Source organism: Trachurus trachurus (genome assembly GCF_905171665.1).
Source record: "Trachurus trachurus genome assembly, chromosome: 11".
In the NCBI taxonomy this organism is placed as follows: domain Eukaryota; kingdom Metazoa; phylum Chordata; class Actinopteri; order Carangiformes; family Carangidae; genus Trachurus; species Trachurus trachurus.
Window position 1 is genome coordinate 10933454 of NC_139904.1, and position 142276 is coordinate 11075729.

Here is a 142276-nt window from a genome sequence, read left to right on the forward strand (position 1 = left end):
TTCCAGTACAATGTCGTATTTTAAACAGGATGTATATAGATAATGATACATCTCACATACGTATGTATAGGGCTATTGATATAGAGACATACATTATATTATATTTCTATATGAGTAAAGAAAATGTCAACACACAATATAATGTTAGCAGATTATACAGACGCGACAGGACCTGAGGGCAAGGTCGGACACTGTGGTTCATGGTCATCACCTTCACCTGTCCCCAGTCCACCACAGGTGAAAATTGTCTGATGGTGACTCTCTCTTACCTGGCACGTATACCTAACGGTTTCGGCACATATTTTAGATTATTTACACATTACTACATGTACTGGCTGCATATCTGTGTTACTGAGCTCTCTGTGTTTCCAGTGAACTACTTAACTGCACTGAACTGCAGTCAGGAGGAAGCCGTGCTGGAAAACCTCACATGACGACTCGGGCCTCGGGTGGATCCTGCAGGAAGGAACTGCTCATTATTTCTTTTTCCCCCAGCAGAGAGACATTAAGTGAGCATGAAAGTAAAATGCAAAGATGTGCAAATACATAAAAACACATATAAATGCTCTTTATTTTGCGTAGTTGTGTAGTGTTTCTTTAGCGTGGCTGTTCATCAAACTCCAGATGTTACAGTTGATGATTAAAAGCTGAGATTACATTTTCTAAATGTGCAACACTCAGGCACTTTTACTTCCTGATTTTGCAGCTGCTTCCTTGGTAGTGTGGTCAGGGTGTCATGTGACAGGCCGTTGTTGCTGGTCGGTCGCTGGGTGAGAACTTTTTGTTCCCTTCTGTGAACTCTCACCCACTTGAAATGAGGAGGAGACTTTTCCACCATGAGACCTGACGGCTCGCATCGGCAGCCGTGGTTCACCCACAAAACAAACAATCTCCAGTTGTCGACGCCTCTGCACTGCCCTCAGTTTGGAGACGGGGGGGGGGGGGGGAGTCCTGCTCATGAATGTGTAGGAGGGTGAGGAGGACAAACCACAGGAATGCTGCGATCGGTGTGTTGTCTGAGCTGGATGCTGCTCTCCCTGTCTTAATGAAGCACGTGTGGTCTGAGTTACTGTCACAAACTGCTGAGGTCAGTCAAGGTGGGAGGAAGGAAGGAAGCAGCTGCTGATGGTTGGTGTTGGTGTTTTACTGGAGGAACAGATAAGTTGTGACCACAGGCTCAGGTCAAGTTCATCACCTCCTCAGGTTAAAAGTGCAACGCATCCAGAAATCCTGGAGCTGAGCACAAATCTAAACTCCAGAGGATCTGATGCCGGGATCACGAGGTCTTGTGTTTCAAGACGTACTGTCGCCATTTTACACAGACTGAAAAAGAGAACAGATTAGTCATTGAGAAAAAGACCCTCCATTCCAGGATGATGAGAGTTGGACTCAGGCCACATGGGCCGGTCGCTTTCTACCAGAGGGAGGACACCGCCACCATGTGGAGGACATGTGCTGCTACAACATGTACCAACGGCATGTTTTACATCATTTATGTCTCCTACCAAAAACAAACTGTCAGATCTAAGTAAATACATTGTTTTATGTGACAGTCCAAGGTATTGTTTATTTATTGTAAAGCTGTCCTCACATCATGTTTTCTCTGACATGGTGTGAGACTTTTATTTACTGAAACATTTTCTGAAAATATGAAGGCATTTTCCTTTAGAAAGCCTAATATAGGTATTATATAGATCTTTAACCTGTGGTTGACAGGTGAGGGTCTTGTAACGTCTGTCAAAGCCTTGGGGAAAAAAAGAAACTCACTAAAATGTTTTTCTCTCACCCATACAAAGATAAAACATTCTGTATGTATGGGGTGATTTTGTCTGTAAGATATATCAATACCTGTGCACCTGGCAACACCCCGTTTATAACAAAACATATTTTAAAGTCTGTATGATAAATTTATGTAGACCATATTGTGTTGTAAACTGTGTTCACTTCTCTTTATGTTCTGTTTGCCTTTGTCCATCATAAATCTAATAGTTCAACATGGAAAGACACAAACTACCTTTCAATGTGTGCTGGTTATATTCAGGACAAAATCAAGTACACACCCATAAGGTCTGCACCTTAGTAGTTCAAGTAGGTGAGTCAGCCACCAGGAATACAGGACTTTATCAGATTTTATTTGGTTAGAAATACCCTAAAATACAGACTGCATGAGTCAATCTTGTGAAACCACGGTCAGAGTGCTGCTCTGTTTGTTTGAAAGATGATTAGGATCTAACAGGAAGCTGCTGGTCTGTCCATGACTCCCCCAGGCAGCTGATCCACCCATGGACCATTTAAACACAATTTGATTCCCTTTGCTCAGACAGAAACTGAAAGTCAAGAGATGAGGTCATGTTTTATATTTTATTTTGAAGACACAGTAGATATCATGTGCAGTAAACAGCTGCTTCTTCTCCCAAAGTGACTGACGGCTCAGTGTCGACAGCTCCACACGCCATCCAGCTGCATCTGAAAATAAAGACAGAAGGTTGCACTCAACATTAGTTATGGCCCATGTGACACATCCCATCTTAATCATGACTCATCAAGCACCAAATGTTTTCAGAGAGTTAACACAGACTGACAGTTAACGGAGAGGTGCTGCTGTTCCCAGCAGGTCCCCGCAGCAGCTGCTGCAGGAGCCCACTGGGATGGGTTTTCATTTATGGTCAATTCCACAGCAAGTCAGGAACAGAGACTCCCGAAAGCCTTGGTATATGACCACACACAAATAAACAAATACAATTCTTCTCTTCCATTTTCTACTTCATTTGAATTTTACTTATATTTTCTTCCCTAGCTCAGAACACTACTTAATGATGTATGCTTATATGCATTGTCAATATGTAAATTCATAAAAAAAATCAGAATTAAACACTACTTTTAATGTAGAAACAATAAAGCTACAGATCAACTGACAAAAATACACAAACTTACAGTGAAAAGCCGCCGAGTCGTGTCTCCAGGAAAGTTCAGGGACCTGAAACAAATGGTGACTTTCATCATTCTCATAAATTTTAAAAAACGTCATTTGAGCATCATTTCTATCACAAGATGATCATCATCTTAAAATTCACTGGCCACATTGTAACCTCTGACTTGTAAACACAGCAATGCAGACAAATACACAACTGTTACTGCTCCATAATTTCCAGAATACAGCATCATGTCCTGAGGGGGAACAACCATTTCATCATCATGTGTCCTGCAGTAATATCCCACAATGCCCATGGTGGGGAACACGTGGGTAAAGCGAAACTACAGATTTTTTCTCTGAGGCATTTCCAACGACTCGGCCCTACGGTTAAAGGTCAGTCGGGATAGGCCTCAGTTCACCTCCCCGGTCACCGGTCCCCTCACTCACCTCTGTGGGGAGTCCGGCCGTCGTCTCTGGACCTGGAGGTGTCGACCCCTCACTGCAGCTCAGACCTGGAGGAGCAATCAGGATGTTGAGTTAGCCTCAGCAGTTTTTCGCAGGTGTTCTGCTAACGTTAATAGATGAGGGGCCGGAGCCCACGCTCTGTTATTTACCATCACTGACAAACATCTGAATACGCAGTTTAATCTGCTGACTAAAGATGCGACCATAATGAGACAGAGCAAACGGCAGCGGCTGGAGGAGCTCACGATCCGACATCACTGTCTGAAACAACCTTTCCATGTCTGAGATGTCACCAAGGACAGAGCTCTGATACAGGAAGAGGATTTTTTTTAAAAGAGGAATTTTTAGCTCAACAATGCCGCATTTTAATTAAACAGCTTTGGAGTAACTGCGGTGGTTTAATAAAATGACTTGTAAAAAAAAAAAAAAATTTTTAAAGGGAGAATGGCAGCTCTGACTTCCACCTAGCATATCTTGGCTGAAAACCAACTATGATTCAAGATCAGAGCCTCCGCCCCGGTGTCTCGGCTCTCGCTTCTACAGCACCACGACAAAAACGTGCCCTGTAATCTCTTGTTTATGACAAGACTACACAAATATACAGGTCGTAACATCGTACGATATAAAATGTTATGTGCCGCTCTATTGATTTCTCGCCGGTTTTGTTGAAAATACATGCACATGGCCTGGAGGAGGGTTAGCAAAAGAGTGGCAAAAAGCTCCTCTTTAAATACTAACAGTGTTTCAACAAACATACCAGGACTCCACACACATGCAGCGTGGAGACCAACGATGCCAGATGTTGAGTTAGTATCGCACTGGCATTTGAGCATACCAGCCGATCAGGCAGCTGGTTGCAGATACCCACAGTGCTGCTGCTGCTGGACATCCAGTCTGAACACACTCACCTCCATCACCACCGGTCCATGGGTCACGTGTCTGTTGTTCGCCACCACCACCACCGTCAGGACCTGAACGAAGGACAAGCTCAGTTAGAGAACAAATGGCTGCTTCTACAGTCACATCGCTGCTCATGTGTCCTGCAGTAATATCCCACAATGCCCATGGTGGGGAACACGTGGGTAAAGCGAAACTACAGTTTTGATCTCTGAAGCATTTCCAACGACTCGGCCCTACAGTTAAAGGTCTGTCGGGACAGGCCTCAGTTCACCTCCACCTCCCCAGTCACCTCACTCACCTCTGTGGGGAGTCCAGCCGTTGTCTCCAGACCTGCAGGCTTCGACCGTCACTGCAGCTCAGACCTGGATGAAGTCAAGGACAACAGTTAGAAAGACGTTTACACAGGACGAGGAACTGTTGCAGAAACCTCAGCAATGTCCAAATGCATCCTATCTGACATGGTTATCCACTTCAGACTGCAACAACCACACATGTTGAACTATCCCTTTAATAATACGCCACATAAAATTGCCAGATCTGGCCCTTGGGTCTTGATTTTGACACATGTGGTCTAACGCTTCAGTGTACTACTTCATGGATAAGTCCCATAACTGCAGGGGATGTCACACCGATTCCTATGACAACTGTTTCAACAAACATACCAGGACTCCACACACACGCAGCGTGGAGACCAACGATGCCAGATGTTGAGTTAGTCTCGCACTGGCATTTGAGCATACCAGCCGATCAGGCAGCTGGTTGCAGATACCCACAGTGCTGCAGTGATGTGAATACGTGACATCAACCACGTCTACTGTACTTACATCATTGTTGATGCAACAGCGCCGAGGGCCGGGCCAGGGAGGACACCTGCAGGAGGAAGAGGAAGGATGAAGGTGACTACGTGTTTCCATGAGCATCGACATAAACAGCAGGGCAGCGTGTTGTTCAGACAGGCAAATGTCACTCACACATTATCAGAGCAGTTGAACATATTTAGCCAATCATCATGACACCCACAGTCGATAGCAGATGCATTACGTCACAACTTACCCTGCAGGAGGGGAGGTGAGGGGCGGGGGTCAGGTGTACTCCTGAGCCTGCAGACAAACATAACACAGTTTACATCGATTGTTCACATTTGTTTGCCATTAAAACCAAATCTTTAAATTACAGAGTTAACGCCTGTCGGTTCTCATAAGTAACACTGCTGCAGAGTGCACAACAGTGGGTTGCAAGAGAATGAGTTGCTCTTTGCACTGTGTGTCCTCTACAGCCCACGGACAGGACCAGAGGACACACTGTGCCCGTTGAACTTCATGCGTCTCCCAGTTCTGTGCACATTTAACCTTTCTACCATTTTGTTTAATCAAAAAGAGGACTTTAAAGCACCAGTACTGACCTCATGTCCCATAGGCTTTGTCAGTTGGAGAACTAGTCCCATCATATTCGGCAATAAGGTCACATCCTGCAAAACAAAACATGAAGTTAAAGTCTTGATTTGCCTCTGGTTAGTAAAAGATACACATTTACAGTCCAGAAGCTGAATGTGTCAGGCCTCATTGTCACCGTTCTGCAACCAACAGTACAGAGATGAAAGCAAAACCTGACTTTCTATAGCCACTGCAGTGCTGAATCAGTCCGCTGCACAGGACGATCCCACTGACAAATCTGCAGAGTGGCCTCATTGTGCTGATCCAATGTCTAGACCACAACATTTACAACCGAGGTAAAAAAAAAAGACACTCAACAAAACCGACCCTTATAAAAACCATTTAAATTATTCAATCAGTGCAGTGCTCCAGTCATCAAGCTTAAATGCTGAGTCCAGGGCTCAGGCATCAAGAAGTTGGGACTAAAACTATTATAAACTTCTCTGGGCAATTGAATCAAGTCGACTGGACTTAGTTTTTGTCTTGAAGACATTTCGCCCCCTATCCAAGGGTCTTCATCAGTTTGTGTAGACTAGAGATGCATTTGACCTGGACAAAATGAGAATTTGCACAGACATTATACACACACACTTTTAGATTACTTCTTTATGGTTGTTTTTTTGTTTTTTAACACTTATTGTTAGTTTATATTATTTCATGTTATTTTGGTGGATCAAGGGGATTGTTTGATCTTAGTTGAGGTTTGAAGACGTGTACAGGATAAGAAATTGTGGTCATAGCGCCACCTTGTGTTCCTAAAGATCAATGCTTTCCAATGAGAAATCTAAAAAAAATTCACCTCAAAAGTAATCAGAATGCATTACATACATTAATAATGCTTTATTCTGAAGACTGAGAATTTAATTACTAAAAAAAAAAGTAGCTCCCACAATCAGACCTCTTAAAAAAATTGATCGGGGGAAACAACGGCAACGCGGCGGTTACGTTAACGCACCACTCATGTAGCGTTCACTGACCCGTAAACCATCTTCCTGTGAGGATACAGGACTGTTATATTTTCTATATTAACAGCAGTTTGCAGACCTGCTCCCTCCCACCACAGTGACACTGATCTCGGCCTGGACGAAGTCAGTCGGACGCGCAAGTGGTGGCGCAAAGGAAAAAAAGGCCGTTAGCCATGTTGGCCTCAAGCTAGGTCCCCGTGCTAACTGAGGATAACGTGGTGCTCCAGTCCCAGGAAAACAAACTAACTAACAAAAAGAAACCATCATGTGTCAAACAATAGCTACTTCGTCTGCAGCCAAACTCCTAGTTTTTGAGCCGAGGTTTGGACAGTGTGGCAAATAAATCCGATATTCACACGCTTACCTGTCGCACACGAGCTCCTTCTCCGCCTCGACTAACTGGAAAGAGAGAACGTGACGTCGTGACGCAAAAGCATTTATAGGGCGTGTTTACGTCAGTTGAAACCGCTTTATGGCAACGGTGCTGCGTTCACGGCAACTCCGGGAACTGAAACACAGACCTTTCTCCAGAGGTAAAATCAGCCCGTATCTTGTCTCCTTCGAGCTCAAATATGTTAACAACCACACAGTCTATGTTTAGCACACTAGTTGTTCAGTATCAGCTCAAATAACAGAGACTTCTTCGACACACAGTTACTTCACGTCAGACCAAAAAGCAGCACTCACACTGCAAGAATCCCAGTAGGTCGGTAGAAGAAACTTAGCCAGGCTAGCGCCGCCTACTGGTTCCGGCAAATTTCATTTGCCCAGAGAATTTCTAATATTGAGGAGAACCAGAGCCAGTCTATTGACGAGCCTTGCCACTAGGGTTGCCAACCGTCCCTTGAAATACGGAATCGTCCCGTATTTGGAGACTAAAAGACATGTCCCTTATTGAACTGATACGGGACGCACTTTGTCCCGTATTTTTGAAAATCCATGTCGGGCGATTTTTATTAATGACCCAGTGCAGTTGTGACTGCCGCTGCTGACTCTGCCTGTCTCAATGAGCCTCTCATTGACCAATGGGACACCGTTATGTTGCTGGGTCGCTTAAGTGTTGCTCGGATACGCCTGCGAAGCCGCTTTCATTGATGTGACTGATGCAAGTGCGGTGGCGAAAAAAAAAACGACCGCAGACGTGTAGAAAAGAACGGGAAAAGAAACACAAATGGCAGGAAAACGTGAGAGATCATTTATACAGAGCCAACCGCACATCTCCCAATTAAATGTCTGCATTAGTCACGGAGGAATCTCTGAGGATAAACAGCCTGGGTCAGGACTCAGACAACCACAGTGGAAGGAGATCTTCAGAGGAGTTAGGGAGTTTGTTCTTCACCAGGTAGGCTATTTCAGGAGGCTGATATAGCATGTATTAATAATTATATCTATTTATTTTGACTCAAATCTGGTTGATAGATAGGTTAGCAGTGACAGAGAAGACGGCAATCTGAAAGTATAGCTCAGTGTTTTTCAACTTTGGGGTCGGGACCCCATGTGGGGTCGCCTGGAATTCAAATGGGGTCGCCTGAAATGTCTAGTAATTGCTAAAAATATTTTTAAAACTAATTATTATTCTTTTTAAAATTATGATTAAAACACCACACACAATCCTAAACAACTGTATTCTATAGTTTCACTTTCTCAAATTTAAATCGAGTTGCAGCATTAGAAATATCTGAGCTGGTGCATCTTGATTGACAGGGTCGCCAGAAATTTGTGATGTCAAAAAGGGGTCACGAGCCAGAAAAGGTTGGGAACCACTGATGAACCACAGCAAAGCTGTCAGGAAGGCCTGTTGCAAGATGTTTAATCACATGTAATTCACTGCTCCTCAAAGTAACCTTAACTGTTAGACTGCTTGACTAAAATATTAATAATGATAATAATAATAAAAATCATGTTGTATTTATTTATGCCCGACCTTCCGCACCTGCACCTGCGCCCGCCCCCGCCTCCCCGTGCGTGCCCGATGTCCCCTGTCCCTTATTTTCACTTCAGAGAGTTGGCAACCCTACTTGCCACTCTCCATAAGCCCCATTGTATCGAACTTGGTTGCAGTTCCGCCAGAATTCCACTAGGAGTGCTCGCGGGCGAGTGCAGAATGAATGGGGCCCTATGGAGCTAGAAGGCTAAATTTGTCCCTTTCACCTGGTAATAGTCAAAAAATCGCAAATATTGTTGTTGTTTCTGCAAGATCAATATGGATTATAGGTTAAAAGTGAAATTGTTGAGAAGTTTTGTCCTTTCGATTTCCTACAGGTTAGGCTGTTGTTGCCCATAAAACGCTAGCATTCTGCTAATGCATGCTGATTGGTCAGTGACGGACTTGCGACTATTTACGACCAGAGATCCCACCTGATGACACAGTAGCTGTAAAACGGGCGAAAAGCTGTTTTATTTCTTTCTGTACCGCTGTTATTATGCACTTTTGTTAACTTTTAATATTTTTTCAAGCGAGAAAGTAACTATTTAGTCTCCCAATATGCGGTCAGTTTATCCAAATGACGGCTGTTTAGAAGTCTGCTCCGATGTTTTCGGAGAAGTGAAGCTGCACCTGTGGAGCAATGACCGGGACATCACAGCGGCAGCAGCCGGTCTGCTGACGTGCTCGGTCGGCGTACCTCTGTCGTCGATCCCGGCGGAGAAAACGGTAGCTAATTAACTTACCCGTAGGTTTTTAGAGGTTTACCAACGCACCGGCTGGTTGATGAAATCTAACAATCGTAGCAGTAGCATTAGTTTATTGTTTGAATGAAAAGTGAAGCTTCATTTGTGTATTGGACAGAGAGCAGTGCTGCCTGGGGGCTCTGTAGCCTCCTACGTTCACCACATTTACATAAATAAATAAATGTTTTACAATGAACCGATCGCCTGCATTAAATGTTTTTTTTTTTTTTTTTTTTAAGTATTATTATGTTATGTTATAGGTTATAACAGCCTTTCTCAGACACTGGGTTATAAACATGGTTACGGTCCGCGGTTCTGTAGACGGGCTGGACGGGCTGTCATCGTGCTCTGAGGTGACTCAGAAATTACCGTAAAGCAGCACCTCTTGTCTGTGACGTCATCATGTTTTTTGAACAGCTTTTTAGAACAGAAAAGTGAACTTAAAAAATCCAATATTCAGCCAAGTGCATTTTATTGCTTCCCCCTTTTGATAATAATATTCAAATTACTTGACAAAAAATTATTTCCAGAGAAAAGTGGATTTTTAGGGGTGTATCCCCATTGACTCCCATTCATTCTGCACTCGCCTGCGAGCGCCCCCACATGGACAGAGACGTGTACCGAAAACCCGGAAGTAGGACGAGAGTGGCAGTTCTCCTCAATATTAGAAATTCTCTGGGAGAACTGCCACTCTCGTCCTACTTCCGGGTTTTCGGTACACGTCTCTGTCCATGTGGGGGCGCTCGCAGGCGAGTGCAGAATGAATGGGAGTCAATGGGGATACACCCCTAAAAATCCACTTTTCTCTGGAAATAATTTTTTGTCAAGTAATTTGAATATTATTATCAAAAGGGGGAAGCAATAAAATGCACTTGGCTGAATATTGGATTTTTTAAGTTCACTTTTCTGTTCTAAAAAGCTGTTCAAAAAACATGATGACGTCACAGACAAGAGGTGCTGCTTTACGGTAATTTCTGAGTCACCTCAGAGCACGATGACAGCCCGTCCAGCCCGTCTACAGAACCGCGGACCGTAACCATGTTTATAACCCAGTGTCTGAGAAAGGCTGTTATAACCTATAACATAACATAATAATACTTAAAAAAAAAAAAAAAACATTTAATGCAGGCGATCGGTTCATTGTAAAACATTTATTTATTTATGTAAATGTGGTGAACGTAGGAGGCTACAGAGCCCCCAGGCAGCACTGCTCTCTGTCCAATACACAAATGAAGCTTCACTTTTCATTCAAACAATAAACTAATGCTACTGCTACGATTGTTAGATTTCATCAACCAGCCGGTGCGTTGGTAAACCTCTAAAAACCTACGGGTAAGTTAATTAACGACCGTTTTCTCCGCCGGGATCGACGACAGAGGTACGCCGACCGAGCACGTCAGCAGACCGGCTGCTGCCGCTGTGATGTCCCGGTCATTGCTCCACAGGTGCAGCTTCACTTCTCCGAAAACATCGGAGCAGACTTCTAAACAGCCGTCATTTGGATAAACTGACCGCATATTGGGAGACTAAATAGTTACTTTCTCGCTTGAAAAAATATTAAAAGTTAACAAAAGTACATAATAACAGCGGTACAGAAAGAAATAAAACAGCTTTTCGCCCGTTTTACAGCTACTGTGTCATCAGGTGGGATCTCTGGTCGTAAATAGTCGCAAGTCCGTCACTGACCAATCAGCATGCATTAGCAGAATGCTAGCGTTTTATGGGCAACAACAGCCTAACCTGTAGGAAATCGAAAGGACAAAACTTCTCAACAATTTCACTTTTAACCTATAATCCATATTGATCTTGCAGAAACAACAACAATATTTGCGATTTTTTGACTATTACCAGGTGAAAGGGACAAATTTAGCCTTCTAGCTCCATAGGGCCCCATTCATTCTGTACTCGCCCGCGAGCACTCCTAGTGGAATTCTGGCGGAACTGCAACCAAGTTCGATACAATGGGGCTAATGGAGAGTGGCAAGGCTCGTCAATAGACTGGCTCTGATTTGCCTCAACAATGTAGTCAGGACACTAGCAATGCGTTTCGGTTTGCTCCGTCCGCCAGAGCGGACGGACCAATCAGCGAACAGACGGGTAAGTGAAGGCGATGACGTTGAACTCAAGCGCTCAAGATTAACCTATGAGCTTAACCGGTGTATAGCACACGTGACCACCAAGCAGCAGCGATTAGTTGAAGCAAATGTAAGCAACCGCCTCCCGGAAGCAAACGAATCCCTATGGCTCGTGTTCAGACGCTATATGAAATGTAATGAAATAAGCGGCTGATGCATCAGGCTAGAAGAAACTACCTTTGCACAGTATTTTTTTATGTATTATGTTATGTATTTTATATATTGTACAATTCAATATAGTCTGTGATATATATTTATTTAGTACTCATGTCCTGTTTCTCTTTTTATGCTGCTGTGACTGATTAATTTCCCCTTGGGGATGAATTAAGTTTAACTTTAACCTTTGATATGGTTCAGAGTACTTTGGTAGGTGTCTTTGGACAGATGTTATAACATGCAAAGCAGAGTCTCAAATGTGTGTAGTTTAAAAGTTCAAATATATGACTCAGAATATTAAATGCTTGCTTCATAATGTAGTAAAAAAGGGCTGGGATTGTAGGAGTCTGGACTCACTCGTGATCAGGGCCGTTGTATAGGGGAGAAAGGTGATGTTATTCTAGGGGCCCAGCGCCCAGTAGGGCCCACAAAAACCCCAGTAGTCTATTCTTTGTATGACTGAATTATTCTGCATAAGACCCTGACTGATAGGCTACTCATAGTAATCCTGCATTAGCATCAAAACAAAGTAGGCTAAATAAGAAATGATAATACATTCGTAGTTTATGAAAAAAAGTGGAAAAGTCAGGGGGCAGGGGCCCACTTTAGTATTCTTTCAGGGGGCCCAGAATTCCTAGCAACGGCCCTGCTCGTGATTGTGTTGCAGGACAATGCCACACTAAAGGAAGTGGTTCATGAATAGACTGGATTATTAATGAGTCTTATTTATTGACTTACTAATAATGAACTGCTGGACATGTGAATTCCCACTGTATGCATGTGCATGTATATATATATATATATATATATATATATATATATATATATATATATATATATATATATATATATATATATATATATATATATATGTGTGTGTGTATGTATGTATGTGTATGTGTGTGTGTATATATATATACACACATACACACACACACCTCTAACGATCAGTACTGATATATAATGTAGTTAAAGCTCAATACTCATGTAATAATGCAGTAATGATTACCAAATACTTAGATTATCATCACAGAGTACTCATGATCAACATGACACCAGTCCAGATCCCCATCAGGAGATCCACTTTCTGACCATTACCATGTTATTTAATTACTCACTCAAGAGGATAAACAACAGCTCCACTCACTACATTTGATCTTAAGTCAACATTTTACTCATTTGATATTCATACAGTTGACACAATTGGGGAAAAAAAATAATCATTTCCATTTTAATTAAAACCTATTTTTACTTGCTTTGGGTGATGTCGTACAAACGCTCTCAAGTACAAATTCAGTGCCAACACTGGGGGAGGGTCGACAGGTGGAAGATACGCAGGAACAAAAGGTTTTTTTTTACTTCTACATCTTTCAAAATAGAAAAACAGAGACAAGTGGATACTTGGCTTAAAGACATTTTGCTTACATTCTTCTTTAACAAATAATTTAGAAAAGGTTTGCATTGTAGATTTTTTTGAAGATAAGCCAGTAACGAATCCCTACAGTAAAAGGTTTGAGCACACAACACTAAAAGTAAAATTGAAAATAAAAAGTAAAAAGCAATTCAAAATGGGCTTCAACAGAAGGTTAACACAACATCAGCTGGATCAATGATCAGTTTTTTAGCTGTTACACATTGTTTTAAAACCTTTAAAAAAGTGTTTCAGGACATTTACATGTATTAAAAAAAAAAACACTAAAGCAAAAACCACAGATGTGTATAGTCAGCAGGGCTCGTTAATGTATAAAAAAGGTCCCTCTGCACAGTTATTTCAGAATGAAAGTTTTGCAGGAGCAGGTTGATGCAGATTTGACCGGCGGTCGAAGCACATTCAGATGACAACTTGGTTTTCTGGATGAGTCCGGGATCGCAACCACTCATCTACCTTATTAACGTGATCGTTTTCTCAGCACATCAACACCACGTTGTGTGTGAGTGAGTGTGTGAGAGAGCAGCTGTACAGTCCTGCAGTGACTCTGCATGCGCTTCAGGTTCAGTCCGTCAGGGTCACTCCATGCTGTCTGGGTCTGCCTGGGCCATGTAGGCGTCCAGTTCGGCATCCAGGTGACCTTTGGTCTTCGACATGTAAGCGTCCAGCTGGTTGTCCAGTTGCTCACGGGTCACCACCGGTCTGCCGACGGCTCGACCCCGCCCGCGGCCGCGACCGGCACCGGCACCGCCTCGACCAGCGAAGCCACCGCGTCCCCTCAGTCCACCGCGACCTGTCCATCAACACACAGAGAGTGAGTGGCTTTGAGATGATCCATTTTCTGTACTCATCAACATGTCAAGTTAAAGGGCTAGTTCAACTTTTTTTCCTTGTTGTTTTTTTGAGATCCACGGCGCAGAGATGGGAGCTGCTCAGCAAACACAATCCTGTTCCTGTTCACCCTGTCCCTCATCAAACTCATCAAATACACAATCCAACAACTCCAAAACACTCTCGTGGACAAGTTGTGATCTGCACATTCTCCACGCTATGAAATAATCATGTATAATTCTGAAACATTACGACTCATGAAGCAAATACTCTGAACTACTTGCACCTTTGAAATCACTTCGCTCAGCAGCCGTGTCTGGAAAGTAGTTCCAGCTACGCATTTGCTCTGAAAACAACTCTGTCTTGTAATGTTACAGTATTATTTCATAGCATGGTGGATGTGCAGGTCACAACTTGTCCACCAGAGCGTTTTGGAGTTGTTGGATTGTGTATTTGATGAGTTTGATGAGGGACAGAGGACCTATACTGTTCACCTCCATTGTGTTCACTGAGCAGCTCACGTCTCTGCCCCGCTGATCTCAAAATAACATGCACCGATAATTAAAGGTAATGAACCTACTGCTATGACTATAGGGATTATGGCAATAGGAGAAATTTGCAAAAAATGTTTAACTATCCCTTTAACAGAGGACTCATTTTGGACATGAATAGAGACGACACTGGCAGCCTCTGACCTCTGACCACGCCTCCTCGTGCTGCTCCTCGGGACAGGGGCCCTCCTCTGCCTGGGACTCCCCCACGGTTGCGACCTCCTCTACGCATCGCCATGCGGCCAGCGGCGCCACGGCCTCGCATCGGGACGCCTGTCGCCACTCGCTTCCCTACGAAGTCACATCACACAGTCAGATCATCATCACCTGCAGGAAAATAATCTAGAGCCAGAGAGTGGAGCCCACAGCTGGAACTACAGTAGAGACGCTTTCACAGGTTGAGTGAGTGTGGATATGAACCTCTCAGGGACAGAGCTCCTCTCATGACTCCTCCTCTGGCTCGTCCTCGCAGGCCTCCCCTGGTCATCCCCCGCATTCCTCCTCTGCCTCCCATGGGTCCTCCTCGCATCAGAGCCCCGACGGGCCGGCCCAGCCTGGCCTGAATGTTGCTCTTCCCCAGGCGCTGCTTCAGGCTCTTATACAAGTTATTCAGACGCAGTTAGGAACAAAGTGAAGTCAGACCAACGAGGAAGGCATTAATGAAGAAGTACACAACACCGGGTCTGGACGCAACGACTCCTGTGTTGACCAATCACTTTCCTACACGAGCTTGTTCCTGTACATGACTGTGTGATGTGAATAATGAGATGAATATGAAGTCCAATATTAAAGGGAAGTCGATGGCAGACGACGTTCAGTCCTCAGCTCGTGTCGACAAATGTGACAGACATCGCTGAATTATGTTAATAATTTACACTTCCTGTGATCTGACTCTGCTGTGTCCATGTTCGTGGTATATTTAAAAAAAAAATCATCTTTAAAGGATTATGTCACCCAAAATCAATAATTCACCAATTTTCTACTCACCCTCATGCCAAGGGTTTGGAGAACTTTCAGAGTCATCAAAACGATTTTGGAGTTCCGGCTGGCTTTTCATATAATGGCGGCAGATTGTGCTCACTTCTGAATCGTCCAAAACACACACACACACAGTAAAACATCCAGATACCTCCATACTGCTCGTCTGTACTGACCCAAGTGTCCTGAAGCTGCAACATGAAAAAGTTGTTCGGAAAAACTTAATTTGATCTCCGTTTTTAGCCTTGCTGTAGTAGTAGCTCCCAGTGGCTGTGCGAGATTTGCGACATGTTCTTCCATGTTTCCATCATACATCCAGTGGTTTACAACGACAAACGAACATCTCGCAGCAAATCTCGCGCAGCCACTGGGAGCTACTACTACAGCAAGGCTATAAACGGAGATCAAATTAAGTTTTTCCGAACAACTTTTTCATGTTGCAGCTTCAGGACACTTGGTCAGTACGGACGAGCAGTATGGAGGTATCTGGATGTTTCATAGTGTGTGTTTTGGACGATTCAAAAATGAGCACAATCTGCCGCCATTATATGAAAATCTGTTGCCAGTCGGACCCCCCCTGGAACTACAAAAGCGTTTTGATGACTCAGAAAGTTCTCCAAACCCTTCCTTGGCATGACGATGAGTAGAAAATTGATAAATTATCAATTTTGGGTGAAGTATCCCTTTAAGTCTGGATTGTTTTTCACTGACCAAAATAAAAAAAACTGGTCTTTTGCTGCAAAATATCAAAGTTAACTCACCTCCCTGTGGAGCTGTGTGGTGCTTTTAAGAAGCTGTTTTACTGCCAGATGGAAACTGTTGTGAATATTATTGGATGTCAATGAGCTAAAAGGAGGCCGAGTGCTGTGGTTTGCAGCTGGACGACGATCGAACAGCTCGTCTTACTTCAGAGGGAGTTCACACATCACAACAGGTCCAACTGACTCTCAGCGGTCTGATCTCTGGCCTCACCTGCTTGTGATTGAGAGCGGCTTGCACCGAGGGCCGGTTCTCCATCTGCTGGGCCAGCCGGCGATTGCGGGCACTGGCCAAATGCTGCTGTTGCATGGTGGCTCGAATGCTTACTGCAGTGGGCTGCTTGTTCTTCAGCATGTTAGTGAAGCTTTAGAGGTGGGAGGGAAAAAGAGGGAGGAAGTAAAAAGAAGGGGACAGGGGATATACAGAGGAGGAGGAGGAAGCAGGGTTCCACATCAAGTCATTTCTCATGTTACGGATGCCGCCACACAGACTCAGACTGGTGGCTCTTTTCTCTTTGGCATGTAAGACTCATGTTCCTCTTGTTGGCACTCACTTTCTCTCTCAATCAAATGACAGAATTATGCACACTTCATTCAGCATGTGTTTTTTTTTTAAACAAGCACAAGAAGGCAGGCAAACTGAGATGAAGAAAATAACTCCAGAGAGAAAACAAAGAGAGAGAGAGAGAGAGAGAGAGGAGCAGAGAGGAGGTGCCAGAAGAGGAGCACAGTTTTTTTTGCCACTTACAGGCCTCCAGCTGAGCTGACCGTTGGGGGACGTCATCGCCGTCGTCGTCGTGTTGCAGCAGCAGCAGCAGCAGAGGCCCCGGGCGCGAGGAGTGCTTGGCCACCCAGCCACTTACAGCATGGACCGTGACTTATGGTTAAAAACCCATTGAGAGTCAGAGCAAAAGGGGGAGGAGAGATGGGAGCGTCGGGGGGGGGGGGGAGTGGGGAAGGGGAGCTCTGTGTCACGTCCAAGCTCGGACTGAGTACCCGGTGTCTTATAGAGGAGAGAGAGAGACAGTGATAGAACAGGAGGATGAAAGGAGCATGTGCTTCACTTGAGAGAGTGTGAGAGAGGCAGAAAGGATAAAGAGCTGCCTCGTCTCCCTGGTAGCCGAGGACTTCCTCTCCCCCTTCTTTAAAAAAAAAAAAGGACGTATACTTTGCGTATACTCTGCTGTGTGATTAACAGGGAGCAGCTGTGCCGAGGCCTTTACAGGACAGTGGTCTGGTCTAGTGTAGGCTTAACAAGGTTTTCTGTTTTTTACCATGTACGACCACTACCCCCTCCCCTTGTCTACATGTGTGCGCTGCTTACACAAGACGTCGGGCTCGGAGAGAGAGCTCCGTCCGCGCCGCGTCACAACAATCTCATCGACTGACTCGTCGCCAGTAGAAAAAACGTCAATAAAGACAAAGTTGAGTGAGCAGCGCACACACGGAGGACGCCGGGCAGAATTAGCATCCGTGTCGGGTCCGGTCCCCGACAGTAGCCGTCGGTAGAGATCACTAGAACCTTCACAAGCCATGGCTGGCAACTTGCATCTGGTGTCTAACTGCTGACAGGGTGCGTGGCGCCTCACCGCTCATTCAGGGACACTTTGGTGGTGCTTTTCAGGACAACCTTTTGGGAGGAGGCTGCACTCATTTTGACAGGCTTCGGCTGATTTAGGCTCCTGGGAGAGGGGAAGAACAAGAAGACGGGACAGAAAATAAAACAAAAATGGTGTCAGTAATGATTTTCCAAAGGGACGGTCGGCTCAGACAGTTTGTACCAGGCAGCATCCACACGACTACTTTTTTGTTATGCTTGTGGCTGTTGTATGCATGTGTGCTCCTGAATTGCCCCTCTGGGATGAATAAAGTTATTTGAATTGAACTCAATTTAAAAAAATACATCTCTTTTGTTGTGCTTTTGCCATTTCAGGCACTGAAATTGAAATTGTAGACATTGCTGGCCCCCGTTTTATTTAGAAACTCTAGTGTAAGTGGGTGGGTGGTTGAAATGAGATTGAATCATAAACATTACGGGCATTATTGTGACTGGTGTATAGTAGATAATGTGTATTTCACACTACATCTCTCTTTGACGTTACTCTTTTGCATATTATTTGCATCGTCCACCAAAGTAGTAATGTGCTTCCTGCCTGGTCAACACGATTAGTCAAGTGGAGAACATTTTCTCCCCCCCCCCCCCCATTTGAAAACACCATCATAAAATGAAATAGCAGCAGAATATGAGATTAGAAACTTAAATAACTAACAAAACAAGGCGTTGTGTATTATTAGGATTAACCGTCTCATTGTAAAGGTGCACACACACACTAAGTGGGTTTCTTGTTATTTCAAGGAGTCAGGTACAAATTTAATTTAAAAGTCTTTTTCTGCTCATCTCCTTCTCAGACAAGAAAAGCTGATTAGACGTCGGTGGCTGAACACTAACTCTAATTTGTTTTGATACGATATTACAAAGGATTAAAATGCTACAGAAGAGCCCCCACTGCTGGATTAAACAGTCAAGAGATATGATGTTTTACTAGTTCATAAAGCTTTCAGCTGACCCTTAACACCCTCCTCTGTTTGTTGGTGCATTTATTCATCAGTAAAAAGCACAAAGACCACCTCCCCCGGAGGAGCAGAGATGATATCAAGGACCTAATCTTGAGAGGGTGGCGTCAGTGCAGTGCAGTAATCAACAATATGGCCTTGGGGGACGGTGTGGAGGCTCCCAGCAGCTGTCCAGCCACATATCACACACACACACACACACATACACAGCAGGGTCTGGATGGACAGCACAGGTGTTTCCCTGTCCCGAGCCCTGGAGCAGCAGGGACAGGTAGCTCTGCTTTCACACCAGCAAGTTACTGCAGATCAGGTCGTGATAGTGAAAGAGCCGCAAAAAACGACACGCTTGGAGGGAATTAACCCTTTAAATATGAGCCATCATTTTTTACGGAGATAGTTTTGCCAGTGGCCTCTTTCTTGGTCCTGGCAAACCAGCTGGGCCACCACCACCACCACCACCACCGGCGTAGACGTTACACAAAAACACCACAACACAGAGTCCATTTGGAGATATGATTTTGACATATTTTGAGAGATTAAACATGAATGTAATGTTTTATTTGTTTTTTACTTACAGTGAAAGTCGCGTCCGTGGAGAGAAAAGCCTCACAGCAGCCGGCTAGCGTTAAGTTAGCTTTAGCAGCTTTAGCAGCTTTAGTAGTGACGCGCTGGGTTTTTAGATACTTTTCTTTCTGCGAAGTGAAACTAACAAAAAAGAAAAAGGAGGAAATCGTTTTGTTTGATTGTTTTTAAACTGAGAAGCCACAGTAACCAAAAAAAAAAAAAAAAAAAAGCTAAAAGACAAGAGACGAGGGGGGGAGGATAAGACCGACGCGTCTCCCTAAAATGGTGCTGCTGCCGTCCGCCCTCAAGAAGCTCCTCGGGAAGAAAATGGAGCGAGAGGTCTTATGACGCCGCCGTCACCGTGACGTCACTTCCCGTCAGGTGACTGCTGCTGCGCGAGCCTGCGACAGTTGTGTTAAAATGGCAGCGGCGGCGGCGGCGGCGGCTGTGGTGGAGGCTTCTCCTGCTTCTGCTTCAGGTAACGATGCTATCGCCGAGGGGCTACTCGACCTCCTGAAGCCAGCCATCCAGCAGCTGGATCTGCACGTGCATTCAGTCAGGTAAATGCCCTCGCGGACCGTCCTGCTGCTGCGTCTACACCTGACCTGGCACGAGCTCGGCAGTCTCGTGATGCAGCTGGAACTAGTTGTTGTTGTTGTTGTTGTTATCATTGTAATTCACAATGAAAAAGGCCACTCCAGAGAGTAACTGTTAAATATACATAAATGTAGAATTCATGGAGACATGTAAAATGCTGTTTCAGATATCTACACTTATTGTATTAATTGTATTAACACCAATTGTACTTATATTGTCATGACCATGAACAATAGCAACTGTGCAGATACACAAATGTATTGACATCTGTCAAAACATTGATGGACACAAAGGTTGACATAGTCATTCATCACTGATTCATTCATCACGATTGAAGCTTCAGTATTCACAGGCACTTTTTGTTAAGAATATACCACCACATTGTTGTGTTGTGGCACATTTACAGAACCTACAATGGCCCTAAAAACAATCTGTCTGACTGCAGGAACTGTAGAGTAACAGGAACATGGTACAAAAAACAGTAGAAATAAGACCGTAAAGAAAAAACACAATTGATTCATTAGATCGATCATCATTGTTGTGTTCTCGCACAAGTCCATCAGACTCTCTTGAATCTTCAGCGATCCCTGAGAAGTCAACACAATGCAACTTAAGAATAACACACACACACAAATCGACAAAACATGATGCAGCATGTTTGCGTATTTGAGAGTATTTTGTAGCATAGGCTATATGTTGTCACTTTGACAAGTTCAGACAAAGAGTTTCACCTTAGTTTTAAGCTGATTGCTGAGGCTATATTTGTCGTTTTGATGAATATTAGATGTTCTTAAATTCAGTGAGACTGTAGTACCTGTTTGTGCACTAGGAACTGATATATTCTGAACATTGTATCATCTGTTATACATGTTTAACTAATGTGACTGTTTAATTCTTTGCAGAGAAAGCCAGGTGGAGCTAAGAGAGCACATAGACAGCCTGGCCACAGGTAATTCACTGTGTAATGTTAAATCCCTGATACAGGTGTTTTTGTTTACCTTTTTTTTAAATCTAAAAGATAACATTCGTTTTTTTGAAAGCACATTTACAGAGTACATGGAATAACATCTGATTGCTAACCAGTGGATTGCTCTTGTGTGTCTTTGCAGAGTTGTGCAGGATAAATGAACATCAGAAAGTGGCTCTGGACCTGGATCCTTATGTGAAGAAGCTGCTGAATGCAAGACGCAGAGTAGTGCTAGTAAACAACATACTGCAAAATGCTCAGGTCGGTGACCAGGTTTTCCCTGTTGCACTTCTTCCCACAGTTCATAAAGCTGCACTATCAATATTTTAACAGTGATTATGTGTGATATGAAAGGTGTTGCCCCCCTCCCGGCTCTAACCCATTTTTTTAATAACTCCAACTTGGTTTGATTTTCCAAACGTAACCCTGAGCAGCAAACAGCAGAGAGACACAGTCAGGAAGCAGCTGATGGGCCAGATATTTCCCTCAAGAGCTGGTGGAGACTAGCCTGGGTATACCCATGCTGCCTTGCACGTGATTTTATTCGCTCTGCAAGTCAGCCTGGAAACCATGGACCCAATTTTTCCCTCTACGAGTGAGCCAATCACAGAACGGGGGAGGGGGCAGCAAGACGATGACAACACAGCGAAGCGACTTTGTTGATAGCTTGTCGATCCAAGCTGATGCTTTACCTTTCGATGCAGGGTTAGAAAGTGTTTTAAGTAGTTTAGACCGCAGGATTATTTTGAAAACAGAGCAACGTTTAGTGAGCAGATTTCTGTCGCTCTAAATACGTAATCGGGTATGATTGATATGAATGGCTATAAGCTACAGAGTAGACACATTTGATAGACATTCGTAGCGCCCAATAAACAACCCTGGGCTTTCGTAAACCTCGCCTTAAATACGGAAAAAATGAACAGGTGGTTCCCAGACCGAATCTCAATCTACATTGAGGTGAGGCCTGACGTTAGCCAGGCGAGGTGGAGACCAAACACAGAGCTAAAAGAGAGGGAACACTGAGGCTTGTGCTACGAAGCAAATTGACAGACTATTTTTACTTGTCCAACATTTATTATTCTGATAACCTGTATTGTGAAGCTGGTTAGTAGCTAACCCTGGATTGTCCTATATGCTAGAAGTGTGTGGTGTCACTACTGCTACCCTTAGTAACCCTTGTGTTATGTTCACATTTTGGACCCTTTGGAACTGTTCGGGTCAAATTGAGCGGAACATTATTGTTGGTTTTAACTGAAAGTCTAACTTAATAAACCAACAGCAACATAACGTGGAGTTTTCTGTTCCCAGGAACGTCTGAGGCGACTCAACCACAATGTGGCCAAAGAGACAGCACGAAGGAAGACCATGCTGGAGGCTTCAGGAGCGTTTACGACCCGTTCCCCCAGCAAACCATGACCCTCCTCTTCCTCCTGCTCTGCACAGCAAACACTGTGAACTGTCTTGACCAGGAGGGACACATCAATACAAGACACTGTAACAAGAGGAGGGCTCGTCTTCCTTTGACATTTTCTTGTCTAATCACATACTGATGTCCTGCTCTGCTTTGTCTGATGTCATCATAATAAAATCCTGTTTTCTGTCTGCTTAGCATTAAGCGAACAGGTTATTGTTTAATCTTCAAAGAAAATACAGGAAAGTCAGCTTTACAGTATCACTACTTCATGCATTACACACATGTAGCGTCTTGACCTTCCACATTTTCATTAGTTTCTGTCTTCTGGTCCAGTGAATGAATGTCGATGAACTCTCCCTTTGTGTTTCTGAGATTTCTTTGTGGGTGTGAAGCTCTGCTCACAATCAACACAAAGCATTATGTTATCAGACTGATGTCGTTAGTAAATGATGAGAAAGACAATTATGCGTGATTATACGTTGTAATGCTTGTGAGTATTGTATGTCATTGATTGCTTTATTAAGAGTGTTTATAACTATATATCTTTTTTTTTTTTTTTTAGCTTGTGCATAAACATTTTTTACGTTGCACATGTGGCAACATATTGATGAAAATAAAGCAAAACCTGTGATGTTTATTGCTCGGACAATATGAAGGTGTTTGACCATATAAAAGATACAGTGACGATGATTCACCTTTTTTTTGTGTCTTGCAAGCAAAATGGGTGGAGGTCAGGTCAGAGGGTGGTGCTAGAGGAAAGGCTGACTGTTGAAATTGTGGCATGAATGTGCTCTGTAAATTTCACGACTGGTATCAGTATGGGGTATGAGTTTTATAGTTGCAGTGTTGCCTATTTTATAATCACCTTTTTGGTCATTTAAGGTTTATTCTGGGGAAAAGAGAGACAAAGTTAGTCAAAATAAGTAGCCTACTTTATCTAAGTTAATTTTAATTAAATATACCTCACTTGTTTTTGAGCAGTATAGTACATTTGGAAATATGTATTTGTCTGAATAGTATAGTAGTAGTAAGAGCTAAACCCCCCACTTGTTTTATGACTAGATTTGAGCTTGTTTTTTTATTTATTATAAAACAGCAACATTTCAATCACTAACAGGGAGGCATTGCCAAACACTTTGCAACTGTCTTCATGTGTTTTATTAACCCGCTTTTGTTTTATTATGTCAGATGAGTTCAACATGTTTCCTGCAGATCATGTAAGAGTATGGAGAGTGTGTGAATCTTGGTCGTGTGTGGTCATGCTTGGGCTGTTAAGAGTTTTGCCCAAACAACTGTTACTCTGCCTGCTGTGCTGTGTGTGTGGATTTGCTTCACTATACTTAACGGGTCCAAAGCGCTGGAAAACCACGAGTGTAAATGGCCATTTGCTGGGCAACGCCTGGTGTTGGATTTAAAGGTTAAATCAGGTTTAGTAAGTAAAGGTCATCAGTCGCTCTGTTGTGGTGGAAAAAGGTTAAGAGTGTCGGGCAGGAGGAAGTATTGTCAACAACGGGTCCCCACGAATGTAGTAAGACGTGTGTGTGTGTGTGTGTGTGTGTGTGTGTGTGTGTGTGTGTTGGGGGGGCGCGCTAATCTCAGCGGCGCCACCTTAAAAAAACAGTCTCGCGGAGCTGTCAATCTAGACGAACCAGACAGACCCTGGCTCGCGGCCCCTGCTGTGAGAACCGCGTCCTGATTGGTCGAGAGCGGCGGTCCCCGTGAGAGCTCGCCGCCCATTGGCTGCAGCTCCCGTCGAGACGCTGCTGACGCGCACGACGTCTCCCCCTCTATTGTTATTGTGGCGTGCGCGTGAGGAGCAGGCAAGGCAAGGCAAAGGCAAGGCAACGGCAGGCAGGATGCACGAGGAGGAGACAGTGGGGCCGTTAGAAGGATAAATCAACAGAGAAAAAGACACCGCAGCGGCACCACATCGGAGATTTACAAACATTTTTTTGGTGTTCTGGTTGTGGTCGAGGGAAACCCAGACACACGGCGCTCGTACAAAAAAAAAAAGAAGGGGAGGGGGGGGCTGGCTACACATAAACAGCAACGTCTTTTCTGTCCCCAAGTTCCTCGCGCCGCTCCGGCTCATGTGTAAGTAGTAGCCGACCAACCGCTACCGACCGACCAACCGCTCCTCATCTTCGATTCCACCGTTACCATGTTAACGTTACCCGCTGTCTTCGGTGTCACGACCAGACCAGACCAGACCAGGGGGTGGGGGAGGCGGGAGGTGGAGCGGGGGGGAGAGACCGAGGAGGAGGAAGACAGAGGAGGAGGAGGGGGTCTGTTCGGTTCACATTAGCTTGTTGAATTGTTGTTTCTGCGCTTTTCTTTTCCTTTTCCTTCTGCTTCTGCTATCTCACTCCGTTTCCCCCCCTGTCACTGGGGCCGGTACTCTGTGTCCTCCCGCTCCCGTCTCCTGTTCCCCCCCCTCCCCCGTTCAACTTGAGCCAGTCGGTCGGTTCATGTGTGTGTGTGTGTGTGTGTGTGGCTGACTGACGACTGACTGACTGACTGACTGACTGGCTGTTGGTTATGGTTACATACAGTAGTGTGTCGGTCACAGCCAGCCAGCCGGTGGTCGGTCGTGTCGGTCGGTCGGTCGGTCAGGCAGGACACAGCGAGCTTCGTGACGCATGTTCACCGATATGTGTTGTTGTTGTCAGCGGTGGAGGAGGAGGTGAGTGGCCTGGAAGACGGCGGCCGTGGCGGCGGTGGTGGTGGTGGTGGTGGCTCAGGTTGTATGTCAGACAGCCACGTTGTCTGTTACCTGTCTGCCTGTCTGTGTTTGTCCTCCTGCCACACTGATGATGATGATGATGATGATGATGATGATTGGTGTGTTACAGACGTGGACGGCAGGTGTGTTGTTAATGTGTGTGTGTGTAGTGTCAGGGAGCGGACGTTACCTGTGGCTGGCAGCGTACAGGATGCTCACATCATGCTGTATATGGATCTATAACACATAGATGCCCTTCAACAACACATCCTACCCTGTGTTTTAGTCGTGACACCTTCACTGTAATTTCACAGATGTTACACATGTATGTTAAGCTTTTTGCATAGCAGCTACTTCACAGGCTTAAAGTAGAAAATCTAAATCAAAGTTTTACTTAGACTGCTAAACATCACAGATCACAAACTTACCTCAAGGGACTTGGCTATTCCCATTTTATAACATTATGTCACATATACCTTATAATTAAATGCCAGATACACCGGCTTATGACATAAGGTATTTACTTTTTTTCCGGCTGGGTGTCAATTGAGTATTCTGATTCTGATATACCTGATAACATTATGTCATGCACCTCATAGCGTTATGTCAGATGCACTATATTGCCTTATATCAGCCTATTAAGGTCAGATATTAACACATTTTCCTTTGGGGGATCAATAAAGTATTCAGATTCTGATATACTTCAGAGCACCATGTTAAATAGATACAGCTTATAACGTAAGACATGTACCTGTTTTCCCCTAGTCAATAAGTCAGATATAACTCATAACATTACAGCAGATACATCTCATAGCATTTTGTCTGATGGCATTATGTCAGACATAACTTATAACATGTCAGATACACCATATGGCATTATGTCAATATACTTAAAAGCATTACACCCATAGATTGTTAATAAAGCTGGACTCAGCCTCTGTGACATCTACCACAGGTTTCTGAATAGTGGTTTTGAAGCTCGAAATGAGCGGCTTTAGTGGAGCCATCTTGCTAGTACTGTACCTGACACCACCAAACTAACAGTTAATACAAAAATGGGCCAAGCGGGGGATGGTTGAGTTGAGACTTGGATGCTTGCCCTCAGATTGTGCAAAACTTTAAGTTGGTTATTTCACATAGGAGACTCAAGTTTGGAGTCAGCGTTATGATACCATTTAGAGAAGTTTTTTGTGTTTCCATGTTGGCTTCATTGTTGGAGGTTGCTGCTGGATTACAGCATAATGTCAGACACACCTTATACATTATGTTACCATGACACATTGTAAAACATCACTACAAACATATAACAAAGAATCCAGTGGAAAATACCAGTTCGATTAAAGTGCCGTTAAAATATTGGCGATACCCATCCCTATTCACGTATACAGAACTCAATCTCTATTGCATTATGGGTTATGAAAGAGAAGTGACCAAGAAAGGGAGTGTACTGTTTTCCTTCCCTCTCTCTTTCGCTCTTTCTTTCTCTCTCTTGGATAACTTTAGTGACGACAGTGAGATGACGAATACACTTTGTCAGATATACAATCTGTGTGAGTCGACTCGCACAAAACAACAACCAACAGCTTTTCAACTAAACATGGTTCTTATATGAATCATGGCGAACATTTGTCTCGGAGTCCAACCTACAGTAACCATGGAGACAGTGACCGTGAGATGGTCTATACACCTGGATGAAGTATATAGCTCCATCAAAGGGCACTTTTTGCACTGGCGCTGTTTGTTATAATGCTTGAAGTAGATTTTCCTGGTAAAACTAATGTACGTTTACAATATTTCTCTGTATTTGGACTGGAGACCTTTACAAAGTCGGAGTGATGTCATGAGTTATAAAGCGACCACGCTGAACCCTTCGTTGCCCTCCGTCGTTGTCAGGGTGTGATATATGAATGTGTGAGTGAACAGCAGGTGAAGGGGTGAACGTAATGGTCTAAATCACTTTGAGTTGTTGCTACGACTAGAAAAATGCTCGATGAACATGCGCTGTAGTCAGTAGTCACGGACCACCTGAATATTTCTTCTTTGTTGGATCAGCACTGAGCTGGTTTCCTCTAACTCCTGCTTCTCCTGCTCCACCAACAGGGACTGATTCAGAGTTGGGCCATCACGATGCCAATGAACTCTCTGGTCACTCATTGGCTGACCAACTCAGTACCAGGTGAGCAACATAGCAATACCACATCTTTTACCTTTTAAAGGACAGTTCCATGCAAATGCAACCTGGGGCTTTAGTTTCCTAATATTTTAGGTCTAAAAGAATGAATCTGAAGATTCTATTTTTAATGTCTCCTGTTCTGCAGTAGTTCTGTCTGTCCCTGCATCGCCACAGCAGTGTATAAGGGAGCGGACCGATCTTAGGCTGTTTAGGGTATTTACATCCCACAAAATTGCTTTTTTCCCCCACAGACAACGTCAAATGGATATTCAAACACACACCGAGGGGTTCAAGAAAGCCGACATGTTTGTAAACAGAGCTGTAATACAAAGTTGTTGTGCGACCCGGCATTATGTATTTGTCATCGGAATAAACAATAGCCAGACTTACTCTTACTGTTACAAAAACGTTTGTGCCTCGGAGTTCATATTCCTTTGTTGATAAAACAAACGGGAGCGCTTTAGACTACCTGTAAACATACTGAGCCGTCAACTTGACAGTTGCACGAGACTTTGTATTACAGTTACGTTTACAAACATGTCTGCTTTTTTGGAGTAAACAAACACCTCGGTGTGTGTTTGAAAAGCCATCTGACGCTGCGGTTTTGTGGGATGTAAATATCCTAAACAGCGTAAGATCAGTCTGGTCCCATTATGCTGCTGTGGCGATGCGGGGACCGGGACAGACAGAACTACTGCAGAACAGGTGACTTTACAAAGAAAATCTTCAGATTCATTCTTTCAGACCTAAAATATTAGGAAACTAGAGCCCCAGGTTGAATTTGACTGAAATTGTCCTTTAAATGACCAAAACTAATAGCAGGGTGGCTAATAATATGCTAATGTGAGTTTTTACACCAGAACGGTGAGCTTTAGTCTGAATGGGTTCAGCAGCTGTCATGACTCCACAGCCCCCCCAGCCAGGTGCGAACACGGCTGATGACAGTTTGGCTGTGAACACGGGCTTCTCTAACAAGTTATTATATAATATATAACAGTTGTTAGTGTGTGGACGTGGAGGGCCATCGGCTCACATCAAAGCAAAGTAGTAATGTTACATGAAGGAGTTCGAAGCTGGCAGATGGATACGGGCACGTCCAGTTGTCATGGTGTCATAGATCACATACATTGAATTATCTGTGGTCGTATTTAACTCCCATATATTTATTTTCTATTTATCGTTTATGGTCACTGCTTCTCTCAGGTGAAGTGGAGATAACTGGAGCTGAATGCAGCGGTTACTGAACTTAGTCAAAGCACCTGTTTCATAAGCAGCAACTGAAAAGGGATGTTTTCATCTATTTTCTCCTCTGGTGTCCTTCACACAGCAACAGTCTGCTGCTTCAGCTAACAGTGAATCTAATTATCTTAATTCACCACAATTTAAAAAAAAATATGTTGGAAAAAAAAAGAAAAAAAACAGCCCAATCAGCTCCGACCCTTTTTCTGAATTTATATCCTTTAAAACGAGCCAGTGATAGGCCGAGCTGGATCAATAAATGTATGGATAACCATGGGATGGCGCTCTGCCTCTGGTCCAGTCACCTGTGCTGTGTGTGTCCTACAGACACACCAGGCTGGAGGCTCAGGTTGTGTGTCCTTGGTGTGTCTCTCTATTTGTTCCATTAAGGACACATTCCCGTGGATTTCAAATGAACCACAAACTTATTGATTAATATCTGATTATTGTGGCAAACACAGAGTTTTATTGCCGCTGTAACTCCGTTATTATTTGATCCCATATAACTATAATGGATATCTTAATCAGCACAATAACCTTAGACAAAAAAAAGGTTTAGTGTCATTGTGTAGGACGTAGACAGACAGATACTTCACCCAAAATTGATAATTCACCAATTGTCTACTCACCGTCAAAGGAAGGGTTTGGAGAACTTTCAGAGTCATCCAAAGAGAGGAGTTGCAGGGGGGGTCTGGCTGGCAACAGACCTTCATATAATGGCGGTGGATTGAGCTCACTTTTGAATCGTCCAAAACACACACTATGAAACATCCAGATACCTCCATACTGCTCGTCCGTACTGACCCAAGTGTCCTGAAGCCGCCACATGAAAAAGTTGTTCGGAAAAAATCAATTTGATCTGTTTTTAGCCTTGTTGTAGCAGTAGCTCCCAGTGGCTCTGTTGATGTTTGTGTGCATATGCGAGATTTGCTGCGAGATGTTCGTTCATCGACGTAAACCATTGGATGTATGATGTAAACACAGAAGAACATCTCGCACAGCCGCTGGGAGCTACTGCTACAACAAGGCTAAAAACAGAGATCAAATAATTTTTTTCCGAACAACTTCAGGCTTCAGGACACTTGGGTCAGTACAGACAAGCAGTATGGAGGTATCTGGATGTTTCATAGTGTGTGTTTTGGACGATTCAAAAGTGAACTCTATCCGCCGCCATTATATGAAAATCTGTTGCCAGCCGGACCCCCCCTGGGACTCCAAAAGCGTTTTGATGACTCTGAAAGTTCTCCAAACCCTTCCTTGGCGTGACGGTGAGTAGAAAATTGGTGAATTATCGATTTTGGGTGAAGTATCCCTTTAAGGGCCAGTCATGTATATCGTCATGTTTTCCACCGTGGATATTGAACCCAGTTGTTCTCGTGTCCCGTGCCGTTGCAGCAGCATCATGTCGGTGAACCCTCCGAGCAGCAGCGACGCCTGCCTCAGCATCGTCCACAGCCTCATGTGCCACCGGCAGGGCGGCGAGAACGAGGGCTTCGCCAAGCGGGCCATCGAGAGCCTGGTGAAGAAGCTGAAGGAGAAGAAGGACGAGCTGGACTCGCTCATCACCGCCATCACCACCAATGGCGTCCATCCTAGCAAGTGTGTGACCATCCAGAGGACGTTGGACGGACGGCTGCAGGTCAGTCTACCTAAGTGTATTATCTTGAGTTTCAAATTCATCAAATACACAATCCAACAACTCCAAAACACTCTGGTGGACAAGTTGTGACCTGCACATTCACCACACGTATGAGATAATAACACAACGATACCAGACAGAGTTGTTTTCGAGGCAAATTCGTGCAAAATCGCTGATGCGCGTTCCTGTTGAGGGCAGTTTGCCTCGAAAACAACTCCATCTCGTAGCTTTCCGTTATTATCTCAGAGCGAGGTGAATGTGCAGGTCACAACTTGTCCACCAGAGCGTTTTGGAGTTGTTGGATTGTGTATTTGATGAGTTTGATGAGGGAAACCAAGAAATCCCATGAGCCTCCGTAGCGTAGCTCTGAGCAGCTCGCGGCTCTGCTCCGCCGTTCTAAAAATAGCTTGCACCGACAATTAAAGGTAACGAACCTACTATGACTATAGGGATTATGGCAATGGGCCAATTTGCCAAAATGTTGAACTATCCCTTTAAAGGTTATACGTTAATTTACATTTGATCAAGTGAAATAAGGGCAAATAAGCAGGTGATCAAATACTTATTTTCCTCACTGAGGTTGGCTTTAGCAACAAATTCCCTCATTTTGCTTCATCATTTTAAAAGCAGTTGCGTGAACAACCTACGTAAGATAGTCGTAACAATACACAACGTCCAGACACAGTGTTGAGGAGCCGTGGTGACGATGCCGTGCTCTCCTCAGGTGGCGGGCAGGAAAGGCTTCCCTCATGTTATTTACGCCCGGCTGTGGCGCTGGCCCGACCTCCACAAGAACGAACTCAAGCACGTCAAGTTCTGCCAGTACGCCTTTGACCTGAAGTACGACAACGTGTGCGTCAACCCCTACCACTACGAGAGGGTGGTGTCTCCAGGTATCGGTAGGTTCGCCCTTAACAACAACAACAAGCGTCGCTGTAGTTCAACTGTAGAGTGCAAAGTCTCCGTGTTCTCAGTTTTCTCTCTTCTGTCTCCTCTCTTCCAGTCGGTCTCAGCCTTCAAAACACAGGTGAGTCCCGTTCTGCAGCACCACACTGTGACCTCGCTCAAGGTCAGGCTCACTGCCATGCCATGTCCTCACACAATGTACTGTATAACACGCACACAGACGGGGAAACCGCATGTTGATCCTCGTAGACCTCAGACGTACAAACAGCCTCACATCTGGACAAAGTGTTTTCTCTTCTGTTGGAATTTCAGTACGAACATCTTGAAAGTCAGACTGGGTGATCCGAGCTGGATATTTTCAGTCTATACATGGTGTATAGCTTGATTTATTTTTTTCTTTCCCATCTTTTTATGTGTTTTTTCTTCTTTTTTTTTCTTTTTACATGTTCATTTGTATACAATTTTTACAATGGAAGCACAAGATGAACTCGAACCCCTTCCACCCTGTCAAGCCCTTATTCCCCATATACTGAGACCTTATATACATATACATACATTGTCACATTTATACATTCTTGTATACATAAATACACAAAGGTAAAGAAAAAAAAACATATATACTGTATATTTTTAGACTATATTTATAGACCCTAGTGTGAAGAAAGACTTTGAAAGTGTTGTCTTGATATTTTAATATTATTTACAACCCCTCTATACTCTGAACAATGAAACTAAAGGGTTAGATAAGACGACTAAGACTTCCCTCACTCCTGTGTCAGTTTGTTCTTCTTTGGTTTTCTTGGCAGCTTTGTTGTTTATTAAATGAGATTAGATGTCTGACTTAAAGTTGACTTTGTAATAAAAGCTTGTAGTGCAATTTGAACGAGAATGAATACCGTACATATGGTATGTGCAGAAAAGAATCAGAGTGAACTTAAACTTCTCAGGTCTAGACATAATGGAAAAATAATCAATACTAGCTTTTTTATTATGGAGATGATGTTGACGTTGATGATATTCAGAGGCTGAGTTGAGTTTTTTAGTGAGTCTCCAGACTAAACAAAGACTGATAGTGAGTCTGTACATTTGGCCTTCTTTTTTTTCTTTTTTCTTTTTAGCTTTTTTCATTGGCAAAGAAACTCCCGCACACTTTCGTCTTACTTGCAACATATTTTATTGTTAAAAGGCCAACGTTCCGGTTGTATAACTTTCTTCAGGGTGTCAAACAGAAGGTCTGAGAGCCAGTCTCTTTTGTCGGCTGGTAGGCCTGCGTGATCCAATAGGAATACACCACATGACATAGAGGGGGCAGCAGCTCATCCCACACATCTGGGTGATAACAAACCAAGTTGGTGGGCCGTATACAAAGCACATACGGAATAACATGCAACAAATACAACAGATTATAATACATTTAATACAGTGAACAATTTTTGTAGGATAACTAGAATAAAGTCACATCTCAAGCCAAGGTTTAATCATTAGGAATAAAGACGATGATCATGCAGGCACAAAATTATTCAGGTATAGCCGCTACACAAAAAGGGGGAACTTTAATGTCGTACAGTCATTAAATAAGATGGATGATTAGATTAACAAGAAACACACATTAAATGCTCACACAACATCATGTATAAAACATCACATGAAAAAAATATGATGTTTTAACAATAAAAAATATTGCAAGTAAAGTAAAAAGTGTGCAGGAGTTTCTTCGCCAAGTCCACGTTGTTCTCCTCCAATGCACCATTCTGTCAACAGGTGTGCAAAAGTGTTTTTTCATTGAAAGGGCATTTCCAGTTGTAATCAATGTTAACCTCAGATATCAGGTCACCTATGATCAGTTCATTTCATACCATCCATACTCCCAAATGCAACGTGTGGACGTTTATATTCATTTTTTCAATGTTCATTAATGGGCTCAACTGCAACTGGAAATGCCCTTTAACAGTCTGTGTCACTCTTCACATGTCCGACTCTGACCCGATCTCCTTCGTCCTGCCAGCAGCACCAGGCGGCCTCATCAAGGAGGAATACATCCATGACTGTATACAGATGGACCTCCCTCCGGGCATGCCTCTGTCTGACCACCAAGCGGCCATGAAGCTGCCTCCTCCAGACCACTACGGCCAGCCCCTCCCTCCCCGACAGCTGTCCTCCGAGCCCCACGGCCCCCCGCCCGTCAGCAGATACACTAACCTGCCTGTCTCACCCAAAGGTCGGTTCCCCTCAACGTCCCACCACGACTCGGTGGCGGCGTCGCGTAAGCAGATGTGTTTAGTTTAGCGTGTTATTCTGGACGGGGCGGCGGCGCTCATCGTTGTTGCTCCACTGTCGTCCCTCCAGTGTCTGCCTCCGGCTCCATGCTGCCGCTGCAGGGCGGCCACGGCGACGGCCACCTCCAAGCCGCGTCGCCGCAGGCTCAAGTCATGACCCCGGCTCCTCGACCTCCGACTCCGACTCAGCCCCCGCCTCAGCAACAGGCCGCCCAGCAACCCTCGCAGACGCCCCACTCGCAGCAGCCGCCTCTACCTCCTGCTCACGCACACGGACAGAACGGATACAGCAGCAATAAACACTCTCAGAGTCAGGCTGTCTTCCACAGTGAGTTCACGCACAGTGAGTACATGCGCAGTGAGTACACACATACAAACACACACACACACACAATCACTTCACACACAGTAGAAATACACACAGTAGATGTGTCAGTGCAGGTTTTTGAGACTCTTAGTTTTAACAGTACTGTGAAACTGAGCTGAAACACCATGGTAACGGTTAAAAGTGGCTCTGTCGCTGCAATGGATCTTTGGATATGAAGAGCCACAAAGGATTCACCTGTTGGATCGTTTGTCGTCCAAAGAAAACAAGGCTGCGTTTGTGCCATCGGCCTTCAAGCGCAACCTGAATCTGGACACAGCTGCTTCTTCACCCTGTGAATTTATAATCATCATTTTTATATTTACTGTAAATTCTCAAATAAAAACCGAGTCTCAAATACATGCCGGTCTCCTGTACTGGCCGGTTTCTGGCTACAGGTTTGAGCAAATAGAAGCCGGGTCTGTTTCTGTTTTCTTCAAGTTCTTTTGAATACAAAACCACTCTAAGCCATCGATCGCCTGTTTGAGCAGTTTCTAAGCTGCTTTGTTCGTGCTAGAGTTCTCAACGGGTCTGAAAATTAAGACTCGACCCGCTCCAACCTACAGGTGTCGGACCTGACATGGTCGGACTCATGAGCATTAATTCTCGGCCTGAACACGGCCCAGAAAAAAGAAAAGGAAGCCCGTGGTCCGACCTGAGTTATTTTAATATGTTTTTGACTTGAACCTTGTATTGGCCGGCCCATTGAGAACTCCAACAGTCTTCGGCCGGAGCACACAATTATTTAGATAGAAGAAGTTTAATTGGTGCCATTTAAACTTCTGAATGAATGTGTGCTCTGGATCTGGCTCTTTATGTCTATTCTTACTCTTTTACACAGTAAGAATAGAACGATTTGATAGTATTTTCCCATCGTTGCTGAGCATAAGATTTGTTCAAAATTAAATAAAATCCTGTCGCATATACAGTAGACGCCTGTCTCTAATATAAGCCAGGTCAGTTCGTGCTTCTATTGGGGAATTTACGGTACATCATTTATATTTTTAATTTTGTATGATTCATATAAGAACAATAAAGTAAAACACAGGAATGAGACAGGCAGACAGATGATTGATTGACACTGATTGTTCTTTACGTTCCTGTCCCCAGCTGTTTGGACAGGCAGCAGCACAGCCTCCTACACTCCCGTAGGACCTCAGCAAAACGGGCGTGGTCACCAACAACCTCCGCTCCATCATCCAAACCACCACTGTAAGACACATTTTTCAAATCTGCCGCATCCTCTCCCGCTGTAGATTACATGCTGATGTCTGTCATTTCAGAAAGTCTGTAATGTTGCATCATCATCATCATCAGGGCTAATACATGGATGGAAGACGTATGAATAAATCATGAAGCCTGTGATTTGCTCAGGAAACGTGGACTAATCTACTCTGTGCTTTTCAGGGTCTCAGCATCACAGCTCGGCCTCTTTCCCTCCCTCTGTGTCCAATCACCCAGGTGAGTGTGGACTCACCGGACCCACCGACTGGTTCTGCTGCTGCTAAGCTTATGCAGCGCTCTTGGACTTTTATTGTGAATATTGATCTGAGTTCAGTAGGGCTGCCCCCGACCAAAGATTTACTTTGTCGACCAATAATCATCATTTAGCGCGATTAGTCGACTAATCGTCGCAGATAATGAAACAGACTATTCAGACCAGGGACCTGCCATGTAAAAAAAATGGCAGTGACAGACTTCCTGTATCTAGCGCTTCAAATTAAAAGCCCTCTAGCCTTTCATACACAGTTCAGTTATATAGATTTTGACAAGACACAGCTCTTAATGTTTTTTTTTTTTTTTTTTTACTTCTAATGACTTCTTCGTCAACTATTTGATCGTTCAGAGATGTGGCGCTGATCAGTGAGCATGAGCATCCTGCAGCCACGACTTCCTGCTGTTCTTCCGTGTTTTGTTTTATACCGTAAATTGTATGAGGGCTACACATCAGTAATAAAAGAGCCGAGAGTGCAGTTACAGCCTGTAGTGTGTTTACAGTTTATTGATGATTCATTTATTGATTGTAATCAGATGTTTATTTGCTCTGGCTTTGTTTTTCAGCTGCTCTTTGTTCAGAGGGGCAGATTCATTACACAGCAGAACTTAAAACTACACCGTCACCCTCTGTGGCTGTAGTTTATGTCCATGTGGTTGAACTGTGTTGTGTGTTTGTCCCCTGCAGGACCAGAGTTCTGGTGCTCCATCTCCTACTTTGAAATGGACGTTCAGGTGGGTGAGATGTTCAAGGTGCCCTCCAGCTGCCCCGTGGTGACCGTGGACGGTTACGTGGACCCGTCAGGAGGCGATCGCTTCTGCCTCGGACAACTGAGTAACGTCCACCGCACAGACGCCAGTGAGAGAGCCAGGTGAGCGGACGGAGACGGACACTCCTCTGCTGTGTCTTTTTAATGGATGGTCTTTTTTAGATGCAAGTTGCTACAGTAAGAGAAACACAGTATTAAAGAGGAACTATGCAAGTCCGGTCACTTTTCCGCTGTTTTGCTAACCCTCCTCCTAGTCATGTGCATTTGTTTACAACAAAGCCGGTGAGAAAGCAATCAACAGAGCGGCGGATAACATTATATATCATATACGAACATACGTGTATATTTGTGTAGTTTAATTCATCATAAATGAGAGATTACGGGTACGGGGCGCGTTTGTGTCACGGTGCTCAGAGACAAGAGCTGGGACACTGCTGCACAGCCAAGAGACGCAATAAGTGACACACACGTGGAAGGCAGAGAGCCTCCATTCTCCCTGTAACAAGTTAAGACATTTATTAAACCATCACAATTACGCCGAAACTGTTTAATTAAGGTTAAAAATGTAGCACAGTTAAGAAACAAATCCTGCATAGTTCCTCTTTAAATCCACACAATTATCCACATTACATTATTTCTTTTAAACCCCGAGAGTGCAGCACTGACCTGTTGCTCCACCTCTGCTTGTCTTGCGTTCAGGTTACACATAGGTAAAGGTGTGCAGCTGGAGTGTCGTGGCGAAGGCGACGTGTGGATGCGCTGCATGAGCGACCACGCCGTGTTTGTGCAGAGCTACTACCTGGACCGAGAGGCCGGCCGAGCGCCAGGCGACGCCGTGCACAAGATCTACCCCGGAGCCTACATCAAGGTCTGAGCCAACACACACACACACACACATAGAAAAACCTCAGGGGGAAAGATTAAACTGTTGTGTTGTTGTGTATATATATCGCACTGTTCTGACTCCAGCTGTTTGTGTGTTGCCCAGGTGTTCGACTTGCGACAGTGCCACAGACAGATGCAGCAGCAGGCGGCGACGGCTCAGGCTGCAGCTGCAGCTCAGGCCGCTGCTGTGGCCGGAAACATTCCTGGTCCGGGCAGCGTCGGAGGCATCGCTCCTGCAGTTAGTAAGTGTTGCTCTGACTTTATTAAAATAAGTGAAGAGGAGGTGAAGTGTAACAGTTGTTTTCCATCTTCAGTCATACAGAGTCCTTCACACAAAATCCTATTAAAGGCCGCTCACCAATCTTGTGCAAAGTACTTATTTGAGTAGGAGTATCTTACCAGAAAATGACTTTGGTGAAGTCACCTTTTAGACTTTTACTTCAGAAAGTCGTAAACCAGGCATGTGGCTACAGGTTTTCTTTCCTACCAAGCAGCAGCACACCAGACTTGACTCATTTATTTAACTGATCTCCGTCTTCAGACAGTCGATTGGCCAAACTGTGTGTGCTCTTGATTAGTTGGAACGAAAACCTGCAGCCACACGGCAACTTGTGGAATAGTTTGGTCATGCCTGTTGTAAGGTAACAGATATTTACTGTGCTAAAGTATCAAAAGTATGTTTCTGCTCATTCACAGCTATAGTCAGGGTGGTTGTCATCTGTTACAGGAGTTGTAATGTTAACACTGATTACCAGCTTTTATTTTGCAGTAATGAGTTATGAAGATGCTTAGAGGAAATGTATGTAGAGTAGAATGTAATAACTGATTATTAACTTAGTGATATAAATGTATATAACTAATGTTTCTTATCACTTGTATACTCGTATACAAACTGAGTCCGACCATAACTGTCCCCTGTGCTCCCAGGTCTGTCTGCGGCGGCTGGGATCGGCGTGGACGACCTCAGGCGACTGTGCATCCTGCGACTCAGCTTCGTGAAGGGCTGGGGGCCCGACTACCCGCGGCAGAGCATCAAACACACCCCCTGCTGGGTGGAGGTCCACCTGCACCGAGCCCTGCAGCTCCTGGACGAAGTGTTGCACACTATGCCTCTGGCAGACCCAGGACCTGCCAACTGAAGACCCCCCCAAGACCAAGTCCAAAAAAAAAGAAAAAAGAAAAACGTGATCTGGATTCTGTGAACGTGCACGGACACACGTTTTTGTTTCTGCTTCAGGCCAAATATGTAAATATGAAAAAGTAAATCAATCAGAAACACACAGAAACTACAACATGTGATTGCTCGTAACAATCAGTGCACACACACACACACACACTAACACACACACACATACATACACACATACTGAAACCAAAAGGTCTGTAGCCACACAGACAGGAAGTGCTGATGTCTGGGATGCATCTAAGGCTTTTTACTCTGCAGTCTGGATTCTGGACAAATCCAGGGACGTGTGTCAGAGATCCACTTCCCTACAGTTATTTTAGGAGTGTTCTGCACATTCACTCAAGGACTACACACACACACACACACACACACATACACACTTACACAAACACATGTACAAAACCGTGTTCCCCAGGAGCCGACAACTCTCTGTCGAACAGCCGGACTGATGTGTGGATTCAGGAACCAGTGTTAACGTGAGTCATCTGTGCTTGTGCTGCTCTTCTCCGTATCAAACGTCAGCTCCGACGGCGCTCAGCTCAAACTGTTATTTTTCTACCAAAAGTCTAAAAAGCCAAAAACATTTAGCTTTAAAGTAGTGTTGTTGTTCTCTGTAACAGTGCTACCCCGTCTGTAACCAAAGCCAGAATACCTCATAACTACACAGTCACAGTTTAGTTTCCCACCTGAGCCCCCAACCCCCCCTCTCCCTCCCTCCCCCCCTCCCTCCCTCCAGACACACACACAGTGTCGTACAGCAGGATGGACGTGTGAAAAGGCTTCGTGTCCACAGACCAAACATCAGACTCAGCCTGAGCATGTGACATCTGTGCCTTTTCCTCTGGTCCCTCCTGAGAGGACGACGTCTCCTCAAGACTTGAAACCAGCCGTTTATCTGAGTTTGTTGTGTCTAGGGCCAGAGGTCCGGTCCAAGAGGAGAGACAGAAAACGCAGCGTCGGCGGCGTCTTGTCTTTCCCTCTTTACACAGACACAGCTCTGTGACTACCTCCACTGCTCGACCCCACCCCCTCCCACCCACTGCCGTCACAAGGCTGTGTAGAGGAAGCAGCTGCTGCCGTAGGACTCGTCCTACATGGTGCTAAAGGTCCAATCAGTTCCTTCTTAATCAGATTAAATGTACTGATTCATTCATGGTAATGAGTATCATAGAATTAAAGTAGATTAAATTAACAGTTTCATTATGAAATGCCATTATTTAAAGGGATAGTTCAACATTTTTTTTGCAAATTCTCCTATTGCCAGAATCCCTGTAGTCATAGCAGTAGGTTCATCAAGCAATATATCACGACAGGCCGTGGTATATGCTCATTATACCACGGCTAAGGGGCGTTCTTCGGCCTGACGCGAAGCGAAGTGATATATTGCTTTTATAAAATGGTTACCAATATTGGCAACATGAAAGAGGAATACGCAATCAATTTCGTGTAGTTTTTATTCAACCAGAAATACATATTATCTAATAAAATAGCCCCACTGTGGAAAAAATAGTCCCACCTCTCTGGACGTTAGTTCTGCATGTCGGTTTTTATTCAGGTGAAAGTCACTACTCAATCCACTCTACCATTGTTAACCCTCCCTGGAGGAGAAAGTTAATCTTAAACATGTGAATTCAACTACTTTAGTCTGTTTGTTAACATTGTAAAAACACAGCGACTGTCTTTTGCTACCGACTGCAACAGTACTTTGTCATGGATACATGACAACAAACTTCCATTCATACCAGTCAGAGTGATTGACGTGGAGTGATATAGCCTATGCTGTGATAAGGCTTTAGAATAGTAGCCGTGGTATATGCTCATTATACCACGGTTAACAACCAATCAGATCGTCGGATTTCACCTTTCCTTTTTATAATATACAGGTAATACTCCGAAAATTAGAATATCGTGAAAACGTTCATTCATTTAAGTAATTCAACTTAAAAGGTGAAATGAATATATTATTTAGACTCATAACAGGCATTGCAAGATATTTCAAGCTTTTATTTTTTTAGAATTTTGATTATTATGGCTTACAGCTTATGAAAACCCCAAAATCAGAATCTCAAAAAATTTGAATATCGTGAAAAAGTTCAATGTTGTAGCTCAAATTGTCAGCCAATTAATCCAAAACACCTGCAAAGGGTTCCTGAGCCTTTAAAAGCTCTCTGTCTGGTTCAGTACAGTTCGCAATCATGGGGAAGTGAATGAACTTTTTCACGATATTCTAATTTTCTGAGTATTACCTGTACAACATGCACCGATAATTAAAGGTAATGAACCTACTGCTGTGACTATAGCAAAAGGCGAATTTGTGAAAAATGTTGCACTATCCCTTTAATGAGAGTATATCATGAGAAACAAAGGTCACATAACCTGCAGCAGCTGACTGGGTGTGACTCCTCTGGACTCAGTCTGGTCTCGCACAAACTCAGATACACAGCTGGGCGAACCGCGGAGACAGATGTGCTCCCGTGGCAACAGACTACGCTTAGTAAAAGGTCCATTTAACGTCAGACGGTTGAACCCCGGACTCCGCGTGGTTCGAGACGTGTAGTTTGACTCTGTCAGGAAACATTCATCCACTGACTCAGCTGCTTTACAAAGACCATTAACATTATGCATATTTGTGATTCGTGCCTTTTGTTGTTGTCAACAGTAGACGCACCAACACTGGACTGGAGACGGACACACTCGTTTTTGTCTTGTCTGTCCGTCTCGCTACACATGAAGTTGATGTTGCACATTGTGGTTTGGTTTTTCAGCTGGTTCCCTCAGGAATCTGGACTCATCGGACTCATCCTACCTGAGTAGTGTTGTTTATTGCCTTAGTCTTTGTGAGTGTTAAAATATGAATGAGTACGCTTGGCACTATCTTAACCTTAGCATGGACAACACAAGTAGATGTCATATTTATCTGTTCCCCTCTGCCTGTATTCAGGGAAGTGTTCGAGTAGGCTTTTCTCAGATAATGAGCAAATTTCACCCTCATTCTCATCAGCATCTTCATCTTCATCACATAACCCCGATCTCTCTTCTACAATCAAATCACTCTTCTTCAATCACGCCACCTCCATGTGTCCAGAGATGCTTCGCACGCCGCCCGCTTCAGCTTCATCCAATCAGGCTACGGTTTTTAGTTTCACCTGTGAGCTGCCCCCCTGGTCTCACGTCCCGGGGGCCTCCTCGCTCGGTCGCATGCTTTTCCCTGGTTTCCAAGGAAACAAACTGTTATTTTGTACTGATTAAAGAGAAAACATGAAAGGCTTCATGTGCAGCCAGATGTACAACGTACAGTAGGTCCTTCATTCACCGATGACTGGTTCTGCATGTTGAGCTCAGCTGCTGCTCACTGACGACGACTGAGGACGTGGAAAAAAAAAACTACTGTAACTCACAAACACACACACACACACGCTCACTCTTTCATGCACTCAGATGTTCAGGGATTAGACGACAGTAGCAATAAGGGGAATAAATGAACGTTGTTTGTGTTTTCACCACAATGAGAACCGTTTGACTCGTTCAAGAACGTTTAATAAACCTGTGGAAGACGGTTACTCCTCACACGGGGGGTTGGATATGATTGGTTGTTAGTTACATCTGTGGGTTGATGGTTGGTGGACATGATCATAATGGACAGTCCAAATCTGCAGTACCACCTTAACAAACATCAGGACCTTATTTAAAGAGAGGCCTTCAGGGGACATTAGTAAATACTAGCATCGATTTGTAGTCTGGATGTGATGCGTTGAAGGACACAAGTAAGAGGCGTGGGCAAGTCTTTCTCTTGCACAGGTTTAAATAATAAATAATAGACATGGATTTACAAATTTCAAAACATGAATAAAACAATGATTTTTTTTTACATCTTAAAAGAATCAGGACTAAGGGTGAAACATTTCTGGATCAGATTTCATCTCATACTAAAAAACCACTAATGATGCATTGATCATCCCAGTCTGTTGCTAACGTGAGAGCAACAGAAACACACACACGCACACACACATCATCATCACCACCACCACCACACTCGTCAACATTCAACAGCTTTATCCTGACACTTCAACTATAATGAAACTATGTAGTAAAGAACTGAATTTGGCTACTTTAGAATATTTTTATTTTGTAGTTATTTTATTGTAAAGATGTGCTGCTCTTGTAATGTTGACTGGATATTAAAGTAAAAATCAACTAATTCATTGTCATATTTATACGGACGTCGTGTGATTTAATGTCTTTTCACCGGCTGCACAAGTACAAATGGAAGAGTATCTATCTATCTATCTATCTATCTATCTATCTATCTATCTACACTACCAGTTAAAAGTTTGGACACACCTTCTCATTTAATGGTTTTCCTTTTTTTTTTTTATTACTTTCTACATTGTAGATTCAAACAAAAAACATCAAAACTATGAAGGAACACATAATTATATTTTATAGTAAATTAGTAATTATATAGTAAACACAAAAGTTTAATCTCTCACCTATCTCTCACCTGACCTGAACCCGAATGAGATGGTTTGGGTTTGGGATGAGTTGGACTACAGAGTGAAACAACCAACAAGTGCTGTAAGTCTAAAAAAACTGTTCCAGGTGACGACTAATGAAGCTGATGAGAGAATCTAAAATGTGCAAAAATCTGTCATCAAAGCAGAAGGTGGCTACTTTGAAAAAATAAAACATATTCTGCTTTGTTTTTACACTTTTGTTTACTATATAATTTCATGTGTTCCTCCATAGTTTTGATGTTTTTAGTTTGAATCGACAATGTAGAAAGTAATAAAAAATAAAACGATCTATCTATCTATCTATCTATCTATCTATCCATCCATCCATCCATCCATCCATCCATCCATCCATCCATCCATCTATCTATCTATCTATCTATCTATCTATCTATCTATCTATCTATCTATCTATCTATCTATCTATCTATAATCTGACTGTTCCCACTCCGACCGGCAGAGGGCGCCGTGATGACGTCACAGTCTTCCCTTACTCACCGTCCGCAGCAGAAGAAGCAGCAGCAGCAGAAGGGGGAGGAGGCGGATATCCTGTCCGTCCATGGTGAACCTGTTCTGGGATTAAAAAGTGTCCTCTCTGCCGTTGACAGTTAAAGTTTTATCTCCGTTTTTACTGTATTACCGTCAGCGACCGACCCCCACGAGCCCCGAGCCGCGGCCACAGACAGACACCAGGAGCCGGTATGGACTCGTGGGTCCGCTTTACCGCCCAGAGCCAGGCCAAGGAGCGAGTCATTAGGTAACGTCACGTCAGTTTGGGGGTCCGGTCTGGGTCCGAACCGGGTCCGAACCGAACCGCACCACACGTCAGTTTACAACTTACATGAACCCGTCGTGTTGTTACCACGGGAACGACCCTCACGCCCGCCCCCTCCTCCTCCTCCAGAACTAACTAACTTGACATCAGTTTACGTCATTTAGAATACTGTGGTTCTGTAGAGCCGTCGTCATGGCAACAAGTCCTCACGTTCGAACCCTGTAAAGGTGCAGTTCACTTCACTGAACCCAGACAAGCAGACTGTCAGACAGAGTGTGTATAACATGATGTGATGTGGTGCACGGTCCAGTCAGATGTGGACCTGCAGGACCCAGATGATTAAGATTAAGATCTTTATCAGGGCTCCAGAGTCAGACTGGCCCTAAATGGAGGCCCTTTGCCCCTAAAGTTTGAGACAGTGCAAGTAAAATTTTCATCTACCGTTCTTGCACATGTGCAACCAGAAGATTTTCTGTTTTGTTTTTTTTTCCCCAACACTGCTGAAATGTGGAAGAGGCGACTCAAAGAATCAGGTGTCTGTGATTACAGGCCAATGTGTGAGCAAATCATGAATGAATTTGCTTTGCAAGTCCATTTACGGTGTGCACCCCGTAGATTTTCTGCTTGTGCTCCTAAAATGTTATGTTATGCTCCTCTAAAAAAGTTAGTCTGGAGCCCTGTTTATTGTCGAAATACTATTTGGAGCAAAACCTCCACCTTAAAAAGAAAGAAGAGAGAGAAAAGAAAAGGAAAAAATATTAAGCCCACTAAATTTACAGAAATAATTTAAAGTGCTTAGGCTGACTTGGGCCACTGTAGCCTACAATACAAGACATATACACATAATATTAAAAGATAAAGTTAAAATAAAATGCAGATGGAATCTCAAGTAATATAAATAATATTTGTAGTGATACAGTAAAAGTGACAGGTGCTGAGGTTACCAAAATATGCAGACACACACACACACACACACACACACACACACACACGTGTTGTACATATTTAGAAACATAAAGTGATGAAGGTGTTGCCACAGTGCATGCTGGGAAACGTCCACACAGCATGCACCTGCAGCGACCTGTTGACAGCCACTAACCTGTGTGTGTGTGTGTGTGTGTGTCCTCCTGTCTGTGACCATGTGTTGTGTTGTGTTGTGTTGTGTTGTGCGCTCCCAGGGCGGCCCAGTATGCCTGCACCCTGCTGGGCTACACCCTGCAGAGGAGCGGGGCGGCGGCCGACCTCCTGCCCACCCTCCGACAGCTGGAGGCTCACCTCAGCCTGAGCAGGAAGTGTGAGTGAAGCAGACACGTTCACCTGTTCTCTAGACACCAGAGCTGAGGTGTGTGTGTGTGTGTGTGTGACAGATGTGTCTCTGTGTGTGTGTCCTGCAGTGCTGCGTCTGGGGAACTCGGTGGAGGCGGTGGAGGCGGCCAAGAGAGCCATCCACCTGTCTGACAGCGTGCTGAGACTGTGTCTGACCATCAGCCACCTGAACAGAGCCATGTACTTTGCCTGCGACAACGTCCTGTGGGCGGGAAAAACAGGACTCATCTCCAAACTGGACCAGCAGAAGTGGAGCCAGAGGTCGTTCAGGTGAGAGAGAGGGCACCATCATGAGAACTGGTACCGAGGAGGAGCGCTGTAACGAGTCGAAATCAGTCGATATCAATCCAGAGATCAATGATCAATATGAGACAATATCATCTGCTGGTTAAACACAACAACACTTCCGTTCATATCAAATCACAAAGAGCAACTAAAATAAAATTTGACAATTTTATTTTTACAAACTCAACCAGACATTTTAATGTAAAATTGTTTTTCATCTCGTCTTCATCATAAAGTGCCACATTCTGATTTATTGAGTTTTACACTTTTCAAAATAAAACTGTAAAAACATAACATTTTTATTTGTTTACAAGAAAGCAGGATTTGGATGTGAAACTTTTTCTCAAATTAAATATTTTTAGAACTTGGTAGTAAGCTACACATACATCTCTGCAAATTAAATTTGAATTTGCAGCAGACATGAGAGTTATTAGGAATTTCAAAATAAAGCCACATCTAACAAATGATTTGTTAGATGTGGCTTTATTTTGAAATTCCTAATAACTCTCATGTCTGCTGCAAATTCAAATTTAATTTGCAGAGATGTATGCAGTTATATAAATAGCTATTTTCATTTCATAAAGAAGCATTTTATGGAGCTAATTTATTCCCTCATTCTGGGGAAGATGTTCTGGTGTGGGCGGAGTTGTGTTTTGTTTTGTCATATATATATATATATTTTTTTTTCATTTTGGATTGATGCTATTGACTCATTGATCAATGAATTGATATATTGATGTAGTAGATCAGTGTGTAGCTGGAACTCTAGAGTCCAGTGACCTTTAGTGACTAAACATGTTCACCTGAGTCTCCCCTGACATGTGTCTGAACTCTGCAGGTACTACCTCTTCGCTCTGATCCTCAACCTGACCCGAGACGTGTACGAGCTCCGCCTCCTCATGGAGTGTGAGGCTCGCTACCGGGCCGCCAAGTCCCCGCCCTCCCCGTACCCCAGCGCCGCCCTGCGTGACGACCAGCTGGCCCCGCCCCCGCCGGCTGCCGCCGCCGCCGTTGCCCCGGCCACCGCCGCCGCCGTTGCCCCGGCCACCGCCGCCGCCTCCGTCACCGCGGCGTGGCTCCGCAGACAGCTCCACCTGCTGGGCACGGTGCTGTACAGCAACCCGCCGCTGCTCCTGGACCTGCTGAAGAACGGCTGCGACATCTTCATCCCTCTGGACCGGCTGCAGATCTACCCCACGGGGCAGGGCTTCGTGGGGGCGTGCGGCCTGGCGTCCTCCGTCCTGTCCATCCTCACCATGCTCCACCCGTGGCTCAAGCTGAAGCCGTGAAGATGGACGCACAGGAGGACGAGGACAAGGAGGAGGAGGACTAAGATAACGGGCCTAACAGCGTTAACACACACTGACCGCTCTGGGACGGCGGCGACAGCAGCAGCAGCGGCGGTGGTGGGGGGGGGATCAGGTACTGAAAATAAAATAAAAAAAACGAATCCATGAGGACAAAGACCCCCGAGGACCCTCTGTAGCTCTGCACTGCTGAACCCGCTCCGCACTGACCTGATCAACAGCAGCTTCGCTTCCGACGAGTCCACTGTGACCTAGGGCTGTTCGATTAATCGATTTTAAATCGTAATCATAAAAATCGATTTTTTCCTCTAACTAGGGTAATTACGGTAAGCCCCCGTTCATGAATCTGCGCTGCGCTGAATTACCGTAATGACTGCCGCCTCCTTCCTCCCATCACACTCTCCCCCTGCTCTCCCCACACACTGTAAACAAGCATGTCGGCATTTTGCTAAGACCGGCAAGGATTTCGTTGCCAAAAAGACCAACGGCCCTTTTCCACTACACAGTTACAGCTCAACTGGAAGGATGGATGGATGGATGGATGGATGGATGGATGGATAGATAGATACATTTTTTTTTTAATTAGACTCTAGGTCCATTTAAAAAGACACAAACAGCACACAAAAATAGTTTGTCATTTAACAAATCGGAAATCGATTTTTCAGAGAAGAAAATCGAGATTTTATTTTTGGGCGAAATCGAACAGCCCTACTGTGACCTCATCGCCTCCCCCTCTCATTACATAACCCCCCCGAGAACCAGGACGCCCCCCTGTTGCCTGACTGGACTGGACTGGGTCTGGGTTTAATGAAGAGACTCCTCTTGTGACACCACCAGTCAGCCCCCCCCCCCCCCCCTCCTCCTCCTCCTCGTCAGTCTGTGGGGTCGAGGGTGTGACCTTATGATGCAGTCAGACCCCCGACTGTTGACAGGAAGCAGCTGACGTCGTGGACACATGAGTAATTGACTAAAGTCCAAATAAATGTTTGGGATAAAAATAAACGAGGCCCCTTGGGGGGTCCTGGTCCTGTCGCAGCGATCGTTTTATACCCAGTTGAAATAGTAGCTCGCATCATCAGTTGCCATGCCAACCTAGTGTTTGCATGTTGTAGCGGTCCCTTCAGCAGCGGTCTGAATAAAGTCACTGTATTTCAGATCTGGTTTTGAACTTTCCCCTCTCCTCAGGTCAAGCAGCCCCCTTAAAGGGATAGTTCAAAATTTTGGTCAAATGCTATCGCCATAATCCCTGTAGTCGTAGCAGTAGGTTCATTACCTTTAATTATCGGTGCATGTTGTTTTGAGATCAGCGGGGCAGAGACGTGAGCTGCTCAGTGAACACAATGGAGGTGAATGGTACAGCTCCCCTGTCCCTCATCAAACTCATCAAATACACAATCCAACAACTCAAAAACACTCTGGTGGACAAGTTGTGACCTGCACATTCACCACATTATGAAATAATCATGTATAATTATGTAACATTTCGACACATGAAGCAAATACTCTGAACTACTTGCTCTTTTGAAATCACTCTGCCCAGCAGCCGTGTCTGGGATGTAGTTTCGGCTGCATTTGCCTCCAAAACAACTCTGTCTTGTAATGTTACATGATTATTTCATAGCGTGGTGAATGTGCAGGTCACAACTTTTCCACCAGAGCGTTTTGGAGTTGTTGGATTGTGTATTTGATGAGTTTGATGAGGGACAGGGGACCTGTACCGTTCACCTCCATTGTGTTCACTGAGCGGCTCACGTCTCTGCCCCGCTGATCTCAAAACAACATGCACCGATAATTAAAGGTAATGAACCTACTGCTACGACAGATTATTACGATTATGGCGATGGGAGAATTTGTAAAAATGTTGAACTATCCCTTTAACCATCATGTCCCAACCTTTCCCCCCATTAACTCATTGAGTGCCGCGCTCCTTTCCAAAGTTTTAGTCAAGTGTACCGGCAATTTAGACCATTTTTGACTTTTTATGTAGAGCCACAGTGTATTCTATATTATTGCCACCAACACATACTGTGGCTCAATTGAAAGGTTTACCTTAATGCTTCAAGTGGCCACAAACCGTTTGTTTCTACGTGCCTCTGTTCCTGAGAAAAGTCAAGCTAAACATGGCTGGGTTTCACCAAAATCCCTCCTTTTTTTCTAGAAAAGGAGATAGAGCGTCTTTTATGAAAGGTGCGCTGTTTGTGTCTGTCGCTCTTCTGACACTCGCATTTCTGGATCAAAGGGCTCGTATAAGATAAATATATACAACAGTTGTTGTTCTATTCACAAAACCACCATCGGGGGCGGGGGGGGCGCCACTAAACAACAATAACACAGACGCACCGTGCCGTGTCACAGCTTCTCACCGCGGAACGTGAGGGTCAGTCGGCCACCGCGGCTCGGGAAGACCGGTCCCGCCGGTGGTCGCGGTCCTTCTGTGGTACGGGTCGGTGATGCCGGTCTGCTTTGGTCCAGAGACCATCAGATTTTACCGCGGGAGGACTTTGGGGAGGACACGGTGTTGCTCCAGCTGAAGACCGGGCGGACTGTCGGCTGAGAGCTTCCTGGTTCAGCTCCGAGCAGTTCGAGCAGCTGGAGCAGCAGCGCGGGTGAGAGCAGAGCAGCTGCGCTGCATCTGCATGCAGAACTCGTTTGCAGAAGCCGAGTTATGATAAAAACTTCCAGATCATGAGCTGTCATGTGACTTTGATCGTCATCTATTTCAGTTCTCCTCGTCGTAGAGTCCCCAAATTTACATATAATGTGTATTAAAGTGTCTATTTTCATAATTTAAAAAAAAAGCAAAAAACGTAAAATTACGTTTTCGGCACTCAACGCATGGGAACGAAAAACGAGAAATTACGTGGTTGGCACTCAATGAGTTAACACCTGTTGTTTTTGCACCCGTGTGGTTTGAAGAGTGTGTGTGTGTCCGGTCATAAACGACAACAGCAGCTCAATTTAAAAAAAACTTTACTGTAACTGTTACAAAGACAAAATACAAACAACACATGAAAGTAAAAATGTGACAATAAAATAAAAACGAGTCCAGCTGTTTCTCTGACTCATCAGGGACCAGGTCTCTGCGTTTTCAAAAAAATTACCAGCATCCGCTGTGGAGAGAGAGAGAGCAGGGCGACGGCTGTTAGGACTCTAGATCAAACACACACACACACAAAGAGTTGTGTGAGGAGAGTGTAGAGACGCTCCAACCGCAGCTCCTCCTCATCATCATCACTCCTGGGTCTCCATGCTCTCGTCCTCTCCGTCTCCGCCCTCCTCCAGAGCTTCGTCTTCCTCCTCCTTCCTCTCCGGAGGTTTCTCGTACGCCTTCTCTGAGGGCGTCACGATGACGCCGTCCCACGTGGACATCTCTGTAGCCAGGTCTGCAACGACAGATAGTTACTGGAGGATGTGTAGTGGGACACTGTGTGTGTGTTTCTACCTGTTTGTTAGTGGTGTCAGCTGATTGTGTTTCTGCACATTTCACCTGTAAGAAACACGTTAACTGTCTAAGCTGCTCTAAATCCAAATTAGGGTTCAGCGGTTCCAAATTTTACTAACATTAGACCTCCTCCACATTTTCCCAGGGTATACGGTATTACCGTGACCAATAGGCTATATGCCGCTGGCTGAAATCCAGGAAGTAGTGGTACTTCCTGGTTGGTACTACCTGAATTTCAGCCAGCTCCTTTATTTCCTGTTGTACATGATTGGCCAAACTGATTAATCCCGGTGTGTCTGACCTCAAAAACAATAATCAGACACACCTGGCTGGCTGAAATTCAGAAAGTACCAACCAGGAAGTACCACTATTTCCTGGATTTCAGCCAGCGGCATATAGCCTATTGTTCAGAAACGGAGTCACCAAACACCACATTAGAATACCGAAACAAAAACCAAACAACTTTTACACAACAGATTGCTTATAACAAAAATAAGTGCAAGTGGATGGCACCGCTTAAAATAAGACACACATGGTTACTATGGCACCATAGTGCTTCAAATCTAGTCAAGGTTTTTGCAGAAGTTGTGTTTTTCTTTTCTTAGGTAAATTCATACAAATCCTGTCGGGAACCACGACAGCGTTTTGGAGTTGTTTGGATTGAGTTTGATGAGGGAAACCAAGAAATCCCATGAGCCTCCGTAGCGACTCTGCTCCGCCGTTCTAAAAGTAGCTTGCACCAACAATTAAAGGTAACGAACCTACTGCTATGACTATAGGGATTATGGCAATGGGCCAATTTGCAAAAATGTTGAACTATCCCTTTAATATTATATCAGGGCCCCTTTATGAGCGCGTTGCAATTTTTTAAAATGACGGTAATGAAACGGATACCGTTGCTATTTTTAAGATGCTGCAGAATACCTTATTACCGTATTACCACCGGACCCTGGTCTAAACGTTCATATATGAAAAGAGGAAACATGTTCTTACAGCTGGCGTCTCCCTCCAGGCCGAGGATCTTCCTGTAGCCTCCGTGAGACAGCACCCTGACCAGCGTCTGAGCTGTGAAACACACCATGTCCTGCACACACACACAAAAGCATCAGCACACACTCAGACATGAGCTTGTAACATGTTCTACGCCTCCTGGACTTGGACCTACCTGCTGCTCCAGGGTCATGACGGTGTGCACTCTGAAGTTTCCGCTCTCGCAGGGGTCGGTGATGCCCACGGAGCCGGGCAGGAAGAGCCCAGCAGCCAACATCTGGAGGCAGCGCCTTCAAAACACAACAACACCAACACTATTACCAAGAGGTATGGAAGGAAGAGCCAAAAAATATCTCTTATAGATACTACTAGCAACAGCAATTAAATGCATTACAGTAAGGTGGTTGAAGCCTGACCCTCCAACACACAATATGTGGACTGAAAAAATAAAGGAAATATATCAAATGGAACAAATAACATATTCCCTGAGGCTCCAAAAACATATATTCACTAAAAGGTGGAGCCCTGCTATGGGTATACTGATATAATTGTATTTATTTTATTCCATCTTGTTTTATTCTATTTTATTTTATTTTATTTTATATTTTTCTTTGTCACTGTAGTCCCCGTCTCCTTTGTTGTACCATAACTGTTACCTTGTATGAAACAGCACATATGATGATTATGATTCTGTACATGATTTTGAATGAAACTTAAAGGGATAGTTCACCCAAAATAGAAATTTCACTCTTACTCACCCCCATGTCGACTAAGGGCTGGGAGAAGTTTCAGAGTCCTCCGTGGCTTCTCTGAGTTACACGGGGTCTCGGCATAGCAGTGCATGTCCATATAATGGTTGCAAATGAATACCAACTGTCTTCGTAACAAAAAGACACACCAAAAAACATCCAAATACCTCCATGCTGCTCGTATGTAATGTCCGTCTTGTATTGAAGCCCCGAAATGCGAAATAGTCCCAATTTTTTTTTAAGTCTATATTTCAAGCTTGTTTTGTAGCAGAAGCTTCTCAAAGCTCCTCTTCCCGGTTCGTCATATTTGGACGAACTGGGAAGAGGAGCTTCCGCTACAAACAAGCTTGAAAAATAGTTTTATTTAATTTTTTTCGGGATAATTCCGCATTTCGGGGCTTCAATACAAGACGGACATACGAGCAGCATGGAGGTATTTGGATGTTTTTTGGTGTGTCTTTTTGTTACGAAGACAGTTGGTATCCATTTGCAACCGTTATATGGACATGCACTGCTACGCCGAGAGCCCCTGTAACTCAGAGAAGCCACGGAGGACTCTGAAACTTCTCCCAGCCCTTAGTCGACACGAGGGTGAGTAGATAATGAGTGAAATTTCTATTTTGGGTGAACTATCTCTTTAAATAAAAATTAAGTTAAAAAAAACAAAAAAACACGACAACACAACACACAGCTCAGACACATACACACACACACACACACAGGAGAGTGGCGAGCATGAGACCCGAGAAGAGCGAGGACTCACCTGTAGGCTACGTTCAGGGACAGCGGCTGCCTGGACGGGTTGTTCATCACCGCAGAGTGGCCCTGGAAAACACACAAACACACACAGTTCACCGACCCAGACCACCAACCAATCACAGGCCTCACATGGTCCTCACTCTGGTCGCGGCTCGGGACTCACCAGCAGGTCCAGGATCCAGGGGGTGAGGGGTTCAAATCCAGGGAAGCGCAGCCTCAGGTCCTTGAGGAGGCGGATCAGCACTTTGACCCTGAAGGTGACGTCACACAAACAAACAAACGAACACACACACAGACAGATGAGCGTCGGTGCTGATGTCGGTGAAGAACTCAGCTGTGGAGTTGGAAAACGGTAAAACATCCTCACGTGGACTGAGAGGCGTTCTCCTCAAACCAGCGGGCGTGGCGGATGGCGGCGAGGGCGCTCTGCAGCACCTTGATGTCCACTGAGGAAAACAGGAGGAAAACTTAAACTTCAGTGTCTCAGACTACGACCGGGACGCCTCAACCACAACACAACACACCACAACACAACCAGACCCTCAGGCAGGTGAACGGAGTATAGATATCTGAGAAACGTTTCTCAAACATCGTGAAACTAAAGGGATGATCCAGATGTTTCCCACAAAACACTGAAACGCCCCATGTGTGAAATCTGCTGCAAATACCTTTTTTCCTCAACTAAGAATTCCTTTAAACAGATTCTGTGCGATCCTTAAACAAAGGTGAATTTAAACCTAAAGTATCAAATAAAGGGGACCTATTCTGCTAATTTCAGGGGCTTTTAATGTGATATTGGACCCCAGCAGAGAACTATTGAAAGTTTCGATCGATAAAAAACTCCATACTCAACAGGAATGCGCATCAGCGGTTTTGCATGAATTTACCTCTAAAACAACTCTGTCTGGTAACGTTCTGTTATTATCTCATAGCGTGGTGAATGTGCAGGTTACAACTTGTCCACGAGAGCGTTTTGGAGTTGTTGGATTGTGTATTTGATGAGTTTGATGAGAGAAACCAAGAAATCCCATTAGCCTCCGTAGCGTAGCTCTGAGCAGCTTACGGCTCTACTCCGCCGTTCTAAAAATAGCTTGCACCGACAATTAAAGGTCACAAACCTACTGCTATGACTATAGGGATTATGGAAATTGGCCAATTTGCCAAAATGTTAAACTATAACTTTAAACATATTTATAAGTCCGAAAAGCTCAATAGGTCGCCTTTAAGATACTTTATCTAAGCAGCTCCAGTGATGCATGATGGACTACTGTCTGTGTGTGTGTGTGTGTGTGTGTGTGTGTGTGTGTGTGTGTGTGTGTGTGTGTGTGTGTGTGTGTGTGTGTGTGTGTGTGTGTGTGTGTGTGTGTGTGTGTGTGTGTGTGTGTGTGTGTGTGTGTGTGTGCTCATACGGTGCAGCTCGGGGTCCAGCTTGCGCAGGTTGGGGGGCACGGTGGTGATGAGGATCTTCACAGTGGCGTCGGCCGAACTGATCTCGAATCCCGTCTCATTGGTCAGCATGGACAGCACTGAAACACACACAGTCAGCTGTTAGTCCCATCACATCACATCAGCGTGTTACAAGATGTTTCATAATGATGTTGGCGGGTTGGGGGTTTAAACTGGACTCTGTGACATCACTACATGTTACCTTCGGTGGGGTCCTGTGTACGAAGGGTCTCCACCACTTTGTTGCCCAGGGCAGCGACCGCCTCCACTGTAACAGGGGAAAAAACATCTATATGAATGAAGTTGGATATTACAGCCAATTCCCTTATGGCACTGACCCGGAAAAAAGTGTTAAGGTAGTTTTGAAAATAAAATCCGGGCTGCCAGTTCATCAGACACCAACATATCAAAGGCTTTAAAAGGGATACTCCACCCAAAATTGATAATTCACCAATTTTCTACTCAAAAATTGGTGAATTATTGATTTTGGGTGGAGTATCCCTTTAAATACTCAAGTGTATAAACAGCTGCGATGACTCACGTGTTGGGAGGATCTTGAGGATCACAACCAGGTCGGCGACGTTGTGTCCTGTTGTCATGGTGCCCTTCTTGTAAGAGCCCACCTGACGGACCTCTTCAATTTGCTACGAGGAGACACAGCGGTGACAGATGTGACCAGATGTTTGCCGTGGTCAAAAAAACTTTATGTCAACACATGTATCAAACAACAGATGTAACATGCTGTACAAGAGAAAAATGACTCACCACTTCAAAGTTGCCGGGAGCAACGATCAGGTTGTCAATGACGTTATTGATCTTTGTGACCAGGGACAAGATGGACGACTAGAAGCAGGAGGAAGAGAGCAGTAAGATCTCTGTTAATTAAACAACAACAACAACGGGGGCTTTGATGAGAGACTGGTCTGGGCTCTGTGCTGGTCTTGGACCGACCTGTTCTGCAGGAGTGGGGCTCAGGTCCTGGTTTCTCTTCAGCAGACACTCGCTGAAAGCCGTCTCATCCGGTGCGGGTCTCACTCTGGGGAACGCCATCTCACACTAGTGACAAATAAACAACAGTCTGCTTCAGCGCTTCAGTAATACACTAAAGCTAGTGTCAGTTTCATTTAAGGCGACATAACTGTGGTGATATTCAGGCGAAGTCAATGTTCACAAAACATCCTCCTCAACACCTGAGCTCACTGATAATAATAATGGATCGACTATCAAGGCTTAATCGGCATGCACATTCTCTTGAAAAGGGAGGAGCTGGGACAAATCCACTGCTAAATCACAACTTACATCAACGCTCTGTTTATTGGGTTAATGTTTCTATTGACTTTCATCAGGAACCCACATTTTTCAATTGTTGTGTGGCTTCCTTTTTTAATACTTCAGTACACCAGTGCAATTGGTTGATCACAGGTGTTTACAATAATTAGAGGAAGTGACATCATCACAACACTGAAAAGTAGAGAGAAGAACTAGATGCTCAACATCAATATTGATCCAACAACAGTATATTCAAGGCGACAATAAAAAAACTTGTGGCAACATAGAAAAAGAGAGAGAGAGTGGAATACTTTTTTTTTTTTTAACTCACCACATAGAAATCAAATGGGATGTGTGGTACAAATGGCCGGTACCTGAGCAGGAGGGAAGAGCAGAGGAGCAGATTATAGGTTTATAAAAAGCAGAGTAGAGCAGTAGACAGAGGATGTATCTGTAGAGATTCATTCATCTGAACACAGCTGATGGTGGATTTGAGATGTGCAGCAACCAGGACTCTACAGTTTTGTAGGACTATGATGAGTCTCATACACACACACGCACACAAAAAAAAAGCTTTTCAGTCGTGATAATTAGAAGCAAACAGCAGCTCGGAGGCTGGACTCACCCCTGTACCAATCCTCCACGGGACCCGAAGCGGCCTCCCCGACCCCTGCCGCGGTCCCCTCTGCATAACAAACACAACAACATGACAAGGGGGTCAGCTATGATGAAGCCTCTGATTATTTGATCTCACCACAAAGCGAAGATTAATACAAAAAAACTCATCTAACAAAGCGGAAGATGAGCTACTCGGCTCCCGTACATAACGCTACAACAGTGGGGGTCCATTCATTCTCCCGACAAGGCGGTGCTAGCTAACATTAGCCAACCGGACGGTGGTTGAATGATTTGCATGATAGTAAAAGACCTTAAATACTTAAGATTAACGGTATGAACCCTTAAAACATTTTATGACGCACGTATTATGAATGTTTTATCCGGCTAATGTGTTAGCTGGGGGGGGCAGCGCTCAAACAATACACGCAGTAGCTTCCTAGCACACACACCAACATCAGCTAACGTCTACGCACAAAACTTAAAATAAAAATAAAAAAGCATAACGAATTTGATATTCAGTATGTTTAGGGATGATTACCTCATTGCGTACGACGTTTTGACAATTTACAGTGGAAATAATAAGGAGAACTGTTGACCGTCCCTCGGTGGACCTGCTGCGGCTGCTGCTCTGGCTGCTTCCTCTTCTGCGGTGCTGCCGGCGGCCGACTTCCGGTGCGTCAGACGCTCCACCGCCACCTAGTGTCCCGCAGCGGGGACTGCAGCAGCCGGACCCGTGTGTTGCTATTTTCCTCTAAAGCAGTGGTTTTCAACCCTATGTTCTCAACCATGGATCTTTTATAAGATAATAATACATCTGGATGTATTGGATCTATTATAAGATAATAATAATAATAATAATAATAATACATCCATGTTCTCAACCCTGAGCCCCCTTCACCACCACCTCCGATCTGGGGGGTGCAATGTGATATAGAAACTGCATTTTAAATTGAATTATGGCATTTATTCACTCTTTGAGGCAAATATGAGCTTTCAGTTGTAACTTTCACAAAAAAAAATCATACTTATGCAGTAGCTTCTTGGAATAATAATAATAATAGATTTTATTTGTATGGCGCCTTTCATGGCACTCAAGGTCGCCTCACAGAAAATAATTACATACAGAACATCAGAACATCTCATAATAATAGTGCAGAAAACACAGCATAAAAAACAGCACATATAAAATATTAAAAACACAGCATAAAAGCACCAAGGGAAAAAAATCAATGAAATTATAAAACAAGTGCAGTGACTTAGATGTGACGAGCAAGTCGGAACAGGTGAGTTTTGAGTTGGGATGTAACACAACAGCATAGTTATGCAGTTTCCAGAAATATTTGACAAAACAGGACATTTATTCATGTTACCCTCTGTAGTTTAGGTAGATCAAGGTCTCAGTCACATTTGAATAAAATAATGCCATTTCTATAAATGCCATATCTTTTTTAAGAGATATTTATATTTATTTTCACGGACCCCTTGAAATTACACCACGGACCACTAGGTGGGCGCGGACCGCTGGTTGAGAACCACTACTCTAAAGGAATTCATGGCGGTTGTTGGTGTGTGTGTTTTATGTGGTATTACTGCTTCGTTCTGGTTTTAACTAAGACATAATACCTTGTAAGTTGTCTGTTTGCCAACAGCCGGTGAAGTGAAGCCTCTAAAAAGCCACCCACTGTGCCTAAGGGACTCCTACGTGGAGCTCTGGTTCTCTAATGCCACGCCCTGAAGACCATGCTGGTCAAAACCTTCGTTTTACTATTGTTTTATGATTATGCCTAACCATCCTCCTTATAGCAAGTGAGTGCCTGAAGCAAGCTTAGTGCTTTTTTTGTCCACCTATATTTTCACCATCTTCCCTGTGCAGCAAGTCTTAGTTTATTAACTGCCTGTCGTGGGGCTGGTTTTGAGATATCTCCAACAGGTCTGTAGTGTTGGTCCAGTCAGATCAGTGTAATTATTGTCAGTCAGACTATTCTTCTAAAATATTTAACACTTCACAATCAGACTTACTCAGATATAAGACCAATGTTAACATGATAACACAGTAATCCACAACCCTCTGTTAACTAGCAGCACCCAACAACAAGAGATTCTAGAAAACACTCCAAATTTGGAGCTTGCTTACACGATGAGACGTGGCATTGGTGAGTTAGGACATCTGCCAACAGGATGAACATGACTTTTAGTTTGAGAGTTTACTCTGACAAGGCGTATTCAACAAGCCCTTCCCACACATTGTTGTCAAAGTACACGATAAAATAATAAGATTGAATAATAATTGTAATATAAAGTTTGCGCAACACGGATGTCTTAAAAACCAAATTAAGCTATTTATTAGCCAAAGTAAACAGCAAGGTTGGATGTGAAGCTCATTTTCCTTTATTTCTGAAATATGACTCAGTTGAGGACAAGCCTCTGATCTCTGCCCATTGTTATCCTGACTGCATAAAACCCTGGACATGACAGACTTCAACACCAAATCAGGAGGTCCTTGATAGCACCAGACCAACTCGATCTCACCATGGTACGACTGGGCCAAATGTGGACCGGCACTCTGTGCTTCCTGACCATTTCAGGTAAGAAATTTGAATGAATCAATGAAAGATGTAGCAGCGCCATTCAAACTTCTATCTAATCGACATTTGCATCATTTTGAGTCAGATGTCCTGTTCACAGGGGGACTGGTCCATATTTTGTTATTCCCAGAGTGTCAGATCTTTATTCCCTATCTTCACACTGTCCTGGTCAGCCAATAGAAACACAGGGAGAAGCTTCAACATTAATGTCCACTCCAGTTCCTCTGCGTGTTGGTTTAAAACTGAGATTGAAATGTGACTATTAAATTTGAATGTTGTGTTTATTAGCGTTGACCTCTCCAGGGTGTACCTCACCCTTGCAAAATTTCAGTTGGGATTGGCTCCAGCCCCCACTGTGACTCTACAATGAAAAAGCAATATAGCTAATGGATGCACGAATGGATGGATGGATATTAAGGTCATTTATAGGATGTATGTTACAGACCATCATCTCAATGCAGCTCTCTTTATGCTTTTGGCAGCAGAATGCAACAACACAACACTCAATAACAGAATCTGTCCCATTGAATCCCGCAGGTCTGCTGACTGTTGGGGCTGTTCCTGATGTGCCTGAAGGTTTCAACGTGGAGCTCCTCAGCCCAACACAGAGGGCCTTCTTGATCCCCGTAGAGATCACTAACCGCGAGTTCACTCCAGCTTTGGTCCACCAGGACACTGAGGAATTCAAGGACACGTACAAGGTTGTTCGTGCCCTGGTAAGATTGGTTTCCTTCAAAACCATTGATTGGCAGATGTGTTTATTTTGCTGATAAGAGTTGGGCTCCTGGCTGCTGTCTCAATGATTAAGCACAGAGAAACAAAGAACTGCTCAGTTTGCCATGTAACTGTGCTGTGGCGCTACTCTTGCATAGGGACTAGGTAGTACATGTGCTGTCACCACTACATTGTGATATTACCTGTGTCTTTAGAAGCTGATCCCCACGTTCCATCATGCTACCTCTGCTATGTGTGTCAGGTTGTGTGTGATTGACTGTGTATGGTGGATTGTAGAAACTGAATTGCCCTTCGAGGATCAATAAAGTCTCCTGTACCGGTACCTGTACCTGATCTGTATTTGTTATTTTCTGTCTTTATTTTACAGTTCAACGGGGTCTTCAAATGCAGTGACTGTTCCACCAAGGACTTCTATGGAGGCGTTGCAGCAATAGCTTTTGGGTATCAGTACTACAAATTACTGACTCATGGAGAAATTGGATATAGATATAGAGACGAATGATAGTACAGCACACTCAAATTCCCTGTGAAACCATAAGTGAAACCTTGCAAGTAGATGTAGTTATTTACACTGAGTTGAACCAATTATTGGATCTCTACTGAAATTTGCTCTTTAATGAGTTCATTTGTTCCTTCACAGCCCTGGATCAGTGATTGCAAATGCAGTTGTGGTCTTTAACACCACCAACATCAACCAAGTGGTTGCCTGGGCACTATTTCAGAGACATGCCGAAAAGGCTGCCGGAAATCTCCAACTTAACATGGCCTACACAAACAGTGAGACATACTTTTGTTCATATATTCCCAGTTGTTATCATGTTCATGTTGGAACCACTACATTTGTCACTGATCCCTCTTCTTTGCTGTTTTTTTCTATAGGGAACAATGTAATGGAATTGGCAAGAAACAAGAAACATCCTCACGTGAACTGAGAGGCGTTCTCTTCAAACCAGCAGAAGATGGCGGCAAAGGCGCTCTGCAGCATCTTATGTCCACTGAAGAAAACATAACATAAAAACATAAAACAAAATAACATAAAAAAAAAAATCAATGTCTCAGACTCTGACCTTGGACACCTGAACCACAACATTTCCAGCTTGTGTACATGTATGACTGTAGATAACTGAGAAATGTTTCTGATGTTCGCAAAGTTTGATCTGATCTGGAGGCTGACGTGATTAATAAAGCAACATTTTACAGATGTTTCCCACAAAAACTGAAAGTCTCCATGTATAAAATCTGATGTGATAACTTTTTGAAGTGTCTGGGGCCAGTTGTACAAAACACCTTAAGTGACGATTTTCCTGTAAACCTGTCTTAACATTTCCTCGAAATAAAAACAGTTGCACAACAGAACCTTAAGTCTTCCTCTTAAAATTTCAAGTTTTCTCCTTATTAAAGAACCATAAGTGGAACCTTAAGAATCACTTAAGGTCACTTAATCGCTTAAAATAAATCAGAGACCAAAGAAAAAACTTAAGCTATCTCTGCCTTTATTAACTGCAGCAGTTTATGTTGACAAAGGGAGAAGATGAACACAAAAGACACCCTCAACAAAGGGGGTGATTGATTTTCCATCCAAGGTTTGAGCAGAAAATGTGTCCAGCAGTCAAGAGTTGGATCAGTCACTGGGTTCACTACAATTTCAAATCGCATGATCTTTCCACGCAGGTATAGTCAAGGTGTTTCATGCCCATGTGGTGGGTCACTCACGTGTTTAACATTTCTTAACTATTTGCTAAAGACGGAGGTCAAGTTCACATCGAAACACCAGGAGGCTGGCACACTTGACAAACACTATCACACGTTCTAATATAAACAAACAGACAGTCACCATGCAAACGGTATAGTTTCACCACTGTGAAAGCTTGGTCAAATGCTTTAATCTTCTGATGAGGAAAACCTTGTTCTGACAAGGTATATAACAGGCCCTTCCCACATGTTGTTGTCAAAGTAAACTAAAGATTAAATTATACTTTGAGTAAAAGGTTTGCATAACACACGGATGTCTTAAGAACAAAGCTCTATTTCTTAGCCAAAGTAAACTGCGATTGTGAATTTGAGGCCAATTTCCTTGATTTCTGAACAATGTAGAGGAGATATGATTCAGTTGTAGACCAGCCTCTGATCCCTGCCCATTCTTATCCTGACTGAATAAAACCCTGACCAGACAACAACACCAAATCAAGAAGGTCCTTGATATCACCAGAGCAGTACAGGATTCAAGTTGACCAACTCCAACTCACCATGGTACGACTGGGCCGACTGTGGACCAGCACTCTGTGCTTACTGACCATTTCAGGTAAGATGTTTTATTGAATTAATGAAAGATGTAGCAGGGCTGTTCAAACTACATTCTATAATCTACATGTCCTGTTCACAGGGTGACTGATTCATATTTTGTTATTCCAAGAGCGTCAGGTCTTTATTCTGCTGGTTTACAAGAGACTGAAATGTCACTATTGAATCTAATGTTGTGTTTATCAAGGTCGACCACTCCAGGGTGTACCTCACCCTTGCACAATAACAGTAAAAAGTTTGTGCAACACACGGATGTCTTAAAAACTAAATTAATCCCCATTTCCTAACCAAAGTAAACAGTGAGGGTGTATGTGAAGCTCATTTCCTTTTTTCTGAATAGGAGATATGATTCAGTTGTGGACAAGCCTCTGATCCCTGCCCATTCTTATCCTGACTGAATAAAAGCCTGGACATGACAGACTTCAACACCACTAATAGGAAGATCCTGGATATCACCAGAGCAGGGCTAAAGTTCACCAACTGGATCTCACCATGGTACGACTGGGGAGCAGCACTCTGTGCTTACTGGCCATTTCAGGTAATAAATTTTACTTTAATGAAAGATGTAGCAGGGATGACTGGTCCTTGTTTTACTATTTCTAGAGTGTCAGGTCTTTATTCCCTAACTTCACACTGTCCTGGTCAGCCAATAGAAACATACAAGAAGTAGCTTCAACATAAATCCAACTCCAGTTCCTTTGCATGTTGGTTTAAAACTGACTGAAATGTCACTACTGAATTTAATGTTATGTTAATTAAGGTTAACCTCTCCAGGGTGTACCTCAACCTTGCACCATTTCAGTTGGGATAGGCTCCAGCCCCCACTGTGACTCTAAAATGATAAGCAGTATAGCTAATGGATGGATGTCTGTTAAGGTCATTTGTGGGGTGTATGTTACAGACCATCACATCAGGACTTATTCTTCAGGTGGGGTCATAGGTTTCTCAAGTTGATCTGTTGATATTTTGCAATATCCCAAGTAGCATTTTAATTTCTCTTCATGCTTTTGGCAGCAGAGTATGCAAAAACACAACATTCAATAACAGAGTCTGTCGCATTGAATCCTGCAGGTCTGCTGACTGTTGGGGCTGTTTCTCTGCCTGAAGGTCTCAATGTGAAGCCACTCAGCCCTTTACAGAGGGGCTATGTGATTCGCATTGAGATCACCAACCGCAAGTTCACTCCAGCTTTGAGCGACCCTGGATCTAAGGGATTCAAGGACATGTACATGGACGTTAATGCCCTGGTAAGATTGGTTTCCACCACAAGATCTAAAACCAAATTGCAGGTGTTTTTCTTTTGCTGATAGAGTTGGGCTCCTAGCTGCTGTCTCAATAATTAAGCACAGAGAAACAAGGAACTGTTCGAAGTGCTATATGTCACTGTGCTGTGGCACTACTCTTGCAGTAGGGACTAGGTAGTATTGTCACCACCACACTGTGATATTACAACTGCCTTTCAGTCTTACAGTATAAGAAGCTGATCTGTATTTGTTATTTTCTGTTTTTATTTTACAGTTCAACGGGGTTTATAAATGCGGTGACTCCCGTTGTCCCACCAGTAACTCCTATGCTGGTGTCCAAGGAATGGTTTTCAGGTATCATCAATACTACTAACACTCACTTGTGGAGGATCTGGATTTAGATGTAGAGACTAATCCTTCTAGTGCAGCACAGACTCCATTTCCCTGTGAAACCATAAGTGGAGCCTTGGAAGTAGATGTAGTTATTTACACTGAATTGAACTGATTATTGGATCTCTACTGTAACTTGTTCTTTAATGTGTTCATTTGTTCCTTCACAGCTCTGGATCTACTGGATCAGTTGTTGCATTTGCAGTTGTGGCCTTTAACACCCCCTCCATCAATCGAGTGGTTGTCAGGTCATTGTTTCAGAGAAACGCCCAAATGGCTGCTGGAAATCTCGAACTTAACATGGCCTACACAACCAGTAAGACATACTGTTGTTCATATATTCCCAGTCGTTATTATGTTCATGTTGGAACTCCTACATTTGGAACTGATCCCTCTTCTTTGCTTCTTTTTTCTATAGCGGACTCCTTGTAGGTCAGTGATCAAAATGTATGACAGGAAACAGGAAACATTCTCACGTGGACTGAGAGGCGTTCTCTTCAAACCAGCGAGCGTGGCGGGTGGCGGCGAGGGCGCTCTGCAGCACCTTGATGTCCACTGAAGAAGACAGGATGACAAAATAAACCTTAGTGTGTCAGATTCCAACCTGGACCACAATATTTCCAACTTTACTGTATGACTGAAGATAACTGAGAAAAGTTTCTGATGTTTTCACAAAGTTTGATCTGATCTGGAGGCTGAAGTGATTAATAAAGCAACATTTTCCAGATGTTTCTCACAAAATACTGAAAGTCTCCATGTGTGAATTCTGATGAGATAACTTTTTGAAGTTTCAGTTGTGAAGAAAATTCCCTAAGTGACAATTTTCCTGTAAACCTGTTTTAACATTTCCTTGAAATAAAAACAGTTGCACAAAAGAACATTGAGTCTTTCCCTTAAAATTTCAGGTTTTCTCCTTATTTAAGAGTCACTGAAAGTCTCTTAACCGCACAAAAGACAGTAGAGACCAAGGTAACACTCAGGGTGGGTGCATAGCACATTCAAAAGACCTTTCATAAGGTGTTTGTAATGCACTCACAACGGCTTCATGAGTCATGACTCAGCATGGGTTACATTGCTGTGGAATAACGACCTGGGCCTTTTTTTTTTTTCAAAATAAAAGTCCCCTAATTGCACCTGGAAATACAAGAACAAAATACCCATATTCAGCATTCTATTGTAATGATTCATAGCTTATGAATATGTCACTTCACAATATAGTGTCAGTGAAGGCTTCATAAGGGCTAGGAGTTATTTGTAAATCTTTCATGGATGGTTTGTGAATGTTACTTTGTATGTCACTCTTCTATACAGTTGGCAAAGGATTCATAACTGAATGGCAAATGATGCTACCACTGGAATGATATGGTGGCAACTTTGAACAAAGCAAACAATGCCTCAATTCTGCATACGTGACTTTTAGTTTCATAATCCCAGGCCCACTTCCAGGTGTAAAAAAGACTTTGATATGCATTTGTGACTGTTTTATGAGGCCTTCATGAACTATTGCAATAGAATACTGAATATTGGTATTTTGTTCATTTATTTCCATGCGCAATTAGGAGACTTTTATTTTGAAAAAAAAATCCCAGTTTGTTATTCCAAAGCAATGTAACCCAATGTATGAATGCCTCATGAAGCCGCTGTGAATGCATTATGAACACCTTATGAAAAGTCTTATGAATGTGCTATGCACCCATCCGTCAAGTAAAGTGTTACAGAGACGAAAGAAACAAACGTATCTCTGTCCTTATTAACTGCAGCAGTTAATGTTGACAAAGGAAGAAGATGAACACGAAAGACACCCTCAACAAAGGGGGCGATTGATTTTCCATCGAGCAGAAAATTTGTCAGTCACTGGGTTCACTACAATTTTATATCACATGATCTTTCCACTCAGGTATAGTCAAGGTGTTTCATCTGCTAAAGACTGTGGTCAAGTTCACCTGGCACACACTATCACAAGTGCTTGTGTCAACAAAAAGACAGCCACCAAGGAAGCAATATAATTTCACCATTGTGAAATCTTGCTCAAATGCTTTAATCTTTTCACAAAGAAAATCATAATCATAATCCATGTCCCTCTGTTGATTAGCAGCTTCCAACAACAAAAGATTCAAGAAAACATGCATAATTTGGAGCTTGCTTACATTATTGGACATGACATAGGAAAAATAATCCCTCAGCATGAAATAGAACATTTAAGACACTTAATGGACCCAACCCCTGGACTCGATTCATGCAGCCATAGAGTTTGTTCCAGGTAGAGTTACCTGCAGATGATAAAAGTAAATCAACCTGAGAGTAGGAAAGTGCATCCTTGTTCTGATATACAACAGGCCGTTCCCACATGTTGTTGTTAAAGTAAACTAAAGATTAAATTATACTTGAAGTAAAAGGTTTGCACAACACACGGATATCTTAAAAACAAAGCTCTATTTCTTAGCCAAAGTAAACAGCAAGGGTATATTTGAGGCCAATTTCCTTGCTAGAGGAGATATGATTGAGTTGTGGACCAGCCTCTGATCCCTGCCTATTCTTATCCTGACTGAATAAAACCCTGACCAGACAACAACACCACATCAAGAAGGTCCTTCATATCACCAGAGCAGTACAGGATTCAAGTTGACCAACTCCAACTCACCATGGTACGACTGGGCCGACAGTGGACCAGCACTCTGTGCTTACTGACCATTTCAGGTGAGATGTTTTATTTAATTAATGAAAGATGTAGCAGGGCTGTTCAAACTTCTGTCTAATCTTCATTTGTTTCATATTGAGTTAGATGTCCTGGTCACAGGGTAACCGGTCCATATTTTGTTATTTCCAGAGCATCAGGTCTTGGTTACTGAAATGTCACTACTGTATTGAATAAAATGTTGTGTTTATTAAGGTTAAGCTCTCCAGGGTGTACCCCACCCTTACACTATTTCATTTGGGATTGGCTCCAGCCCCCACTGTGACTCTAAAATGACAAGCAGTATAGCTAATGGATGGCTGTCCTTTAAGATCATTTGTAGGATGTGTGTTACAGACCATCACTTCAATGCAGCTCTCTTCATACTTTTGGCAGCAGAATATGTAACAATACAACAATCTGTCCCATTGCATCCTGCAGGTCTGCTGACTGTTGGGGCTCTTCCCCTGCCTGAAGGTCTCAGTGTGGAGCAGCTCATCCCGTCACAGATAGCTTTCTTGATTCCCATAGATATCACCAACCGCAAGTTCACTCCAGCTTTGGTCGACCAGGAATCTAAGGAATACAAGGACATGTACAAGGACGTTAGTACGCTGGTAAGATTGGTTTTCTTCAGGATGGCAGGTGCCGTGCTGCGTAAAGATCTAAAACCAAATTGAATGGCAGACGTTTTTGTTTTGCTGATGGAGTTGGGCTCCTAACTGCTGTCCCAAAGATTAAGCACAGAGAAAAAAGGAACTGTTACATGTTCATATGTAACCGGGCTGTGTCACTACTATTGTAGTAGTACTGCAGCAGTATGTGCTGTCACCTCTACATTGTGATATTACAGCTGTATTTCAGTCTTAAAGCTGATCTGATTTGTCATTTTCTGTTTTTATTTCACAGTTGAACGGGGTCTATGATTGCGACGATGACTCCCTCTGTCCCACCAAAACCTTCTATGGAGGTGTTGCAGCAATGACTTTCAGGTATCATTAATACTACTAATCACTCACACATGGAGGAACTGGATTTAAATGTAGAGACTAATCCTTCCATTGATAGATTAGCACCGACTCCATTTCCCTGTGAAACCATAAGTGGAACCTTTGAAGTAGATGTAGTTAATTACACTGAGTTGAATTGATTATCTGATCTCTACTGTAACTTGTTCTTTGTGTGTTTATTTGTTCTTCACAGCCCTGGATCGGTTATTGCAAATGCAATTGTGGTCTTTAACTCCCACTCCATCAATCATGTGGTTGCCTGGGCATTATTTCAGAGTAATGCCGAAAATGCCACTGGAAATCTCCAACTTAACATGGCCTACACAACCAGTGAGACATTGTTCATCAATTTCCAGTTGTTATCATGTTCATGGTGAAACTGATACATTTGTAACTGACCCCCCTTTTTTCGCTTGTCTTTTTTATAGGAGACCACGTAATACAAGTTGCGTGGCCCGAGTCTACAACCAGCACGACAACCACAGCTACTTCAACCACCACAACACCTACGACAGCCACAGCTACTTCAACTACAGCATCTACTACGCCCCACTCCAGTGCCTCTGCATGTTGGTTTAAAACTAACACTGAAATGTCACTGTTGAAGTTGGATGTTCTGTTGGCAGTTTTTCTCAGTTACTTTTGTTCAGTTCTCTGATCAGATTTTAAATTCTCATAACTATTAATTCAACATTTAGTCTTTTGTTAGCATCGAAGTAGCAATTTCTCATTCCTTTGAACACATTGCAAATGCTTTTGGACATGTATCAATTACTTTCATACAATTCTCTGCTGTTTTTATAACTTTATCATTTGCTTATGTCATGCCAATCAAGATGAACTTTACTCATGAATGCTTACTAATAGTCATTCCATATAAAACAAATATTCCTCATTTCATGTCTTCAGTCATTTCATACAAAAATGTTGAACTAGTTGTCAAAATCTGTCAAGCAAATTTTATACATTTCTCTCTCATTTTTTCCTGGAAATGTCTCTTAAATTGAACAATTGCTCTCATGTCAACCAGCTTTCATGATGATGAGGTGTGTGAAGCATTAGTTGTAACCAATGATAAGCCACTTCTCCACACTCAGAGCTGAATCCCGCACTTGGAAAGCATGAACCTAGCAGGACATCGTGTGTACCATTTCTACAATACTGTGACACAGAAATGGAAAGTCAGCATCGTGGGAGAGGGGTGAGGATGAGGAAGAGGCCAAGTACATAGACATATTCCTGATGAAATTAGGGCTATAATTGTGGACCATGTCGTCAGTCACGGCCTCACAATGGCTGAGGTTGGTCGAAGGGTGGCGCCAAATGTTGGGAGAACCACTCTAAATTCAATTATTCAAACATTTGGTAGGGAGAACAGGTATGTAGTATAGTATTGGACAGTAATTCAGCAACAAACACGCCATGGAAGCGGTATAATTTCACCACTGTAAAGTCTTGCTCAAATGCCTTAATCCTTAAACAAAGAAAACCTTTGAAAAATAAACCTTCAGTATCAGATACCAAATTTAAGGAACTTAATGCAACCCGCCCCTGGACTTGATTCATGCAGACACACAGCCATAGAGTTCATTACAAATAAAGTTATAAAAGTAAATCAACCTGAATGGGAAAGTGCATTGATTCCTGCTCTGACAAAGCAGATACAACAAGCCCTTCCCACACATTGTTGTCAAAGTAATCTCAAGATTAAAAAGGCAATTGAAGTAAAATGTTTGTGCAACACACGGATGTCTTAACAAACTAAATTAAGCTCTATCCCTTAACCAAAGTAAACAGTGAGGGTGTATGTGAAGCCAATTTTCCTTTATGTTTGTATAATGTAGAGCCAGAGGAGATATGATTCAGTTGTGGACCAGCCTCTGATCCCTGCCCATTCTTATCCTGACTGAATAAAAGCCTGGACATGAAAGACTTCAACACCACTTATAGTGCTGGACTAAAGTGTATCAACTGGAACTCACCATGGTACGACTGGGCCGACTGTGGACCAGCACTCTGTGCTTACTGACCATTTCAGGTAAGAAATTTTACGTAGCAGCACTGTTCAAACTTCTGTCTAATCTACATTTGTATCATTTTAAATTAGATGTCCTTTCCACAGGGATGACTGGTCCTTATCTTACTATTTCCAGAGCATCAGGTCTTTATTCCAGTTCCTCTGCATGTTGGTTTAAAACTGAGACTGAAATGTCACTATTGAATTTGAATGGTGTGTTTATCAAGGTTAACCTCTCCAGGGAGTACCTCACCTCAACCTTGCACAATTTTAGTTGGGATGGCTCCAGACCCCACTGTGACCCTAAAATTATTATAAGCGATATAACTAAATGATGGATGTCTGCTATGGTAATTTGAAGGATGTATGCTACAGGCCATCAGCTCTGGAGTCTGAGTCTTCATACATTTCTCAAGATGATCGTTTGCTATTTTGCAATATTCTGGATTAGCATTTTAATTTCAGCAGCAGAATATGTAACAATACAACACCCAATCTGTCCCATTGAATCCTGCAGGTCTGCTGACTGTTGGGGCTCTTCCTCTGCCTGAAGGTTTCAGTGTGGAGCAGCTCAGCTCCTCACAGACGGCTTTCTTCATTCCTGTAGAGATCACCAACTACAAGTTCACTGCAGCTATGCTCAACCCTGAAACTAAGGAGTACAAGGACATGTACAAAGACGTCTGTACCCTGGTAAGATTGGTTGCCTTCAGGAGGGCAGGTGCTGTGCTATGATGTTTTTCCTTTTCTGATAGAGTTGGGCTTCTAGCTGCTGTTTCAATGATTAAGCACAGAGCAACAAGGAACTGTTCGGTGTGCTATGTCACTGTGCTGTGGAGCTACTGTTGCAGTACACTCACCACTACACTGTGATATTACCTCTGTATTTCAGTCTTGCAATATAAAAACTTTGTCTTTATTTGTTGTTTCCTTTTTTATTTATTTTACAGTTCAGCGGGGTCTATAATTGCGATGACTGTCCCACCAAAACCTTCTATGGAGGCGTTGCAACAATGACTTTCAGGTTTCATCTATACTACTTATCACTCACTGATGGAGGAACTGGATTTAGATGAAGAGATGAATCCTTCCATTGATAGTGCAGCACAGACTTCATTCCCCTGTGAAACCATAAGTGTAACATTAGATGTAGTTATTTACACTGAGTTGAACTGATTATTGGATCTCTATTGTAACTTGTTCTTTACAGTAATATGGCCATTTGTTCCTTCACAGCCCTGGATCGGTTATTGCAAATGCAATTGTGGTCTTTAACACCGCCATCATCAAACCTATGATTGCCTGGGTATACTTTAAGAAATATGCCGAAAAAGCTGCGCCACCAAATCTCAAACTTAACATGGACTACACATCCAGTGAGACATTGTTCATCAATTAGTTGTTATCATGTTGATGATGGAACTATTACATTTGTAACTGACCCCTCTTCTTCGCTACTTTTTTCTATAGGGGACAAAATAGAGGAAGTTGTAATGCCCGAGACTACACCTACTACAATACCTACAACAACCACCACAACACCTATGCACCCCAGTTCCTCTGCATGTTGGTTTAAAATTAAGACTAAAATGTCACTATAGTTGAATGTTGTATTTATTAAGGTTGACCTCTCTATTGTGTACCTCACCCTTGCACACCTTCAGTTGGGATTGGCTCCAGCTCCCACTGTGACTCTACAATGACAAGCAGTATAGCTAATGGATGGATGTAATTTAGGACATTTGAATGTATGTTACAGACCATCACCTCAATGCAGCTCCCTTCATGCTGTTGAAAGCAGAATATGTAACAACACAACACTCAATAACAGAACCTGTCCCATTGAAATCTACAGTTCTGCTAATTGTTCCCCTATCCCCCTCCCCTGCATGAAGGTCTCAGTGTGGAGCTGCTCAGCTCCACCTCACAGAGGGTCTTCTTGATTCCCATAGAGATCACCAACCACCAGTTCACTGCAGCGATGCTCTACCCAGAAACTAAGGAATATAAGGACATGTACAATTACGTCTGTACCCTGGTAAGATTGGTTGCCTTTAGATAGATAGATAGATAGATAGATAGATAGATAGATAGATAGATAGATAGATAGATAGATAGATAGATAGATAGATAGATAGATAGATAGATAGATAGATAGATAGATAGATAGATAGATAGATAGATAGATAGATAGATAGATAGATAGATAGATAGATACTGCAATAGTGCTGTCACCACTATACTGTGATAATACCTCTGTATTTCAGTCTAAAAGTATAAGGTGCTGATTGTATTTGTTGTTTTATTTTTTGTTTTACAGTTCAACAGGGTCTATAACTGCAGTGACTGTCCCACCAAAACCTTCTATGGAGGTGTTGCAACAATGATTTTCAGGTTTCATCTATACTACTACTACTACTACACATGAATGATCTGGATTTAGATGTAGAGACTAATCCTTCTAGTGCAGCACAGACTCCATTCCCCTGTGAAACCATAAGTGTAACCCTTGGAAGTAGATGTAGATATTTACACTTGAACTGATTATTGGATCTCTACTGTAACTTGTTCTTGTGTTTATCTGTTCCTTCACAGCCCTGGATCGGTTATTGCAAATGCAATCGTGGTCTTTAACGCCCCCTCCATGAATAATATCATTGCCTGGGCACTATTTCAGATAAATGCCCAAAAGTTTGCTGGAAATCTTCAACTGAACATGGCCTACACAACCTGTGAGACATTGTTCATCTATTCCTAGTTGTTATAATGTTGGAACTTCTACATTTGTAATTGATCGATTGTCTTTGTTTCTTTTTTCTTTAGTGGACAATGTAGAACAAGTCGATTACATGGACTGAGACCAGCGGGCATGTCAGATGGCAATGAGGGAACTCTGCAGCACCTTGATGTCCACTGAAGAAAACAGGATGATAAAATAAACTTCAGTATCTCCTGAACCTGGACACCTGAACCACAACATTTATAGCTTGTGAACATGTATGAGTGTAGATATCTGAGAAATGTTCCTGATGTTTTCACAAAGTTTGATCTGATCTGGAAGCTGAAGTGATGATTAAAGGAACGTTTTCCAGATGTTTCCCACAAAACACTAAAAATCCCCATGTGTAAAATCTGATCAAGGTTTATAGGATGTGATAACTTTTTGAAGTGTCTTGGGCCAGTTGTACAAAACACCCCAAGTGACAATTTCCTGTAAACCTGTTTTAATAGTTCCTTAGAAACATTTGCACTGAATAACCTTAAAGGGATATTCTGGCGTAAATGTAACCTATGGACTAACCTAACACACTGTGAGACCAAGTAGAACACCCCCTCAAAGGATGAAGTTGTTCACTGCTAACTAACTAATCAAAAGAGCCACTCATAGTCACAAATAATGCTAATGTAGCCGATGTGAATCTGGCCCTCTGCGTTGTGTTTTCGGTACGGACTGCCCCAGGTGGGGTTCGGACACTGGTCTCCTGCATGGCGGGCGACGATGCAAACCGTTTGCCAAGGGATCAATGACCGCTTGGCAGTCAGGTTTGCACGTCCTTTATGGGTGAGTGAGTGCACCCGGACCCTCCGCTACACTCATTACAGCACCATACTTCTTTAACATAAATATAAATAGGGTTCCAGCACATAATACGAGACATCAACATTTATGTCAGGATATCCGTTCGAGGTTTTCTCCTTATTTCAGAATCACTAAAGGTCACGTAACTGCAAAAAAAACCCCATTAGAAACCAGAGTAAAAACCTAAGTATCTGTCTTTATTAACTGCAGTGGTCAGTAGTGTGCACAGATGGACACTAGGTGGTGCTAGAGCACCTGCCCTTTGCCCACTGGACCAAGCAAGTGCCCTTTTGAAAGTTATGTTGTTGTTTTTTGTTTTTTACAGTGACCATATGGCCATGTTGACATGGTCTGCCTTGTTGTAATGTCTCTTATTCATACTGTTGGTCTCTTTACATTTTAAGGCAGGAGAATGATAATGCTCACTCAAGTCTTTGAGCTATGGTCCAATTGAAATCTCAAGTCTGAACTAGAGTCCCTTTTTTCAATGTTGTGTTAAAATTAGTTGATTTGTAATGGTTATTTGTTTTGCGAAATGCACAATACTGCACTGCAATCTTTATTTTGTTGTTTCCAATGCTAGTCTCTTTAAATTGATACAGTAATTTTATTAACATAATGAAATAAATAAATATGCAATTATGTACAACATGTGCCTGTAATGTCTTTTTAATCTAAAATCTCACGCTGCTTAATAAATTAGCTGGCCGTTCCACATGCTGCACAAAGTGCCCTAATTTTTCACTGAGCACCTGCCCCCCAAAGTCTGTGCACGCCACTGGGCGGATTGATTTTCCATCCCAGGTTTGAACAAAAAAAAAGGTTGCATATGATTTAATATCATATGTTCTTTCTTAAGACTGCTTGAGACTGTGTTTGAGTTCACATCGAAACACCAGGAGGCTGGGATGAAGAGCAAACTTCACAAACGCAATCACAAATGCTAATGTCAACAGACAGCCACCATGGAAGCGGTATAATTTCACCACTAGGGGAGACCGGGGATGGTTGAAACAAAGGGATAGTTGTAACATTCTCAGTTTGACCACTTAGAAACGAGCTGTGGTGATGTCATCAATACAGTCCATGCCCACTTGGAGCTCACAGGTGAAGCCTCATGTCTCTGAGTTGAAAATTGTCTGTTCTGGAGCCAAAAAACGATTTTTCAGGTAAGAAAGTAAATATTTCCATCACAACTATTTTTTGCATAGTGTCCATTGTGTTGTAGATACAGGTGTTTCGCTTACATAAGCTCAAGTAGTAGTTTCTCTAGTTTAATTTGATATGCCGCATTAGTGCTAGCTTAAAGCTAAATGCTAAAAATGGTTAGCTTTTTAATGGCTGCCTGGCATTAATTTACACAATCTGTGATGGTGTAGTAGAAGTCCAAGTGTATGTCATTTACAGCAGACAAATATGGGTACCACATGTCAAAATGTGAGATCTCTAGCACCAACAACCACTGAGTTACACTTGCTCAAACAAAAAGTGTTTCTATCATCCCCGGTCTCCCCTATAAAACCTTGCTTAACGGTCTTAAAAGAAAACCTTTGAAAAATAAGCCTTAAGTATCAAATAGAAAATTTAAGAAACTTAATGCAACCAGCTCCTGGACTTCATAAAGGTGGGAAAGCTGCTTGATTGTGGTCTGCTCCACTGCTCTGTTTGTGTGTGTACTTCTTCTTAATGAACCATGTCAAGCTGTTACTCTCATCAGTTCAAACTCTTGACTCTACAATCACTGAAAAAACAAAACTCCAAGAATCAAACTATCCGCTCAACAAAAAACAAAAACCCATTAAGGTGCACAAGCTCCTGACATTTTCCATCACTTCAGAGCTCACAAACGTCAATGCTTCTTCAAACTGTCCAACAGTTGCTCTTTGGTGCCCTGCAAATACATTAAAACTCTAAAGTGATACACAGTTGAAGTAATGGCATAAATGTGGCTTTATTTTTTGGCTTTATTTCTAATTAATTTATTGATAATTATGAGTGTTGTCTTTATCTCACCTGTGTTAAATAGCAGACACACACTCCTGGAGTTACCTGCAGATTAAAACAGTAAATCAACCTGGGAAAGTGCATTCTTGTACTGACATGGTATACAACAAGCCCTTCCCACATGGTGTTGTCAAAGTAAACTCAAGATTAAATAATAATCTGAGTAAAACGTTTGCGCAACACACGGATGTCTTAACAAACTAAATTAAGCTTTATTTCCTAACCAAAGTAAACAGTGAGGGTGTATGTGAAGCCCATTCTCCTTTACAGTACGTCTGAATAATGTAGAGGAGATATGATTCAGATGTGGACCAGCCTCTGATCCCTGCCCATTCTTATCCTGACTGAATAAAACCCTGGACATGAAAGACTTCAACACCACTTATATAATCAAGAAGGTCCTTGATATCACCAGAGCTGGACTAAAGTTTACCAACACAAACTCACCATGGTACGAACAGGCCGACTCTGGACCAGCACTCTGTGCTTACTGACCATTTCAGGTAAGATTTTAAAATTTTATTGAATGAATTGAAGATGTAGCAGGGCTGTTCAAACATCTGTCTAATCTACATTTTCATCATTTTGAGTTAGATGTCTTTGTCACAGAGTGACTGGTCCATATTTTGTTATTTCCAGAGCACCAGGTCTTTATTCCCTTGTTTTAAAACTGAGACTGAAATGTTACTATTGTATTTGATGTTGTTTATTAAGGTTGACCTCTCTAGGGTGTACCTCACCCTTGCACAATTTCAGTTGGAATTGGCTCCAGCGCCCACTGTGACTCTAAAATGACAAGCAGTATAGCTAATGGATGGCAGTGCCCTTTAAGATCATTTGTATGATGTATGTTACAGACCATCACTTCAATGCAGCTCTCTTCATGGTTTTGTCAGAAAATTATGTAACAATCCAACATTCAACTACATGTAACAACATCTATTGCGCGTCTGTCCGTGTGAGGGATCCCTCTTCTGTTGCTCACCCTGAGGTTTCTCCAATTTTCCCCTGTTAAAAGGGTTTTCCATGGAGTTTTTCCTCAGTCGAAATTAGGGTCTAAAGGCAGAGGATGTTGTTATGATGCTATGTGAAGCCCTTTGAGACAAACTGTAAAAACGGGCTATACAAATAAAATTGCCCTTGCCTTGCCTCAATAACAGAGTCTGTCCCATTGAATCCTACAGGTTTGCTGACTGTTGGGGCTGTTCCCCTGCCTAAAGGTTTCAGTTTGGAGCAGCTCAGCTCCTCACAGTCGGCTTTCTACATTCCTGTAGAGATAATCAACTACAAGTTCACTGCAGCTATGCTCAACCCTGAAACTAAAGAATTCAAGGACATGTACAAGGACGTCTGTACCCTGGTAAGATTTGTTGCCTTCAGGAGGGCAGGTGCTGTGCTGTGTAAAGATCTAAAACCAGATTTAATGGCAGACATTTTTGTTTTGCTGCTCCAACTGTTACAGTAGGGACTATAGGTAGTACAGTATGTGCTGTCACCACTATACTGTGATATTACCTCTGTCTTTCAGTCATGTCTTAGTCAGTATAAAAACCTGATCTTTATTTGTTGTTTTCTTTTTCTATTTTACAGTTTAATGGGGTCTATAATTGCGACGACTGTTTCACCAAAAGCTTCTATGGAGGTGTTGCAGCAATGACTTTCAGGTATCATTAATACTACTAATCACTCACACATGGAGGAACTGGATTTAGATGTAGAGACTACTTTCCTTCCATTGACTCCACAGCACAGACTCCATTCCCCTGTGAAACCACAAATGGAACCTTTGAAGTAGATGTAGTTAATCACACTGTGTTGAATAGATTTTTGAGTGAATTTGACATGTGTTCATTTTGTTCCTTCACAGCCCTGGATCGATTATTGCAAATCCAATTGTGGTCTTTAACACCCCCAACATCAATCCTATGATTGTCTCGGTATACTTTCGGAAATATGCCGAAAAAGCTGCGCCACCAAATCTCAAACTCAACATGGCCTACACATCCAGTGAGACATTGTTCATCAATTCCCAGTTGTTATCATGTTCATGTTGAAACTTCCACATTTGTAACTGATCCCTTTCTTCACTACTTTTTTCTATAGGGGACAAAATAGAGCTAGTTAATGTGACTACGACCACCCCAACAACAACCACCCCAACACCTACAACAACACCTACAACAACCACCACAACACCTACAACAACACCTACAACAACCACACCTTCTACGATGACACCTACAACAACTACACCTACCACAACACCTACAACAACTACACCTACCACAACACCTACAACAACCACCCCAACACCTACGACAACACCTACGACAACTACACCTTCAACGACAACACCTACGACAACTACACCTTCAACGACAACACCTACAACAACCACCCCAACACCTACGACAACACCTACAACAACCACCCCAACACCTACGACAACAACCCCAACACCTACGACAACACCTACGACAACTACACCTTCAACGACAACACCTACGACAACCACCCCAACACCTACAACAACACCTACAACAACCACCCCAACACCTACGACAACAACCCCAACACCTACGACAACACCTACGACAACTACACCTTCAACGACAACACCTACGACAACCACCCCAACACCTACGACAACCACCCCAACACCTCCGACAACACCTACGACAACCACACCTACAACGACAACACCTACGACGACAACACCTACGACAACTACACCTTCAACGACAACACCTACAACAACCACCCCAACACTTACAACAACCACACCTTCAACGACAACACCTACTACCAGGCCGACTACACCTGCTCCAACCACGACACCGAAAAACGCAATAGAGGATACAATCACCACAACCCCTACAACAACACCTACTCCACCAAACACACCTTCAACAACAACACCTCATACCGCGCCGACTGCAACAACAACACCTGCTATATTCACCACAACACCAGCAATCGCTACAGGTGATTCGATCGCCACAACGCCTACTACAACACCAACGACTAGCATTACGGAAACAACCACAGAGGCTATCACGTCTACTCTGACCAGCTCCACTGAAGACGGCCTTGTGTCATCCACTACGGATCCTGAAAGCCGTACCACATCACATGGAGTACATCCCACACAAGACCCAGCAGGGAGCCAAACTACAACAGTGAATCCAAATGGCCAGACAGACCCTCAGTCCACTGACCCTCAGACATCAGGTGGTGGCAGCGACAATGGGCGCAACGACTTGGTTCCCGGATGGGCTATTGCCCTCTTAGTATTAGCTTCTGCCATCTTACTGCTGCTCATAATCATCTTTATCATGATGGTGAGTTGTCAGACAGGTTTACAGTGTAACAAAGTGTCACTGAGATGGTTGTGGTCTCTGATCGGTTGATTCTCTGTTGTTTCAGTTGGTTCGATGGTGCTGTAAAAAAACAGAAAGTGGCCACATGGACGCCCCTGATGATCCTTATTACCCTGAAAAGAAACAGCTGCCCCAGGAGGCCCTGCCAGTGTACTCACCTCAGGCCCCTATAAACCCCTCGGTGACCCAGAAACCAAACGCTAGCCCTGTCATGATTGTAAGAACAGCATAACTTCATTGGTTGTACAAAATATCTATTATAATTACAGAATTATTGATTTTTTCTGATTTGATGTATTTGTCTGTCAATAGGAAGACACGCCCAAGAAGAAGTCTGGCTTTTATGCAGTGAATCCCTGAGACTCTGTGGTGAAGAGAAGTCATCAAGCAACAGGTAGAATACTTTAATTAATTATAAATTCACTGTTCATCATTAGGCTTTCTTTCAGTCAAGTTGAAGACACACCTTTGCACATACAATAGGCCTATTATAGGCCCATTATTTGTATGCTGATTATCATTTATCCAGGTGTGGATATTTTAATGTTTGCATGGAACAGACCTGTGTTAGAGACTCAATGGTCTCTAACACACCTTTATGGTCTGCAAAACACCCTCTAACATGGGAACCACACCCAATGGTCTGAAACACATCTGGTGGTATCTAACACACCTGATGGTGTCTGACTCACTTGAGGGTGCCTGACTCACCCGATGGTCTCGAACACACCTATGGTCTCTAAAACACCTGATGGCATCTAACACACTTGATAAGGTGGAAACATGAGCTGCTTTGAAGAATCTTCTCCAAACCCATTTTGCTCTGTTTAAATTGGACTCTTCAGGTCCATGTGTGTCAGCACTGGACTTAATTTGATCTAAGTCTGTGTGTTTACACTCTGGACTCATTCAGATGAAGTTACTGTAATTGCAAAGGATAAAGAAGGAAACCTATGTGTGTTTTCTTGTGTCCAAACTTGTGATGAATGATAAGCTGGGAACACTAGGCTGCTCCTATGTACACGTGGGACACAGCTGTATTGTGGTGTGGTGTTTGCATTGGGCTAACCTCTTAACAATTAAATAGCGTTTAAGTAGAGATTAGTGTGACCACATGATTCTGGTGAACAGGGGAGAATGAGTCACATCACATCCTGTACTCAAAGGAGCTAAGTGTCACTGACCTCTCCCTCTCTTTGATCAGTGGATGCCAATGTTTATTGACAACAACATCTCTTTGGAGTGACTGAGCTAATAATGGTTTATCAACTGCCACTTGAAAACTTAGACTTCCCTGCACCTGCATCTTTAGCAACCAGGAATAATCACAGTGAAACAAATGGAACAACTTAAATCAAAACATGAACACTGCAATGTTAATAAAATGTGGTTTGATGAACAGAAGAAATGATGGGTGTCAATGATGTTACTGATCGTGAAGGTCCTGAAATGTTCCTGTTAATCTTTGACTCATGTTTGTGTTTGTCCTTACAGCCAGAGACAACCTGACAACAGCATGTCAGTGAGCAGCCTGAACACGGAACAGCCTGGACAAGCACACATCATATTATTTATTGCAAGATTGTGTTATCTTTTTTTCTTTTTTTGATGGTGAGATTGTGTTGAGATTAATATAAGTAGCCTAAATATTGTACATAGAGATCATGGTATCAATGACTACTGACAATGTGTCTCTCTTTTGTTCATGTCGCTCTGCAGTATTTCAATCATATATTAAGCTAATATCAAACTAAATGTTTTTGTATAATGTTTCAATTGTTTGTTAATTATTAAAATCTAATAAAACTGTCTTAAAGGAAAAGTCTTGTATTTGACGTGTTTGTCTCTACTGTCGATCTTGATTATTTTAATTCAAACAAACAACGCAGCTGTTCACATACTTCAGCTCATTTCACTTAGTTTTTGAACCTTACGAAGAACAAAGATGACAGACTTATAAAATGCTATGGTTGGATGATTTTCTACCACTGTCCACTGTTTAGTGCTTGTTTTGTCTAGTGAACACCTGGTAGACGTGTGGTCACTATAGCACCATATCTTCAATGTCTTTTAATGTAATATTTAATGAAAGGCAGCATTGTGCTGCTTTGTTTAACTTGTCATTAGCCTTTGATTTAGTTGACCGCTCCCAGCTCTTATAAAAACATTAACTATCGTTTGTGATCCGAGTGCCTCCAACACTCCCTGCCAGGTGAACAGCGATGTATGAAACAGCAAAACCTTCAATTATATCTAAAGGCGTCCCTCAGGGTACGATTTTAGGAACACCTCACACTTTTTAGCAATGACATTGCCCAGTAGTTAAATAACTGTAGGCTAAATGTTCAACTTTATGCAGACGACACCATTCTTATATTGTTGGGTTGATTCTATGCAACTCACTGTCAATCTACAGCTTTGCTTTTCAAGTGGAACTCATTGAACTTAACTTGATAGCTAAATTTATGCTATCTTTCAAAGCTAGGAAAACTGTAGTAGCAACCACTTGAAAGAGTAATGTACTATAAACATCTAAACATGGGAATCAGTGATGAATTTACCTTGGAAGCCCATCTTGACAATGGCATTTGCCAGTTGTGGTTTTTTCAGGACAGGGACACGTGTATCTGTTTTTTGTCCAGGTAGGCCAGTGATGAATTGGCCTTTCATCACATATATTCACACATAAATTCTGTATTTTCATCAAAGTTATGAATTTGCCCTTGGACACTGGTGAAATTAAATCTGTTTGTATTACTCGATCCTGTGGCTGGTGGTTGGGCTCCATAGGTGACCTATTTCCAGCCAGTGGTCAGAGGCTGGCACTCTGAACCCTCTGACATTACACTATAAATATTGCACTGCAAACAAATGGAGGAGTGGTCAAACCTTTGACCACCTGATTGCGTTTGTTCTTCTCACTAATCACCACAAGTGGATGCCCTGAACTAACCCCACTTATTTATCAACCTTCGCCTTCCTAAACTGTTGACAAAAATCTATAGGTGAAGTGAAAAGGTGCATCCTGTTTTGAAGAATGTAAATATTTGACCCTCACGGGGTTATGTTTGGGATCTGTGACGCCAGCACATATCTGCAGGGCACTTAATACTGATTGTGTAAATGGCGTTGTGGTAGCACAATATCAGTCCGGTACCACAAGTGACAACTTCGCTCTCAATAGCACATAGTGTCTTATCAGTGTATAAATCACGTTGCTACATGCTGAGTGTTGTGTATACACTCTTCTTTCTTCCACATAGGAGAAGCAACTGTGACTCACAGTTGTTAATGGGAAGATTAATGTTCTCCTGTATTGTCATCTGCACATTAGACAGATTGGAATGAACAGAAAGTCTGCTATGAAAGGGTGACAACACAATACAGGGTGTAACCAAATACATAAAACATAATATAGCAACACACACACAAACACAAGGTTGGTGTGGTGCTGGAGCAGGTTGGGCTCCCAGATGTGAGCACCTCTGTAACTTTGAGCATGAATGAGGAGTCTCTTTAATGTGATTATATGTGTCTAACTGGATCAAAATGTCCCTTATGTCCCTTACGCTTTGACGGTCCTCGATGTCCTGAATGGTTTCAAGATGATGCTCAGTGATTTTGTCGACCCCCCACCCTGATACATTGCCCATATCAAGCCAAACTGTTCACCTGTGTATTCAGTTATATTGAAGAAGAAGCCAGTGCACTGTGGACACTATATCATTTTTTACTTTTACCTTTTGTTTTATCAAGATGTTACAGAAATTTAAAGTCCAAAGGAATGAGAAGGATGGACAACCTGAGGACAATTTGCCTCCAGCTCCAACTGTTGCTGGTGCTGAGCCATAACTAACAGTTAGTCTGTTACGTCTTGTCCCATCATTGATTTGTTTCATAAAATGCCAACATAACCCTCTGTTTTTATGGAGGAGTATAGCCTATAACTGATCGATTTCGCATTAAGAAGCCCATTAATTACAACTTATACCTCCCTTAAAAGCCTTTAAAGTTATAATCTATAACCGGACTTTATGTTTTGAGTCGTGTTCTGAAACTACGTATCACAATTATTTTCTTCAATTCTCAAACCAAACAAATCTGTGATTTAACCACGGTAATATTTCATTTATCACCTCTCAATGATGTCAAATCCTGACAAATGATCATGTGTCAATGTGTTTGTTTGACAGGAGCTCAACGTTTACTTTTTATATAGTTTTAGGCCACATACATTTTACACAGTGCTGTTTTCCAACTCTAATGGAAAATATCTGAAGTTATAAAAGAAACTGTTTGTGAAGACAACAACTCGCACATTATTTTATGATGTTAAAAAAAGTTTTTCTAGTTGTTTTGATTTAGAGACCATTAAGAGGGTCAGAAGTTACTCTGTGTTTAAAGCAGAAGTAAGCGATCCAGTCGTTTTGGCTAATGCTGCGTTCCAGGCAGGCTTTTGAAACCGTAAATTACAGCTTCAAGTCACGACTTACGACTTTGTAGCGTTTCAGGCAACCCACTCGTGTTTTTCCGACCTGTTTTACCTGTGAAAGTCACTATAACGGCCACTCGTAACTTCCAACCCGTGAACTCGTACCAGATCGAACTGGTACGACTTCACAGGTCGGAAAAACACGAGTTACGGGTTGCCTTGAACGCACCATAACGTCTTGTCAGCCGATGGCGTTAGCAGCCCCCGCCCTCGTCATGGATCTATTGGTCCTCGTCCCTACGTCACCACATTCACGCGCATCCCTTGGCTGCACCGGGCTGCACACACACAGCCCTACATGCCGTTCTCTCTCCTCATTGGATAAAACTTGTAGGATACGAGAAAAGTTTTCTCCTCGGCTCAGAGCAGAACAGAGTGACTGACAGACCAGTGTTTCGGTCCAAACACTCTATGTAAGTGATTGCTGTCGGAAGATATAACTATTTAAGACTTATATTAACACAAAAATATTGCTTACTTCTGCTTTAAATTGTGCTGTATCAGAAAGTGGTGCTAAAATACCCTAATTTCTTTGTGAGGGGATTCTACTGTCAGTTTTTATTTGAGAGTCCGAACAGCACTTCTGTGTGTAGCCATAGGTTCTTCTAAATATTTTCACAGCCTGGTTACAACAAGTAGATAATCATAATTCAAACAGAAATAACTTCATTGCGTCAGTATTACGAATCAGTTTTACTGTGATTGACTTGGGCAGGGCGAGTGGATGATTTGCCCTTCTCAATTAAGATAACAAGCATCATAAAGGAAAAGTCATGCAAACGCTTCATCAGCGTTTATCAGCAGCGTTATGAAACAGTCATTATCATTGATTCAGTCAGATGTTCGGGGAGTGCCTGCAGCGACAACACACACACAGCCATGTGCTCACATCCACACTCCTACGCACACACACACACACACATGTTCTGCTAATACTTTTGTTTGTCGATCTGTCATGTTAAGGAGCTCTAAATGACACAGCTGACTCAAAGATGAAGGAGGAGGCTATCGGCTATGTGCATCATTAGACGTTTGAATATATCAGTCATCATCAAAAGTGGTTTGTCACTGTTGTTTTAATATGAAAGCCTATGATATGAATCAGAGTGTTCCCGCTCCATCAGTTGGTTTTACTTTCTAATACTGTCAAGTGGTGAACATGTTTGATTTGTGATGTTATAAGTAAAGTAAAGATACATTAAATAACCTAGTGATTGTTACAATGAACAACACAACACTCACCTGCAGCTTCGTGTTTCCACCCTGTCAGACCACAGACACCACCTGCTGTGAGGAGCTGAAGGCTGGAGATCAACATTTAACATGATCTTCTCCTACTAGAGAATCAGGGCCAGAGAGAAAATTGCAAAACCGGATTGTGATTTGATATATAGGGGACTAGAAGACCAATACACATAAGAGTAGTGTTGGTCGTATTATATAGTTTCTATTGTAACAATCTGACAATGTTGAAGTGATGACTTTCCACACATGGGTCAGTGGCAAACAAGAGTTGGCAAGATAAGAAATTCAGAAATATCTTAAAAATGATATATTATATTATACATTATTATATTATATAAAATATAGAATGTCTTTTAAAAAATTCATGTTGGTTTTATGTCGTTTGACATAACCCCCCACCCACCCCTTTTTTGTGCCCTGAAAATGTCAAATGGTGTAACCACAAAAGAATGATAAATATTAAATATTTTAGCTACCTACCTTCTATATTTTAATTTTAATGCATTTTGGCAACACTGAGCAGGACATAACCTAAAAACACCACTTTTCCTCTAATTAATAATGAATACTTATGTAAGAATTTATCTAGAAACATGCTGCATTGCAAAAGTGAACTACATTTATTCCACATTTGAGTCCAGATTCATTTTTCCTGTATATAGTCAGATATTCATAGAAAAAATACCGGTTACACCACTTGACATTGGGTTGCATCACTTCTCTGACCCACAGGTGAACGCGGTTTTGATGGTTTCTGAGGCTTTTGCACCAGATAAAAGATGAACTGTTCTGAGTTCAGCATTAAGAGTTGAGTCTAGGATACTTCTGATGAGTGAACTTCATCAAAATGATTGAGTACCAGTGTATGGCTGTGATGTCAGAGCGCTTGTGCGTTGGGCTCAGGTTCATTGTAAAAACACTTATACTATGTTTTTATTTATTTATTTATTAGCGCAGTAGTAATTTTTATTTACACTGATTCAAATGTTCATACATTCATTTTCATCATGCCAATCTGTGCTTTCCACAAACACTAACAAGCCAGTGCAGGAAAACAGAGAGACAAAGTAAGTGCATCCTGAAATACTACAGTGTTACAGTGTTTTTTTCTTAACAGCTAAACTACAAGCACTACAGTCACCTCCTTAACTGCTCAGGTGTGTTTTCAACATCCAGAACATCTCTCAGAAATAACCAAGCAGGTGTTAAATGATTATAGCTGGAAGAGTGAGGGGGCAATAAACGATATAATAGTGTATTTTATCATAATTAAAGGGATAGTAGCATTTTTTTTAAAGTAAAGGTTGTATGATCTACAAATAGCCCCTAAGTACTTTAATTGCAGTAGAAGACTCTCTGCACTCCTCCCGTTAGCAACGCCAGGTGGGCACTAACCCTGGGCGGAGGAATACATGAGTTGGTTAGGTCCAAATAAAAACAGTGTTTTTCCTGCACTTTGAGGGGCTGGAAAAAATTACATTATAGCGAACAATGGAACTGTGTAGTTTTTTTTCAGGTAAAACCTCTTTTAGGCCGCGAAAATAGGCCGTTTCTTTGGGTCTGTTCACAACACTGTATGTTGTAAATCTCTGGGCAGGGCTATGGGCTGGCGTTGCTAACGGGAGGAGTGCAGAGAGTCTTCTACTGCAATTAAAGTACTTAGGGGCTATTTGTAGATCATACAACCCCACTTTAAAAAAAATGCTACTATCCCTTTAAGTCTTAGTGTAAGGATAACGAGTGATTATGTGCCTGTTAGTCGAAGATCAGCTATTTATTTTCCATTGCGAACGGTAATAATAGTATAAATATTGTAATAATACAATAATGACCTCTGTCTCCAGAGCAGACAAGTCCACGAATCTGCTAAATTGATGTTGAACATCAGGTTTCACAGATCATGAACATTAGAAGTGTCACAGACCACTGTGAAGTGACATCAACACAAACTCAACAAGAAGTAAGTTTTTATGACTCAGCAACAACAACAACATCTTATGTCAAGTCAAATACGGTAGGTTTTAGGAGGAGAGGCAGACCTGCAGCAGGTTACGTATCAGTAAGTCTACCCTCAGTCTAACGAACACAAAGTATGCACACACTGTCAGTGAAGTGAGTACCTGCTACACGCTCTTTGTCTGCCCTGGATATCTCAGTATCTGTAGAATAAATCAACATGACTAAAAACTCTGATCCAAGTCAGGACCGCCGCCACGCAGATGGTGGCTCCAACGCCGATGCTGTGATGATGTCATGACAGAGGTGAAAGGACAGGAAGAAGACGACGACGTTGAGCCGTTTATTCTGATGTCACGTTGAGTCACCTGAGTCACGTGGAGGTGACCAGGGAGACGGCTCCGTCCACGTCCGCCACGCTGCGTCTGACATGACATGACACCACAGGGGGGGGCGGAGAGCGCTGCGCTGCGCTCAGGGCTCGGAGGTCACGGAGGTCACGGCCTCGATGGGCTCCACCTGGGGCTCGGTGGGCGGAGTGGAGATGTCCTCCATCTGCTCCGAGTCCGGCTCAGTCACCACCACTGCCACCTGCTGGAGGGACGGAGGAGGAGGAGGAGGAGGAGGAGGAGGAGGAGGAGGGAGGGCACAGAGGAGTCAGAGCCCAGAAACACACCTCCAATCCCCCACACGGAGAGAGGGGAGGGCCCCTCCTGGTCCACAGGACAAGCAGCATCTACCAGCTGTGTGTCTATTGTATATCTGCTGTACTGTTATTGTACACCGACTATACTGCTGTGTCTCTTGGTGGCATTGTGCCCAAGCCAAATTTCAATAAAGTATCTATCTATCTATCTATCTATCTATCTATCTATCTATCTATCTATCTATCTATCTATCTATCTATCTATCTATCTATCTATCTATCTATCTATCCATCCATCCATCCATCCATCCATCCATCCATCCATCCATCCATCCATCCATCCATCCATCCATCCATCCATCCATCCATCCATCCATCCATCCATCCATCCATCTATCCATCTATCTATATATCTACTGTGTCTCTTCTGTGTATCTACTGTTTATCTGCTGTGTTACTACTGTATACCTATTGTGTATCTACTGCGTCACTTCTGTGTATTTACTGTGTGTCTACTGTACCTACTGTTCATCTATTGTAAATCTACTGTGTATTTACTGTGCATCTATTGTAAATCTACTTTATATCTACTCTGTATTCATCATATACCTACTGTGTATCTACTGTGTCTCTTCTGTGTATTTACTGTGTCTCTACTGTGTATTTAGAAACATAAATTTTACACAAATGTAAAGAATCTTTACAGCCATGGATTATGAGTAATAAAAAATGCAGACTGGATCAATTACCTCTATTACAACCAGCAGAGGATCGATAACTACTCTAGTAAAGTGTAGATGTTTTAGTGAGTGATTAGACGCAACAAACAACCAGAATGGAAGGAGCTCCCTGATGCTCTTGAATATATTTATTCAAGAGCTGCATATGAAAAGAGCCAGTCGCTCGAAACGTTGTCTCTTTTAATCTGTAGCCTTTGAAGAAATATATTTTCTATTTCGGGAGAAGACAGTCTTGCAAGTTCTCTTTTTTGCCTTGTTTAACTCTCTCGGACTCAGCACCTACCACATTTTGGATGTGCGTGAGCTTTTTTCTTTTTTCTAATCATGAAGAGAACAGAGTATTTACAGTAGCTACCTGAGATTGTTCAGCTACAACCGGAGCAGCTGGAGCGGGTGGGGGCCGAGTCTGTGGATAGACAGGTCTCTGACTGGGAGTCTGCAGGACACACACACAACAACAGGACCAACTTTTAATGGAAAAAAATATAAATCTGTTTGCTAGCACCAACCGGTCTGTGAGCCAATCAGAGAAGAGGAAGCTCTGAGCTTGTCCTGTGATTGGCAACATCTGATGATACAATATATAGGAACACAAAGGGATGTAGTGCAGGCTTCGTCAGTGAACTCTTTCAAAAATAGACATCATCATTTCTGGTCAAATAAAGCGAGGTTATGAATTTGTAGACTTGGATTTCTATTTGATTTTTTTTGTCGTTGTTGTTTTTCTTTGAGGTAATGTAGGAGATTATTTTTGGATTATTCTGTTATATGTATTTAAGTGATATTATGTATGGGTTTTTGAAGTTTTTAATGGTATAATTGTGTTTTTTTGTGTGCAATTTTTTGTATGTTGCCATTATTTTGAGTCTGATGGATTTATATCCTGTATCAGATGTATTTTCATTAAATTTCATTAAATATAGGACATTTAGATTAATGTAAAAACAACATAATGCTTGTTCCAGACTGTAGAAAATGTTTTTTTTGTATTTCAATGACATTTGCCTTTATTAAATAGAGATTCATTGGACCCAACCAACTACTCCCCCCCCTCTGAGTCTGATCTAGTTCACCATGAGTGAACAATTAATCAATTTACAGTAACTATACTGCATTCACCACCACCATGCCCTGGTGTTTTCTGCCCCCTACAGGTGAGATGTCTCTGCATGCATGCGGGTCAGAGCTCACCTGGCTTCCACCAGCAGCGAGGACGCTGAGTCCAAACAGCATGGCGGTGATGCAGATCAACAGCTCCAGCACCAGGAAGATCACCAGCGTCCCCAGGATCCCGTCAATCAGCAGCTGAGCAGAGAGATCCAGGAACACACAGAGGCCGATCAGACAACGGGAAGCGTGTTTCAGACTATGACACACACACACACAGACTAATTCCAGAAATGTTAAAGGGGTAGTTCACCCAAAATTGAAATTTCACTCATTATCTACTCACCCTAATGTCGACTAATATAAGGGCGGGGAGAAGTTTCAGAGTCCGTGGCTTCTCTGAGTCACAGGGGGTCTCGGCGTAGCAGTGCATGTCCATATAACGGTTGCAAATGGATACCAACTGTCTTTGTAACAAAAAAACACACCAAAAAACATCCAAATACCTCCATGCTGCTCATATGTCCGTCTTGTATTGAAGCCCTGAAATGCGAAATTGTTCCAAAAAAAATTTAATAAGTCTATATGTCAAGCTTGTTTTGTAGCGGAAGCTTCTCGAAGCTCCTCTTCCCGGTTCGTCAAATTTGGACGAACCGGGAAGAGGAGCTTCCGCCACAAACAAGCTACAAACTAGCTTGAAATATAGACATATATAATTTTATTTCATTTTCGGGACAATTTCGCATTTCGGGGCTTCAATACAAGACGGACATTACATACGAGCAGCATGGAGGTATTTGGATGTTTTTTGGTGTGTCTTTTTGTTACGAAGACAATTGGTATCCATTTGCAACCGTTATATGGACATGCACTGCTACGCCGAGACCCCCCTGTAACTCAGAGAAGCCACGGAGGACTCTGAAACTTCTCCCAGCCCTTAGTCGACATGAGGGTGAGTAGATAAAAAAATTTCAATTTTGGGTGAACTATCCCTTGTCCATGCAGCGGACAACAGGACATAACAACAATGAAAACAGGACCTATCTGACTAAAGTATGAGTTGGAACAGTAGTCAGTCACTTACTTTACACTTTTGCTCGATCAGCCCGGTGCATTTCCTGAAACAATGTTGCTGCAGTGGACAGTAGAGACAAAGAAACATGGAGTCTGCTTTTTCACAACATAAAGTGCCCACTATGAATTCATGTGACTCTAAATGCACAGTCAGACATCGGTGATGGCTCTGTGTGTGTGTGTACGCTCTAAAACCTGCCGCCTCCGCTGCACCAACAACACCTCCATGTGTGGAAATTGATCCAATCAAAGATTAAAGGTCATTAAATCGGTACAAATTTCTCATTATCCATTGAGGATTACTACTGTATGAAGAAGTCCAACTATAAAGCATCTTTTCTGTTTATAACTTTATCTTCAACATGTTGAAACCCGAGGCCACAGTCATTAAAATATCACATCCTCCTGACACTCAAACTTCTACGAAAGCATAATGAACTAGTGTGTTATTTGTGGTCTGTTCTATATAGTCAGTTCAGAGCTGGTTACATGTTGAAGGACCAAACTACTCTACTAAGGTCCTCCGAATTGACAGATACAGTTTCATTTTGAAACAAAAATATTTGGTAACCCTTTAATTTACAGGCCGTTACTGTTACGTAATAAGAAATAACCAAGAAATAACAATTAATCGCTTAGTAATGTCAAGTAATTGCTTAGAAATAACGGTCAATTTCATAGTAATGTCATGTTTTTCATAAAGGCAAAAGATTACACATGCTATTCATGCTTTGAAAATTTTGGGAAGTGACCAAGTCCTTGCAATTAACTATTTTCTATTTATTTTTGTGTTAGAGAGTGAACAGTGAACTGGGAGAGGATCTGAAGAATCAGTGGACACAAACAAAACAAGGGCCTGCAAATTTAAAACACTAATATATACTTGCTTCAGAGGACATGAAAGGGTTAAAAATGCCTTGTCACGTTGACCATCAAATTCTCAGGTTTGAACATGTGAATAAAAATGTTCAGATGTGTCTCTAATTGAATTAAAACAGTCACAGATTTCCTCCGTTCAGATTTTCTGTCCTGCAAACATTGTTTCAGTCTTGCACCATCACTATGAGCCCAGACTGAACTTGTTCTGTGATGTCGTTTTTTCTGACCTGAACTTCAGTCACAGTAAAACTGCTGATCTGTTTCATGAGCTGCCACAGAGCCAGAGAAACACACAGACGTGTTGTGCTACAGAACCAGCTGCTGACCAGGTTGTGTCTAAAATAAAACAAGCCTTTTTTTAATCTTTATAGGACTGAGTTCAGTGCTCTGGACTCTGTGTGTGTGTGTGTGTGTTTGGGGTTCGGACGCCGTACCACAGCGTGCAGCTCCAGTCTGCGGCAGTGTTCGCAGTGGTACGAGTCCTGGCGGTACGGGAGGTGTTTGGACATCAGACCCAGGGCAGCGGTGGCAAACGCTGCGCTGATGAGGTGAAGCACGAGGACGACTTTCACCTGCAACGGACAGCAGCATGACGTACAAACATGTCAATATACAGTACAGGCCTACGTCAGAGGTCTTCAACAGGGGGCACATGCAGGGGGGTCGTGGAATCAGTTAACAAGGTGTGTTTATAAATGGCAGTAGCAGGGCCCCCTCCTCACTGTATCTTTACACGTTTAGAAAAAACATGAATAACCTGTGTATTATTTGAATAGCTTAGTATTGAATGCACAATAACAAGGTATGTTTATACATGGCACTAGGCCCAGTTGAACATAAAACATAATTTTATACAGTATGGGTTCAAGCTCCATCTCTCTATCAGTTTTGGGGTCCTTGGCCTGAAAAGCATTGAAGACCCCTGGCTACATAGAAAAACAGTAGCTACACTCTTCTGAGGTGTCCTGCACACAGGGCCGTTGCATAGGGGGAGAAGGGTGATGACAATTAGGGGCCCACAGTCCAGCAGGGCCCCCAACAACCCACAGTATCCTAATCTTTTTTTGACTCAATTATTCTGCCTATAACCCTGACTAATACTCATACAAATGCTGCATCAGCATCAAAACAAGGCCACAAAATATGTAATATTCATGAAATATGGTTAATTTTCCAAGCAATAACCCCCTACTTTCTTATGAAAATGGTTTAGTCCATGCTAGAGCAACAGTAGCTCCCTGCAAACTAATAGTAATAATTGGGTATATTGCATCAGGCACTGTCGAGAACAAAGACTAACAGAAGAATGCATGATAATAAATGATAAATATATAATATATATATATATAAGAAAAAAGTGGTGATGAAAAGTCAGGGGGCAGGGGCCCACTTCAGCCGAATTCCTAGCAACAGCCCTGCCTGCACATATATCTGCCATCCGACAGCTTGTCCCACTGGCTAAACTACAGCAGGGCCAATGAGGAAGATCAGAATAAGTTAGGAAATGACCTAATCAGTGTCATTTCTAAGCTCTGGTTGGATCTGTAGCAGCCAGACTCACCCAGAACAGAGTAGGTTTCCTCCCGCTGTGGACCAGCACCGAACCAGACAGGGTCACCTGGTGGTGTCACAACAAGACAGTCCAGTTAAACACAGTATTGTATCGGGACCCCAGTATGAGGCCGGTCTGAATCTGGACCCATGCATCACATTTAACTGACCTGCACGACAACAATCAAGAAGAGAGCGACGTCCCCTGTGAAGTGGACCTCGTGGATCTGGAGTACAGAGGCGCTCAGGCAAAGGATCAAAGCCCCGATAACGATCTGGATTGCCTGTGGGATGGAGGAGAGTTGATCAGTTACATGTACATGTATGTATCCCTCTGAATCAGAAACCTTCTGTGCATGCATGTACAGTAGAAGTGCGTGGTGTGTGTATAGTCTGGTTTACCCCCAGAGTCTTGGGCTCCATCTTGAGAAGGGACTGCAGTTGACCCGGCGAGAGGGTCCCCCTCTCCACAGGCACGGGGTCTTTATCATCATTAGCCATTTTGCTGCAGATGGAGAAACAACAGCTTTAACAGGATTGAGTCAAAACATGATGAAGTCTATGTGAAATCACCCATACGTAGGTTCCTAAATGAAGAAATCAGCTGCAAAGACCAAAACAGTTGATAGCTGCTGCCTGCTGCCATGATAGGTTGGTGTTACAGTGCAGATGTTTCAGGAGAAATATTCTAATACAAGTATTTAACTTTAGAAAATCATCTTTGGATAATACTATTTTGATAATATTAGCCTAAATTTCAAGATACCAGTCATTTCCAAGATCATCAACATTTCTTGCCAGAATTTTTTTTTTTTCAGTTTACCATCACATCCAGGGCCGGTGCTAGTAATTCTGGGCCCCCTGAGAAAATAATGAAGTGGGCCCCATCCCCCTGACTTTTCATTGCCACTTTTTTCATAGACTTTGTATAATTTTATTTATTTGAACCAGGGCGACGATGACGGTGAGTGACAGCAACAGACAACTTGCCTGTCATTCTGATTGAATACTTCTCCACTATGTCACATTTTTTAGGCTACTGTTTCAATTGCCATACCACTCATGTGATACACACTTAAATATTGAGTAGGGTGTGAGGGACAGAACATTTTATTTTTCAATACAGGATGATCCAGTATTACTATTACTTTATTCATCATGTTAAATCATGTTTTTGGTAATTCATGTCTGTGTAATTACAAATGTGCATGGCCAAGCCCAAGGCCACACAGCCTCACTGCTCTCTGATGGATGCTAGGTGGCTGCAATAGAGAAAAACTCTCTTCTTCTTGCTCTCACTCCCGCTTTTGCTCCAACTCGTTATGGGATTTGAACCCGAGCCTCCCAGCCCAAAGTCAATGGCAATCTGCCTCAGATGTGAAATAAAGTTTCATTTACTGGAATTGGAAGACATTTTGTAAAATGGAGGCTATTTTGAAACCTCAGGGGGCTAAATACCTCAAATAAATGGACCCAGAGATGTAAACTTATCATTTGGTAGCCTACTTATTAACTAATTTATTGTGCTCTTAAACAGATGATGGAGTAAGCAGTACAGTTTGTTATCATAATGTATCACATCCTTTCTGTGGGCAGTTTGTCATCCATTCCCCTAACTGCTGAGAGCCTCTGCACATTGTCTAAGTATTTAATTGTCATTATGTGGTGTTGTTGTTGTTGTTGGGTAGTGGCTCGTCTGTCCAGGCCAGAGCCGCAGGATCCAGTTCTCACTGTAACAACCTTGAGTCAGCAGGGCCAAGGACTTCAGCTGCAGCTACAGCATCAGGCTACAACAACACAGAGCTGTCTGTCCCGCATCAGTTTGTTTCATCATGGGCTGCGTTGTGCATCCACATTTTGAGGTTTACATCCTTAGATGACAACGGCTCCCAGACTCTGCAGCACTGACATAACAAATTAAACCATCCTGCATGTGTAGACGCGGCCCGGGACGGCCCGGTGGTCTTCTGCAGCAGAGACCGACGCAGCGGGACCTGGCTGGCACCGAGTACACCCCCCTCCTCCTCCTCCTCCTCCTCCTCCTCCTCCTCCCACTCCCCCCCAAAGATGCACTGGCGCTGTTTTAAAATGTCCTGTGCCGGGCCACCTGCCTCGGTCTGTGCTGCGGGACAGACGACATGCAGCAGGAGCAGGTGATCTTACCTCGGCGGCGGTGCAGCTCTGTCTCCGTGTCTCCTCTGTCTCCTCTCTGTCTCTGTCCGGCTGAACGACGTGCCTTCAGTGTGGGAGTCCGCTCTGCAGGCTGCAGCAGGGTGTGTTCAGGAGCCGCTGCTCTCACTGCAGCAAAGTAATGCTGCGACTTTCTGAGGCAGAGTTTAGCACAGCCGCCGACTGAGAGCTCACATGCATGAGTGCAGCCTGCAGCAGACTGCGCTCCCCTTATATAAGACTGTACCTACAGAAACACGATGAGGATGCTTCATACACAAGTTCACACTGCCATCTCATCCTAAATATGTCCAAACTGTTCATGTATGACAATGATGCCACACAGACAAGGGGCTCTGTCTTGTTATATGCATCAATTATATTCATACTTCCGACCTTCCTTCACAAATACATTGATAAACATGAACACTGCTGGTGACACAGCCGCTGTCCCAGAGTCACACTGCAAATAGTCAAAATCTTTCCAAAAGTATTTGTCTTATTTCTTGTCAAAATGTCTCATTTCTAGTCAAAACTAATCTCTTTAAAAATTAACTTGTTTTTAGATAATTTCCACTTGTTTCAAACAAATTTTCACTTGAAATAAGTAGAAAAATCTGCCAGTGTGCTTGTCTAATAACAAAGAAAAACTTGCTCCACTTTCAGATTTTTCCACTTATTTCAAGTGAAAATATATGCTTGAAAGAAGTAAAAAAAAAAGTGTCTAAAAACAAGCTACTTTTTTAATGTGATGAGTCTTATTTTAAGTATAATGAGATTTGTTTTGACTAAAAATGACATTTTGACTAGAAATAAGACAAATATTCTTGGTAAGATATTTGAGTTTTTGCAGTGCAGACTCAGCTGCACTGTCGCTGCTGTTTATAAGTTTATCTGTTTTGCCTCTTGTTCTTTTTCGTACTGTTTTTGTGTCTCTAATGTAGAAATTTAATTTATCAATAAGAAAGAGTCTCGGCTGGTCTGAAGTCAGGCGGCTGACTGTCCTCAAGCAATGTTCAGGAAATCTTATACCTCTCTGAGGAACCTCCTACATCAGGGGTGTCATACTCATTTTAGTTCAGGGGCCACATACAGCCAGACTAGTAAAATAATAGCATGATAACCTTATAAATAAAAAGAATGTAGAATTTCCCCCCTTGTTTTAGTGCATTATTAAGATGTTACAGTTAATGGATTATCCTTTTACAAAACATATTATGAACAACCTAAAATTTCTTAATAAAAGAAAAGTGAAATTTATTTTATTTTAAATATATATATATATATTTTACATTTTTTAAATCTGAGTAAATACAGTCACACATGATATTGAAAATAGAGTTAAAGATGTGATGTCTCTGTAAAATACAGCTTCATATATCAACAGTGAACTTGCCGAGTTACACTGAGCCCTGACCCAAAACAAACTGTGACCTCACTCTAATTCTAACTCAGGCATGGGCAACTTATTCCCTATTGGCTGCAGATTTTTTGTTTTGTTCCAACCAATTAAGAGCACACACTTTGACCAATCAACTGTCTGAAAACTGAGATCAGTTGATAAAATGAGTCAAATCTGGTGTTGCTGCTGCTGCTTGGTTGTAAATAAAAACCTGCAGCCACACCGGCCCTTAGAGGAATAGGTCGCCCATGTCTGATCTTGTTATCACATGCAGAAGCAGTAGAGCCAGAAAATGAACTGTTTTGCTGCTGTGTATGACCACGGGGTGGCGCCATAGGACACCTGCCTGTCTGCCTCCTCTCTGGATGTGTCGGTGTTAACAGCCTCAGCTCTGTCAGCTGTTTCCTGCAGCAGCTCCATGACTCAGAGCTACAAGAGCATCTTCTTAGCTACTGTGTAGTGTGTCAGGTGAATGATGCTGCTGATGACCAGTGTGAAGCAGGACGTGCACCTGCAGTCTGAACACGGTGTGGTCTCCGCTGTCCACAAGGGACGGGCCTCAGGTTTCAGGTCCAGTGAACTAACTATAGTGTCTGAAATGCACCAGTCCCCCTCTTTCCAGTTCACTCCTATGATATTACACTTCTCCCCCTGACCTCTGCCTCCTGCTGACCCAGCAGACAGCAGCTCCTCTGTTGTCACAGCTGTGTGCGACATCATGTTGTGGAGCTCAGATCAAGACTTTTGAGTCTGTCGTTGTTTTTGTTTTTTTATTTCAGATTTCATAGGACGTCACCTTCATGTCATCATATCAGCACGGGTGGAGGTCTTCTCTCCAACCTTGAAGACACTGTTTACATCCTATATAACCTGATGACTGTAAACACATGACCTACAGTAGCCTACGGCCCTTCTTCTGCCGCCTCGGTGAGGTTTTATTGTGAAGGACAGTAACAGCTGGACGGATACAGAGCTGGCAGATCATCGATCATCACCGCCTCTGAAGGACCAGCTAGAGATTTGGGGGGAAATCAGAGAAATTGAGGATAATGAGGTCATCGCAGCCACTCCCCCAGCAGCACAGAAAAACATCATCACCTGCCTTTGTCCATTTGAACCAACCAGCCTGTGCTCAGTTCAGATTGCTTCAACCAGCGACCACTCCTGCTGGTTTTGTTTAGTGAACACATCAATGCATAGTACAGATCCAGAATCAGCCACAAGCTCAAATCCCAAATCCCAAACGTCGGCCTGTCTCTTTAAGTGTCTGGCACACGCTGAGCAGAGTTTATGAGCTGCAGCTGCACTGAATTTTTTAAAAGAGGAGTCAAACACCATGTAGCACAAACAGAGCAGAAGGGGAATCCCTCCGTCCAGCTGAAGCCTCAGATCTCCACATTCACTGTTTTTAAGGTGCAGGCCTGACAGGAGGCAGCTCCAGAAACCTGAACCTAATATTATTGATGCATCAGACGATCAATACACCTTCAAATAACCACAAAAACCTATATAAATGCAGATCTATCAACCATTAATTAGCCTTAGCTTCACAGTGATCCATCAGTTTATCTTAGTTTTGTCTATAACGCTCATCGGTGCAGTCACAGGGGCTGGAGCCAATCCCACAGTCTAACTATTGTGCATGTGAGGTTGCAGTGCGTGTTATGTGTTATTGTGCAATGCATGTGTCACTCTGGACTGTGGGAGGAAGTGAAAGGACGCCCATCGATACAGTAGGTGATGTCATCTAAACAGAAGTTAAAAACACAGTGAGTTTATGACTATGAGCTGAAGGCTTCACAGAGAAAAAAAACAAAACAATAATAATAAATATCAACCAGACTTTTATTTGTGGAGCATTTCAGACTCAAAAAAATCTGTATGAAAATGTTTTAACAGTAACATCCGCAAAGTTTTACGTTTTAACAATGATGCCGTCATGGTGATATTTTAAAAGCAGTTCTCAAAGTGACGTCTGAAGGGTACCGTTCTGCTGCGTACCTCGTGTTTACGTAGATGAGTGCAATGTGGGGAGTCTTTTAAATACACAGTTAAAAGGGAAGCTCCATTAAAAAGCTGTGGTTTCAAATTTCCTACAGTCAGAGGTCGTCGTACCACGGTTTGTAAAGTTATCGCTCGTCAACAACAGCACAAAGTCATGCGAGGGTTTGGGTTCTGGTAGAAAAGTCGCAGAAATTATGTTAAAAACTTTTTACATCAACATGTATTTCCTACCTGGTGTAACGGGGACGTTCAGGCTTTTAATAAAAACCACTGTGTCTGTAATATCACTAACAATCCAGGCCAGGGAAGAAGAATCTCTTGGACCAATGAAGAACGGTGCAACTATGCGGTGAGGTGCAAAATCTAAACCTGGAACTGATGCCACACCTGAGCTGAATCAGTCCAATCAGCTTTCAGGGCTCCAGACTGACGGACCTAAAATCTGAGAGTGTGCAAAGTACATTTTTCATCTGCTTGTGCATGTGCAACCAGTAAATTTGCTGTTTTTTTTTTTTTTAATACTGGTGAAAGTATGTGTCAGGCCAAAGTGTGTGAGGATCATGAATGAAAACAAAATGCAAATTGTATGCTTGCACTCCTAAACGTTTAAAGGAACAGTTCACCAAAAAATTAAATTCAGTCGTTATTGACTCACCCTCATGCTGATGAATACTCCGGAGTAGTTTTTTATTCCTCAAAGTGCATCTGGAGACCCGGGAGGCCAGTTCATAGTCCAATGAAATCCATAATATATGAGAGTCAATAGGGCCCCGACACAAAAAGGTCAATAAAACTACACAAAAACCTTGTAATATTCCTCCATACTGCTCGTCTGCTGCAATCCAAGTGTCCTGAAGGGATATAGTCCAGAGTTTACTTGAAACGATGTAATTTAGGACATTTTTACAGACTAAGACGTCGTTTTGAGTAAACTCTGGACTATATCCCTTTAGGACACTTGGATTGCAGTGGACAAGCAGCATGGAGGAATAGCACAAGGATTTTGTGTAGTTCTATGGACCTTTTTGTGTCGGGCGCTATTGACTCTCATATAAGGATTTCGCTGGAATACGAACCGGCCTCCCGGGTCTCCAGATGCACTTTGAGGAATAAAAAAACTGAGTATTCATCAGCAATAATGACTGAATTTCATTTTTTGGTGAACTTTTCCTTTAAGTTAGTGGCCATTGTGCTCCTAGAAGAAAATGTTTGTCTGGAGCCCTGAGCTGCAGCAGCTAATAAACGGCTGTCGACTGGATGAAGACAGTGAAGAGCGGACTGGGACGTCCTCCAGCCCACAGGGGCCAGTTAGTCGACATGATTTAAGGCAAATGTGACGCACCCGACTTTCCTGTCGGGGCCGACTTCCCCTCCGACGTGTGTTTGGCAAATCAAAAGAAGAAACTATGATGTTCATGCGCGGCCTCATCCGGTCTGCCTCCGTTAAACCTCCGAGTCTGAGTCGTTTGCTGAACACGGGAAGAACCGCACATTTAAAACCCGACAGCTCCGTTTGAAATGAACTCTTGAACAATGAAACATGTAACAGTGGTCGTCGCCCCGTCGTAGCATCAAATACTGACTAGTCTATAAAAAAAGAACAGTGACAGAACCAGGTCGTACCACAGTTACACGTGCTCCAGCCTCAGAACCACGGACAGATCGTCTCTCGTCTTATTGGACCCGAACCCGGACCACAGGAGTCCAGCGGGCGCCGCTCAGATGGGCGTGTTGGGTAAATGCCCGTTGGAGCCGGTGAGGGCGCCGTTGCAGCCTAACCCACCGGCCTGTCCGCTGTGCGCGCTCTGTCCGTTGCGTTTACCGAGGAGCTGGTTCCCCCTCAGCGCCTCCTGCTCCACGGGCGTCCGTCTGTCGGCGTCTCTGGTCGGCGTCCCCGCCTGCGGAGCCGTTTGGCGCCGGCAGCGCTGTCTGACCATGTAGAGGAAGACGGTGATGAGAAGGCTGAGGCAGAGCACCAGCAGCACCGACACCGCCACCAGCTCCTTCAGGTACGAGGGGCCGAGGGCCGACTGCAGCGGCTCCTCGTCCCCGTCCCCGTCCGCGTCTTTCCGTCCCGGTTCTTGCGTCCACAGCGTGAAGTTCCTGCCGAGCTGCCTGGTGATGAGCTGCAGGTCGCCGCCGCTGGACAGCGTGGGCGCCGCCTCCGCTCGCCTCGTGTCTTTTCTCCGAGGGCCAGCAGAGGTGTGCAGGCCCGATCCGAGTCCAGGTCCGGGTCCGGGTCCGGGTCGGGCCGCGGTCTGCGTGGTGGGCGCGGGGCGCGTCTGCGGCCGCGTGTGGCTGGTGGGAGTCTGCGGCGGCGGCGGGGGGGGGCTGCTCTTCTGCTTGACTTGGTAGATGGCGGTGGTCTGCTGGTAGCCGTTCTCGGCGGACAGGCAGAGGTAGTGGCCCAGCGTGGCCGGCGTGGCCACGAAGCTCAGGCTGCCGTCGCCCAGGTGCAGGTACAGGTCCGAGGACAGGCGGCTGTTGGGGCGCTCCCACCGCTGCTGGGACAGCCGGGATGCGGCGGGACACTGCAGCCGCACCACCTCGTTCAGGGACACCGACACCAGCTCGCCTGCAGGACACGAGTCTGACATACAGATTACAAGTCACCAACGCCACAACGCACACACAGCCTCCCCCCTCCTCCCCCCTCTGCAGAGCTGCCTACACCTGCCGAAGCATCTGAGCTCTACACGTCCTCAGCAAATATCAAAGGGATAGTTCAACATTTTGGCAAATTCTCCCATCGCCATAATCCCTATAGTCATATAGCAGTAGATTCATTACCTTTAATTATCGGTGCATGTTGTTTTGAGATCAGCGGGGCAGAGACGTGAGCTGCTCAGTGAACACATTGGAGGTGAACGGTACAGGTCCCCTGTCCCTCATCAAACTCATCAAATACACAATCCAACAACTCCAAAACGCTCTGGTGGACAAGTTGTGACCTGCACAGTCACCACGCTATGAAATAATCATGTAACATTACGAGACAGAGTTGTTTCAAAACGAAGTGATTTCAAAACCAAAAGTAGTTCAGATCTTGCTTCATGTGTCGTAATGTTACATAATTATACATGATTATTTCATAGTGTGGTGAATGTGCAGGTCACAACTTGTCCACCAGAGCGTTTTGGAGTTGTTGGATTGTGTATTTGATGAGTTTGATGAGGGAGAGGGGACCTGTACCGTTCACCTCCATTGTGTTCACTGAGCAGCTCACGTCTCTGCCCCGCTGATCTCAAAACAACATGCACCAATAATTAAAGATAATGAACCTACTGCTATGACTATAGGGATTATGGTGAGGGGAGAATCTGACCAAAATGTTGAATTATCCTTTTAAAGGTGAAGTCTGCATAGCATATGAAGCGAATGTTCGTCTCAGGCTCGTTACGTCCTCCACACAGTGTCCTGACACACGGATGAGGAGCAAACAGCAGCTTCCATGTTTGTGTTAGAGCCCATTGACAAAGACGGTGGATGTAAACCTCATGTTTTGGTGACACAAAATCATTGAATATGACCGCTGAGTGCTATTACGCTGCGTTCGTGACAATCGGAACTTGGGATTTTCCAACATCCTACTGATAAAAGTGCATTGGAACGCCACCTCATGTCGGAGCTCCCACTCGGGACAGTCTGAGAAAAACCAGTCTGTACTTACGTTTACAGATTACCTACTGATGTAAATGATAATATTTCAAATTATCTGTTTCATGATTTTAAAATGCTGGTTCTTTTTCCTTTTTTTTTTTTTTTTTTACTGTTTTTAATGTTTTAATACCGTACATGAAGCACTTCAAAGTTTTCAACTGGGAAATTCTGAGTTGTCTCGAACGCAGCATTAGTCCTGCTTCATCAGGTGTAGCTCAAATCACAGGTTCAATCCACCAACTGCTCCTGAAAGTCTCTGAACTGACTGTTTGGTCATGGTGGCATCGTGAGCCTCAGACACTGTGTGGAGTGTGTGAGCAGCCAAAACAAAGCGCAGCAGCTGAGTGCAGAGACACTTACCTGCAGGCAGACTGTTTGGACCAAACCTGACTCTGTGGGTTAGAGTCACGCTGCACGCCTCCTCAACGTTCCCTCTGTCCACGTCCTGGCCTCTGAGGACGGAGAACCACAGTCAGATGAGAACACTGAGCTACAGATGCCTCATTTGCCCTGAAATAGTTACAGTATCGACCTGAATAGAAGACGACCCATCTCTCTCTCTAAAAATAAATAAATCTTTAGGACAAAATTGAAAACAAATTGAATCTTTTTAAAATAATGTTTTCAATAACAACTGAGATACAGAGACTGCTTGCTGAAAAATTGCGCTCGACAGGAATGAGCATCAGAGGTTTTGCATTAATTTGCCACTAAAGCAACTCTGTCTGGTAACGTTGTGTTATTATCTCATAGCGTGGTGAATGTGCAGGTCACAACTTGTCCACCAGAGCGTTTTGGAGTTGTTGGATTGTGTATTTGATGAGTTTGATGAGGGAAACCAAGAAATCCCATGAGCCTCCGTAGCGTAGCTCTGAGCAGCTTGCGGCTCTGCTCCACCGTTCTAAAAATAGCTTGCACTGACAATTAAAGGTAACAAACCTACTGCTAAAACTATAGGGATTATGACAATGGGCCAATTTTGCCAAAGTGTTCAACTATCCCTTTAAAAATAGCTTTATAACTCCTCTGTTGTTTGGTAACTTGTCCAACCTTTGAGACACTTTTTGTCCAGCTGGTCTCTTTGTCAGACTTTTTTTCGAGGGGAAAAATACCATCTTATATTCAGGTTAATACGGTAATACTCTACATCACCGGATGATTATAAGACCCTGAAGTACTCACAGGCTGGTCTGAGCGTTGGCGGCCTCCACACAGGCCCTGTTGACAGAGTCCCAACCACAGAACGGGTCCCGGGCCAGAACGCACTGAGCACAGGTCCAGTAGTAGGAGCAGTTTGCTATGGGGACTCTGACCACGCCCTCCGAGGTGCCCACGTAGATCACACCCTGCAGAGAGACACCGGACGGCTGAGTCCTACAGAGACACAGAGCTGCAGACTGCACATCTGCATTGAGACTTCAACTTTTCTAATAGAAAATAACGTCTTTACACGTCAGTTTTGTCTAAAGATGTGTTACATAGAGAAACGCAACACAGTGAATATGATGAGTCATGCTTCAACAGATGGTTTCCCGTGTATCAGAGAAAGCTAATCTCATCTAATCTAGAGTTTATGTGTGTGTGTGTGTGTGGTTACAGCAGCGCTAGTGTTTATACATGACCACACGGTGGCAGCACTGTTCGTAGAGTTTCTTCAGTCTGTTCAGGCTTTACAAGGTTTTCTGAGCACTCTCTCTTTCTCTCTCTTTCTCTCTCTGTGTAAAACCTTTGACCTCAGTGCACACGTGCCGTTCTCCTGACTGTTTTGGGCCGGTCCCAATATGCACACTCGATCACACTGACACGCTTGGCCACTTGGCCGTGTGCGTTCATGGGCTTAGTGTAAGTGCGCAATTGTGTCCCATTTCTCCAATGACCAAAAGTTCAGCGCCCTTGATTGCCACTTCACCCACACTTACGGTAAGACGCATCGGAGCAATGTTTGGCCAAGTAGAAATCCCACAATGCACCAGCTGGTGAAGTGAAGCCTGCCGTCACCGGGAGCCACGAGCCACGTTTGGGAAATGCCATTGAATACATTTCAATTAAATGAATTTGACTTCTATCTCATAATAGTGACATTTTAATCTCATATATTTTATATACTTTTGTCTCATAGTTTTCAATGACAGTTTTGTTGTCATAGGCTACGTTTACTTTTACATCTGATAATTTTTTACCTGTTTTCACATAATTATGAATTTTCTCTATTGATTGTGAATATTTTTCATCACGCTCTGTAATCCTATGTGTTTATCTTGTTTTCTTTTTTCTTTCTTTCTCTTACGGAGTTAGGCTTACATGTTTATGGTTTGAATCTTGCGCATAGTGACAATTTTGGAGTAAATGGACTGTGATCCATTGTCAAGTATGTCCTGATTGCTTTTAAATATCCCCGCGCGCTTGGCCACTCAATACATGCTTGCACATGTACGTTCCACCAGAAAAACGTCACCAAAGTGTGTGCGTAACCAAGCGCACTCAGCCAAGTGTGGAGGAATGGGAAAGGCCCCATGATTCCCTTTGACCCACAAGCCCCCGAGGCCCCGGGGCTGGAGGGGCCGGCTCTGACACAGCACCTCCTTAAAACAGGAAGTAGATGGACCTACGAAGCTGATAGAGCTGCGTCTGACTCTGTGCTCAACACACGACATACAGACGTGTTGATACTGATGACCAGACGTTGAACTTGTTATCAGTGTTACTTGCTATCTTTTTCTTGAAATCATTTTCCGGGACATTTTCAGCTGCTACAGTCTGACAGACATGTTACTACGTCACACACTAACTCATCCCCCGTCCCATTCATGCTTTGGAGATTTGTTCTTCTCGACAGTTGCACCTTATTTTGTACATTTAACCAATTTGTTTCTATGTTTATTCGTCTCTCACCCCCAGAAGTCTCATTTAAAAGATGTGCAGTCTATGGCTCTAACTTATCTATGAAATAATCTCTTACATGCTTAGAAATTAAACATGTTTCTTGTTTTGTTTTTAAACCACGCCTACAACAGCTCTCTGATGACACTCCTCTATCTCACTCAGAAGAGGAGAGAAAACCCTCATGCGTGTGGTCCAAGCATGAGGCACTAGGCACTTCTTTGGAAAATAAATCCTCGGTGGGGTCTGAAAAAGTCAAAAAGACTTCTTTTTTTTTTCTCATTTTCCATGTGTTCTCCATGACTGGAATATTGGTGAACCATCTTCCAGGTTTTCCAGGTTTTCCAGGACGCGTGGGAACCCTGCTGGTGTGTGAACCTTTAAACCCAACCATGTGTTTACCTTGGGTATGGAGAGCTTCAGGCTCTTGACCGGCTGAGGCTGCTCAAAGACCTGGACCTCCTCGATGATGTGGGCTCCGGTCTGCAGCAGCACCGTCTTGTGAAGGTAACCAGACTCTGAAACGACGTCAGTGCAGCTCAGGTTAATAATAAAGTGGACACACTTCACACTTTACAACACAACACAACACAGCTGACTGGGACAGCAGTTTGAGTCAGGCTCCTCAGTGATGGTCACTAAGAGAAACACTTCAGAGTCGACACTGGGATGTGAGTAGCAGGTGGTCGAGACGGGGCTGAGGATTCACATGATCATTCACATGATTCACAAAAGTACCGTAAAACTCTGTGTATAAGTTACACTTTTTTCCCCTTTTTTTATATCTAGACTTTTTTTTCATTTAGACAGGCCTCCTCACTGTCTAATTTTAAGTTAAGTTTTAACTTTGGCTTTTCAAGCTACGTAGGCTGTAGATTTTTATGTGCACAGATATTTTATCTGGGGTGGACAGTCTATTTATTTATTTATTTATTATGTTTTATTGTGTTTTTTTATCTTTAGTATTTTTGCCTTTTTAGTATGTTTTATGGTTTTTATTTTACTGTACAGCACTTGGGAAACCTTTGTGTTTATTTAAATTGTGCTTTTATAAATAAAATGGGTTGGGTTGGATCTAAAAAGTTGGGTATGGGATCAGATTGCAATCAGAAGGAGCTTGACCACAAGAAAGTACAGTGACCCGATCGACCAAACGGTGTAAACGGTGATGCGTCTTGTATCCGTATACGCTAAATGTACAGTATTCAAATTACCTTGCAATCTTTTTTTTCGCTTTTAAATTTAAAATAACAAGAAAGAGCTACAACGCAGCACAGAAACTTCACGTTGTAGACTTGTGGAATAACTTGTATAACGTTTTTATTAAAAAATAGGAATGGAAAACCTTGTTTTCCCAGTCTGAGACCCTCAAAAATAGACTGCGACTTTAATTCTGTGCGATTTATATTCCGAATTTTACGGTAGGTACAGTATGCAGAATAAGATGGAAATAACAGAATATGATGGAGACCCTGGTGTCTGGCCTGAATGGGAATTTATTTTTAAAACTTTGTTTCCAAGCATTATATTCAGAGTGGGTGTGTATCTACAGAAAACAACAAAGTTTGATATTGTGTCCGTGCACTGGATTCAGATGAAAACATGTCAGAGATACGTTGTGTTTGGGTCGGTCGGTCTCACCTGTGAGCAGAAACAGGACGGTGTACTCCTTGTTGTTGGCTGCCTGGACCCTCTGGACCGTCAGGTGGCTGTAGAGCTCGGCCGACACCATGGTCAGACTCCGCTCCGCCGGCCGCACGCTGTCGTCCGCCAGGAAGTTCTCCTTGACGAAGCGCAGGGCGTTGTCGGAGGCGTTGTGCAGACCGCACTGCATCGCGATGAGGCAAAGGAGGACAGAGATTAAACAGTGACAAGATGATGTACAACACATGCATGTTCTCATTAGATGACCTCAATGTTACACCCCTGATTCATTGTCGGTATCAATATAATTACGTAATTCCCCTCAGATGAAAAGAGAAGTAACATCCTGTTCATGCTGCAGATCCTTTACAAAGGCAGTTTCCATGGTGACACCATTAAAAAACAGTCAGACACCAAAACCCTGAAGCTTATAAATGTAACATATGACAAATAAGTAAGTAAATAAATAAATAATAAGTAAGTAAATAAATAATTTATATCCATAAATCATCTGGATATGAAGATATATGTTTAGGACATCTATGTAAATCTGCATCTATCTGAAATATCTGATATTTAATATAAATTAGTTTTAGTAGTTTATTAGACAACACATTTATTTTGTTTTTCTTAAACATTTTAAACATTTTGGGAATGTGGGTTTTGGAACAAACTGGAAATAATATCCTCATATATTGACAGGTTTTTGGATTTTTGGAATGGATGTATTGTCATATAATGTGTCTACAATACTGGCATACATATAATAAAATAATACATAAATATACATATTGTATGGGCTAGACATATATGTTTGTATATGAAATTGTTCCAATTTCTTGTAAGTTTCATAAATACATTCTTATTTATATGATTTTAATTTATATGAACATGTATGTATGTCATATATAGAAATTCTATTTACTACATTTACATGTGGGTGCAGGCAGCATATCCGTGTCCTGTCTTATTGATTCAGTCCTTCACAGACTCAGATGAGAGGAACAGTCCACTTACCTCTCCTGGATTGGCGACCTTCTCCTGAACCCGTGTGCTCCACTGTAACGTGTCCCGGTTCAGGACTTTGTAGTTTCCAGAGAAAACCGATTTGATGTCACTCAGGCGGAACGAGCACACGGCCGAGCGTCCGGAGTTCACTGACCTGGTTAAAGACAAACAGACGTTAGAGAGAGCCGCAGACTGAATCCACACAACGACTCAGATCCTCAACATTTATGAGGATGCAGCATAAAAAAAAAAAAAACAGGTGTGTTGTCCACAGGTGTCTCTTAGAGGGATGAGGCTTTGTCACTTTGTCTATGAAGCTCTGCAACAACAGTCTCTGGTTGTGTTAATGGATGAGCTACGAGCAACAAGTGTTTGCATTGACAGTTGTCTTTTTTTACTGTCTGGTTGTGTTGCTATGACAATCAGGTTTATTCTTCAAGCTTTGATATGTGTTTAAAGGGATAGTTCAACATTTTGGCAAATTCTCCTATTGTTGCAGTAGGTTCATCACCTTTAATTATCGGTGCATGTTGTTTTGAGATCAGCGGGGCAGAGACGTGAGCCGCTCAGTGAACACAATGGAGGTGAACGGTACAGGTCCTCTGTCCCTCATCAAACTCATCAAATACACAATCCAACAACTCCAAAACGCTCTGGTGGACAAGTTGTGACCTGCACATTCACCACGCTATGAAATAATAATGTAACATTACAAGACAGAGTTGTTTTCGAGGCAAATGCAGCCAGAACTACATCCCAGACACGGCTGCTGGGCAGAGTGATTTCAAAAGTAGTTCAGAGTATTTGCTTCATGTGTCGTATTGTTACATAATTACACATGATTATTTCATAGCATGGTGAATGTGCAGGTCACAACTTGTCCACCAGAGAGTTTTAGAGTTGTTAGATTGTGTATTTGATGAGTTTGATGAGGGACAGGGGACCTGTACCATTCACCTCCATTGTGTTCACTGAGCAGCTCACCTCTCTGCCCCGCTGATCTCAAAACAACATGCACCGATAATCAAAGTTAATGAACCTACTGCTATGACTATAGGGATTATGGCGATAGGAGAATTTGCCAAAAATGTTGAACTATCCCTTTAAACTGTACTACAAAATGCACTCTGCGATGTGCAGCTATTCCGGGTCCTGTCCTCGCAGCTCCTCGGGGTGTTGTGTCTGAGCAGCACTCAGTCACGGGTCACTGAGGCTCTAAGAGGATGAAACCGCACTGATGGCATCGGACAAACAGGCCGCCGTAGCTCCGGGGATCACGAAACGAAACGGATCGGATGACGCACGTCGTCCACTAACCACTGAGAGGTGAAGATGCCGTAGAACAGTGTGTCGTCTGCCGCAGCTCCATCTGCCGGCGGGAGGGTGTCTATGTCCTGGATCACGTTGTAGGGCAGCTCGTTGTCGGCCTGGCACAGCAGCTGAGCTTTGGCAAACGTGGTCCAGCGCCGCTGAAGAGTCCGCTGGCCCCCGACGTCACTCTGACAACAGGAGGGGAGGAAACCATTTTAATGTACGTTAAAGGGATACTTCACCTAAAATCAATTATTCACCAATTTTCTACTCATCGTCATGCCAAGGAAGGGTTTGGAGAACTTTCAGAGTCATCAAAACGCTTTAGGAGTTCCAGGGGGCGTCCAGCTGGCAACGGATTTTCATATAATGTCGGTGGATAGAGTTCACTTTTGAATCGTCCAAAACACACACTATGAAACATCCAGATACCTCCATACTGCTCGTCCGTACTGACCCAAGTGTCCTGAAGCCACCACATGAAAAAGTTGTTCGGAAAAAATTCATTTGATCTCTGTTTTTAGCCTTGTTGTAGCAGTAGCTCTGTTGATGTTTGTGCGCATGCGCTAGATTTGCTGCAAGATGTTCATTTGTCGTTGTAAACCATTGGATGTATGATGTAAACACAGAAGAACATCTCGCAGCAAATCTCGCGCATCTCACAACATCAAATTAATTTTTTCCGAACAACTTTTTCATGTCACGGCTTCAGGACACTTGGGTCAGTACAGATGAGCAGTATGGAGGTATTTGGATGTTTCATAGTGTGTGTTTTGGACGATTCAAAAGTGAACTCTATCCGCCGCCATTATATGAAAATCCGTTGCCAGGGACCCCCCCTGGAACTCCTAAAGCGTTTTGATGACTCTGAAAGTTTTCCAAACCCTTCCTTGGCATGACGGTGAGTAGAAAATTGGTGAATTATTGATTTTGGGTGAAGTATCCCTTTAATTATTTTCACAGTAACTTTCCCCTGAGTCCCGTGCCGCTGTTTGACTCTTACCATGCAGATCTGAGAAACCCGAGAGACGATGAACTTGTCGATGAAGTCGTACTCTCGGCCGACCTCGCTGAAGAAGAAGTAGATCTTCTCCTCGTCGGGGATGAAACTGGAGCTGATGAAGGTCGGATCTACGGGCGGGAGTGTGAGAGGAGGACACGTGTGTTTGAGCCCTGGTGTCAGTGTTTCTGTCATGTGACGTGAGCTCAGCTGAGGATCACAAGTCGAGTTGCTCTCGAGTGTTTGAGCCCCTGGTGACCAGTGTGGTTTGTTTCTGACGAGAGCTTTGTGATCGATGGATCTACAGAAAATCAGACCTGAGCTCCAACTCTTCTTCCCGTCGAGGGCCACGCACACTCACCCTCCAGCCATCCCAACGTGTCGTCCAGCTTCAGGTCCACGCGCCGGCCCTCGCTCAGGTGGCGGGAGATGACCGGCCGGTTCCCCCTGTAGTCCGCCACCGTCCCAGTGTAAAGCTCTCCGTCTGAGGAACAAAACCAGACTTCATGAACTTCAACAACCCCATGAAAACTAAGGCTCTCGTTACACTGCATGGTTCAAGTGGCCCAATTACGTAACATTACCAGACAAAGTTGTTTTCAAGGTAAATTCATGCAAAACCGCTGATGCACGTTCCCGTCGGGAGCAGTTTTTCGGCAAGCAGTCTCTGCATTTACCTCTAAAACAACTCTGTCTCGTAACGTTCTGTTATTATCTCATAGCGTGGTGAATGTGCAGGTCACAACTTGTCCACAAGAGCGTTTTGGAGTTGTTGGATTGTGTATTTGATGAGATTGATGAGGGAAACCAAGAAATCCCATTAGCCTCCATAGCGTAGCTCTGAGCAGCTAGCGGCTCTGCTCCACCGTTCTAAAAATATCTTGCACCGACAATTAAAGGTAACGAACCTACTCCAATGTCCAATAAAGATTATGGCAATGGACCAATTTGCTAAAATGTTGAACTATCTCTTTAATACTTAGGGATTTGATTTTATGTGTAAAGACAAAATCTCTCTGTGTGTGTAGTCTGGTGTGTGCAGAGCTGTGGTGTCATCGGCTTACCCACGATGATGGCAGTGTTGCGTTGGTAGGGGTCGTAGGGGCAACGACCTCTGCCCTCATCAGGCTTCATGCTCAGTGTCAACGTCTCCAAGTTCTGGGTGGAGAGAAGAGGGGGAAGTTTAAGTTTGAGTTTATTTATTAGCCATTTCTTCATTATATGAGCATGCAATGGCTATTCTTGCAAAACCACGCTACAATTATCCAGATATTGAAAGAAATAGTTTACAACAAACACTTTAAAGATTTGCAGATACAATACAATACTTAAGCTTATGAAAAAACAAAGCTAACAAACAACAAAACAAAAAAGCGAACCAAGATGTCAGACTAGTCTAAATTAATTTTAAATTTAACGCAGTGTGTTTAATAGTTTTCAGTTCAAGACTCACAACATAGGTGCAGCGCGGACTGAAGGCGAAGGTGCCGCAGGTGTAGATGTGGGAGGTGTTCAAGAACTGCAGCACGCGGATGAAGTTGGGACAGTCGGCCTGCAGCGACCACACAAACACACACAAAGACACAAATCACTGACACAGAGTCCAGAGATGAGAGGAGCTGCATCACTTCACTGTGCTGCAGCAGCTACTCACCATTTTCTTTCCTTTCATGGAGCATTGCTCAAGGTCTCTGTCTGAGGGGCTCCAGTCCAGCTGAGGGAGAGAGTCACAGTCATGTTTTATTTTTATTTATTTTTTACCTTTTCAGTAAATGTTCTTCTTGTTTCTACAGGTGTTCATGCCCTGCACTGTTTCATCAACATCCTCACACAGTCTCTGTTTCACAAACCGAAACCTGTACCATGAGGTCAAGGAACAGTTTTTTCTCTAGAGCCGTAGCTTCTATCAAACCCACTGCTACGCTGCTGCCTTTACCTTACTTGAGCTGTCAACGCACTATACTGATGCTGCCGTTACATCTAATTTTTTATACATATAATTTTATTCATACAGTTAGTGTTTTCTATTTGTTTGCTTGTCTTATACTGTTGTTTTTTGTCATTCATCCAGTTTCTTTGATGATTTTTTATCTTTTTTTAAATTAACTACTACTATGAAAGAACAAAACTGAATTTCATTGTTGAGCCACAATCAATCACAATCGAGTGAGCAGCGTACAGTGGAGGGTCTGGTCTCTTCTTTGTTTTTGTCTTATTATCTTATTTTGGGGCATTTTTGCCTTTAATTGATACGCCAGCGAAGAGAGACTGGGGGAATGTCACACGGATTGGACTAGTCAGGAATCTATCCTGCGATCGTGCTCTTTAACACTCCACCACCCAGCACCGCCTCTTCTTTGTTTTTAACTATGTGTGTTTAATGAGAAAACCCTGACAGTTTAATACTATTTCTGCTTTAGTATGAGGTTTAATGATTAAAGCAGTGACAGTAACTGCAGAGTCATGATGCGTCAGTCACCTTGTCCCTCAGGGTGATGGCGTCCTCGTGGCTAACGTCCAGGGCTAACACGGCGTCCCGGGCTCCCACGTACAGCATGTCTCCGTCCTCACTGAGCAGCAGGGTGGTGGTGTTGCTGACGTCATGGCTGCTGAAGCGGGTGAGATGTCTCCCGGGACTTCCTGTAGTTTCACAGCAGTTGACAATGACATGAGGCTTTTTTTTTTCCGTTAAGTCAGCACATCCAATTATCACACTGAGATGTGAGGAGGTGGCTCGTCTGTTCAAACAGCCCTGATCTGCACCTCTCAGGTCCAATTAGACGTTTTTTGTCCATTCAGCAGAAGCAGTTTCTTAAAGGAGAACTTCGGTCATTTTCTAAGTAACGCTCTACAGCTCTAGGTCCCCGAGTGCAACCATAGGAAAAAATCTGAGAAAAATATGTGCAGCCTGGACCTAGCTCTCCTCCTGCTAGCTGCGCTACACTGCAGTTAAACACCGAGGTAATGGGGGCAGTTCTTCTAACCGCGACTTTGGCCTCTATATAATGCTCAAAATATCACTACACTTTGCTTTGCAACATCCACCAGTTCATCACCACACAACACTGAGTGTGAATAACTCGTTAATATGAGAGAGCAGTGTTAACGTGTGTTTTTATCACGTAGCTCTGTTTACTCTAGCTTCCTGTTTCCATATCAACAAAGACAAAAACGCGAGGAAAACATGGATTTAGGTGGAATAAAAAGATTTTGGATGGGGAAAAAAGCATAAATACTGCTTTTTTTCCCATCCAAAATCATTTTTTCCTCCTAAATCCATAAATTTGTTGATATGGAAACAGTCCCGAGCTCGACAGTCGTCTAGTAAGGTCTACCCAGGAAGCTAGAGTAAACAGAGCTACGTGATAAAAACACACATGTAGCACTGCTCTCTCACATTAACAGAGTTATTCACACTCAGTGTTGTGTGGTGAGGAACTGGTGGATGCTGCAAAGCATGTGTAGTGATATTTTGAGCATTATATCGAGGACAAAGCTGCAGTTAGAAAAACTGCCCCCATTACTTCGCTGTTTAACTGCAGTGTAGCGCAGCTAGCAGGAGAAGAGCTAGGTCTGGTCTGCACATATTTTTCTCAGATTTCTTCCTATGGTTGCACTCGGGGACCTAGAGCTGTAGAGTGTTACTTAGAAAATGACCAGAATTCTCCTTTAAATCCCAGTCTTCTGTCCTTCTAGGTAAAAGACATCAGTTCACACTTCATCCTTAACACTTCATATTTAACTCCTCACGTTCTGCAGTTTGGAGATTTTGAACCAACACTACAGAAACAGCTGAAAGGCTTTTAGTTTTTGAAAAGCTTTTAGTACTAGGACCAATAAGATACTTTTTGAGAGCATCATGTAAACACCCATAATCGCTCTGTGATTTGATCTCATCAGCCACGACGTATCCACCCCTGATTCCTCACATGACTCAACAGCATCAGGCTTGACAACAAGTAATAAGTACAACATGGATAATGAAATGTAAGTGTTACTAATCTCGTTGGCTCCGCTAGCAGCTGTTATACAGATGCATTATGTTCTGACCTTTTATTCATTTAAAGTGTTTTCTGCAGCAAATCAACTGCAGAGTAGACAAGCTGCTTCCTGTTTCCACTGAAACACACAACACATGATCTCTAAATGACCATGTGATGTGTGTTTTCAGGTGTTTTAGTGTTGTTTGGTATAAAAAAAAATTGTTCCTCATTTCATCCAGCCTTCTGTCCTGTTGCCGATTGGTCATTTCGATCCTCTTCTGCTGCTCTACTGTACATAGTTTGTATTAAAAGTCAATGTGAGTGGATTAAGATGAAGTTTCTAACACACATTTTGATTGGTCAGGGAACTTAAATACCAGAACTCATCCCTGGTCTTGTGGTCTTCTGCCACACTGCACCTCACTAGCAGGATAACGGAAAAACAAACCGAAGCGTGACCCTCAGAGTCTTTACTCACCCATTGGGAAGGAGACTCTGGGAGTCAGTCTTGTCAGACATGGGCCCAGGAAACCCAGTAAGGCCACGGTGAGGGACAGCAGGCTGCGAGTCTCCATTACAGCCGGAACGACGGAGTACGACCTCAGTTACATTTAAGGTCAGAAGAGGGAGAACACGGGATCTGACGTTCATCCAGGGGGTCAGAGGATGGGGGGAGATCCTAGCTGCAGCCACATACTCTGGTTTGTACGGCAGACCATCACTGGACATGAGACACAAACACAGACATTGTCTTATTGAAGTTTTTACCTTGTTCTGTCCAAATGAACCTACAGTACAGGACATTTCTTTAGGTACAAGCTTGTGTTTGCATGAACGATGGAGTTAGTGCAATAATAATAAGCTGCATCAAGTCTAAGTGAGTGAAGGTCTTAGAGAGAGACTGTGGTGGTTACTGAGCAGATGACAGCTGTGTTGATGAGCACCGTATAGGCTCCACAGGTTTCTGTCTGGTTTCCATCAGGTGCGTTCAACAGAAACATCTGTTCTCCCCGTGGATCTGTCGCGGTGTTCCTCAGGGCTTCATCCTGGGCACGACGCTGTTTATACACCGTACTGCACTTCCTTCTTGGGTAGATTAAAAATAACTTCTCCGACTCCCACCATTGTTATGCAGATTTCATTCCATCCAAGCCTGATGATATTTCATAACTGTTAAATTGTAAAAGACAGTTGCAACAGATGGTTAATCAGCGAGTGACCTCTCTCCTCCATCAAACAAAAAATAAAAACTGAACTCGTCCTGGTTTCAGTTCAGTCCTGGATGTTGGTCCATTATCACTCTTGAGGACAACGTGTCATCCAGCCTCCGATCAGACGTCAGCTGCCACCAAGTTCTTGGGTTTTCAAGTGGCTCGTGAGTTGGAAAAGGTTGGAAAACCACTGATTGAAAAGCTCTGCGAGATCCAGTTCTGGTTTCTCTTCATTGGCTTCCCATCAGATCCATAATCCATAAAAAAAATCCCTGTGGTTAATGTTCACAGCATCCATGACACCTGCCTACATCACACAGATCTATATGTGCAGACTCCACCAGCTCCTCTGGTCAGGGTCCGATGGTTGGTCCTCGCTCCAGGATGAGGACTGAAGTAGTAGTCTGGACCTTATTTCCTTTGGAGTGAAGGTCTGTGGTCACCTTTAGTTTGACCTGTAGTGTGTAGTGTCCTGTAGTTTTTATGTATTTATTTATTTATTATCTGTAAGTGTGCAGATTGCAGAACATTTAAATAAACATCCTCAGGTTGAAGGAGGAACATGCATCTACTGTTTGTGCATGTTTAAATAAAGAATAGCTCAGTTCAACATCAGTGTGTGTGTGTGTGTTGCAGGTTAGGGTACAGGTCTGAAGCAGGTATCAGTTGCCTGGTGGGTTAAACACGTGGTGGCAGTCTGCCTAAGACCCTCGGACCACGGTCCACAGTCCCGGGCTCGATCCTGCTGCTGCTGCTGCTGCTCTCCCTCCTTTGTGCAACAGCGTGCCTTTAAACTGAACCGAGCCGTGCACCGACAACACAACACAACACTCCTCCAGTAACAGGCAGATTAAAAAAAAAGAAAAAGAAAAGAAAAAGTGGCGTGGTTAAAAGCTTCTTTACCTGTTGCTGGTTGCGACCCCCGCGGCCCTCGGCTCTGGTTGTTGTTCCCGGGCGGCGCGGTGCGGGGCTCCGGGGCTCCGGGGCTCTGGTCCGGTGGAGCCTGGACAGAAGAAACGTGACCCGGTGAGGAGGAGAAAACGCTGACCGAGGGTGGTGGTGACTCTGAGCCCCAGTCTGCTGTAACAACAAAGCCCGAGTGCCTCCTCCCATCTGAGGGTCCGGCTGGCTGCAGGCGCCACCCACAGGCAGGACCCGCGCATTACAGCCAGACCCCATCATCATCACCACTGGTATTGATTGATTGATTGGAAGTGATAATCTATAATGTCCACCTTTGAGAGTGTGTGCCACGGGTTCTTCAACTCAAGGTCCAATCACTAGTTTTTCTTTTTTTTTTCTCTCCAGAGCTTTCATTTCTCATTTCTCAGAGCTGGAGTTGGTGCGGAGCGTGAGATGTGTAGAGGGTCTCCAAGATGTTAGTTAGTGGACCTTGTTTCTTAGATTGCCTTTTTATGTTGTTTCTTTTGCATCGTGTAGGACAGTTTTGTTGTGTGAGAGTGTGTTGTGTTTTTTTTAATCTATATGTTGGACATGGGACGTGTGTGACCACATATTTCCTCATTGAAGACAATAAAGTTGAACTTGAAATCTTGAGTTATGGTGATGCTGTCAAGCTCACTAAAGGTCAGTCAGGATTTTTTTTTTACGCTCAATCCGAGCGCAGCTGTATTGACTGACAATTCAACAGAATAACATCAGTCCTTTCAGCTTTGACCCCCAGTCCTTTGAAACTGAGGTCATGAATGTAGCCTAAAATGTCTTTAAATTATGACTGAATTAGTGGAAGTGCTTAGGTAGGACTACTCGATAAAAAACTGACCTTTGAGTGTAACACTGATTCAGTGTATAAAATGAACCAGCAGCGACTCTTCTGCCTTAGGAAACTTGTCAAACTTCCCACTTGATAGGACCCTGCTGAATATGTTTTATAATTATTTTGTTGAGTCTGTGTTTACCTTTTCTTTTATCTGTTGGTTTCAATCTCTTAACGTCAAAAACAAAAATGTATTGTCAAGGGTGGTCAACATTAGCAGTAAAATAATTGGCATGGACCAAGAAACCCTGCAGGATACAGTATGTAGGCCTACAACAAAAGGGTTTACAATGAAGTAAAATCCATCCTGTCTGTCAACTCCCATCCATTATATCAACAATTTGAGCTTCTTCCTTCAGGTTTCCTTTTCAGACTTTCACCAATCAAAACCAACATATATAAACAATCTTTTATTCCAACTGCTGTCTCCCTCCTCAACTCTAAGAGGAAGAGGTAGCTTATTGCACAGAGCACATTAGCTATGTTGGTCCTGCAGCAGCACAGTGTGATTAATTTTATTAATTATTTATTGCTTTTTAGACTGTTAACATCTGCGTTTATGTCCATTGTTTGCATCAAGGCAAGGTAAGGCAAGGCAATTTTATCTGCATTGTATAGCCCGTTTTTACAAACAGTTTGTCTCAAAGGGCTTTACATGGCATCACAACAACATCCTCTGTCCTTAGACCCTCACATCGACTGAGGAAAAACTCCATAGAAAACCCTTTTAACAGGGAAAAATTGGAGAAACCTCAGGGTGAGCAACAGAGGACGGATCCCTCACCCAGGACAGACAGACGTGCAATAGATGTTGTTACAGACAAGAAAACAGTTTATAGTTTATGACACCGAATGTGGGAAACATGGAAAGTGTCAGTGTTTTTATCTGTATTGTTGTCATCTGTGTTTTGTGTCTGTTTGTTGTTTTATGCTCCCCCCAAATGAATTGCCCCATTGGGGACAAATACAGTTGTTGAAGATAGATAGATAGATAGATAGATAGATAGATAGATAGATAGATAGATAGATAGATAGATAGATAGATAGATAGATAGATAGATAGATAATTTATTGTCTGCCCCAAGGGTAGCAGAAATTTGTCTTTGACAGGGCTCATCACTTTACATACACTCAATAAAAACACAATAAGGCAATAAAAACATTTACAAAAATAAAAAGCACAATAGCAGCAAGTAATTTTAGGTTGTTAGAGTTCTTCTACTGTTGTAAGTTGAAGTCACTCTGATGTTCATCAACGTTGTGATGGTGGAATTATGGGAAAATGAGTGATCCAACCTCTTTGGCTATTTTACATCTAAATATAAAGCATTCTTCTATTATATATCTGCATTGTGTCAGTGTTGTGTTAGTAATGTATCTGTAATATGTGCCTTTTCATGCCTGCCAGGCCAGCTTCATTACTGAATTACATTGGCTCCCCTGTGGTTATGAACATCAGTAATCAAAACAAGCACGAACCTGTAGTTGTGTTTAATCTCCTCCACTCCTCAGCCTGTGACCCAACCTTGGCTGCTATTAAACCTTCACTTCCAACCCGCAGGAGGCTTAAAACGCTGATCTGCACTCATAAATCACCTGCACGCCCCCGTAGTCTACAATATCTCCTTACACTAGTCTGAATCAGTTAAGTTAACAAAAAAAAAGAAAGAAAGAAAAGCAGCAGTGAGGTCTCAGGTATCAACATGTGTAATACCATCCTACATGAATCTAACAGAGCTTCTGAGGAGAGCAGTGATGGTTGGTCTTTGGTCTACAGGCAGGGCCGTATAGGGGAGAAAGGTGATGATAATTCTGGGGGCCCAATGCCCAGTGGGGCCCACAAAAAACCCCATAGTCTAATCTTTGTATGACTGATTTATTCTGCATAAGACCCTGACTAATACTCATAGCAATGCTGCATTAGCATCAAAACAAAGTAGGCTAAATAAAAAATGATTATACATACGAAGTCTAAGAAAAAAAGTGGAAAAGTCAGGGGCCCACTTTAGGGGCCCAGAATTTCTAGCAACGGCCCTGCATACAGGGTGTAATCTGCATGTGTACCTGTTGCTGTCCTGATGTTGTCCTTGATCTCTCTGCTGATTTGTTGCTGAGAAGAAGAAAAGGAAGAAGAATCTCGCTCTCACTTCTCCAAGTCTGAACCAGCTGTTGCAGCTGAGTCAGTCGAACCACACTCCCATGCAGACCGACTCAGCTAGGGCACAGGGGATTTTCCTCGCTGAGTCAGGTCCATTCTTGGTTCCTTCTTAAAAAAAAAAAAAAAAATCATATCTATTTATTCTCCATCCGGCTTCATCTCCCAGATCCTCACTGAATCAATGCATCTGCAAAGCCTGACACAGCAGAAGACTTTCAGATTTCAGCAGCAGTTTCACCACCAGACTCAGGTCCAGCTTGTGGTGTGTAAAATTAGACGAGCACAGAATTAGTCACAGGCAGCTTCATGGTGAGCGCAGCAGGGAAAGGAGTGGGTAAGATGGCTAATGAGGAGAAAAGAAGATTGGAGCGGATTAGCAGTGACCTGGAAACGGCCGTGTGCTAACAGGCTGCATGCATGCACGCCTCCCAGCGTCAAACATGAAGGTGAGCGGCTGCTGAGCACCGTCTCATGAGAGAAGAGTGATGCAGCAGGTGTCATGTGACGTTTTGAAGACTCAACAAGACCACAGGGACGGAGATCGAGCTGCTGCTGCTGCCGTGACTCCAGTAGAAACCAGTTCAGCTCAGAGCAGCTGCTCAGCGTTGGATCTGTTTGACCCCACAGAGCGAAGCCTGCATGGCCTCTGCACCCACTGACCAGGAGCAGGCTGCACAAAACGCATTAAGTTTTTCTACCTAATTGCATGACGACTACTTAAGGTTTGATTGCCCCCCCAGCTGATGGGGTTAATTAAGGATGTTGCACAGAATCTCTTAACAGACTTAAAATAAGTTGAGTCATTTTTACAGCAGTGCACTGAGATAGAGGGCAAGGCAAGGCAATTTTATTTGTATAGCCCTTTTTTTTTTTTTTTTACAAACAGTTTGTCTCAAATTGCTTTACATAGCATCATAACAACATCCTCTGCCCTTAGACCCTCACATCGACTGAGGAAAAACTCCATAGAAAACCCTTTTAACACGGAAAAAATTGGAGAAACCTCAGGTTGAGCAACAGAGGAACCTGGGATCCCTCAGGCAGACGTGCAATAGATGTTGTATACAGACAAGAAAACAGTTTATAACAGAGAATATGGAAGAGGCAGACATATTTTGTCTCCTTATTGGCTGCAAGGTCTTTAGTGCATTGGATGAACTGACTTTAAGTGATTTAGGTTAAGTCAATATAGCGCAAATTCACAACAGGAAGGATCTCAAAGTACTTTTCCAACAGCGCAAGTAGACCCTCTGAGAGACCTCAACAGAGAAGGCACATGGCAATAGTTGCAGAACCCTCGAGCAGAACCAGAGTCAGGGTGGACATATACATTTGCATTGACACATTGGGTTGGAGAGGCAGAGAGAGACACAACAAATACTGATCTAAAAAAACAAAAACAGAATCTAATAACCCTACTAGTAATTATAGGAAAACTTTGCAGCAGGCATTAGACCGGGTCATACAGCAGAAGGTGGATCACAGTAGCAGATCTGGACTCAACAGCTCTGTAGATGGGAGGACCTGCAGGAGCTAAGAAACTTTTCTCTCAACATTTCAAGCCACCTTTAAGAAAATATATTGGATTGTTTTAAGCACCTGAGGATGTTGAAATGATGCAATGTAAAACCATTTGAGACAAACTGTTTGTAAAAATGGGTAATCCAAATAAAATTGCCTTGCCTTGCCTTTTAATATTAAAGAACCCTTAACTCATATTTGCAGTGTCTGTAGGCCTACTTGTACTTGTTAGTCTTAGTTGTGTTTTTTGTTTTTGGTGTCTTGGATACTTTTCTGTTGCTTTATATTGTCTTGTTCTTGTTTGTTTTTTAGTTTTTGTTTTCTGTCCTCTATGTTACTGCCACCTGATTATTTGTGTCATTTTCTCTTAAAATGAAAAAAAGAAAACAAAAAAAAAGTAAAAAATTAATAACTTAAGTCAGACTTTGCATCTGGGTCCTGTTTAAATTCAGTTCAGCTCAGCCTGCGCCACCACAGTGGTGTATATTCGAGTGCACTGGGTAGCTGTGTGGAGCAGAGATGGAGCAGTGTGACGATCCCTGTGACCCTGTACAGTCACACACAGCAGCTTAATCTCCATGTCCTGACCAGCGACACCGGCCTGAGCGTTCACAGCCGGCTGATGTACAATGAATAACTCGTCATTTTCATTCTTATCTAAACAAATGTGTGTGTGTGTTGAGATAGGACGTGACTCTGCTGAGCTCACAGACAGCTTCACGTCCTGGCAGCAGCTCACAGACATGTCGACAGCCTGCGGATTCCTCGTGGTCGTCCAGGTGTGTGTGGCAGCAGCAGTCAACACAGGTGAGACCTCTGCACTCGATAACGAGCTCTGAAACAGAAACAGAAACAGGTTTAATGTGCAGCGCTTTGATGAAGAATGATACTATCTACTTCATTGTGCTCTGCCAGTATCCATGAAACAGTAAGAACCTTGTTAGTTGTGTTTATTAAGGTGAATGTAAAACATGACTATTGATCATCATCAGGTTACATTAACGGCTGTTTGTTGGTTGCCTTATTGTTTCAGACTGGAGCGTTGTGCAGACTCCTGATGTCAGCAACAGGTGAGACGCTCAGACACAGATCGGCTCTGTGAACATGGTTCAGTGGCTTCAGACGGATACAACACTCGAGATAGAGTCTCATCAAGATAAAACACATGCAAGAGGGAATGCGGTCCCACCGGTCCACACGGACAGATCCGATGGTTGTAATGAAACAGTCCCAACAGATTAGGATCCTCTGAGTCGTCCAACACTGTGGGCACGACATGGGAAACAGCTGTTTAACATTTAAGATGTTAAGATTGTCATTGTGAGCATGTGGAGGAGGATTATGGCCACATGTGAAATTCTGATTTGAGGAATTATTAAGAAAAACAAACTTAATTCTGACTTGAAAGCAAGAATTCAATATGTTAGTTCTTAGCACATTAGCATTTAGCTCAAAGGACAGGAGCTTTTAGCATGGCAAATGTAGGGTTTTTTGTTTATACATAATTTTTAAACTACTGTATTTCCTGTGAGTAATATAATACCTTGTAAAACCAGACCAGTTTAGAGTCTTACAGTTGGATTGTTAATGTTTATCAGTGAGCATTAGACTGATGAGCTCTGTGTGTGAGTGTGAACAAAAACCTAAACAGGCCATAATAGGCTACATAAATATAATAGGCCACATGAAGAAAAACAGCCACAAAGTGTTAGTCCATCCACATAGGTTTGTAGTTGAAGTTATAATCCATGAATATGATCGATAGCCTACACATTATTATTACAAATTGTAGGTGGTACTATGCTACTGATGAAAAAAAAAAGAAAAGTTAATCAGCTTAGCTCCATTTGAAACTTAACATTTTGCTGCTTATGAATAAATTCAAATTCTTAGGGGGAGTCATGATGTAAGACGCTGTTCATGTGTACAGCACATGCTTGCAATAGAGAATATAAGAAACATAACAATGATATAAAAGCAGAACGGTGCGACTCGTCAGTGTTGGACAGGAGCAGATGGTGGTATAAAAAAACATTTCTCTTTTCATGTGCTTATGGCTGAGCTCTTTTTAAGAACTTTAAACTCTTCTATTTTTTTTATTCTTCTTTGCTCTTGCTTTTTTTTGTAAGTATACATTTCATTTTTTTCAGGAAAGGGCTGCATGCATCGACCCGGGGCCGCCTGCGGTGAGGACTATAGCCTCTACATTGGGCGGCCACCTTAACCACTGCGCCACGCACACCCCCTTTGCTTTTGCTTTTAACTCTATGTTAATTTTTTTTAATTTTTAAAAAATTGTTTGTTTTTATGCTGTTTAATGCTGTTCCTTTTAAATCTTTTGACTTTATGTAAAGCACATTGAGTTGCCTTGGTATGAAATGCGCTGTATTTAAAGATGCCTTGCCTTATAATCCTCCCTAGTTCAGTCAGTGTTGGATCCACTGGCTCATTCCTCTCTCCTGTCTCATCTGTTTCCAGGATCCATCTCCAGATGACACCACCGAGGCTCGACCCCTCCCTCGCCGGCGCTGGAGATGCTGAAATCGGTCCAGACGATCCTTGCAGAGACACCAGGTCCAAACAGATGAGGAGTGCGGTCAGCGATGCTGTATGGTTTAAACAACCTTCGAGTCCTGTGTCCGATGATGCCCTGGGTCCTGGGAATCAGACCGGTTGTTTCGGAGGCAGTGGTCTCATCGAGGAGTTCTTACCTGGATTTGGATTCAGCCGTGATGACACACCCGAGACAGAAACGACGACGTCCAGCCATGAGACAATAGTCATTATGGACGAGGACCCTGCTGTGATTGAGTCAGCGACGTCCCTGTACGAACGACGTCCCGAGGTATCAACTCTGCTGAGGTACCAGAAGGGGGCGTTGCGTCTTCTCAGGGGCGGGGGTCTCTCCTCTGCTAGAGGTCACGATGTATTGCTGGTTGGTCACGGCAGCACAGGAACCAATGGGACGGTCCGGCTGAGTGGACGCGGCCCAGAGGAGCTGGTCGGACTGGTGTCGACCTTAAAAGCCGAACACATCTCCGGTCCGATCGGCACCATCGGCCTCATCGGTTGCAACCTCGGAAACGACCAACACTTCGTCCAGCAGCTGCTTCGAGGTCTCCGATCTGCAGGTGTGGAGACCAAGCTGCTGCTATACAGCTCCTTCCTGTCCGTTAGCTCCGATGGACAGATAATGACCAGAACGGATGGAGTCTGGACGTCCAACGACCACAGCAGGAGAATCACCGCCGAACTGGACCAATCAGGAGGGGTGATCGCCAAAGTGGAGATTGGGTCCGCGGGGCAGGAAGTCCCTGGTTATCGAGGAAATGTCTTGTACCTTCAGACACTGGACTGGCCAAGTCACCCGGAGATGTTCGTGCCGATGCAGCTGCGTAAGAAGTACCCGTCTATAGACTGCCTGGAGGGACTGACCTGGAGCCTGTTCTTCGAGGAGAACGAAAGACGACGTGCTCCCGACTACATCCCGTTTCACAGCCAACAGGAGTTGAACCCAGTTTGGCTCACGGAACCGGGACCGAGTGGAGACAACCTCATCTTCAAGCACATTGTGAACATTCAGGATCTACTGGTGGAGATACGATACAACGCCAGGGAGGAGGTGTCGTCCGACCTCTACTACGTTCTCAACGACTGCATCTATAAAGTGCACAAGACGAATCTTAGCGTGAGTCTGGCCGGGAAGTTCATGGCCACCGTGAACCAAGCCGAGGTCGAACAGTTTCGTCACAGTTTCGTCCAGCAGCAGGGCGAGGCCTCCTTGCAGGAACTCAGCGAGGGCCTCAAATCGTCGAAGTTCATCGATTTCTGTCGACAGACCTTCCAGTACCAGGAGTGCAGTTACAACTGCGAGAGATGGGGGCGCTACTTCATGTCCGCCGTGTTTTCAGCTTCTGTTCGTAACTTCAGAACCTTCTCGCTTTTCCTCATGAGCGCCATCGGATGCGAAGTGGGCCGCTCGCGAGGCACCGACAGCCCCCTGTGCACGGCCTTCGTCGACGACCACCCGATGAGCACCGGCGCCGAGCAACCCTGGCCCGACCACCTGCGGCGAGGTTTCTACGGCTGCACTCTCACCAACTATGAAATGGCTGCACAGGACCGACAGATCTGGTTGGATCAAGTCGTCGGGAAGGAAAACGCCCTGTACATCAAATCCAAGCAGATAATGAACGCGGTCGACCATGACGAGCAAACGGAGCTCGACATCTTTGGGAAGGTCAAAGTCATGAATAAGTACGTGTTCTCGTCCTATCTCGAGTTCTTCCGAGGGACACCAGAGGGAAAGAAACTCAAGAGAGGATGCACTCCTTCTCCGCATGAGGACTTAAACCCATGAATGAGAAGCTGTAGTTCATTTTGCCTCATGCTGATAAAACCCTGTAGTCAAATGCTGCCTGGTCCGCTCCACTGCTTCATCATCTTGATAATTAAAAGCAATAAAAAGTAACTTAGTAACCAAATAAAGGCTTAAACAATGAAACAGGCAAGTGTTGGTGATTTCTTTATGTTTATTACATCATTTTTATGGTGTCACAAAGGACAGAATACAGAGAATTACAAAATATAAATACATAGAAAATGCAGAATCACTGAGGATGAAGCATCACTAGTACAAACATATAAAGGGACTATAAAGCACACGGTTGTTTATCTCCAGAAAATGATTAAAAATCCAAACTATAATGTGAGTTTTGTTTTTGCTGATGCATGTAAGGAGACGGGAGATGCTCTGCACTGATGAGAGAGAAGAAAATCCTGCAGTTGGTCAGTTTTGAAGGCACATATCACTTCTGTATCATCACAACACATACATACGCTGCATTAATGGATACAAACTATAGGCTTTTGCATTGACAAGTGGTTAACTAGTGAGATGACCTCTGATATGAAAACATGGATGCCCTGACAGCCTGCTCTTGCTGCTCTTTTTTTTCTAAACAGGTGACTGCTGTTGTACTGTATCACATCCAAAACAAAAAAAAACAAATATGAAACCAAAATTTAGAAATCAAAAATATATTGGATAGCGACTCTGACTGTGATAACGTCCAGCGACCATCAGCACCAGTTAAATTCGGGCAAACAGACCAACACCGAAGCCGTCGGAGTGTGAAGCTGTGTCAGTTTGATGCTGCAGCTGTGTCTTTGTTTTAACTATTACAAGAGAACAGGAACTCATCCACACGTAAACAACTTATTCATGATCAGGCAGATGTTGCGAACAGATGTTAACTGGTTCTGAGTACAAGGGTGATTTGGGTATTGATTTAATTGTAGTTTTTAACCTTTCAGACTACGCGTTGTGGAGTTTAACTGGTGCAGAGGATGCTGGACAGATGCGACAGCAGCGTTCACACCTGTAATGTTTCAGTTCTAAATGTGGAGAGCAGCTCGCTGTGTGCACCTTTGTATTCTGTCCGACACCTGGATAAGGAGAGTGATGTACATACTGTCACCCTGTTTTTCGGGTGGAAAACTCAAGAGCTCGCTGATGATGATGATGACGTGTTGATGGGCCGGTGGGGTTGCCTTGCTCTTCACAGGACCATGCAGCTGCACGGGGAGCTCGTGTTGCTTGCGAGGAGGCCGTGCTGCGTGGTGGCTAGTGACTGGATCAAGGACCAGAAATGCTTGAAAGAGACGCCCTCGCCGTCGCCTACGCCCATCTTCCTCATGATCTCGCCCAGCCCCTGCTCCGAGCCGATCCCCTGAGAGGAACACAACACACGGGAAATGAGCAGGTTGTTCTGCATCGAAGACTCACTTCAGTTCCTGTTGTCAGGATTTATTTTTTAGGAAGTATTTATTTTAGTTAGAGCCAACAGAGGGGAAAACAGTGATGCTACTGAAAAGAGGATGAAGATAGACACAGTCCACCATCACAAGATTTCACACCACTGGCATGATCTTTGGCCTCCCTATATAATCCACATGTACAAGAATGTGATCTAATGCAGAAATACCAAATCTGGACTTTTGCATAGTTTTCTATCTATTTAATTATTTAATCTATTTAATCCTTATTCAGATTTAGCCTTCTATCCTTTTGTATGTCTATAACTAAATCATTTTATTCTCTATTCAGTCCAGGGACAGCAGATGTAAAAAAGCCCTTTGGCTAATTCTGGCATGTTTACATTTGTTAAATTGCTTTATTAATGTGCATTGTCCCTGATTATTAAACCTTTAAATAAATAAAATAAATGTACAATGGGATACGGTATGTGTGGGTGACTAGAAATCTCAGAGAGTACACAAGCTAAATAATATTTTCTTTCTTTTATTGTTGTTTTATCTCTTTTCTATTCTTTTCTATTCTATGTTTTTTTTATGTTCTTATGCTCTTTTTAATGTTCCTTCTTTTAGTGTGAATCAGTTTGAGCTGCAATAATTGTATGAAATGTGCTATACAAATTATAAGTTATTATTATGATTATTATATTAGACACACATCACACATATTTATAATATTCTAGGTCGTAATCCACTCTTTTCCTCAGTCACATCTTGGTCACGTCATACTTCATTTTCAGTAGTATACTCTGCACATAATTGTGTGAACACTATTGTTGTGTGTTTGTGTGACTCTGCTGCCGAGCATGTGTCTGACTGTCTCAGTGTGTTGAAATGTGCTGCCGCGCCCAGCTGCTGCAGTCAGCAGGGGGGGGGTGGGGGGGTGGACGCTTTTACCTTGACCAGGTTGGGCATCTGGGAGGACAGAAGACCTTTGAACTCGTCCGTCTTCAGCGTCGGACCATTGTCGGCTGAAGCAGAGTGGAACTGGGTGACCAGTGTGCTGATGGCCTTCTCCAGATCTGAGTACTGAGGAGAGGACAAGGAAGAGGAGACACATGGTCAGACCTACATGTAAAAACACGTTTCTCTCTAAGTTGGCTGTTCCCCCTGAAGCACTGCCTCCTTAGAGACAACAAATACAGCCATTGGCGAAAAACACACACAAAAAAATACTTTATAATCATAATTTATATTTAATTACTGCCTTCAAAAACAACCCATGTGAGCATTTGCTCGTTTGCTGCCTCTACCTCTGGTCAGCAGGTTATCAGCTGACTCTTGTTTTCAGAGAGACAGCTGTAAAAATACACTCTCCTCTACCTGCTGAGCAGCAGACTGCTCTCTGGTAATCAGAAAGCAGTTGTCTGCTCATAGTGTAGTGAACATGGTGGAGTATTTCAATAAAATAGACAGATATTTTCCTCAGGAGCTGGTGGAGACCAAACACAGAGCTAGAACATAGAGGATACTGGAGATTACCACATGAATGCAACAAGTGTTATTTACATTACAGAACTGATACGTAGGCAGAGGAGATGTGATTCTTTATTCATTGACATAAACAGGATAATTAACAATACAACTGTCTGACATCAAACTGAATCTAAGCAGATATCACATCTGCAGAGTTCAGGCTGAGTGGCTTTCAGTTGCCTGGTTTGGGCTAATTTTATTTTGTTTAGAATAATGTGATTTTGTTTAGGTTAATGTTATTTTGTTTAGTTAATGTAAGCTTGTTCAGGCTAAAGGTCTCTTCTTGTTTAGCGTAATATTTAGTTCAGGGCAACATTTTCTTGTTTTGGCTTTTGTGTTTTGTTGACGATAACATGAATTTTTAGGTTAATTTTTTAACTTATTTGACTCAAATTAGCTTGTTTAGCTTATAGGAGAACAAAAGCGTATTCAGATTAATGGTGTTTTGTTTAAGTTAACATTAATTTGTGGCTAACATTAATTGTTTACAGCCAACATAGAAACAGCTAATAAGATGGAGGTGGGTTGCTCAAAACATTGACTGACAAAATACAAACAACGGCGAACTGACAAAGCTGCGTTCACAGCTCCGCCCGTGTTTTCCCAGACAGTAGTAAGAAGACTGAAGTCATTCAGCTGCAGGCTGTTGGACCAATGACAGGTGAGCACTGTTTAAATAAGGTGTGAACGTGTTTGTTTGTCAAAGTTTATGGGAGCAACATTTACTTGTCCACAGGTGATCCATCTTTTCACCATTCAGATCCCTAGCTCCGCCTTAACAAGTTTAAAACTGTCATGACGATTTATGACAAGTGTCATTTAGTAACTGATGTGCTGTTTTATATTGTAGATCACTAAACAGATCCAAATAGACTTTGTGGTACATTGTTTCAGACCTTTACTGTAAGTGGTCACTGAAGTAGTCAGAAAAATAAAGCTTGAACAATTTGCAGATCAAACGTTGTGCTGACGAAGACCATGAGATATGATCAAAAGCTCTGGTGAGACAGGTTTAATCAAGATTAAGAAATCTCTTTCTGTTTTTCTTTTCTTTTGTCTATTTTTGTTACTGTAGTTAAGTTGTATAGTTGTTCAGGACACAACAACCGAATAAAGTCATCATGAACCTGGTAGCAAACAGGTGCATATCCAAACTTTCAGGTATTAAAGATCAATGTGATGAGTTATGAGTGGTATTTGTGTCTTCTAGCTCCGTGTTTGGTCTCCACCAGCTCCAGAGCGAAAAATCTGGATATTCTTCTAAATGCTCTGTTGATGAAATGAGACTGCAGCTTTAGAAAACTTTAAAGGGAGAGTTCAGGCAGGCTCTGCGACACGCTATCAGCTGTTTGGATCAGCGGCGTGTGGAAGAAGCGGAGTTTAGTTTAGTTTAGTTTTATTATGGATCCCCATTAGTCCTCACCAGTACAGTGATACAGTGCGTCGTGGGGAGCCTGAGTGAGTTGGTTAGTTCCAGACAAATTACCTTTTTTCCGACCAGCTGATGCATTTACTTTATATCGTACTCTTGAACTGGTGTATTATTTTGAGGCGGGACTTCTTGCAGGTGGCAAAAATACGCTGATTAATCGTCCCTCATTCAGTCTACAGTGTATTATTATTATTATACAGTATTGCCTGTGTCTCGGTCCTCGATCCTTTCTACTGCAGATATGATACTTAAAGGCCATTTGTACCTCATACAACCCCACTTCAAAAAAAGCTGAACTATCCCTTTAAATGAAATGTGGCCTGAAACTAAAGCTAAAGACTCAAGGACAGTGTAGAGCAGCAGAGGTGGTCCTGTCCATTAAAAACACAACTATGTTCAACATGAACTAGTTTCCACTGAGGCCATAAGCTGATATTGTGAGTGATATTCAATTTTAATCATGTTAGAATGAACAAATATTAAATGAATAAACCTCCACTGACCAGAGTCCATACTAACTGTCCTGTTTTCTCTGTCCATAGTGATATTTACCGAAGCCCCCTGGTGGCCAACCATCTGACAACAACCACAGAGATACAAGACTTTTCTGGGAAGCCTGTTGTTGTGACATCAGCATCTGGCTTGTTCACTCTGAGCCGTGCCCTTGTGGTGGAAAAGTAAAACAACCGTTTGGCCTCTCCAGCAAAAAACTGTTGCATTTCAGGTTTGATTGCAAAACTTCACTTCACAGTCTCTTCAACAACAGCCCTTCACTCACTCACTCGTGTGTGGATTAGCGCGGCTTTTCCAAGTAACACACTCCGGTCTTTTGCTTCAGTTATTCAATATGCGGACCAACTGCTTTGTCAAAAAAAAAAAAAAAACCACACCCTCTCTGACTGATGCACCACAAGCCGCTGCAGGCCCTCCTCACCTCCACTACAACCCTCCCACAGGGAGCAGAAGTCTGACTGCAGACGAAGCAGAGTTACACCTTATTATACAGTTACACACATATCATGTTGTTTCTGAAACACTGAGTTATCACATAAACGCTTTGATACTTGTTGTTTTGCACATGTAATACCTATTCCACCTTTATTACAGTTGTGGATATTGTACCTCAGGGTGAACAGTTCAGATCAAGTCACAGCCCCAGTAGGCTACCTACCACACCCTGATCCAGCTCTCTGGTCTGAACCTCTACAGTAGCCTACAGCAGGCATGGGCAAACTACGGCCCGTGGACCACATATGGCCCCGTCAGATACTGGTGCAAAATTGTCCAAATTATAGCAAAGACCACAAACTTTGACGCTCTGGTGCAAAAACAAGGGGTGACCAACAACACTGCCCAATGTAAATTGAGTGTCAGTTTTCTTTTATGGCTTTTACATGTCTTTTATATTAGTTCACACCAACTCAATCCATCTGATACCGATCTGGCCTGTCCGTCACATTTGATATCACACAAAAGAGCCAAAAAAGTTTGCCCACACCCCTGATCTAGACTTATAGAGTCTAGTCCTGCATAGTCCCACAAGAGCCGACTGCACAGGGGCCTTGCTGGTCTCTGCAGGACTGTGGTGGACTGGCTGGTCAAGTGGGGAACAGAGGTGGCACTGACAGACCCCAACTCTGAAAAACATGGGTCCAAGCCTGAAGAAGACAACACCAGAAACCCCACCTGAAATGCATAAGTCTCACTGCAGTGTAGAAACACAAACACACACACAGGTGGAGCTCACTTGGCCCCTAGCAAAGGCCCGGAGCCATTGATTATTAGGCTATTATTATTATTATTATTACAGCCACATTAATCAATCCATCAACTACTGCTGTAATAGTGTGATCGGTATTGCTAGTTCCTGGCGGGCTCAGGTGGGGACAGCGGACCTGTAAAGGTGTGTCGGTCGGGGCGGACTGACACAGTAACTGGTTCTCAGGGAGGGGCCGCGCGCCGACCTCAGCGCAGCGGCGGCGGCGGCGGCGGAGGGCCACGCGCAGCTCCCGGTGAAGTCACCACCGCCACCGGCCGCGGTTCACCGGGACCTCTCCGGTTTTAAAGTGTCCACCTCAGAAACAGCCTCTTTTTTTCCCCCCTCAACAAAACAATCTCATTCCGCTCTCCGTGGACAGTCGAGGAAGTTGTTCGGTCTGACGCTGAATCCCTCCGCAGAGAGAAAGAGAGAGAAAAAAGTTTTTCCTCCAGAAAACTTGATGAAACTTTTCCCCCTTTTAAAAAAAAATTAAAAATACTGAACTGGGGTCCAGCTTCAGTCCGGTTCTGTAATAATAAAAGTCCAGTGTTTGTGTGTATGTGTGAATGTGTGTGTGCAGAGAGTCTTACCTGAGGCATGTTGTCGACGACAGTTGGGAGTGTGTATGTGTATGTGTGTGTGTGTTGAAGTTTTCTTCCTGCGTGTCTTCACTGCTGCTGCTGCTGTTGTGTGTCAGTGGAGCAGCGCCTCTGTCACCAGCTGGCACCGCTCCTGGATCCTCCCCCCGCCCGCAGCCCGGAGCGGAGCAGCAGCGGAGCAGCCCACAGCCAGGAACCAGGAACCAGCAGCAGCAGGGAAGAGCCGAGGCTGCAGCACCACTGTCACACACACACTCACACAGCCTACACAATCATATACACACACAATCAAATGTGTAAATGTAAAAAAAAACATTTATATTTCCATGTGCTTATGGCTGAGCTCGTTTAAAGAACTTTAAATCGTAGCCTAATCTTGGATTTGCACTATACAAATCAAAAATGTATGCAGCAAATTCACATTATTTTTTATTATAGGCTAGGCTATATTCCTGTACCATCTTTATTCTTTTCTCCTTGCTGTAGCTAATGTTTATAATTTTTACTCTTTTGGGGTTTTTTTTAAATCTATTTCCAGTTCTTACTGTTAAATGTTTTGTGGGCCCCTTGGTATGAAATGTGCTATATAAATAAAGATGCTCTGCCTTGCCTATACAGTAGGTATATATGGAAATGTGATCAAAGTGGTTTTTGCAGCACCTTCCGGCCTCCACCCATTGCAGTGCAGGTTCTACATGTATTAGATATTATAATAGATAATAAGGCACATTAAATATTAATATATGCAAACTGTGGCTGTTGATCAGCTGACATCTACTGTAAATGATCCAGCTCCAGGATCATTAATGTGTGTGTGTGTGTGTGTGTGTGTGTGTGTGTGTTTTCTTGCACTGCAACTGAATTACTGTTAGTGTTTTATGTCTCCTTACAATTGTTTTTGTTTCTGTATCCTCAATATTATTGCTAGCCTATGTTATTTTATTCTCCTAATTATCATATCTGTATTTTTTTTTAAATTATATTCTATTGGAGTTGGTGTGACACAATAATGGTGTGAAGCTATTTGTTATTTTTGTAATATTTAATCACATATTATTTAGTTATTTTTTGTTATTTAGTTTTGAGGAATACACCTTTAGTTTGCTTGTGATATTTAGCATTGTTGGAGTTAATTTGGGTATTTATCAATGCTCTTATTTTGAAGGTACTGGGTAGCTGGGGCACACATGGGTGAGTTTAGGCAGGTATAGGTGGGCCGGGCACCTGGGAGGGCTGATGTTTTTTTTTTTTACCAGGGCAAAGGGCCGTTGTTCTTTGTTTGTTTGTTTGCCAACGGAAAATAAACCCATGAGAAACTTTATTTTTGCCTGGAGAATGAACTCTGTTTTTCCTGCGTAAATTCACTCCCTATGTGTCTCAGTGGCCGTTTGATTTGGTTTTGTTTTATTATAGTTTTTGATATTTTTGAGTTTTTTATTTTATTTTTTATCATAGACACTGAGGACAAATGGCCACTACAGTACTATTCTATTAAAGGGATAGTTCAACATTTCTGGCAAATTGGCCCATTACTATAATCCCTATAATTTTAGCAGTAGGTTCGTTACCTTTAATTATCGGTGCAAGCTATTTTTAGAACGGCGGAGCAGAACCGTGAGCTGCTCAGAGCTACGCTACGGAAGCTAATGGGATTTCTTGGTTTCCCTCATCAAACAACTCCAAAACGCTGTCGTGCACAAGTTGTGACCTGCACATTCACCACGCTATGAGATAATAACAGAACGTTACAAGACAGAGTTGTTTTCAAGGTAAATTCATGCAAAACAGCTGACGCACATTCCTGTCTGGGGCAGTTTTTCAGCTAGCAGTCTCTGCATTTGCCTCTAAAACAACTTTGTCTCGTAATGCTCCGTTATTATCTCATAGCGTGGTGAATGTGCAGGTCACAACTTGTCCACCAGAGCGTTTTGGAGTTGTTGGATTGTGTATTTGATGAGTTTGATGAGGGAAACCAAGAAATCCCATTAGCCTCCGTAGCGTAGCTCTGAGCAGCTCGCGGCTCTGCTCCCCCGTTCTAAAAACAGCTTGCACCGACAATTAAAGGTAACGAACCTACTGCTATGACTATAGGGATTATGGCAATGGGCCAATTTGACCAAATGTTGAACTATCCCTTTAAACTGTAGCTATGTGTATAGTGTTTAGATCCCACTCTCTCTCTTTTTCTCTCTCTGAGGCTCCGCTCTCATTCCACATCTGGAAGCCTTTAGTAAAAAAAAAGTTGGACACTGTTGTTTTACGCAATAACTGCCTGCAAGTTCAGGCTGGTATTCCACTTTTTTTCCCCCCTCTCTCTCTCCTCCAGACTGTCACTGGGTTAACCTCTTCACCACCACCAACACCAGCAGCAGCAGCAGCAGGACAACTCTGATGATGACAACTGCACCAGTGGCTCCATCATCTACATGAACCGGACCGGGACTCATGTTGTGAGACTCTCGGCCCTGAAGTTTGTTGTGTTTATGGAGTTTCTGAGTGAAACAGGCACGGCCACATTCTTCGTACAGACACAGACAGACAGGCAGGGAGGGAGGGAGGGAGGGAGCGAGGGAGATGGTTGGGGGTTGGGGGGGGCTGCAGTCGACAGAAAAGAAGGGTTGGGTTAGATAGATACTAGCAGCCCCCCTCCTCTCTCTTCCCCTCTAGGATACCGACTATGTGAGCAGGAGGGGCCGATGCCACGCCCAATCAAAGAAGCCACAGTGAATTGTTTCAGTATGAGACCATCATCCTCTCTCCCACTGTTTCATCCTCAGTGTTGCTGCTTTTTCAGCTGCAACCAGATGCTTTGCATTATTAACACACACACTCATGAAACATCCACACACACACACACACACACACACACACACACACACACACACACACACTGACACATTCAAACAGTCAGCAAACATTCCTCTGATGTTACACACGGTTTCATACAAGTCTCTGCACATGGATCGGACTCACTTCAGTCTGGGAACCTCTGGAAACTAGTTGGGTGTGTTTCTCTCTCTGTGTGTGTTTGTGTGTCTGTAGTGAAAACACCCACATTTCACACACTTTATAACTCTACCTATCTTTTTTTTTTTCTCTCTCTGTCATCTGAACGTTGCCCAAGCCCGAGCCGGGATACCTCTGCTGCTGCTGCTGCTGCTGACATCACAGTGACGTCACCACCAGCCTCTCCAAAGGCAAACAAGCAGCCGAGACAGTGAGTCGGAGCAAACTATGGTGAAACCCACTGAACCTCTTCAAAACGAGAAAAAAAAGATAATTAAAAAAAAAGAAAGAAAGAAAGAAAAAAAACTAAGTGTTTAACCTCGTCAACGTCCATATGATGCTTTTATGTAATTCAAGACGCATGATGCAGCGTGAAATACTCAAGTGTGCGCCTGCAGATTCACACAGTCAGGTCTCAGATTAGTGTTTATTTCTTTAAAAAAAAACAAAAAAACTGCCAGCACATGACTTTTACAGAGCAAAAAAGCAAACACGGCACCTGTGGATGTGACTAGAAAATTATTGAGTTGTTCGACAGGACGGCGTCCACAGGCGTTTTCTCAGGTGGATGTTGAAACTGACACACACACACACACAGGCCCTGACTTCCTGACACACACAAACACACACACACACACACACACACACACACACACACACACACACACACACACACACACACACACACACACACACACACACACACACACACACACACACACACACACACACACACACACACAGGACAAAAGTGACTCATCTGAGTTTGGTTTATAAAACATGACTAATTCAAAGGCTCATTCCTGTCGAGGTCCGGGGGCGGCGCAGGAAAAGTAATAAAACACATTTCCTTTGTTTCCTATCTTAAAAGGAAACTGTGAAAATAATTAATAATTGGATCAATAAATACAAAAATATTTTAAAATAACTTCACATAAACACCATAAATACATGAATAAATATCAAATTTTGTCTTCTTATTGATGGTTCAACAACTACAAGTTATTGTTACCTTTAAAAAAAAAACACGTACAATTTATTCCCTCAAACTGCCGATGGCTCACAGCGGATTTATCGAAGGAAACTGAGGATTTGATGGGAACTATTTTCAGCGGCGGATTGATCCACATGTGGCGAGTATCTGGAGCAGCCGGACGGTGTGTGTGTGTGTGTGTGTGTGTGTGTGTGTGTGAGTCAGACGGACACATGGCTGTTCACTGCTGCTTTGTGGCTCTGCACGCTCTTATTACCCAGTGACTAAGCAGCGCGTTCGACTCCGTGGCTCCACAACAACAACGTGGACTCTGGCGGTGGCGTCTCTCTCTGTGCTCATCCTCCCTGAGCCGACCAACTCCTGGAATGAGGAAAGCAAACGGGTCCTGCATGGACTCTGCAGCCCACCGACTGGTAAACCGGTGCTCATACAGGCTGTTCAGACTCAGCTCCTGTGGTGATGTCACGACGGGAGTGAGGCCGGCCCCTCAGCGCGATAAAACGCCTACCACGTCTATTTCTATGGCTGCAGTGCACAGCAAGAAACTCCTGAGCTAAGTTGATGAAATACCGACCAATTTTAAGTCATAAAGTGGTAATAATCTTTGCCGTGTACAGTGACCATGTTACTTAAAGGTTGACTATGTAGAATTACAAGAAAAACAACAGAAAAAGTTGCTATGTAAAACGGGCCGTTGCTAGGGACTCCGCTCTGATCAGAGGACAGCAGAGGAGGAGAGCCAAGCAGGATATTTACCTTATGTTTCATTTTTACCGTCATTAACAGCATAATAAATGACTTGTAGCTTGTTACAGGGACAGTGGAGGCTCTCTGCCTTCCACACCGCTGCTGCTCAGAGCCTCCGCTGTCACTGCTCTCCTCAAGTTGGAAAAAAAAAAAAAAAAAGGAGCTCCGTGGCACCGAAAGTCCGCGACGATAAACGTGTTTATGACAGATAAGACTACACAAATACACCCATCCTAACAAGTATATGATAATCCATTGATCCACCGATTGATTATTAAAAAGGCTTGGTTGGAAACAAACGCATATGACCGGGAGGAGGCAGGAAAACAGCGGAGAACTGAGCCACATGTCGGCTACAGGCAGGTATGAATGTAAACAGAACGTTGACAGAAAGTCATTGTCGACCCCGTCAAAAAAATTAAAAATAATAATTCAGACTAAAAACATTTTTTTTATGGAAAAGCAATATTTTCATTCTGTACCCCTCTAAAGGCCCCATGGATGTATTATTTTTGAAAAAGTATAGCTTTTAATAAATATTCTACATATTCAACCTTTAAAGGTGCAGACACAGAAACAGTTTGTTCTCAGCAGAGCTCATTTGAGCGACTTTTAGACAGCCGACATCCAGGACCACGGATCAGTTTGGGGCAACACATTTTGCATACAGTTTAGTTGGACGTGTGACAGCTGAGTGAAATTGAGTAAAAAGAGTATAATATGGGATCTTTAAATGTACTCGGTGCTGAGCTGCAGGTGGAAACCCTCCAGGTGTTCTTTCAGTTTCTCCCTCACGTCCTCTCTGTTGACCGCAGGCTGCTGCTGCTGCTGCTGCTGCTGCTGCTGCTGCTCGTCGTCGTCGAGCTCCCTCAGGTCTCTTCTGAGGTCGAGCTCCGACACCAAGACGGTCTGAGCTTCGTCGGCGACCCCCTCAGCGGGGACGGGCACCAGGATGACCTGTCCCTCTGCGGCGCCGTCCTGGATCCAGAACAGCTGCGGCGGCTGCTGGTCCAGGTGATGATGCTCCTGAGCCGCGGCGTCCGAGCCTTCGCCCTCACCCTCACACGAGTCCGACACCTGTAAACTGTCACACAGAGACGCTGCAGCAGTGGCTGCGGCGGCGTCGGGGATCACGTGATGGAGATGTGGCATCTGGAGCAGGACGTGGGGCTGCGCCGCGTCTGAGTCGCTGTCCTCTACGACGTCTTTTTCCACACGGAGTCTCTGTGAGTCTTTGGTCCTCGCCGCTCGGTGACTCCTCTCCGTGTCCTCCCGCTCCGTGCGGCGGCCGTCGTCGTCGTCCGTCTTTGCCGTCGGTCTGCGTGCGACCGGCCCCGTCGGGACCTGCCCCCTCCCGCAGTAGAAGCAGTATCCCTTCTCCTCCTCGGACCAGCCCAGCTCCATGTTGTCCACGCACCTGTCCTCGAACAGCATCGCCGCTAGGGGTGGGAGAAAGAAATTGGTTCACATAAGTACTGCAATATTTTTTTGACGATTTTTAAAGCAGTACTAAAGAACTTTCAGTTTTGGTTGAGTTTAGCGGCGCCTGTGGACCAAAGCGGTAGTGTTTTGCCTGAAGGAAGACTCCATTTCCCATGAACACTAGCGTGAAGCCCTGTAAATATCCTGCATTAAAATTAACAGAAGACATCAAAACTAAGTTTCTGTTTCCAGTGGATCATTTCAAAGTGAAAACACAAACATAATCCATTGCTAAAGTGCTGTTTTGCCTGTTCCCTCCTTGTTGTGACTCGCAAAAGTGAAAGTGAAAGTAAAGTGAGAGCAGGGTTCCTACCATGCTCCTCAAAGCTGCTTAGTGCCAGAGAAAGAGATACAGACCCCCTCAGGCCATGACAGAGGTGTCATTCAACTTGTTGTAAGTCGATGTATCATCACAAAAGTTATGAAAATATTTTATGAAGGTTGAAAAGTTACTTAGTGCTGCTTTAAATCAATTTCTTTTTTCAAAAATCTTTTATTTTTTTTTCAATATTGTGCAATGTGCATTTCTTTGCCTTTTTTACATACAGAGAGTCCAGGTTTTTGAAAAGGGTTTAAGTTCATTTTGTCAGAAGCCTGTTTTTTCTATACTCTTTTATGCAGTCCAGGCTTTTGAAAAGAGAGTAAACATATATATTGCTGCTGAATAAATCTTAAAAAGTGACTTGGGGAAATATGGTTCCTGGAATAGTCTGTAGACATCATAATCATAATCATTCAACTGTTTCACTGGTGTTAAAAATGCAGACTAAAAATCGAGAAAATCGGCAATATCGTAGAATCCATCTTCCTTTCTTTTGTTGTTTATGTTTTATAGTTTTTCTATGCTGCACTGTACATTTTATTGCTTATCTTGAATTTTTCTATGTTGTACTTCTTATTGTTTATCTTGAGTTTCATGTAATTCTTAGATGATGGGAGTGGAACTTCGTACAAGCTTTCCAGGCTTTGTTCCCCCCTCGCACTGTTTAACTTGTGCTAAATAATTAAATCAAATCAAATCACAATTTAAATCGAATCGGCATCCAAAAAATCGTAGAAGAATCAAATCGGAAGAAAAGCATATCATCCCAGCCCTAGTGGCCGCCACCGCCGCCACCTCACATTTAGCGTCGCTCTCGCTCTCCTCCTGGTTGGAGCCTCCTCTCCCCCGTCTCCTCTCCCCGCCGCCGCCGCCACCGCTCGTCGTCGTCCAGCTCCCTTTGCTCTTGCAGCCGTCCTGCGACACGAGCAGCGTGTGCTTCAGCCGCTTGTCGCGCAGCCTCAGCACGGTGTTGCGCAGGCGGTTCTCCCTCCGCCGCGCGGCGTGCAGCTGTCGTAGCGCCTTCTCCAGGCAGTCGATGGCCTGGTCGTAGCGCCTCCGCCACAGCAGCGGGCAGAGCTGAGCGTAGCTGTGCTCCTTCGACAGGTAGAAGCCCGGAGGAGGCGGCAGACGCCTCATGTACCGCGATGGGGAGAGGGGAGGGGCCTCCGGCGGCGGCGGTGGTGGCGAAGCGGCAGGTTCTGGCGGCTCCGGCTCAGACGGCTCCTGGTGGGACGACAGCGGTTTGTTTTCATGAGTCTCCTCCTCGGACGCCGGCGCTGAGCTCTGACCTGTGGGCAGTGGTGGACAGTAACGGAGTAAATTTACTTGAGTACTGTACTTAAAGCAGAAGTAAGCGATCCGGTCGTTTTGGCTAACTTCCTGTCAGCCGATGGAGTTAGCAGTCCCCGCCCTCGTCCCTACGTCACCACATTCACGCGCATCCCTTGGCTGCACACACAGAGAGGACCGCCCCTTTATGCCGTTATCTCTCCTGAATGGATAAAGGTTGTAGGATACAAGGAAAGTTTTCTCCTCGGCTTACAGCAGAGCAGAGTGACTGACAGACCCGTGTTTCAGACCAAACACTCTATATAAGTGATTGCTGTCGGAAGATAGAACTATTTAAGACTTATATTAACACAAATATTCCGCTTACTTCTGCTTTAAGTACATATCCAGAGGATTTGAGTATTAGATTTCTTTGGTACTTATTACTCTTACTTGAATACATTTCCAAGACAAATATTTTTTACTTAACTTTACTTTACTTAATTTCTAGGAAGGCTGAAAAGTACTCCTTACTTTCAGGTCGCCTCTTTGTTTTTCTAAAATCCTATTGGACACAAGTTGTGTTTGTCAAAGAAGGAAACCCTAACCCCTAAAAGCAGCACATCAGTGCAGGTGGTTTCAAAGAGTTCACTCTCAGAAACAAGAGTTAAAAGGTCCTTCAATTCATCTAGAAAAAATTTAAGTAATTCATTGATGTGAAAAATAAGAAATTTACTCTTACTCTTACTTCTACTTAAAGTAAATTTAAAAAGCAAGTACTTTTTTACTCTTACTCGAGTAACATGTCGACTGAGCTACTTTTACTTGTAACGGAGTAAATTTTGACCAGTAGTATTTGTACTCTTACTCAAGTACTGGGGTCGAGTACTCTGTCCATCTCTGGCTGTGGGCTCCTCTGACGTCTGATCCCGATCGGCTTCCTGCTCAGTCGGCTTCTGGTCGCCCGCGCTGAGTCTCTTCCTGCAGGAAACGTGACAAACGCTCAGTTCCACTCGTTTTTCCTTCCACACACACAGATGGTCCAACAACAGAGTCTGAAGCCGACACGACGCACACGATGTGCTGTCGTCTGTGTGTTGTGGTACCAACGCCGTCAGTCAGTGGTTATTATAGTTAACTAAAACTAAAACTAGCAGTGAAAAAATAATTTGGTAAACTGAAATAAAAATGACAATTTTTCCAAAAATAAGAACTAAATAAAAACTACAATGAACAATGCAAAACTAACTAAAACTAAACTTAACTGCAGATAAAATCAGTTTAGTTTTAGTTTTCTTAGAGATGGTTAAAGTTGCAGGAAGAAAACGCCACAGCTCAATATGGGAACGACTTCCAGACAGATAAGAGTGAATGTAACAAGGGGGAACATTTATGGGATGCAACTGAAAGGGAAAAATCACACAAATCTGGAAGTTCATCTTCAGAGGTCTCACAGAGGTTATCTCCTAATGCCTGAAAACTAATCAGTTCCTCTAACATAAAAACTAAACTAAAGCTGCTTAATCAACAGTTGATTAACTAAAACTAAACTGAATTTAAAAAATCTAACTGAAAAACTAAATAAAAATAAAAGCTAATTAAATGTTTTTAACTATAATAACCTTGTAATTGAGTAATGGAGTTCATCAATCAATCAAACCTAATGATTAGTGTGTTTCTCTGCTGGTTCTCACAGCTCCAGTTTTGTTTCTATGGCAACATTATTGGAAACATTACAGCGATCTGCTCCCACTTATGTTTCTGTCATTGTTGTACATAAATCATAAATAAAGCAGCCCCAAACAGGCTTCTCCTCCACGGTGACGAGGCCCGCCCCCTTTTGACAGGCTGCCCAAAACACTGGTAAAAGTTTGGGAGTGAAATAGCAGCTACACACTCGCTGCCTCCTGAGTGGGCGTGGCCACGATCGTTTGTTCAGTAAGTAATCACAACACTAGAGTATCTTGTGTTGTGATTACTTACTGAACAAACAATCAAATAATTACAACACTAGACACATGTTCAATTTGATTTATCAGCTCATTAATATCTGATGAAACCCAGCAGTCAGTCTTTGTTTACAGAGAGTTACATTTATACAGTATAAACAATAACGCTCTTATTAAGCAAAAAAAAAAAAAAGTTTCAGGTTTTACATTAGTTTTAATTCCTGGTTGCAAATATGAGTTCATCTGAACATCTGGATGTAATGACAGAGATCTCATGAGAGTGTTGCTGAGACAGAGACAGACTAATAGAGCTGCAACAATTAATCGAACAGTAATCGATTATTAAATGAATCGTCAACTATTTTGATAATCGAATAATCGCTTTGAGTAGTTGTTTTTTTTTAAGTCAAAATTCTCTTATTTCAGCTTCTTCTTAAATGTGAATATTTCTGGTTTCTTTATTCCTTTATGACAATAAACTGAGTATCTCTTTAGTTTGTGGACAAAACAAGACATTTGAGGACGTCATCTAGTGGTTTGGGAAACACTGATTGACATTTTTTAACATTTTTTTCAACATTTTATTGACCAAACAACTAATCGATTAATAATCTACTTAATTGATAATGAGAATAATCGTTAGTTGCACCCCTAAAAACTAATAACTAATTAATAATAATTAAAATAATAGTAAAGGATATGTACAGATGTGTGTACATGTGTCTATCAGCCTACCTGAGCAGAAAATGAAGAGTGAGTGTTTACCTGACAGGTCGGCCGTCCTGTCTTTGCGATGTTCCCGCTCGCTTGGATTTGGTTGTTGAAGAGGAATCAAACACTGTGGGAAATGCATCTTCCTTCAATCTCCTGATGCCACTGTCAAAAAGGCCCAAAAACACTTTTTGTTTGATCTTTGGCACCAGAGATGAGATTCAGAAAGTGACATGTGACGTGTTGCTGCGTTCACAGACCTGCAGCTCGTCAGCTCGAAGCTCTCTGGTGTGAAGTGTTTGGAGCAGAAGTAGACGAAGTCCGTCTGAGGGTCCCACGAGTCTGGACGATGGGAGTTGTTGATCCACAGGTTCCTCCGGGGGGCGACCTTCGGTAACCTGACCACGACATTACTCAAAATTCAAATTTCACTCATTATCTACTCACCCTCATGTCGACTAAGGGCTGGGAGAAGTTTCAGAGTCCTCCGTTCCTTCTCTGAGTTACAGCGGGGCTCCGTGCAGCACTGCATGTCCATATGACAAATACCTCCATGCTGCTCGTCTGTAATGTCCCTCTTGTATTGAAGCCCCAACATGAGAAATTGTTCCGAAAAAAATTAAATAAGTCTATATTTGAAGCTTGTTTGTAGCGGAAGCTCCCAGTGTCTCAGTTCACTGCTCTGCCAGTGGACACCGGCAGAGAAGGACTCTTCTCCCAGCCCTTAGTCGACATGAGGGTGAGTAGATAATGAGTGGAATTTTAATTTTGGGTGAATTATCCCTTTAACTGATCATTATTGATCCGAGCGACATGATTTTATCATCACATTAACACCAAACTACACCCAAACACTTTATTTATACAACACATTTCATTCCAGGTTGGAGAGAATGAATGAATATGTGAGCCATGATGGAAGTTACACAACTGTTATTACGGTATGTATGAATCAAAAACCACCAAGAAAATAAAATAATGAAGATCAACAGATTTTAGTTTTTGTTTATGTCTCCTCTGATCTGTTTTCTCCTGATTCCACTTCCTGGTTGGGGATGGGCCCCACTGCGCCACCTGCTGTTCGTGTGCGGACTGTTCCCAGTGTGACTGTGGACGGAGGCGGCCCAGTTTGTGTGTAGTTAACTCTGGATATAGAAAGGTTCTCTATCAAATGTGAGTTTTTTGTTGTGAAACTGAATCCAGAAATAACAATTTTACATTTCATAATATCAGAAATAAATGTGTTTGGGCTCAGTTTTTCCTTGAGCATCCTATAAAACATGAGCATCCTTATTAAAGTGTGTTTTTTTTCCCCCATTTCCTTTTCTTGTGTATTTTTGTTTAGGTCTTTCTTTAATGTCTAAAGACAAATTTCTGTTACCCTTTGGTGTCAGACAAATAAAGTTTCTATTATTTTCTATTTATTGTGAATCATGTTGTTATGCTATTGAATTATTTACTAGTCACAGTGTTAGAGCCTGTCTGAGCCTCATTAACATGTTTATAGTCACAGTAACTGAAGATCAGAGTACGACAGAACTTTACATTTACCACGATTGTACTAAAGTGAATGGACACTGTTTTTTTCTGTTTCACAATCAGTGAAATTTCTCAGTTAATGAAGTAGTTATTAATGATCATTTAAGTCATGAATAACCAGTTTTATGCCGTGGTCTGATGCTCTACTACTACGTTGTGTGAAATCTCACTTGTGAAAGGTGACGCCAGCTCTACGAGTCTCACGGTTGTCTCTAGATTTGCAGCCTCCAGCCGAGCAGTGCCTTGGCATCTGAACGGAAAGAGACAGAGAAAGAACTATCGTTAGATTTTTAATGATCACTTTGTTAGCGGCTGCAGCAGAAACATGACAATCCTTTACCAAGTTTACAATGGCCGCTTCTTTTTTTCTGCAGCGCTATTTCAACTGTACACTTGATTTCACA

At 43.3% G+C, this 142276-nt stretch overlaps 10 protein-coding genes and 1 long non-coding RNA gene across 14 annotated transcripts in view; 5 read left to right on the top strand and 6 right to left on the bottom strand.

Annotated features, from left to right (window-relative positions):
- Nucleotides 1-2347: 2347 nt before the first annotated feature.
- On the bottom strand, nt 2348-7086 carry LOC310993646. 2 transcript variants are annotated; one of them, XR_014595750.1, is made up of 9 exons: nt 7042-7086; nt 5682-5747; nt 5333-5379; nt 5104-5149; nt 4578-4641; nt 4288-4350; nt 3362-3426; nt 2935-2977; nt 2348-2466 (listed from the first exon to the last, which is right to left on the bottom strand). It is a non-coding gene; the product is annotated as an uncharacterized lncRNA (long non-coding RNA). The 2 variants fall into 2 exon arrangements; XR_014595751.1 differs by having other exon boundaries at nt 2935-3426.
- Nucleotides 7087-12750: 5664 nt separating this feature from the next.
- Nucleotides 12751-19606, bottom strand: chtopa (chromatin target of PRMT1a). Its single transcript, XM_083982013.1, has 6 exons — nt 19335-19606; nt 17775-17867; nt 16400-16550; nt 14870-15044; nt 14594-14740; nt 12751-13860 (listed from the first exon to the last, which is right to left on the bottom strand). The coding sequence occupies exons 2-6, from the start codon at nt 17837-17839 to the stop codon at nt 13646-13648; spliced, it is 753 nt and encodes a 250-aa protein (XP_083838139.1). The 5' UTR covers nt 17840-17867; nt 19335-19606; the 3' UTR covers nt 12751-13645.
- Nucleotides 19607-19687: 81 nt separating this feature from the next.
- On the top strand, nt 19688-22971 carry snapin (SNAP associated protein). Its single transcript, XM_083982014.1, has 4 exons — nt 19688-19883; nt 20823-20869; nt 21030-21148; nt 22196-22971. Exons 1-4 carry the CDS (start codon nt 19744-19746, stop codon nt 22301-22303), a joined length of 414 nt encoding a protein of 137 aa, XP_083838140.1. The 5' UTR covers nt 19688-19743; the 3' UTR covers nt 22304-22971.
- Nucleotides 22972-24818: 1847 nt separating this feature from the next.
- Nucleotides 24819-39831, top strand: smad10a (SMAD family member 10a). Its single transcript, XM_083982039.1, has 13 exons — nt 24819-24984; nt 27124-27199; nt 29831-30074; nt 30799-30973; nt 31078-31101; nt 32986-33198; nt 33327-33614; nt 34731-34832; nt 35028-35081; nt 35803-35986; nt 36584-36752; nt 36873-37011; nt 37697-39831. Exons 1-13 carry the CDS (start codon nt 24840-24842, stop codon nt 37906-37908), a joined length of 2025 nt encoding a protein of 674 aa, XP_083838165.1. The 5' UTR covers nt 24819-24839; the 3' UTR covers nt 37909-39831.
- Nucleotides 39832-43020: 3189 nt separating this feature from the next.
- pex11b (peroxisomal biogenesis factor 11 beta) lies at nt 43021-46306 on the top strand. 2 transcript variants are annotated; one of them, XM_083982058.1, is made up of 5 exons: nt 43021-43223; nt 44420-44535; nt 44636-44837; nt 45691-45875; nt 45906-46306. In XM_083982058.1, exons 1-5 carry the CDS (start codon nt 43168-43170, stop codon nt 46139-46141), a joined length of 795 nt encoding a protein of 264 aa, XP_083838184.1. In that variant the 5' UTR covers nt 43021-43167; the 3' UTR covers nt 46142-46306. The 2 variants fall into 2 exon arrangements, with proteins under 2 accessions (XP_083838184.1, XP_083838183.1); XM_083982057.1 differs by having other exon boundaries at nt 45691-46306.
- Nucleotides 46307-49112: 2806 nt separating this feature from the next.
- ilf2 (interleukin enhancer binding factor 2) lies at nt 49113-56080 on the bottom strand. Its single transcript, XM_083982448.1, has 14 exons — nt 55971-56080; nt 55440-55499; nt 55146-55188; nt 54497-54601; nt 54311-54388; nt 54087-54189; nt 53748-53813; nt 53509-53625; nt 52467-52545; nt 52263-52350; nt 52104-52165; nt 50767-50881; nt 50595-50685; nt 49113-49542 (listed from the first exon to the last, which is right to left on the bottom strand). Exons 1-14 carry the CDS (start codon nt 55973-55975, stop codon nt 49391-49393), a joined length of 1164 nt encoding a protein of 387 aa, XP_083838574.1. The 5' UTR covers nt 55976-56080; the 3' UTR covers nt 49113-49390.
- Nucleotides 56081-61509: 5429 nt separating this feature from the next.
- Nucleotides 61510-63530, top strand: LOC310994219 (uncharacterized protein). The gene is made up of 5 exons (XM_083982824.1): nt 61510-61591; nt 62125-62300; nt 62572-62651; nt 62858-63003; nt 63106-63530. Exons 1-5 carry the CDS (start codon nt 61546-61548, stop codon nt 63117-63119), a joined length of 462 nt encoding a protein of 153 aa, XP_083838950.1. The 5' UTR covers nt 61510-61545; the 3' UTR covers nt 63120-63530.
- A 32914-nt stretch (nt 63531-96444) lies between these two features.
- Nucleotides 96445-114356, bottom strand: sema4ab (sema domain, immunoglobulin domain (Ig), transmembrane domain (TM) and short cytoplasmic domain, (semaphorin) 4Ab). Of its 2 annotated transcripts, none has more exons than XM_083981631.1 (15): nt 114218-114356; nt 112582-112824; nt 110600-110760; nt 109775-109834; nt 109574-109672; nt 109185-109278; nt 108482-108604; nt 108124-108251; nt 107127-107308; nt 105819-105963; nt 104799-104985; nt 103560-103675; nt 101460-101623; nt 100638-100729; nt 96445-99192 (listed from the first exon to the last, which is right to left on the bottom strand). In XM_083981631.1, the coding sequence occupies exons 2-15, from the start codon at nt 112676-112678 to the stop codon at nt 98336-98338; spliced, it is 2505 nt and encodes an 834-aa protein (XP_083837757.1). In that variant the 5' UTR covers nt 112679-112824; nt 114218-114356; the 3' UTR covers nt 96445-98335. The 2 variants fall into 2 exon arrangements, with proteins under 2 accessions (XP_083837757.1, XP_083837756.1); XM_083981630.1 differs by having other exon boundaries at nt 96445-99207.
- Nucleotides 114357-114372: 16 nt separating this feature from the next.
- LOC310993311 (uncharacterized protein) lies at nt 114373-123231 on the top strand. The gene is made up of 4 exons (XM_083981632.1): nt 114373-114507; nt 119458-119577; nt 119804-119840; nt 121249-123231. The coding sequence occupies exons 2-4, from the start codon at nt 119514-119516 to the stop codon at nt 123128-123130; spliced, it is 1983 nt and encodes a 660-aa protein (XP_083837758.1). The 5' UTR covers nt 114373-114507; nt 119458-119513; the 3' UTR covers nt 123131-123231.
- A 62-nt stretch (nt 123232-123293) lies between these two features.
- On the bottom strand, nt 123294-129983 carry s100v2 (S100 calcium binding protein V2). Its single transcript, XM_083982451.1, has 3 exons — nt 129845-129983; nt 125485-125616; nt 123294-124502 (listed from the first exon to the last, which is right to left on the bottom strand). The coding sequence occupies exons 1-3, from the start codon at nt 129851-129853 to the stop codon at nt 124332-124334; spliced, it is 312 nt and encodes a 103-aa protein (XP_083838577.1). The 5' UTR covers nt 129854-129983; the 3' UTR covers nt 123294-124331.
- A 5137-nt stretch (nt 129984-135120) lies between these two features.
- thap7 (THAP domain containing 7) overlaps nt 135121-142276 on the bottom strand; it is an 8974-nt gene continuing 1818 nt past the window's right edge. Inside the window, exons 2-7 of the mRNA XM_083981699.1 lie at nt 142043-142122; nt 140594-140731; nt 140388-140498; nt 138542-138654; nt 137205-137693; nt 135121-136039 (exon numbers count right to left, since the gene is read on the bottom strand). Coding sequence (XP_083837825.1) covers nt 135330-136039; nt 137205-137693; nt 138542-138654; nt 140388-140498; nt 140594-140731; nt 142043-142122 — 1641 coding nt within the window. The 3' untranslated portion in view covers nt 135121-135329. The remainder of the gene's footprint in view (nt 136040-137204; nt 137694-138541; nt 138655-140387; nt 140499-140593; nt 140732-142042; nt 142123-142276) is intronic.

Excerpts from the sequence above, each read along its gene's own strand:
- LOC310994219 (XM_083982824.1), top strand. The coding sequence starts at position 61,546 with ATGGTACGACTGGGGAGCAGCACTCTGTGCTTACTGGCCATTTCAG. Across the intron at positions 61,592-62,124 it reads GTGCTTACTGGCCATTTCAG|GTCTGCTGACTGTTGGGGCT; the intron begins GTAATAAATTTT and ends TGAATCCTGCAG. Across the intron at positions 62,652-62,857 it reads GTCCAAGGAATGGTTTTCAG|CTCTGGATCTACTGGATCAG; the intron begins GTATCATCAATA and ends GTTCCTTCACAG.
- s100v2 (XM_083982451.1), bottom strand. Across the intron at positions 124,503-125,484 it reads AGATGCCCAACCTGGTCAAG|GGGATCGGCTCGGAGCAGGG; the intron begins GTAAAAGCGTCC and ends TGTTCCTCTCAG.
- smad10a (XM_083982039.1), top strand. The coding sequence starts at position 24,840 with ATGGTTACATACAGTAGTGTGTCGGTCACAGCCAGCCAGCCGGTGGTC. Across the intron at positions 33,199-33,326 it reads CCTGCCTGTCTCACCCAAAG|TGTCTGCCTCCGGCTCCATG; the intron begins GTCGGTTCCCCT and ends TCGTCCCTCCAG. Across the intron at positions 36,753-36,872 it reads ACCCCGGAGCCTACATCAAG|GTGTTCGACTTGCGACAGTG; the intron begins GTCTGAGCCAAC and ends TGTGTTGCCCAG.
- ilf2 (XM_083982448.1), bottom strand. Across the intron at positions 55,189-55,439 it reads CGTGGAGGATTGGTACAGGG|GTACCGGCCATTTGTACCAC; the intron begins GTGAGTCCAGCC and ends CCTCCTGCTCAG. Across the intron at positions 54,190-54,310 it reads CTCCCGGCAACTTTGAAGTG|CAAATTGAAGAGGTCCGTCA; the intron begins GTGAGTCATTTT and ends GTCTCCTCGTAG.
- sema4ab (XM_083981630.1), bottom strand. The coding sequence starts at position 112,678 with ATGGAGACTCGCAGCCTGCTGTCCCTCACCGTGGCCTTACTGGGTTTC. Across the intron at positions 109,279-109,573 it reads GTCCGCGCTGCACCTATGTT|AACTTGGAGACGTTGACACT; the intron begins GTGAGTCTTGAA and ends CTCTCCACCCAG. Across the intron at positions 99,208-100,637 it reads TCCAAACAGTCTGCCTGCAG|ACTCGTGTCCTGCAGGCGAG; the intron begins GTAAGTGTCTCT and ends TCTGTATGTCAG.
- pex11b (XM_083982057.1), top strand. The coding sequence starts at position 43,168 with ATGGACTCGTGGGTCCGCTTTACCGCCCAGAGCCAGGCCAAGGAGCGA. Across the intron at positions 43,224-44,419 it reads GCCAAGGAGCGAGTCATTAG|GGCGGCCCAGTATGCCTGCA; the intron begins GTAACGTCACGT and ends GTGCGCTCCCAG. Across the intron at positions 44,536-44,635 it reads CCTCAGCCTGAGCAGGAAGT|TGCTGCGTCTGGGGAACTCG; the intron begins GTGAGTGAAGCA and ends TGTGTCCTGCAG.
- LOC310993311 (XM_083981632.1), top strand. The coding sequence starts at position 119,514 with ATGTCGACAGCCTGCGGATTCCTCGTGGTCGTCCAGGTGTGTGTGGCA. Across the intron at positions 119,578-119,803 it reads GGCAGCAGCAGTCAACACAG|ACTGGAGCGTTGTGCAGACT; the intron begins GTGAGACCTCTG and ends TTATTGTTTCAG. Across the intron at positions 119,841-121,248 it reads ACTCCTGATGTCAGCAACAG|GATCCATCTCCAGATGACAC; the intron begins GTGAGACGCTCA and ends ATCTGTTTCCAG.
- snapin (XM_083982014.1), top strand. The coding sequence starts at position 19,744 with ATGGCAGCGGCGGCGGCGGCGGCGGCTGTGGTGGAGGCTTCTCCTGCT. Across the intron at positions 19,884-20,822 it reads CTGCACGTGCATTCAGTCAG|AGAAAGCCAGGTGGAGCTAA; the intron begins GTAAATGCCCTC and ends AATTCTTTGCAG. Across the intron at positions 21,149-22,195 it reads ACATACTGCAAAATGCTCAG|GAACGTCTGAGGCGACTCAA; the intron begins GTCGGTGACCAG and ends TTCTGTTCCCAG.
- chtopa (XM_083982013.1), bottom strand. The coding sequence starts at position 17,839 with ATGAGTGCAGCCTCCTCCCAAAAGGTTGTCCTGAAAAGCACCACCAAA. Across the intron at positions 16,551-17,774 it reads AAAGTGTCCCTGAATGAGCG|CTTCACTAACATGCTGAAGA; the intron begins GTGAGGCGCCAC and ends CCACCTCTAAAG. Across the intron at positions 13,861-14,593 it reads ACGAGGAGGCGTGGTCAGAG|GTCGCGGTGGACTGAGGGGA; the intron begins GTCAGAGGCTGC and ends GTTGATGGACAG.